Source organism: Coregonus lavaretus, assembly GCF_964263955.1.
Source record: "Coregonus lavaretus genome assembly, chromosome: 4".
Lineage (NCBI taxonomy): Eukaryota > Metazoa > Chordata > Actinopteri > Salmoniformes > Salmonidae > Coregonus > Coregonus lavaretus.
Window position 1 is genome coordinate 53,055,507 of NC_139991.1, and position 139,079 is coordinate 53,194,585.

General features: G+C 44.8%; 1 protein-coding gene across 1 annotated transcript; it reads left to right on the top strand.

Annotated features, from left to right (window-relative positions):
- Nucleotides 1-25,850: 25,850 nt before the first annotated feature.
- Nucleotides 25,851-74,637, top strand: LOC311127133 (ephrin-A5-like; the record flags this gene model as incomplete). The annotated part of the gene is made up of 5 exons (XM_084158897.1): nt 25,851-25,975; nt 68,695-68,987; nt 73,920-73,985; nt 74,120-74,200; nt 74,513-74,637. The coding sequence occupies 5 exons, from the start codon at nt 25,851-25,853 to the stop codon at nt 74,635-74,637; spliced, it is 690 nt and encodes a 229-aa protein (XP_084015023.1).
- Nucleotides 74,638-139,079: the final 64,442 nt, after the last annotated feature.

Genomic DNA, 139,079 nt, shown 5'->3' on the forward strand with positions numbered 1-139,079 from the left:
CTCACACAGTGGTGCCATTTTGTTATTCTCACACAGTAGTGCCATTTTGTTACTTATTTTTATTTTTTATTTTTATTTTTGTCATTTAGTGGGGGTCACAAGCTTGATGTAGTCATTGCGTGCAATGAATATGGGACCAAATACGTAACTTTTTCCCCTAAACAGTTCACCTGATATGGATGAATATACACTCAAATTAAAGCTGTCAGTCTGCACTTTAACCTCAGAGTCATTGTTTGATTACAAATCCAACGTTTTAAAGTATAGAGCCAAAATAAGAAAAAATGCTTCACTGTCCCAATAATTACGGAGAGCACTGTATATGTGAGTGAGCGGTGCTGGAGAGACTGTTAGGTTCCATTATAATTATGGTTTATGCTCATTACTGGCAGAAATGAGCACACTTGCACACACGCTTTCTTAGTCATGCACAGTGTAAAGCACAGTGCCCAGTTCATTGCCACCGTTTCATGTACAGTGGAGAAAAAAGTATTTAGTCAGCCACCAATTGTGCAAGTTCTCCCACTTAAAAAGATGAGAGAGGCCTGTAATTTTCATCATAGGTACACGTCAACTATGACAGACAAAATGAGGAAAAAAAATCCAGAAAATCACATTGTAGGATTTTTTATGAATTTATTAGCAAATTATGGTGGAAAATAAGTATTTGGTCAATAACAAAAGTTTCTCAATACTTTGTTATATACCCTTTGTTGGCAATGACACAGGTCAAACGTTTTCTGTAAGTCTTCACAAGGTTTTCACACACTGTTGCTGGTATTTTGGCCCATTCCTCCATGCAGATCTCCTCTAGAGCAGTGATGTTTTGGGGCTGTCGCTGGGCAACACAGACTTTCAACTCCCTCCAAAGATTTTCTATGGGGTTGAGATCTGGAGACTGGCTAGACCACTCCAGGACCTTGAAATGCTTCTTACGAAGCCACTCCTTCGTTGCCCGGGAAGTGTGTTTGGGATCATTGTCATGCTGAAAGACCCAGCCACGTTTCATCTTCAATGCCCTTGCTGATGGAAGGAGGTTTTCACTCAAAACCTCACAATACATGGCCCCATTCATTCTTTCCTTTACACGGATCAGTCGTCCTGGTCCCTTTGCAGAAAAACAGCCCCAAAGCATGATGTTTCCACCCCCATGCTTCACAGTAGGTATGGTGTTCTTTGGATGCAACTCAGCATTCTTTGTCCTCCAAACACGACGAGTTGAGTTTTTACCAAAAAGTTCTATTTTGGTTTCATCTGACCATATGACATTCTCCCAATCCTCTTCTGGATCATCCAAATGCACTCTAGCAAACTTCAGATGGGCCTGGACATGTACTGGCTTAAGCAGGGGGACACATCTGGCACTGCAGGATTTGAGTCCCCGGCGGCGTAGTGTGTTACTGATGGTAGGCTTTGTTACTTTGGTCCCAGCTCTCTTCAGGTCATTCACTAGGTACCCCCGTGTGGTTCTGGGATTTTTGCTCACCGTTCTTGTGATCATTTTGACCCCACGGGGTGAGATCTTGCGTGGAGCCCCAGATCGAGGGAGATTATCAGTGGTCTTGTATGTCTTCCATTTCCTAATAATTGCTCACACAGTTGATTTCTTCAAACCAAGCTGCTTACCTATTGCAGATTCAGTCTTCCCAGCCTGGTGCAGGTCTACAATTTTGTTTCTGGTGTCCTTTGACATCTCTTTGGTCTTGGCCATAGTGGAGTTTGGAGTGTGACTGTTTGAGGTTGTGGACAGGTGTCTTTTATACTGATAACAAGTTCAAACAGGTGCCAAACAGGTGCCATTAATACAGGTAACGAGTGGAGGACAGAGGAGCCTCTTAAAGAAGAAGTTACAGGTCTGTGAGAGCCAGAAATCTTGTTAGTTTGTAGGTGACCAAATACTTATTTTCCACCATAATTTGCAAATAAATTCATTAAAAATCCTACAATGTGATTTTCTGGATTTTTATTTCTCAATTTGTCTGTCATAGTTGACGTGTACCTATGATGAAAATTACATGCCTCTCTCATATTTTTAAGTGGGAGAACTTGCACAATTGGTGGCTGACTAAATACTTTTTTTTTAGACTTGGAAAGGAACTGCATGCGACGCCTACCTCTGTGTTTAAAAGAGTTCATATTAAAAGTCAGCCACTCCGACTGCAACACATACAGTGGGGGAAAAAAAGTATTTAGTCAGCCACCAATTGTGCAAGTTCGCCCACTTAAAAAGATGAGAGAGGCCTGTAATTTTCATCATAGGTACACGTCAACTATGACAGACAAATGGAGAATTTTTTTTCCAGAAAATCACATTGTAGGATTTTTAATGAATTTATTTGCAAATTATGGTGGAAAATAAGTATTTGGTCACCTACAAACAAGCAAGATTTCTGGCTCTCACAGACCTGTAACTTCTTCTTTAAGAGGCTCCTCTGTCCTCCACTCGTTACCTGTATTAATGACACCTGTTTGAACTTGTTATCAGTATAAAAGACACCTGTCCACAACCTCAAACAGTCACACTCCAAACTCCACTATGGCCAAGACCAAAGAGCTGTCAAAGGACACCAGAAACAAAATTGTAGACCTGCACCAGGCTGGGAAGACTGAATCTGCAATAGCAGCTTGGTTTGGCAATTATTAGGAAATGGAAGACATACAAGACCACTGATAATCTCCCTCGATCTGGGACTCCACGCAAGATCTCACCCCGTGGGGTCAAAATGATCACAAGAACGGTGAGCAAAAATCCCAGAACCACACAGGGGGACCTAGTGAATGACCTGCAGAGAGCTGGGACCAAAGTAACAAAGCCTACCATCAGTAACACACTACGCCGCCAGGGACTCAAATCCTGCAGTGCCAGACGTGTCCCCCTGCTTAAGCCAGTACATGTCCAGGCCTGTCTGAAGTTTGCTAGAGTGCATTTGGATGATCCAGAAGAGGATTGGGAGAATGTCATATGGTCAGATGAAACCAAAATAGAACTTTTTGGTAAAAACTAAACTCGTCGTGTTTGGAGGACAAAGAATGCTGAGTTGCATCCAAAGAACACCATACCTACTGTGAAGCATGGGGGTGGAAACATCATGCTTTGGGGCTGTTTTTCTGCAAAGGGACCAGGACGACTGATCCGTGTAAAGGAAAGAATGAATGGGGCCATGTATCGTGAGATTTTGAGTGAAAACCTCCTTCCATTAGCAAGGGCATTGAAGATGAAACGTGGCTGGGTCTTTCAGCATGACAATGATCCCAAACACACCGCCCGGGCAACGAAGGAGTAGCTTCGTAAGAAGCATTTCAAGGTCCTGGAGTGGCCTAGCCAGTCTCCAGATCTCATTCCCATAGAAAATCTTTGGAGGGAGTTGAAAGTCCGTGTTGCCCAGCGACAGACCCAAAACATCACTGCTCTAGAGGAGATCTGCATGGAGGAATGGGCCAAAATACCAGCAACAGTGTGTGAAAACCTTGTGAAGACTTACAGAAAACGTTTGACCTGTGTCATTGCCAACAAAGGGTATATAACAAAGTATTGAGAAACTTTTGTTATTGACCAAATACTTATTTTCCACCATCATTTGCAAATAAATTCATTAAAAATCCTACAATGTGATTTTCTGGAATTTTTTTCTCATTTTGTCTGTCATAGTTGACGTGTACCTGTGATGAAAATTACAGGCCTCTCTCATCTTTTTAAGTGGGAGAACTTGCACAATTGGTGGCTGACTAAATACTTTTTCCCCCCACTGTATGCATGAGGCACACGCGCATTCATGCCCATACACTAGTAAAGTACCAGTTGAGAGCTTGTTATGCTGCAGTAGAGATGTAAGATCTTAATTTGATCACTCTTTTGTGACTGAGAATTTTCCTGCACCGCAGGAAACGCAGATGAGCTTTGTGATTTACATAAATTCACCTAAAACCCACACTAACACATGGTTATATTAACAGTATTGACCTTTTCATGTAGCCTCCTTTTGGCCAGCTAATAGCCTAATGACTGATCAAGCAACATTATGGACTAAAAGTTCAAATCCTGTTGCTGCAGTATTATTTTGCTGTGACAATATAGGTCAAATTAAGATCCTATATCTATACAATGTAAATTACCTTAAGGTCCATATGGATAGCAGTGAGCAGACTGTTTCTGGGATTTATTATACATGAAGAAAATATGTTTCACTAAGGACTCATGCTAGATACACTACATAGCCAAAAGTATCTGGACTCCTGCTTGTCAAACATCTCATTCCAAAATCATTGGCATTAATATGGAGTTGGTGCCCCTTTGCTGCTATAACAGCCTCCACTCTTCTGGGAAGGCTTTCCACTAGATGTTGGAACATTGCTGCGGGGACTTGCTTCCATTCAGCCACAAGAGCATTAGTGAGGTCGGACACTGATGCTGGGCGATTAGGCCTGGCTCGCAGTTGGCGTTCCAATTCATCCCAAAGGTGTTAGATGGGGTTGAGGTCAGGGCTCTGTGCAGGCCAGTCAAGTTCTTCCACACCGATCTCGACAAAGTCACTTTGTGCAGGGGGCATTGTCATGCTGAAACAGGAAAGGGCATTCCCCAAACTGTTGCCACAAAGTTGGAATCACAGAATTGTCTAGAATGTCATTGTATGCTGTAGCGATAAGATTTCCCTTCACTGGAACTAAGGGGCCAAGCCCGAACCATGAAAACAGCCCCAGACCATTACTCCTCCTCCACCAAACTTTACAGTTGGCACTATGCATTCGGGCAGGTAGCGCTCCCCTAGCATCTGCCAAACCCAGATTCGTCCGTCGGACTGCCAGATGGTGAACCTTGATTCATCACTCCAGAAAACACATTTTCACTGCTCCAGAGTCCAATGGCGGTGAGCTTTACACCACTCCAGCCGACGCTTGGCATTGCGCATGTTGATCTAAGGCTCGTGTGTGGCTGCTGGGCCATGGAAACCCATTTCATTAAGCTCCCGATGAACAGTTCTTGTGCTGAAGTTGCTTCCTGTGGCAGTTTGGAACTCAGTAGTAAGTGTTGCAACCGAGGACAGACAATTTGTAGGCACAACATGCTTCAACACTCGGCGGTCCTGTTCTGTGAACTTGTGTGGCCTAACACTTCGCGGCTGAGCCGTTGTTGCTCCTAGACGTTTCCACTTCACAATAACAGCACTTACAGTTGACCAGTGCAACTCTAACAGGGCAGAAATGTGATGAACTGACTTGTTGGAAAGGTGGCATCCTATGACGGTGCCACGTTGAAAGTCACTGAGCTCTTCAGTAAGGCCATTCTACTGCCAATGTTTGTCTATGGAGATTGCATGGCTGTGTGCTCGATTTTATACACCTGTCAGCAACGGGTGTGGCAGAAATAGCCGAATCTACTAATTTGAAGGGGTGTCTAAATACTTCTGTATATATAGTGTATCTTTGAAGGCCTTGTCATGTCTGTGCATGGCCTAACAGTAAATAGAGCCCAACCACATCAGTTCACCATGCTGCTCTGTGCTTCCAATGGAATGTCTACCCAGGCTTCTTAGCATTACACGGCTTGCTAAAGTAAACCAGCCTAAAGCCTTGAATCCTGCTTAGGGCTGAGAGTGTAAGATCCAGGGCCTGGGAAGAGCAGTGCTGGCCTGCAAACACACGTACACATCCTCAGCTGCTACTGATGCTTACAGTAAGACTGGCTGCTTCTACTGGGCCTCATCAGACTGCTGGACGCCACAGTATGGAGGAGATGTTTGGATTAGCCTCTGAGAGAGACTGACGAGACTTACTGTAAGGCCTAAGAGGCTGTGTGTGTGATTGTGCGTGTTAGAGTTAGAAACATTTATTATAGTGTCACTCGACAATGATATAGTAATTGACAATACAAAATACAGATGTACAAATTTTAAACACATTGTGGACCACTCAAAAATAGACATAAAAACAATCATATTCAAACATGGTATAGTGTTTACTTTGGCGTCATCTATAATACATCACATCATCTATACATTGGTTTGAGTTATTATACATTACGTAATCTATACACATATGCATAAACAACAAACAGAGTACAGTAGATAAAAAGGAATTTTAGGCACTTGTAAAGAAACGTCTCCGTTGGAGGATAAGGTGGCAGGCTTTGGCACAGGCATTTATATTATTGTTACCTGATAACATTTCACACAATTTACTATTTTCATATAGACCATAAAAAAGTATAATTTTGGCTGGACTGAAGAAAAAGATCATCCCTAATGTCGTTGTATAACCCACAGTAGAGCAAAGCATGAGCTTTGTGTGCCTGCATGTGTGTGTGTGCCTGCATGCATGTGTGTGTGCACTGTGCATGTGTGTGTGCATGCGTGTAAACACCACGCTTTTATAAGTTGATGGACTCCCCTCCATTTCATGCTGAATTCTTTTCTGCATTGATGCGCTGATGTGTTCCTAAAATGGCTTCCCGCCCCTGTTCTCAAATCCATGTGCCCACAGACCCAAAGCTTTTGTTCCACTTTCCTTAAGAAATCAAACACTGCATTTTTGTGTGTTTTTCTGCACAGATTTCCCCCCTCAGCATCATAGTAATCAGCCATATCATCTTCGACTTTTTTCTAAGATTACATTAGCATTAGTTACATAAATATTAAACACTGAGTACAGCTGGATGTTTTGATCAACATTATATTGAAGTAGGTCAATGTAAATGCATTACCCTTGCCCCCAGTGCTGTCCCCTGCAGAGTTAAACTCATAAGCCCCCAGCCACAGTGGTCCTGCTCTAAACCATGACCTTTGATGTTCTATGGGATTTCTCTCAAAGCGGTCAACAGGATTTCTTGCTTAGATTTGTAGCTGGCATACAGGGATACAGTGTGTATTTTAGTAATATGAACAAGTCTCATCTATATGTTATGGTAGAGTAGAGCTGTATGAATAAGGCATATTAGTAACAATCTGAAAGTGTGATGTCACAGTGTTGTGAGAGAGATAGACATACAATTTACCTCAAGAAAGCACATCCACAAAGACTGCACCCCTAATCATCCGAAGCATAATGGAATAATGAAACAATAACTGATCAGGGCAGAGAGATAATTCCATGTCTCTAAGGACATACTGTATTACTTTTAATGTAATATCCATGATATTAATCTGAAATGAAATATTTACTTATTTTGTCCTGCAGGTCACACAGCTCTACATATGGTAACTTTTCTGATCCACCTCAATCGTCAAAACTCTTTCAATTTGGAGAGTTCAGTAGTCCCATGTCTTAACTGCTATTGTCATCAAATTAATTATAACTCATCTTCTTGTATTCTCTCTGGTCTTGGGGCATAAAATACATGGACCAAATCAAAAATCACCCTATCAGATGCGTACACATTAAATAGAACAAACAGTATTTGTCACAATGTTTAATGATTTTGTAGCTTGCATTTGCAAACATCATTAGTGTTTTATACTCCTGCTGTGCAGAGGCGTAGGCATTCACTAATATCACCACTGTGTATGCAAAACCATGTCCTCTATCAGCCCTAGAACAGTATGGGTTCTTCCTCCGCACCACCAACTGAGATACACATCTACTGCCAACCTCAACTCTCTCCATCTTATCTGTCTACACTGATGATCCAGTTTCTGCTAAGATCAGTCTGTCAGTAACAAACGTGGAAATGGATGATGGCTATGGATGGTCAGGTTGTGAGATCTCTCTCTCTCTCTCTCTCTCTCTCTCTCTCTCTCTCTCTCTCTCTCTCTCTCTCTCTCTCTCTCTCTCTCTCTCTCTCTCTCTCTCTCTCTCTCTCTCTCTCTCTCTCTCTCTCTCTCTCTCTCTCTCTCTCTCTCTCTCTCTCTCTCTCTCTCTCTCTCTCTCTCTCTCTCTCTCTCTCTCTCTCTCTCTCTCTCTCTCTCTCTCTCTCTCTCTCTCTCTCTCTCTCTCTCTCTCTCTCTCTCTCTCTCTCTCTCTCTCTCTCTCTCTCTCTCTCTCTCTCTCTCTCTCTCTCTCTCTCTCTCTCTCTCTCTCTCTCTCTCTCTCTCTCTCTCTCTCTCTCTCATCCTATTTGTTTGAGCAAAAGAGGACAGGAATATTCACACAAAATCACAAAAGCCCAGAGAAAGTTTATTTCACAGAGACTCCTTCCTTGTGCTCCTCCACATGCTTGTTTTCTGTAACCGAATCTCTAGATGTACATTCTTATAACTATTTTGGCTCTTAGGTTATTTGAGCTATTTGGGCTCTATTTGAAGTCCAGTTCTTTCCATACTGAACCAGGTTATGCTGTTACACCCAAGGGATTCATAAAAGCATATCTTGTTATGACATCATACCTGTAAAAATTTTAACCCATTCCAACCAATCATGAACCCTGTAGAGATGCATTCTTGACTAGGATCAAAACCCTCAAACAATCCTTCAAATGCTCTTTGACAGTGGTACGTTGTCTTTTCATATCACCCTCCCTCAGACTAAGGATAAGAATCCATTATCCATATATGAAAGCTACAGCTTTTGAGGCACTGCAATTATTGTGAGTGGGTGTCTGTATAAGGGCTGTGTGGGTCTTATGTTCATTAGGGTTGAAGGCCTATCCATCTGTGTGAGAAAGTGTTTGCATTAGGGTTAGGGGTTGTATCCCTCTTTGACAGTGAGCGTTATGGGTTAGGGTCAGGGTCAGTGGTGCGTCAGTTTCTCCAAGTGCTGGGTTTAGGCTTTGAGGTCACCTCTCCTTCTGAAGGCTCTGTGGGCCTAAACAGAGTGTTAGGGTTGGGTAAACTCACAGGGAGCGCCTGATTGCCAGAAAGAGCCTTTTGAAAGGACAAGAGCCGAGGCTTGGTTCTAATCACTGGGATATCAAATGTAGCCAATGTCCCCTCAGAGAGCTAACGAGAGGCAGGTCGTGACCCCTGACTTTGTGGTGCTAAAGGTCAGTGCGCTCATATGAAATTAAGCTATTAACAGGAGGATCATCGCTAATGAGGACCCCTCTCTGCATGGATAGAGAGAGCCCATGCTGTGGAATGTAGACTTTTCATAAACACAGGGGAAAAGATATTAGGACCAACCTTTATGAGGAAATTAAATTACTAGATGAGTGATCGTTGTCCATGTATTAGATTTGTGTGTGTTTCTGCCAAGGGGGTTTAGGGAGTTTTGTTTCTGCCAATGGTTTGGTTGTGTGTGATTCTTGTTTGTGCATGGACATGTGCATGTGTGTGGATACTTTAAAACTAAAAGGATCTATTGAACCCTGTCCTGCCATGGCCTGCCCTGCAGTAAGCCAATCTCCCAACCAGGAGGCGCTGCTCACACTGTGAGTCTATGGGGACTAGGACCAGAATGAAGACACGGATGATGTAATCTCTTTCAAGTTTGTGAGCCTTTCTCATGAGCTCAGAGCATACATATCCTGGCTCAGTAGCATAGGCTGAACACAGGGAAAGAATCATGTGCGTATACTGTATGTGTGTGGACCCCAACTGAAACAGAGTGGAACAGCCATGTCATCACCTCGCGCCCATACCATGCGTTCCCATGGGAAAAGTGTGGTTACTTGAAGTCCCTGATCACAATGAGACAGAGGTAGCAGACAGTCACCAGCGGAGGCATTCTCTGTGAGAACACAAACTAACCCCTTTGGCCATGAGATAAGTGTTTGTTTACCGTCTCCGTTTCTCAGGCAATTAACATTGATTTGCTTGAGTGTGTTAGCTTAGCTTATCTAAATTAGCACTTTGAGCGCACATCCGAACAGGTCGGAACAAGCCTTCTTTATTTTTTCTTGCGAGAAGATTCCCCCACCCCCACACACACACACTAATGCCTACGCATGCACGCACAAACACACATGTAAACACACACACACAGTGACTGCATAATAACTGTACATGTACTCACATTTCAGTCCGGCTGGTCCATGTATCTCAGCCGTGGTCCTCTTGACAGTTGTAGTATAATGGATAGTTTGGGCGGTAAAATAAACAGGTTGGGGGGTCAGCCTGGGTGATTTATAGCCTGTGGGATGAATCACCTCCTCTTTCAGGGAGGGGGTCACCATCCCCATCACCATCAAATCCTTCCGTTTCACTGAGCAGTGGAGTAATCTTTGGATTCAGCTGTGACCTCACTAACCTAGTGTCTGAAGCCACCAACAGAGCCTGAAATGGGCTACATCTGTCCTCCTCCTCCTCACTTTTTCCAGCACCATCAGACTGCTCTATGTCAATGCCACTCACACATTCACAGCTACATGGTGTGCAGTGTAACATCCAGTTAACAGTAATATACTATCCACCAGTCAGAGTGTGGGTACGAGGGTTTGAGGTCAATTCCATGGTGTCAACTCAGAATGACACATACAGTGGGGAAAAAAAGTATTTAGTCAGCCACCAATTGTGCAAGTTCTCCCACTTAAAAAGATGAGAGAGGCCTGTAATTTTCATCATAGGTACACGTCAACAATGACAGACAAATTTAGAAAAAAAATCCAGAAAATCACATTGTAGGATTTTTTATGAATTTATTTGCAAATTATGGTGGAAAATAAGTATTTGGTCACCTACAAACAAGGAAGATTTCTGGCTCTCACAGACCTGTAACTTCTTCTTTAAGAGGCTCCTCTGTCCTCCACTCGTTACCTGTATTAATGGCACCTGTTTGAACTTGTTATCAGTATAAAAGACACCTGTCCACAACCTCAAACAGTCACACTCTAAACTCCACTATGGCCAAGACCAAAGAGCTGACAAAGGACACCAGAAACACAATTGTAGACCTGCACCAGGCTGGGAAGACTGAATCTGCAACAGGTAAGCAGCTTGGTTTGAAGAAATCAACTGTGGGAGCAATTATTAGGAAATGGAAGACATACAAGACCACTGATAATCTCCCTCGATCTGGGGCTCCACGCAAGATCTCACCCCGTGGGGTCAAAATGATCACAAGAACGGTGAGCAAAAATCCCAGAACCACACGGGGGGACCTAGTGAATGACCTGCAGAGAGCTGGGACCAAAGTAACAAAGCCTACCATCAGTAACACACTACGCCGCCAGGGACTCAAATCCTGCAGTGCCAGACGTGTCCCCCTGCTTAAGCCAGTACATGTCCAGGCCCGTCTGAAGTTTGCTAGAGTGCATTTGGATGATCCAGAAGAGGATTGGGAGAATGTCATATGGTCAGATGAAACCAAAATATAACTTTTTGGTAAAAACTCAACTCGTCGTGTTTGGAGGACAAAGAATGCTGAGTTGCATCCAAAGAACACCATACCTAATGTGAAGCATGGGGGTGGAAACATCATGCTTTGGGGCTGTTTTTCTGCAAAGGGACCAGGACGACTGATCTGTGTAAAGGAAAGAATGAATGGGGCCATCGTGAGATTTTGAGTGAAAACCTCCTTCCATCAGCAAGGGCATTGAAGATGAAACGTGGCTGGGTCTTTCAGCATGACAATGATCCCAAACACACCGCCCGGGCAACGAAGGAGTGGCTTCGTAAGAAGCATTTCAAGGTCCTGGAGTGGCCTAGCCAGTCTCCAGATCTCAACCCCATAGAAAATCTTTGGAGGGAGTTGAAAGTCCGTGTTGCCCAGCGACAGCCCCAAAACATCACTGCTCTAGAGGAGATCTGCATGGAGGAATGGGCCAAAATACCAGCAACAGTGTGTGAAAACCTTGTGAAGACTTACAGAAAACGTTTGACCTGTGTCATTGCCAACAAAGGGTATATAACAAAGTATTGAGAAACTTTTGTTATTGACCAAATACTTATTTTCCACCATAATTTGCAAATAAATTCATAAAAAATCCTACAATGTGATTTTCAGGATTTTTTTCCCTCATTTTGTCTGTCATAGTTGACGTGTACCTATGATGAAAATTACAGGACTCTCTCATCTTCTTAAGTGGGAGAACTTGCACAATTGGTGGCTGACTAAATACTTTTTTCCCCCACTGTATATGCCAATGTGTTGACTGAATTGGAGTGGAATTGAGCCCACGTAGGTATACCATCTCCACACCCTGCAAACTCTAAGTTACTTCTGCTGGTCAGACACTGAACTGTGGCCTATGCATTGCACTATGAACCACACACTTCATCAGTATGGAACAGGTGACGTCTCCATCATATTGACAGAGACATTACTCACTAACATTCATATATACCGGGCATGAATGTGTGCCAGTCTTGCTGCTGGTCACCAGACCTAGTCATTCGATTATAGGTCACACAAATCTAAGTGGCAGCCTGTGAGCTTAGAGAACAGACACACAGCCCAGTCAGGAGTAAGGTCCGGAGAGAACAGAATCTGGCCTGTCACCGACTCACTGCATTACCTTCCTCAATGACAAGGTCTGTTTGTGCTGATTCAAATAGGCTGTCTGCTTTCCATAAAGATTACAGTGTGAACCCAGTTCCAGTCAACATAGCAGCAGATCTCACCAGCGTGGTATGCAAGGGGAAACAAAGGGTCACGTCTGGGCAACGCCACTATCTCAGCCACCATGGATGTCCAGGTGTGACATGAGAAGCCTTGGTCATCCCATAGATAAGGTTGTTATCATGGTAACATATAGGACAGCAGCAGACTGGGCTCAACTCAGGCCCAAATCATATTGACTGGAAATGTGTCGCCTGCAATGAACTGTGAGATGGTTGTTGGCCCGCCCCGTGTATCATTCTAGGGCCTGGTTGTGAGTGTTGGCAGCTGATACAGCAGCCAAGCTGCTTGAGGTAAAAGGGATCAATACTTTTCATTTTTAACACAGAGGTGATATCGAGCGGAGAGAGACTGACTCCTCACTCAGAGTTGAGTGGCAATAAGAGGCATATTATTTCAATAATTGTGATGTTTCATCTGCTTGTCTCTCTAATCTCCTGGCTTTAGAGACAGAGTTGGCTTTGGAAAACGCACCAGAAAAACTTCAGAGAATACTTATTTTCAGAACTGAGTTCAAAGTGATGCTCAATTCTGTCTGAGCTGAGAACATTATTTTTCATGCAATTTGGAGACAAGGAGACGTGTATACATCATATGCAAACTCACACTGTTTTCCTGACCAAAGCACACACACATAAACACCACCTTCTGCAATAAAAATACAGATAAAATAAAGACGTTTTATGGTCACACACCAGATATGTGCAGTGAAATGTGTTGTTTTACAGTGTCAGCCATAGTAGTACGGCACCCCTGGAGCAAATAGGGTTAAGTGCCTTGCTCAAGGGCATTTCGACAGATGTTTCACCTTGTCGGCTTTGGTATTCGAACCAGCGACCTTTCGGTTACTGGCCCAAAGACATGTACTGATGAAGCCATCATGGTACAGAGAGTGTATCATAACCATGCACAGATCTAATTTGACCATTTAGTTGAGGGAAGGAGATTGAAATTGCGACAGCATTCATCTTCCATCACAGCTGGCAGAGGGTAAAACAACAATAGCCTGCTCAATGTATTATAATTTTATTCAGACCAAATTGGAAAATTAAATCACAGCCATATTCATGAAGTGCCAATAGGCGAGGGAGGAAATGCAGTCATAATTGCTCTGCTGCTGCCCCTCTGATTGTTCTACTGTGTGACTGAGATGCTCTATTACAATACAGTCACATACACTCTTAGAAAAAAAAGGTGCTATCTACAACCTAAAAGGGTTCTTCAGCTGTCCCCATAGGAGAACCCTTCGAAGATGTCACGATCGTTGAGAGACGGGTCAGACCAAGGTGCAGCGTGAAAAGCGTACATGTTTATTTAACTCAATAAACATAAACAAAACAAGAAACAACGTAACGTGAAGTCCTCAGGCTATACACATACAAGCCTAACACGGAACAAGATCCCACAACACACCGTAGGCAATGGGCTACTTAAGTATGATACCCAATCAGAGACAACGAGCGATAGCTGTCTCTGATTGGGAATCACACCCGGCCAAACATAGAAATAGACTCACTAGAACCTAAACATAGAATCTATAACATAGATTTCCACACCCTGACTCAACAAACAAGAGTTCTATAGGTAGGTCAGGGCGTGACAGACTGGATACACACACCACTAGTTTGGTGCGGGGAGCAGGTACGGGGCTTACCGGGCTGGCGACACGCACCACTGGTTTGGTGCAGGGAGCAGGCACGGGCCGCACTGGACTGGACACACGCACCACTGGTTTGGTGCGAGGAGCTGGCACGGCTCGTGCTGGACTGTGGAGGCGCACTGGAGGTCTGGAGCTTAGAGCTGGCACAACCCGTCCTGGCTGGATGCCCACATTCGCACGACACGTGCGGGTTGCTGGCACAGGACGCACTGGGCTGTGAATGCGCACTGGCGCCACAGTGCGTATCTCCGCATACCTAGGTTCCTCTATGAACACACGCTCCTTCTGTTGCCTGACCAGCTCCTCTCTCCTTGCTTCCACTACTTCCTTCTCCCTTTGAGCCTCCTGTAGCGCTTCCCTCTGAACGGATAACTCCTGCTCCCTCTGAGCTAACAGCCCCCGTAACGTGGTGGCCTCCTCTCTCAGACTCTCGATCCGTTGGTCTTGGAGGACCTCTAAAATAGCGGCCTCCTCCTCTCTAGTCAGCCCTTTCACGGCCTCCTGCTGCCTCGTCGTCCACCCCGTGAGCCCCCCCCAAAAAATGTTATTGGGGCTGCTTCTCTGGCTTCCTCTTCGGCCGGCACCGTTGATGTCGCCGTTGATCCTCTCCTACCCGGGTTTCCTCCTTCATTGCCTTACCGTAACGGACGGCCTCCTCCTCTGTGATTTTCCCCCAACCGAGGAGGACATCTACCAACGTAGCCTCCCGCTGTGTCCAGGGTGTTTGCTCCTCCTGGCCACGCTGCTTGGTCCTCGTTTGGTGGGATCTTCTGTCACGATCGTTGAGAGGCGGGTCAGACCAAGGTGCAGCGTGAAAAGCGTACATGTTTATTTAACTCAATAAACATAAACAAAACAAGAAACAATGTAACGTGAAGTCCTCAGGATATACACATACAAGCCTAACACGGAACATCCCACAACACACCGTAGGCAATGGGCTACATAAGTATGATCCCCAATCAGAGACAACGAGCGACAGCTGTCTCTGATTGGGAATCACACCCGGCCAAACATAGAAATAGACTCACTAGAACCTAAACATAGAATCTATAACATAGATTTCCACACCCTGACTCAACAAACAAGAGTTCTATAGGTCAGGGCGTGACAGAAGAACCCTTTTGGGTTCCATGTAGAACCCTTTCCACAGAGGGAACCAAAAAGGGTTCTACCTGGACAGCCAAAGAACCCTCTTGGAACCTTTTTTTCTAAGAGTGTAGCTACAGACACAAGGATAAACCATCACAAAGAAATGTATACTGCCATGGCATTGAACTATTATCTACAGCAGGGTTCTTCAATTCCGGTCCTGGAGGGCCGAAACACCTCTGTTTTTCATGCTCTCCTTCTAATCAGGGGTAATTCAGACCTGGGACACCAGGTGAGTGCAATTAACTACCAGGTAGAAATAAAAAACAGAAGTGTTTCGGCCCTCCAGGACCGGAATTGAAGAACCCTGATCTACAGTATACTTATCTGTATTCTGAACCAATTTCAATGTGTATAGCATATCCACAGAGTATATAATATAATTTCATTTCATATAATTATCATATCTAAATTTACACCTACAAATGTACAAATGATAAACTGTAACACTGTGACCTCCAGGGTTAGAGCACTCTCCATTCCATTTGTCATTGTCAAATGGAACTCAAATTTAGACCAGAAAATACCACAGTATGATTTCAGAGCTGTTATCTTCTCAGTTCTCCCACCACAGAACAGACATGGTTGTTGAGGAGGGACCGGCCGGGCTGCGCCAGAGCGACTAGTCACTGTGACCCGGCTCTCACCCTATCCTCATTAGAGTCTCACTCTAACCCAGGGGAGCATGTTTCATATTCTCCTGTGAAAGGAAAACACAGCCCTGTAAAAGCCCCTTCTCCTGTGTGCGTTTGTGTGTGTGTGTGGGGGTGGTAGCCTTTGGGGAGCACAGCTGGAGGAGGAGAGGTGAACCACAGCTCCACTCAGACTTTTGCTGATCCACAGGTCATAAAATTTGTTTACAGTGACACAGTGAGGTCATGTGTGTGGTGTGTCACTCTCTCACACTGTGTGTGTGTGTGTGTGTGTGTGTGTGTGTGTGTGTGTGTGTGTGTGTGTGTGTGTGTGTTTATGTGAATATATGCAAATGACTGTATGCATCTGCTGGAATGGTTCAAAGGATGACTGTGTGAGCCATTGCTACAGTTTAAGCCTTCCGTTATTTCTAATCATATTGGCCAAAAACGCTTTATGTAATACTGCTATGCTATGCCGAATTATAGCAAGCTAGTCTGAACCATTTACCTAACCTCACACACAGAAACATCGTTTTTTTCTGAGATCTGGGGGTGTAGAAGAGGAACCTACTCTTTGTAACTTGCTAACGAAGCCCACTATGGGAATCCATTCATAGCATGGTACACTAACCAGGTCCTCCCTTTCCCTATGACTGTGGTCCTGTTCTTGCCTCCTCCTATTCGCCTCTCACTACATTATTACAGTCATGTGACCAATGTGGGACACAAACCAGGGATTAAATGGAATTTGTTCACTGTACGTACGAAAGCATGGGTTCTCCTCCCAAAAACTCTGCCCCCCGTGTATACCTTAAGGAGCTCCTCTCGGTTTGCCCTTAATCCCCCATTGATTGTTCACCGTTTGTGCGGCTTTAGGATTCCCTGGGAGATTAACTAAACAAATACACTACCTTTGGAGGACTTAAGCTTTGTTTAAAGATAGTTAAAGACTAATAAAGGATGTGGCTTTAAAGACATTTAAAAAATATGTATCCCAATTATTGCATGAGCAAAACCAATGAAAACACACATAGGGTTATATCTTGTGTCTTGAGTAACCCTCTCACCACGACTAGTCTAAATCTGCATGGGAATACTGGCATAGGAATACAGCATGGGAATAAGGACATCTCAGTAAATTAACTTGTATGAAAAATGCAAGAGGCTAGGGATATTACTAATAGATATTTAAAGGTTTAAATGACTGTTTCCAGAATGTTCTCCCATGCAATGAGAATAACTGCAGTATGACAATGAAATACAACCATACACTGACTGCAATTTGACTTGGATGTATTACAAATAAAAATGATCGGTTACACAATACAATCAATTACAGCATATAGAAATAAAAATAGAAAACACCCGGGTATTAGAGTCCACGCTTATAAAATTCAGCAATTGACTCTGTTTGACATAGCAAGCTTGCAAACTAAAGTAGGCCCGCGTTGGAGCCCAACAAAGACATTACAAATGATCCAGCAAAAGGAATGGAAACCCAATGTTACTCATGGTACCGAACTCCCTGAAACAATAATTCCAAGGCCGATGCCTATCTATAATCCATGGCGGAAAATGCCCTGCATGCAACAGAAGAGATGTCCAGGTCACGAAATAAGTCCTCAACTCATCTCAAAATTAAACCGTCCTCTTGAGCTCTCAATCTGACAAAACCTAGGGTAGCTCTTGTTGACATGACGATGGCTAAATCCTCCACCGCAGGCGAATTCAGGTAAATTCGATAGATTTGTAACAGGTAAGTAAAATTAAGCAACAGTCTGTTTGCTAATTCAGTTCGTAGTCTCTTCAGATGTAAAAGTTTAAACTTAACAACGACAGCGTCCGTGTCTCTCTTCTCACATCTCGAGCAGAAACCTAAAAGTCTCTTGTGCCACAGCAAACCCAGAGATAACACGACTGGCCATTGGCTAAACCAAACCAGGTTACTTTAGTTTACTTGAAACGTAAAGGTCTAAATAATTAAGTGGACAGCGCATTACAGAATTCAACCAACAGTGACTCTCAAATTATTGACATGTCGTTTCTTTGAAGTTTGCACATGAAAGTAAACACATTTGTTTCATGCAATGCAATTACAAAATAGGCTCAACAGCAAAGCTGTAGTAAAACAAAGTGTTTCTAATACATGGTTTTAACAGGGTATTACATTTGTATATATTGAATGGGAATACATGTCAGTTTTGTGACTTAGAACGATCAAATAAGCTCATGAATAAGATAAATAAAAGGGTTTTGACTTCCAAATGGCTAGTCTGACCTTTCCATATGGATTATTCAGTGTTTCACCTGGCAGGCTGCTTCATCTCAAGGCTTTAATGAAACAACCTAAGGCCATAACAGACTCCACTCACTCCTATGAGGTCTGACTTCTCAGTACTGCTGCACTGCTACGGGGGTATAGGATCATGCACTACCCCTGTAGCACTAGTCCCCTGTAGCTCAGTTGGTAGAGCATGGCGCTTGCAACGCCAGCATTGTGGGTTCGTTTCCCGCGGGGGGCCAGTATGAAAAAAATATATGCACTCACTAACTGTAAGTCGCTCTGGATAAGAGCGTCTGCTAAATGACTAAAATGTAAATGTACCCATACGCACTGCAGTTGTATCAAGCATATACCGCTACATGTACATGTGGTCCTTTGTAGCTCAGCTGGTAGAGCACGGCGCTTGTAATGCCAAGGTAGTGGGTTCGATCCCCGGGACCACCCATACACAAAAAATGTATGCATGCATGACTGTAAGTCGCTTTGGATAAAAGCGTCTGCTAAATGGCATATTATTATTATTATTATTATTATGTAGCTTGTGTAGTTATAAGAACATTGTAGCATACTTGTCCAACTCTTACACCAAACAATGTAGCACATGTGTAACAACAATACTGTATCAAGGGATGGATTTTGGAAACTGGCCTGCAGCGCTAGTAGGCCACAATTTTAAAAGATAACAAAATATCTCTTGCCGGCGGGCTAGTTGGGCACATTTTCTACTAGCCTAGTCTGAAAAGTACTAGCCACAGGCTAGAGGGATATCTTAATTTCCATCCATGGCTGTATCATATCCTTACATCAACATATCTTATGTTTTACAGTGTACCCTTGAATAGGCATTCTTATTAAGCCTAAATGTTTCAACACCAATTTTGGGCCCCCTATACATGTGTGACCGGAGCACAAGGCATGTGTTTTCCGAGCGTGTTTTAAAGGCCACCTTTGGCTTCTCTTCTTTATTGAAAAGTGTCTGTTTCATTCACACACAGCCGATTGCCCATCCCGAAGGAGGATCAGGTGTCTGTCAGAAGTGAAGACAGACATTCATTTTCCTCCATGTATTCCCTCCTGTTCTCCCCTAGACCCTGTATCACAATCCCACACCGCATGATCCCCACTCCTTTCATTAGACGGGAGACATGAACTGATGCCCCTTCAACGCTAGTGGCCTCAGATCAATTTTACACCGCTTTGAGTTCTCCCTATAGTCCTGTTATGAACAAGTACCTACTTCAACTTGAAACTCTTCAGATCAAAGGGCAATGAATAAAAGGAGCAAAACTCATTTCCAGACCTTTTCATTAAGGGGGTTTAGATGTGTGTTTGAGTGTATGATGCATAATTAACCAGTTATTAAAGATTGGCAACCACAAAAGCTGCTGATAAGGCTAATTCCATGTCTGGATCATTTTGTGCTTTGTTTCAGAGCTGGATCAATCTCTATTCGGTCGTCAGAAGCAACCAAAACCCCAGACAGACTGTATTAAACCATACTGGTATGGGTGTGGATCAGTAGAGCCTCCTAGTGTTTTAGGTGGCCTGTAGGCCATTTAAAACCACTCAACAGTGCACCATTTTTTATTCTTAGAACAAAGCTGATCTTATATTGTGTCCTTGAACAAAGCTATTTTCACTTAACAAACTGTGTGACTGATGAGAGAACACTGTTATCAGTGGACAGAGGGCAATATGAACAGATGAATGAGCTGATGATCCTACCAGACGAGCTAAATACCTTCTATGCTCGCTTCAAGGCTAGCAACACTGAACCATACATGAGAGCACCAGCTGTTCCGGACGACTGTGTGATCACGCGCTCTGTAGCCGATGTGAGCAAGACCTTTAAACAGGCTAACATTCACAAGGTCGCAGGGCCAGACGGATTACCAGGACATGTACTCAGAGCATGCATTGACCAGCTGGCAAGTGTCTTCACTGACATTTTCAACCTCTCCCTGACCCAGTCTGTAATACCTACATGTTTCAAGTAGAGCACCATAGTCCCTGTGCCCAAGAATGCCAAGGTAACCTGTCTAAATGACTATTGCCCCATAGCACTCACATCTGTAGCCATTAAATACTTTGAAAGTCATGGCTCACATCAACACCATCATCCCAGACACCCTGGACCCACTCCAATTCGCATACTGTCCCAATAGATCCACAGATGACGCAATCTCTATTGCACTCCACACTGCCATTTCCAACCTGGACAAAAGGAACACCTACGTGAGAATGCTGTTCATAGACTACAGCTCAGCGTTCAAAACCGCAGTGCCCTCCAAGCTCATCACTAAGCTAAGGACCCTGGGATTAAACACCTCCCTCTGCAACTGGATCCTGGACTTCCTGATGGGCCGCCCCCATGTGGTGAGGGTAGGCAACAACACATCCACTACGCTGACCCTCAACATGGGGGCCCCCTCAGGGGTGCTTGCTTAGTCCCCTCCTGTACTCCCTGTTCACCCATGACTGCGTGGCCGCACACAACTACAACACCATCATTAAGTTTGCAGACGACACAACGGTGGTAGGCCTGATCACAGACGACGATGAGACAGCCTACAGGGAGGAGGTCAGAGACCTGTCAGTGTGGTGCCAGGACAAGAACCTCTCCCTCAATGTCAGCAAGACAAAGGAGCTGATTGTAGACTACAGGAAACGGAGGGCCGTGCATGCCCCCATTCACATCAACGGGGCTGTAGTGGAGCAGGTCGACAGCTTCAAGTTCCTCGGTGTCCACATCACTAAGGAATTATCATGGTCCACACATACCAACACAGTCGTGAAGAGGGCATGACAACGCCTCTTGCCGCTCAGGAGGCTGAATAGATTTGGCATGGGCCCTCAGATCCTCAAAACGTTTTACAGCTGCACCATTGAGAGCATCTTGACTGGCTGCATCAGTGCTTGGTATGGCAACTGCTTGGCAAGGCACTACAGAGGGTAGAGTATACGGCCCAGTACATTACTTGGGCCGAGCTTCGTGCCATCCAGGACCTTTATACCAGGCGGTGTCAGAGGAAGGCCCTAAAAATTGTCAAAGACTCCAGCCACCCAAGTCATAGACTGTTCTCTCTGCTGCCGCACAGCAAGCAGTACCGATGTACCAAGTCTGGAACCAACAGGACCCTGAACAGCTTCTAACCCCAAGCCATAAGACTGCTAAATAGTTAGTTAAATAGTTAACCAATAGCTACCCGGACAATCTGCACTGACCCTTTTTGCACCAACTCTTTTGACTCATCACATACGCTACTGATACTGTTTATTATCTATCCTGTTGCCTAGTCACTTTATCCCTACCTATATGTACATATCTACCTCAATAACCTTGTACCCTTGCACATTGACAGTACTGGTACCCCATGTATATAGTCAAGTTATCATTACTCATTGTGTATTTATTCCTTGTGTTATTATTTTTATATTTTTCTATTATTTCTCTTTTTTTCTCTGTGCATTGTTGGGAAGGGCCCATAAGTAAGCATTTCACTGTTAGTCTATACCTGTTGTTTATGAAGCATGTGACAAATATAATTTTATTTGATGATGATTGGACATTGATTCTACTATGTGACTGCCTGAGGCTGATTGGCTCTGACCCACTCTTACTCTCCAACAGCAGACACCCACAGCTGTGACTCTTTCCCCCACCAGTGTCACAGCTGCGACTCTGATCCTCACCCTACGCCTCTGCAAGATATGTGGAAATGTAGAAATCTGGTGAGAACTTCCCCCACTGAAATAGCTGGCATTCCAATGTCAGCAGTCCTCATTTTCTTTACAATGACTTTAAACAGCAAAGCCTTAAATGGGTCACAGGCATTACTTACCTTGAACCAGGGAACTATCACTTATGAAAACATGCATGGAGTGAAGTTATTAGTTTGTCCATAAACATGCAAGACGTGTGTTTGTGTGTGTGTTTCTGTGTGTATGTTTGTATTCCAGAGGGCATGTATACAAAATAGTTCACCTAGGTGCCACACACAGACCTGTGAGTCCCAGCTCAACAGGAGTTGATCAGACCTCCCACAGCTTTCTGAATCTAAATCAACTTGCCTCCCTGCATCTCATATACACTCCTCTCTCTCTGAACTTTTGTTACTCTACCACTTGTGTATTTTCAGCCTCTCTCTCTCTCCCTCTCATTAGAGGCTACCAGTCGTCTTACCTCTGCTATAGTCTTGTATGAGCAGGGTGGCCAGCTGGAATGGGTCACAGTGGAGTTTTAGACAGAGGAGCGATGGGGAGAGATCAAGAAATAAGCTGCTCCACCGGGAGAGAGATAAACATTTACTTTTCCATGAGGAGTTAGCATTAGCATGACACGGTCAAAAAGGAAAGAGGGGGAGAGAAAGGGGGGAAGACAAAAAGGTAAGAAAGAAAGAAAGAAAGAAAGAAAGAAAGAAAGAAAGAAAGAAAGAAAGAAAGAAAGAAAGAAAGAAAGAAAGAAAGAAAGAAAGAAAGAAAGAAAGAAAGAAAGAAAGAAAAGAGAGAGACATTTCCATTCATCATTCAGTTTCTAGCATAGATCATATGACTATCCTTTGTAATGACTCTCCAGGTGTTAGCCAGGCAAGAACAACCCAGCAGTAAACCAAACTCAGGGTAACCCGGCTCTATGCTGTGTCTTACACCTTCAATACCCACCAATTGGTGAACAGGGAGACGGCCATCAGTGAATTCATAACCATTACATTGGAGATTATCAGAGGATATGAGATGTGTTGGGGGAATCTGGTTTCATACACAGCTACAATGTGATTACTGCCTGCTTATCCCTTGCTAATGGAATAGGACTCTAGGGGCATTATGAGTGTATTACAACACAAACACATAGTGACAGTTTGATGGCAATGGGTTATGAGGAATATTAATAACCCATAGAAAAAAAAGGTCAAAATAAGCCCTTTCCCCATCGCTGCCCTTTGTGTGCAATCTCTGTCAGTTGTGCACGGCAGATCCAATCTACTCCTTGTCCCTCTGTGTGTGTGATATGTACATGTAGTTCATATGTGGAGGCAGATAGAGATCACATTTATTTGTGTGTGTGACAGAGGCATCCACACAAGGTCATGAGAAAGAGAGCACAATAGAATGTGGCGCTGTGTATCACTGCACACTGCAGCCCTACTGACCCCAATTTATAATGACTCCATTGTCGCTGGTAACATGGATGTATATGGGGTGTATATGGGGTGTGAAAGAAGAAGGACAAGCGCTATAGCTGGGGAGATGATGAGGTGGTTAAGGCTCATGGATTAGTCTGCTTGGGTGAGAAACTGGGCATGTTGGTGTGACCACCCATAGACAGACTGGTCACCCAAACAAACACAGGGTGAGTTAAACACAACCCAAGGAGGACCATATTACACTAATTGTCCTGTATGATTGTGCTAATAGTTTGTACATAAAATACCCTTCTTAGATTTCATCAATAGAATGGTCTCGTGTATTTGTGTATGAAAAGCAGGCACAGGCTATCTATTCTGCAAAGATATATTGTTTAACATATTACTGGGCAACATATGTGAGTGGGATCTCAGCCTTGGAATGTGCATGTGACTATGAAAGAGCCAAGTTCAATTCCAGCTAGAACACTGGCCATGATCATTAATGACTGTTTTGAGGGTTAGGAATGTTGAGATATTCTGGATCTTGAACGATTAATGACTGCATACTGTTCTGGTTGACTATCCAGGCTTTGAGATGAGGTTCCTTCGTGGTACTGGTTATACTAGGGATGATGTTTTCACACCCTCCTGTGTCTACTACTGCCTTAATGGTCCTCATGCTGTCTGCTGGATGGTATGTTACCTCAATAACAAGAAAATACCTTAGCAATAGGCCCTACTACTAAAATAATCATCTTGATAAAAAAATATAGAACACATATCAAATGTATTTTGTTTACCTGATATTTGATCTAATTACTTTATTTATAACCTACCTTTCTGCTCTCCAAGAAGCGATTTTCATTATCTCCACCGCGGGGCGCCAAGTAACATTGGATGGCTAATGCGTAAAGCATGGCAGGGGCGCAAACCGATGAGACCGCGCACGAGTCTTCTGACAGGCTGCAAAATCTGCAAGACAGAACATTTTTGCAAATGCCCTTGCCCAATGGTTGAATTTTGAATGCGTAGTAGGCAAACATTGACAAATATTTGGGGAAGTAATGCAGAGTGCACTGCGTTTACATGTTTATCAGAACTGTTCATTATTAGACACACAGTGGCATACCTTATGGAATTGAATAGGAGCTAAACCTGTAGTAAATCAACTATTGGAGCTCAATGGATGATAATAGACAGTCGTGGGCATCAAAGATTCAGTAGTTAGTTGTAGCATCCGTTGCCACAATGCTGGATAATGCAAAACATTGTTGATTTCAAAATACTTTGTGTGCGTAAAGACAGTATGGACCTGGGTGAAAGGTGTAAACCTGTAAACCGACATGCCGAGCTGAGCTGATATCAGATCGTTCTTATCTCGTTTAGGATCCGTGGCCCTAATGCCTAGTAGGTCTACCATGTGAAATAAATGATCTGTCGCTTGAGGATGCAGATGTACCTCCTCATGAGGAGGGATGTTGTTTTTGTAAGCGAAACGCCCATCATTCACATTTCAAACCAATGAGATTGTGCGCAAGCCTGAAACTGTACCCGCGCTGGCACAGTGGGGGAGTATGCATGCATGGTGGAGCGGGCGCTGACTTAGTTTTCTTCAGGCCGAACTACACGACTTTCCACCGAGCCTGCTTACATTTGCCTCGTTTCATGCGACACATCGAAGTATCTCCGTCCATGCTGAGGTTGTTATAAACTCGTTTTCTGCCACGGCACATTTGAACGACTCCGGTCCGAGTAAGGAAAGAGCTGATCCTAGTTATTCAGCCGTGACAATCCAGCGACAACGCCGAAGACACTGACACAGATCCGAGGGAGGACAGCGTCAAGGAAGACACGGAACTGTCTGTAGCGCGCTGGTTCTTTTGAGTTACATATCATTCCAAAGTTCTTGAACAATTTAATACCAGATTTATGCATGGACTACTCTGTTATTACCTTGAAAATTAGCATTTTATAGCTGCGTAACCTATAGTTGCAGAAACTATTAGTGCGCAAATAATACTTGATCCGATGAGAGAATAAATCCTCATTTGTGTTTAAAAGGCTATTCATGGTAGACCTACTACAGGATACATTTTTTAATGCTCTAAATTCATGTTTATAATATTTGTGGCATCCCACATCTGCGGTTGAAGAGGATGCGCTTTTTGCTATGAATACATGATACGAGCATTGACTGAAATAGTATTTATTTCAAACGGACCCTCAACTAATATTAGTGAATTTTTTCCACCAATTGCAATTATTTTGTATTCCACAAAAAACTGATTGTGCTTTTTCAAAACTGAATGCAAATGTGCTTTTTCAAAACTGAATGCAAATACTGAACTTTTCCCAAATGTCAATTCAAGCTTCAGCACAATAACTGCCTCGCAAAGTAATCCAATCAGTTCGTTATAACCAGAGAGGAATCAACTGTGATATAAGGCAATTATAATTTAAAAGCCTTCAGATGGGAATATCATTTCACTCAGTCTGTTCATTCGAATAATTCTACCGCGCGAGACGGTGCATCGAGAGGGACTTTGGCGTGGCCAAGTTCGGGAGCCATGCCGCAGGTGGAAATGATCGTTTTCGTTTCCCTGGTGTTATGGATGTGTGCATATGGCCAAGAGCCGGCCTCCAAGGTGGTGTCCGACCGCTATGCGGTCTACTGGAACCGGACCAACCCCAGGTGAGTCTCGTGCGTAATCACAAGGTGTGTCAGGGACGCGCCACGGGTCACCAACTTCATGCGGCATGAACTTCATTGTTGACATAGGTTGGAAGTGGATGGCCCGTGGACCAAATATGACATTTGTAACAGCATACATTTGGAAAATTATCACTATGATTCATTGATCAATGGTCACTTGGCTATAGCCTATAAACATACATTTTATTGCTGCACAACGGCATTAATTTACAAAAATGGTATGTTGCGTCACATACATGTTATCTAAAAAAAAAAATATTTTCGATTTTTATATCCTATACTGTAAATACACCAAAATCATTATCCATAGATAATATTATACTGGTTCTGCTGAATTCGCCGAGAAGGGCTTTCCTTGTAGACATTCTTAGCTATAATTTTACTCATGGAAAATCGGGTGTTAGTGTGATAATTTACGATATTCTGTGTTGCTAAGGCGGATTGTTACCGCGTCCACTTTTATTGCGTCGGCAGTAGGAAAATTATTGATTTCTGTTAGAATTCTCTGCGACTGTGTACCACTATTGATTAAACCAATGGCTGTATATATGAAGGGTTAAACACATCTAAAATGTTGCCTTGAATGAGATTAAATATGATCTGCCAGTTTGACTTGGAAAAATATAAGGCGTTTTGCTTATGACGCACATAAACTGCAAGCGCTTGTGTGTGCTTATAACATGTCATTGAAGCCTTTGTATGTGGTTCTACAATAAAATCCAAAAAATATTTAGTAGTAGGTTAGGTTGCCATCTGCCGTTTCTATTGTATTCTAATTAGTCAAAGTTGCCAATTAGTGTGTTCACAAGGGTAAAGCAATGGCTCAGTAAAGCTGGAATGACCCACTGTAATGAATGGGCAGATGTGACTTCTATTTGACAGAGGTGCTAATTGTGCATTTCTAATCCCATCGAGCCTACAGCTCTGGTGACTCAACAGTTATTCACACTGGATGACTTGCACCTCAGCAAATAGTTTGTAGTATGAGTGTATCACTTTGTTTTGTGTCATGCTTAACTCATCACCACAGTTGTACCTGATCAGGTTTTTCCTGACAGATACAGTTTCGGCATTACTCCTCAAAATAGTTTATTTTTGCTTGGGGAGAAGAAACTGGTCATTTGGGGTGATTTGCTTTGCACAGAGTCAACATATGATGCTGTACTTGTTTGTCTTTTTGTGGTAACCCTGAGGTAAAGTGGGTGTAATTAACTAGTTCAGAGAAGAAAGGGAACAGGTGAAATATAAAATGCAAATGTGGTGGCATCAAAGGCCCTGGCTCTTTACTACTTTTCCTGGAACAGATAACATCTTTGATGTACTCCCATAGTGGCCTCAGCTCATTCCAACAGCTCCTGCCTAAAAAAATATGGAAAAGCTTCCCAGCTTCCCCCCCCCCCCCCCCCCCCCCCCCCCACACACACACACACACACTGGGGCAGACAATGAGGGGAACACAGCGGGGTATTTCAGCAGTGGCCCAGGCCCAGCGTGGTGCATGCTCCTGGGAGAGACACACACATGCTGAGGTCACACACTCTGCGGTAACCAAACAGGCCCTGGGATAACCATCACAGAGCAGCACAGAGGGGACTGTAGTCAGGGTTAAAGCTGGGGCAGAACCTACCTCTCCTCTGAGGATCTGTGACGGCCATGCAACGGCACCCTGCCTGGGTTTTGTCTGAGGAGAATAGGGCTCCTCGGGTAAATAAATAAGTAACTAAATGACTGTCTCCTTTTCTCATTCAGGGGCCTAATCCAAACCCGACCCCACTGTATAATGTAACCGTGCACCATGCAAAGACTCAGGGGCCCCTGGCCCTGCCGTATAATGTCTATTCTCTGTGTTAGACCTTGGGCCCCAGTTTGCTGCTGGGTAATGTAACCATACTCAGCCATCAGAGCTCGCAACCTGCTGAGGTATAGTCACAACTTCCAGATGAGGCTTTTTTTCTGACCACAGGAGAAAAACAGCACCCAATGCGGCAGTCCTGCAGTCCATACTCAGCCATTCATGAAATCCCCTACAGGGACTCTGAAATTGAAATATGAAGTGACTCGTGAAAAATGGAAATGGTGAATACATTTTCATGTATTTTTTATTGTCTCAAACACATGTTTGATTGTGCCAAGTTTGTTGCAAGCCTAATAAACATTCTTCCTATTTTCCTCCCAATACTTCAAGAAAAACCTCAACATTCTGATGCACTTAGTTGATTCGCTCAAACAGTGGGAATCAAGAGCAGTGGAGCAGGAGTTTAACTATGATGATGATTCAGTCATGCTTGGAGGTACAAATTCCTCAATCAGTGACAGTGAGGCGCTCATGTCGTTATAATCTCCTTAATTAAAATAAAATGAAGTGCTTAAATGAAACACAATCTGGTTGAGGAGACATAAAACCACTGAGCCACAATGAATATTATAAGTCGGAGTGTTTGACTTGTTATACATTTATTTATTTAAAGACAGCATAATTTTAAATGCCCATCTTTAAAATATGTGCTATATTAGTAGTAATTAGCTCAAGAAATTGCTCGGCCACATAATAAAATGTCTTGTAAGGATTGGAAGAGATGGGCTGTGGTATCTTTGGATGGATGTTGGTTAACATACAAGTGTGAATGCTGTGTAAATGTAGCTAATACAGGGTAGAGGGGCCACTCAGGCATTTTCTTCAGTAGTATTGTGTTCATACATGTGTAATTAACAACAAGATGATTGGTTTATTGGACATTAATCAGTTGGCATTAGACAATTCCCCACCTGGCCTGTATTTAGTTTGATAGTTGCTTTAATACAACTGTCTGGCTCCATATGGGACACATGCACCCATTGCCGTGGCGAAGGTGTTTATTTGTTGCTGATAGGTGGGATCAGTGGAGAATCAGGGCTGAGTTCCGTCCCTAATCTTCCTGCTGTTTGTGTCTCCGATGCCATGGAAACCGATACCCATCCTCATCAAAGAGCCTCATTGGGATGGGACTAACGACCTGACAGCTGGGGAGAGGGATTCCAGCATTCTACAAGAGCACTGTCACCCCAGGGGCTGCAGTTTAAGCTCCGATAATGCCCCTCAAAGCTTTCTACAACAGATGTGACATATTTCTATTGAAGACAATCAAAATACTTTGTCATCTATCTGCCTTGTGGTCAACTACTTTGGTAGCTATGGTTACTATCCGGCGGTGATCAAAAGTGTTTGTCCTTTTCTGAGGAAATTGTTTGATGTAGTTATACTATGATTAGATTTTGCAGTCCTTAAAAGGACACCTCAGAAATGTGAAAATGCCTCCGTGACATCTCTTTCCACCTCATAACACCCTTGCCCTGACAGACACAGATAGTTCTCCACTTAGCGAAATGACCTTGGCTGTTTGCTTTCTCTATTCCGGCTCGTTTTTAATCTCCACTTAAGAAACAATACACCATTTTTCAGTTTGTGGCAAGTTGATGTTGTGATAGTTTCCCAGTGGCATTGTGAGTTGCTCCATTTGCATTGTTCAGAGTGTTTACCCTCATTTTTCCCCCTCAGCCTTTTCCCGGCTCCCTGCTGCGTGGTTCCGCTTGGATTAAAAATGAACACAAAAAGCAGCCGAGTCCAAATATTGACTGGGTCTCAGGACCGCAGCCCTCTCCCAGCCCTGGCCCGGACCGTGTGAAAGGACACTATTGTTCCTATCATACTCAGCGGCCCATAGCCAGCATGCTCTTAGAGAGACAGACAGAAAGAGGGAGGAGAGGGGAGTGGCAGAGAGAGAGGTAGTTGTGACGGGCTATTGTGAGGGTGAATACGTTAGGAGGCGAATGGGAAGGGGCACACAACGGGAGCGAGACACACAGTCACAGGGTTAACAGAAGCTTCCGGAGAGGGGTCACAGGGTTACACGGGGAAACAGTGGCCATGCCATGGGTCCCCTGCATGAGGTCAAAACCCGTATTTCCACCCCCGCCCCGGCTTAGCCTGTGGATGGAGACAGGCATGTTGCAGTCATCTTCTCAGGGATGTCTTGGCGTCAGAGAGTGAGGTGATCTGTCCTGACCCTTTGTGAAGTGGAAAATAGTCCTCCTGTGGAGAAAGCGGCCAGTCCCACTGCTCTGCGACCCTGCACGCAGAGAGAGAAGTGCCTTGCCTCTGTTGCTCTTTTCAAACTAACAAGGCTGCCACTGCTTAACTGACAGCGACTAAAGAGAGGAGGGTGTTTTAAGTCAGTGTCTTGTTAGTGAACATTTATTGTGTTTACTGTATGTAGGTAGGGATTTCTTTGTTACCTTACAGCAACACTCAATATTCAGAGCGCCACACAATTAATCATTTGGATTTGGATATAAAGTGTTTGCCATGCTGTTTCTGTTAAGATTTGTGTGGATCACATTCTCAGCAGCTTCTGTAAACTTGTTTTCAGTCAATTCTCGATCTGTGGTATAGCTCAGCAAGTCGGCATCCTCCATTTCAAATGCGCGGGCCATCCAAATCCAGCCCTCTAGTCCCTAATCTCCAAGTCTCACTCCAGCGCTCCGAGGTTCACTTTTCTGCCGTTTCTTAAGGTTTAACTCTCTGCGGGGCTTTTTGTGTGCTGTTTAAATGTGAGTGGTGAAATGGCATCCCTGTGTCTTTGTAGGCTCCGGTGAGGGTATTAGCAGAGAGGCTCTAAGGGGCTTAAGAGGTCAGCCTCCCTTTGTGTGGAGACACAAAACACTTCCTATGGGACCCTTCACCCCGCTCTGTTCTTCCCCCAGAAAGCCAGGGCCTGCCTGACCGTTCACATTAATCAGGCCCAGCCCCTAATGACTGCAGTAAAGCCTCTGGAACTGCTGCTAAAAGGCCCTAAAGAGTCCCTAAGCCTCCTGACAGACAGACAGTATAGCGGTAGGCTGGGAAGGCTGCTGTATTGACGGCCTCTATGCACCACACTCTCTATCAGAGGTAGTACAGTGTGGTGAGTGGCTACAGTGGCTAGCAAAAGTATTTACCCCCCTTGGCATTTTTCCTATTTTGTTGCCTTACAACCTGGAATTAAAATGGATTTTTTGGGGGGTTTGTATCATTTGATTTACACAACATGCCTACTTCCTTTAACATGCCTACCACTTTGAAGATTGGGCGGCAGGTAGCTTAGAGGTTAAGAACATTGTGCCAGTAACCGAAAGGTCGCTGGTTCTAATCCCAGAGCTGACTAGGTGAAAAATCTGTTGATGTGCCCTTGAGCAAGGCACGTAACTCTAATTGCTCTGGATAAGAGCGTCTGCTAAATGACTGTAATGTAAAAGATGCAAAATATTTTTTATTTGAAACAAACAAGAAATAAGACAACAAAAACAGACCTTGAGTGTGCATAACTATTCACCCCCCCCAAAGTCAATACTTTGTAGAGCCACCTTTTGCAGCAATTACAGCTGCAAGTCTCTTGGGGTATGTCTCTATAAGCTTGGCACATCTAGCCACTGAGATTTTTGCCCATTCTTCAAGGCAAAACTGCTCCAGCTCCTTCAAGTTGGATGGGTTCCGCTGGTGTACAGCAATCTTTAAGTCATACCACAGATTCTCAATTGGCTTGAGGTCTGGGCTTTGACTAGGCCATTCCAAGACATTTAAATGTTTCCCCTTAAACCACTCGAGTGTTGCTTTAGCAGTATGCTTAGGGTCATTGTCCTGCTGGAAGGTGAACCTCCGTCCCAGTCTCAAATCTCTGGAAGACTGAAACAGGTTTCCCTCAATAATTTCCCTGTATTTAGCGCCATCCGTCAATCCTTTAATTCTGACCAGTTTCCCAGTCCCTGCTGATGAAAAACATCCCCACAGCATGATGCTGCCACCACCATGCTTCACTGTGGGAATGGTGTTCTCGGGGTGATGAGAGGTGTTGGGTTTGCACCAGACATAGTGTTTTCCTTGATGGCCAAAAAGCTCAATTTTAGTCTCATCTGACCAGATTACCTTCTTCCATATGTTTGGGGAGTCTCCCACATGCCTTTTGGCGAACACCAAACGTGTTTGCTTATTTTTTTCTTAAAGCAATGGCTTTTTTCTGGCCACTCTTCCATAAAGCCCAGCTCTGTGGACTGTACGACTTAAAGTGGTCCTATGGACAGATACTCCAATCTCCGCTGTGGAGCTTTGCAGCTCCTTCAAGGTTATCTTTGGTCTCTTTGTTGCCTCTGATTAATGCCCTCCTTGCCTGGTCCGTGAGTTTTGGTGGGCGGCCCTCTCTTGGCAGGTTTGTTGTGGTGCCATATTCTTTCCATTTTTGAAATAATGAATTTGATGGTGCTTCTCATGATCATTGCAACTCCACGAGGTGAGATCTTGCATGGAGCCCCAGGCCAAGGGAGATTGATAGTTCTTTTGTGTTTCTTCCATTTGCGAATAATCGCACCAACTGTTGTCACCTTCTCACCAAGCTTCTTGGCGATGGTCTTGTAGCCCATTCCAGCCTTGTGTAGGTCTACAATCTTGTCCCTGACATCCTTGGAGAGCTCTTTGGTCTTGGCCATGGTGGAGAGTTTGGAATCTGATTGATTGATTGCTTCTGTGGACAGGTGTCTTTTATACAGGTAACAAGCTGAGATTAGGAGCACTCCCTTTAAGAGTGTGCTCCTAATCTCAGCTTGTTACATGTATAAAATACTCCTGGGAGCCAGAAATCTTTCTTTTGAGAGGGGGTCAAATACTTATTTCCCTCATTAAAATGCAAATCAATTCATAACATTTTTGACATGCGTTTTTCTGGATGTTTTTGTTGTTATTCTGTCTCTCACTGTTAAAATAAACCTACCATTAAAATTATAGACTGATCATGTCTTTGTCAGTGGGCAAGCGTACAAAATCAGCAGGGGATCAAATACTTTTTTCCCTCACTGTATATACTGAGATCATGTGACAGATCACGTGACACTTAGATTGCACACAGGTGGACTTTATTTAACTAATTATGTGACTTCTGAGGGTAATTGGTTGCGCCAGATCTTATGTAGGGGCTTCATAGCAAAGGGGGGGAATACATATGCACGCACCACTTTTCCATGATTAATTTTTTAGAATTTTTTGAAACAAGTAATTTTTTTCATTTCACTTCACCAATTTGGACTATTTTGTGTATGTCCATTACATGAAATCCAAATAAAAATCCATTTAAATTACAGGTTGTAATGCAACAAAATACGAAAAATGCCAAGGGGGATGAATACTTTTGCAAAGCACTGTATCTGGGCTTCCTATTACACTTTAGCATAACAAGCTCATAATAAAAGAGAACTTTGTACAGTAGGCCAAGGCCAGGATAATGAAAATGGACTCCACAAGAGAATCCACAATGAAAGTGTACGGTCTGAACACTTTCTACTGCAGTGAGCTGTATTATCTACTGTATGCCTCCTATTATAGAACATTCCCTGAGATAAAGGAAATGAAGGCTGCATTTTGCACTGCAGGCTTCAAATGGATCAAATAAATGGATAGAACAAATTGGCTGAGTACAATTCAGGGGAAGATGGATAGAGAGAGAGAAAAAGGCAGAAAGAAAATTGGAATGATCTCCTCTGTGTTCTCTCTCCTCTTTCCCTCTGTTAACCATAGCAGTTCTCTCTGCAGCTGGAATGTCTAGAGCCTGGTTACTCAGAGATGACTGGCCCATCCTCTGTCTTTAGTTAGTAATAATTGTTGTTAGTGTCAGTCTGAGATAGCTCCAGAAGGGTGTGGTCAGCCATGACGGCTTGGCTGTTTTAGTGTTGCTAGCTGGAATTCCCCCAGTGCTACTGATGGGGAGAGACGATGGCAGGGCTGTCTCTCCGGTCTATGGCACACAAGTGGCACCAATCAGGCACATAAGCACAGGGAGCTGTATATAGACCCCAGTATATACTATTCAAAATTAATCCAAATTGGCAGGAAAGTATGCACAATATAAAACAAATGTGATGGTACAGCCAAGCATCTGTGAAATGCTTCTGGTACTTAATTTGGGTCAATGTGGCTTTTGAAATGACAGAAAAAGATAATATATCCCCTCTCCATGAGGCAAAGATTCCCTGTGTCATTGGTGGCTAACTTTCAAAGTCCTGTGTTTTTTTAGAGGGAAAAAATAGTTTTGCTTCTACAGAATTTCTACTGTGATTGCATTTTCATTGACAGTATTTATTAGACTCAAACAAATATGGTTAGATCAAATGCATTTACTGATACACTATGAAGACAAAAACATATTTTGTTTTGGATAATAAGTAGGCTCCTAATTATGCTGTAATTACATTTGGTTCAAGTGGTGTAAACTATTTAATGAAAACTATTTTAAATCTGATGATAGTGTTACATTCCCTAGCAAGAAAACCAGAAATGTCACTCAAACAGAAGAGGGAACAAACAATGAGTCACTGACCAACAACCAAAACGAAACAGGTGGGGTTTTAGGAGGGGTTCTGATATAGGTGTCCACTGAAAGTTGACTAGCAACAACAACTGGAACCTAAGACACCCACCATAAGCGCCAACTAAATTTGGCCAAGGAGAAGCAAACAAAAGAATAACCCACACCAAACTTAAAGACAGGAAGCAAACCAAAAAGGTGGAGCAAAACAAAATCAGGGAAATCAGACAGGAACGTTTTTCTAGAAATCAAAATAGGGCGCCAACTAAAGGTGTTAACCCTCCACATCTATCAAGACAACTGGAGCACTTGGCCAGCCACTCTTAAATAGCACCTGGGCCAGGTGAAAAACCTTCCCACTAACAAGTTGGCAACCAGCACAGGTGTAACACATACTGACTGACGAGGTGACACCAATCGGTGCGCCCTACGTGCTAACGAGCTATACGAGCTAAAGTCCAACCTCAAAACATAAATAGAAAAACCAAAGCCTGTAATAATAGCTTTACATTTAGCAGACGTTTTTATCCAGAGCGACTTACAGGAGCAATTAGTGTTAAGTGCCTTGCTCAAGGGCACATCAACATATGTTTTACCTAGTTGGCTCAGGATTCAAACCAGCAACCTTTCAGTTACTGGCCCAACACTCTTAACCCCTAGACTACCTGCCACGCCCTTGTAGCATTATTCTTCATAGCATTCCAGGACATGTCTAGGGTGAGCTCAGTGTATGCCGTAATCTTTGGCATAGTTGTGTCATTTCAGGCACCCGTGGACAAATTAGGTAAAGTGCATTGATAATGTGATTTTTTTAGTCAATACAAAAAACACAAGTGACATTTAGATGTGTGGAAAGAACAGTGTTATTTTCATGAACTTGTTGTGTCTTTGCGGGACCTTTAGTGTGGCTTACTGGCCCATGGAGACAGAGAGAGTTTCCTCCTGTTGGATTTGAGCACGCTTGGTGCTTTGGGACCCCTGAAATATTAAAAAGCTGTTTGCGATCTCACAGTAGAGCCTGGACCCGCAACCAGAAGAAATCCAGGTCAGGACCACCGTGACTTTAATGCAGGGGTCGACATTTTGTCTCACTCCGTCTTTCATACATGTTTTGTTACCCACCCCATGTTTCTTTGATGTTAAGCAACTTTGATGAAATCATATGATTTTATCATCACCCCAAGTTAAGCACTGTTGATTGAAATCTCAGACTGCTAGGATTTGTTCTGTCTTCATAGGCGTGGCTCTCTTCTCTTGCCTGACTTTCAGCTGTGTCTTGTGACGGGGAGGGAAGCAAAGACCGCCATTTCCCTCCAAATCCGACTCCATTTTGTTTCCAAGAAGTAAAAGTTGGTTGAGAATCCTGGGACCCTTAGTGAACAGGCTCTGCCCCTTGTTTAATTCAACATGAAGATACTTAGGACACAATGAACATCTTTAGATATGATAAACCTACATTTTTTTTTGCAATTTTAATGCATTGCTTTACAATGTTAGTTTACAGTGAAATTGAATCTTGGGGTAAAGGGGGTTAGAGGCTGTGAGGAGGGGGCAAAAAAACAATGCAAACTGGGGTTCTCGCTCAGCCATAAATCAATGTTCGAGGCAACATGGTCATGGCTTGGCTGTGTTTGTGTCATAGCCACGTTGTGTTTGTGCCCTAGCTAGCCTAGCTTGCCTAGCCATATCTATGCCATGGCTGTTTGTGCCCTAGCTAGCCTAGCTTGCCTAACTGTATCTATGCCATGGCTGCTGGTGCCCTAGCTGAGCTGACGGCCTGGCACCCGTATCACTCTTCACGGCAACGCAGTGGGAACACGCAGGCAGACACTGGCAGCGCCTGGGCTGATGATCTCCCTTTATGTCTTTGCTCCGCCAGGGCCCTCAGTTATTCTAGTGCATAATTGATGGAGGAGTTAGAATAGCAGAAGTAATGCGATGAGAGGGTGCAGCCAGGCGGAGCGAGAGATCGCGTGCGTGGGGCTGCAAACATTGGAGGGGACGACGAGAGGGCATCTGGAGAAACAGGTCCCCGCGCTTTGGCACGCAGAGTCGACACAGAATGGCACCCTCCAGCCAATCACAGGTCAGCGTCTTCCCCCCAATAAGATGTCTTCGCTGAAGCAGAATACTACGTTCCCCATGAATCAGACAACCGACCGCAGTTATTAGTCCGCAGTCTGCAGATTATGTGATAGACTTTTAATAGGTTTTATTAGCCCTTTCTCATATTAAATTCAACTGAGACAGAGAATGAGTAGCGTTGCGTTTTTATATAAAATGTATAATAATTGAAGTCATTTAGTATTTTAGTGGTCATTTGAATAGGCCTGGACTGTGGTATTTATGGGTATGTTGCGTCACAAGGCATTCTCTCCAACATCTTTGTTTTTTTATCATGTAGTTAGTAGATGTAGCAGTGACAGGGTGTATATCACACATAGACAAGCCACTACAAAGAGACACTAATGGCCAAACAACCCTCCGTTGTCTGTTAAACAAAGAGGCCAGGTTGCAGATTACCTGTCCTGTCGCTCTTCAAAGCAGCCAACTACCTTTCACGACAAAAACCTGCAATAAAAAGCTGCAGGACTTCACCTGAAACCATTTGAAATACCATGTTACCAAATACCACTAATCTCCCGAGTGGCGCAGTGGTCTAAGGCACTGCATCGCAGTGCTAGCTGTGCCACTAGATATCCTGGTTTGAATCCAGGCTCTGTCGTAGCTGGCCGCGACCGGGAGACCCATGGGGCGGCGCACAATTTGTCCAGGGTAGGGGAGGGAATGGCCGGCAGGGATGTAGCTCAGTTGGTAGAGCATGGCGTTTGCAACGCCAGGGTTGTGGGTTTGATTCCCACGGGGGGCCAGTATGAAAAAATAATAATAATAATACAAAAAATAATGTATGCACTCACTAACTGTAAGTCGCTCTGGATAAGAGTGTCTGCTAAATGACTAAAATGTAAAATGTATGTTCCTGGTTATGATGCTGCGGTTAGAGCCTGAAACCACTCTGTATCACTATACTAGGGGACAGAAAAGATGTATGAGAGAATTACAATTATGTTTGATTTCTACACATTTTTCTAAAAATAATGTAGGAATTTTTCAGCCGTCTGAAAAAAATATATATAAACGAACATGCGCTAAGTTTTAATTGATAAATTAACGTATCTTTTTAAATTGAAAAAAGTTATCCCTTAGTTGTTAGAAATTGATAGCAATTTAATTTCCATCAAAATGTCATTTGAATATGACCAATAGTGATCTAACAAAGCAATTATATTTAGTTGTATTTATTAAAACCTAACATCTATTTTATGGAATCAATCCGTCAGACCTTCAAGCAATGTACTGTATATTTATTACTGCATATTTTAAGAAATGTTACTTAGATTCTCAGGGGATTGTATATTATAGCAGCTTCTTAGAGTTGAAAATACTTTTTATATTTCAGTTATGAACTCTGAGCAATGCTATGGTTTGGCCAGTTACAGTATTCCATAAAAACTCAATGGGCAGGTCCGTCTGGAGACAGAAATATAACCGCTCTGCAATAAAGACTTCCGATGGAAACCTAAGTAGTGAGCACACTCCGGAAAAAATAAAGCATCTTTATGAGCAGGATTTTATGATCTTAATGACCAAGGCCCAGACCCAATGGCCTTTAAGTGCACTTCTGGACAGAGATTTTTAGGGCCAGACATGGACCAACCCAGGTAGTGCTTATATAATGGCACTACTAGTGATATTTACCAGAATTGATTGTTTTCATATGTTGGTCCTCACATTTGTTGGGGAACATCATATTTTTCAATAAGATGTGGACATACAAAACAGTTGTAATTTTCACATAAAATACACCAGGGTTTGCACTCGCTATACGACATTTGGCTGAAGCATAAACTACATTTAGGCATACACTAAAGTGAAGCAAATAAAACAAAGAAAATGTATTGGACTGTGCTATATTTCAACAATAACATTCCCCTAAATTTGAAGGACTATATATTTTTATAAACCAAAGGATTTTGAAAAAGATAAAGATAACTTTACGCAAACATTTTAAATATAGTTCACAATTATTATTTTTTAGATATATTTAAAATTAAATTACAGATTATTAATTAAGGAAGATACTGTAGATGCTACAGATTATATTTGATTGATAACATACATTTTTATAAGTGTCTTGTGGTGGGTATAAAGAAAATAAAATGTACAATTGACTTCAGGCAAAATGTTAAGTGGACAATACAAAACATTACCTTTGAATTTTTTGAAATACTTTATATCAACAATTTAATTTTGATTACCATGCTGAGTTAGTTATTTGATCAATTGATAAATTGTGTAAAGGAGGCCCTAATCAGATTTTGTGGAATGATTATACACCACAGTCATGTGATTGGTGCCTTTTAAATGTAAATGCCTTTTAAATGTAATTTATCTCTCAGTCTAAGAGAAAAATGTAGTTTTATAAATAGGAAGTTGGCATTTCAGTGCTTGAATGGACCTTGGTACCAACCATGGGTGTTTTGTGACAGCTTCCAAATCTGTCACTACTCCTCTGTTTTCGCTTATTTAAACATCTCAAATGATTAAGAAGGGGGAAAAAGAGAATTGATTGAAAAAGCCCTTGGTCTGTTAGGTGCTGAAGTCTTGGTCCAACATAGAAGTTCTGTTAGTGAGGTCTAGACACGCGATACACGAGGGGCCAAATAAGTGCACCGGCTAACACGTCACACACGTTTACCATCCACCAACCAAGCTTCTACAGTATGACGGAGGCAGGCTCATTCAACATTTTGCCCAGCAACCCAGCAACATGGTAGGAAATATTGTAGGCCGACCTAATATTGCTGGTTACAATTCTCCTTTGCTATTAGTTAAAGATTTACCATGTCCAACAGTTTTTTTTCTCAATTGTTCAGGGAAAACATTGAGATAATTGAGATAGAGCCTTTAGGTAAAATCAAGGCTTTATATATAATAGATCTAGATAATTTTGTTTAAAATTTTGGTGTTCAGTTTCAGCTGACCGTGTGGCTTGCAGTGCTTGCCTATGCTGGTCTAATGGTCTCCTCCATTTGGTTACCATTGTTCCTGTAATTTGAATCCCAGAGTATTTCGAATAACAAAGGCTAGTGTAATGGGTAGGAATTATGCAAATTGGAGCCCAAAGACAATGGAAGCGGGAGGTGTGATCAGCCAGAAACTCACCAATAAGGTTTAAACCAGAACCTGCGGCAGCCAATGAGGCGTAGAGCAGCTGCGTTTTCATTGGAAGATCAGCCCTGATAACCAAAACTCTGGCAGATACACCGGGGTGTAAATCGTCTTCCGTCTGTACCCATGCCTGATTGGAGGCAGGACATTAATGCGCTGTTGGATTTATGCTGCATGGTAGTAAGAGTTTATTTTGGGGCATATAACCACTGAAAAGCACGGAGCAATCATTTTAAATCTGGTGTAAATGTGAGAAGGTTATAGGAAACAGGTTCCCGAACCGCCCCTGCTCTCTCTCTTCTTTTCTCACTTTCTTTCTCTCACCCCTTTTCTTTCTAATTATTTATCTGTATCCCTGTCTCTCCATATCTCTGTCCCCCCTTTCCTTTTACTGTCTCTCCGTCTATTCCCCCTCAACCCTCCCTTCCCTGGTGTCCAGATGTCTGTCACATACTGTATGCTGACTCCCACTCCTGGGCTGATATCAGATATGAAGAGGGGGATAAGACGTCTCATACTTCACAGCCTTCCTCCCCCACCCCTCAACCCTCCACCTCCGACCCAGCTGTAACGGCTAGAGTTCACATCTGATGTCATTTCCTCCCCCTCTGTGTGACCCCAGAGGACTGATAGTATGCATCGTATGGCCATCTCACATAGACATTATTCCCAACTTGTATACCATTACTCTTTCCTCTGCATCTGTTGATGGATGTGAATGTGTGATTGGACATGACTGGATATAGCGTAGGCTTGTTTTTATCAGAATCCAGGCTATGTGTACAGCTTGATGTGCAATGCCACAGTTAGCGGCAGTGTGCCCATGGCTGAGTACACATGCTCTTCTCACACACACACACACACACACACACACACACACACACACACACACACACACAGAAACACGTCATGCCATACATTACTTTATCCCCCTGTAAATCAGTGTTTTGATCATCATTTTTTATGAATAAACGTTGATAGCTGTGGATGAAGTGCGTTAACAGCAGTCTTATCTGTATTTATTGTCCCACATGTTATACAGTTCTTAGATCTGCAGTAGCCACATAATCCCCCCCCCCCCCATCACTCACGCCTGAGAAAGAGAAATGCGCTTTAGCGTACCCTGACTCCCGGTCCCTCCCCACCAATGTTTTCCTGCTGTCTTTTGTTACAGTTCAGAATGGAGTTGATGCGTGTGAAAGTGAACGTGATATCTCCAGCCCTAGGGTTCATTATTTGTTGCTGTTTCCATGGGGAGAGTGAAAAATCACTTATTTGTTAGGAGGAAGAAAGCGTTTCTCTCTGACCTCATGGTTGTGGTGAAATGTCAGGGGCCTGAGGTTGGCTGCTGGGGTGTGGCCATACCCACTGGGCTGTAGAACTGTGGAACCCTCCCTGAGCCTGTCTGAAAAGGGATTTTAGATTTTAGCTTAGACATTTTTAGCACTTTTAAATGTGTTGTATTTATTTAACATTTATGTTTTTTATTGTAACAGCAAAGTAATTTAGTGTTTTTAATCACAACTGTTTTTAAGAACCTGTAAAAATGCTGAAAGACCAATAAACTAAACTTGAAAAGGTCAGGACTACAGAGGATAGCCAGGGCCTCTGCTGGAGAGACTTGGCTATGGAAACTTAGAGAACTAACTATGTGCAAGTGTTGCTTTTCGCACTGTATCATGTATCATCCCTCTGCACCTTATGTGTCAGAGACTGAGTCTCTAGTGAGGTGTTGACCAGCACTGAATACGTCCCTTCCCTCGACAAACTGATCTCAGATCATCCCAGATCATTCTGAGATAATTGCTCGTACCACCAACATACACCAGAGGACTGTACTGCAGCAGCAGCATGGTGAGCAGAACAGGCATAGGCAAGGCCGCCCGTGCTGAACAGAGGGGGCCTTCCTTCCACAGCGCTCCAATTAGAGAGTTCACAAACAGATGACCCGGAGGAGCCTGCTGTCTTTCAGGCGCTAATTGAAACAGGCTGTGTTTGCCAGAGAGCTCATCCCAACTAGCGAACGCTAATGTACTCTCTCTGGCCACATTCCTTCCTTCCACCAAGCCCAGGGGTGTCACTCACATCCCACAGCACCGTAATAGTGTTTTTAGAGTACATATGCTAACTGTGTGATATCCAATAGGTTATGTTAATCAGGTGTAATTATGACACCAGTCCACTGATGCAGCACTCCCCTGGGGCTGGTCGGAGCACTGAGCAGTATAGTCTCCCCCACCACAGCCTTAGCCTTGTCTCATTAGCAAGGAATGTGGAAATAGCAGCACTTTACTAAACCAAACCTTCATGGGAAAATCTGGTTCTGTGGGGAGAAAACTGTTAATGGATTAAGTGGCTGCTCCTTTTCCCAGTGAGGGGCTGTTTTGTAGGCCCGTACTGTTCATTCACATATGGCCCTCCGTACTGGGGATGCTAATAGGCATGGGTAGCATAGCCTCTCAGCTTTAGACCCAGTTCCCTGGCCCTAACTTCCAGCTTTCCTCCCCGTTCTATTCATCTCCACGGCCCGGCATTCTTTTTTTTTTTTTTAAGTGTGTTCACTTTGGCGGCCGATGAAAGGAACCGGGGAACATGGGACTTAAATCACTTAATGAGGGGAGACAGGCAGCGCTTTTGTCCAAGTTGTACTTGAGCTGTGTCCAGCCAAAGGCCTCTAACGGGGTCTGACACCTTTCTCAGTGGCACGGCCTGTATGTTTCAGCACATCGCCAAGGGGCTACAATCCCACTCCACTCCAGTGTATGTAAGTGTACACCGTAGAACACCACAGCATTTATTTGGATTTCTAAGTCACATCACTCTATTTATTTAGCTGGTCATTCTGTCATTTTAGGATAAGCAGCAGCAGTACATTTCTCTGAGGGAAGGAACCAGGGGAGAACGCCCCCTCTCATTGAAGCCACTGAAGTTCAAGGCCGACCGTGGTACAGCAGGCATTGTAGAAGTTAACAGGATCCCCCATTATAGACAGGTTGGTTGTTTAGCAACAAAACTGACGTGTGCGCAACTATGGGGCAAAACAGACAGGGTTGGATTAGATTGTTGATAACATGTCAACTATATTCAGTCTCCAATGATTATTGAAAATAAATAAAGTTGCACAATGAGCACTTGTCTCTCAAATACATAATTCCAGTTGTTGGTTAGCTAGCTAACTAGATTTTTTTTGCCATATTAAAACAAGACATAGTGTCAAGAATAAGATCAAACTAGCTGAAACGAGACACTTACCGATTTCCCACAGGGCAGTTCCTTGTCATTGTTGCTAACTATCTGGCCATCCAGAACCATAACAACACATGGTCTTCTGCCAATTTGACACGCGCGCATCGTTTCAGTGAATTGAATAATTGCAATCTTCATGTAAATTAAAAAAGGTTTTGAAGTCAATCATTGTAGCAATAATTGCTTCTAATACACCAGATGTATGTCCTTGAACCGATTATTTTAAAATCGCACACAGAAGAAGTTATAAGAATAATTGAGTTGCTAATGGCAGCCTGCAGTACCCCGGTCAGCCTTTAACTTGAGTTACTCAATGAGAGGGGGCAGCACTGAGCTAGCCTGCAATGTCACTTCCTGGAGTAGCTCAAACTGTGCATTTCATGTCTCCATGAGACGCCATCTTAACCAACTTCATTTGTCTTCAATGCGCTATTGAGTCTTCACATGGGAATATATGGTGTCACATGATCGATGGCTTTGTCCATTCATTGGAAGGAACCCACAGGAAGTAGAGCTAGTGTAAGGGCAGGGCAGGGTCGGTCCCTGTGGGCTTGTGGCCTTGCTGTGGAGTAAACAGGCACGAGTTGCCAGCTCAGTACCATTGTGGAACAGGACAAATAAACAGCCAGTGTCCCTATGACTGATTGGGATCGGAGGCCAGAGAGGGATGTAGCAGAGCCACAACCGCTCCAGCCAGTCCCCACTTTTTCACACACTGAGGAAATCCAGCCAGTCCTCTCTCTCTCTCTCTCTCTCTCTCTCTCTCTCTCTCTCTCTCTCTCTCTCTCTCTCTCTCTCTCTCTTCCTCACGCTGGCTGCCTTCCTTTCCTTCCTCATTTTTTCACTACTGTCCTGTCCTCCTCTCTTCCTCTCACCCTCATTCCCTAGATCTCTCTCTCTCACACTTGGTCAGTCCTGCTTTCTCTCTCTTACTCCGCCTCATTCCTTTTATTTTTCCAGTTCAATATTTCACTCCTCTCCATCACTTTCACCACAAACCCCATCACTCCTTCTCAAATCTCCTGACCCTGCTCAGTTAGTTTGTATGTTTCAGAACTAGGACCGATGCTCACAGATGACATTTGTGGAGGGCCTCAGTCACACACACACAGATAGATTAAGTGTAAATATTTGCAGCTAGGGGGACGGAGGGGGGGGGGTGTAATTGGCAGGGTTCACTTTAATTATGGGATGTCATTCAGGTTTTCAGCTGCTGGACATCTCTCGGCCCAACGTGTAAATTAGTTTCCTAATGAGCTGGGCCTCTCTTCATTACAAGCAGCTTTTTAAAAAGCCAGTTCTAGCACTGGGGGGTGAAAGAGACCGAATGAGATGACACAAACCATTAACATATCAGCTGTAAACAGTTGTCACTGTAAAGCTGCTGTGTGTTTGTGTGTGTGTGTGTGTGTGCTGTGTGAACCATTGACTTTGGTCCCTAAAAAGCCTTCACAAACAGGACACTCTCAATATAAGCGTAGTCATGGTGCCACATGATGCTGTTTTTACCAGCCCTGATTTCCTTTGCTTCCCTTTGAAATGACACAAACAGCCACCCATTGACAACCAAAACAGGTCAAAAAACCTATTAGGATGCAGAACACCTCCTTAGGTAAATATGGATTTGTCTTTGTGCAAATGTAGAATGAATGAACATTGTGTAGTTTGCTTTGCAACCCTGCTTTGCATGGGGTTGAATGGCCTGAGACATGGCCCAGTAAATCCTGAGAAACCCACACCATGAAAGGGTTCGTCTTTACACCAAGGAAATTCTCGTGACACCTAATCACAAAAAGAGAGGGGGGAAAAAATCCCCCAGGAGCCCACAACAATCTCCCCGGGTTATCTTGAGGGAGCGTGACCTTCGTGACATTGATAGGATTTCACACACACACACACACACACACACACACACACACACACACACACACACACACACACACACACACACACACACACTCTTTCATTAGCCCTCTTTGTGGGGTGTATCTCTTGTGCCAGGCTTTGAAGCGGTGGGGGAGATAGATGCCGGGTCACCCCCTCTCAGCCCTCTCTCTTTGTTGTCCTCAGTCCTCTTTAATGGTCCGTTAAGAGAGAGAAACGGATGGGAAACTGACCCTAGATCTGTAGCTAACATAAAGCCATCTCCTTGAGCCAAACTTCTCTTTATTATCACCCAGTATTTTATACACCCAATAAAAACCGTAGAAAATGTGTTTCTCGTTTTACCTTGAATTATTTGCAGACTGGTCAAATTCAGCGAAACAGCCATTTGAAATGAGGCATGCCTGTCTGCAATTGGCTGGTCTGGGACCAGTGAAACCAGTCTGCACTCCTCCACTTTCTCCCTCTCTCTTTCTCTCCTCCAGTCAGTCTCTCCAATCCTCCAGACAGACCTTTCTCATGTCAGGCCAAACATGTGCTTTCCCTTAATGCTAGCGCACTGATAACCCAGGGTGCCTAGCGCTGGAGGCTCACAGACAGCTATTTTCCATGAGCAGTAAATAAAATCAACAGTTTTCTATTTATGCGGGATGTAAGGCCAGATGGATGAGGGGTTTTAAATCAGTGGCGCTCCGAGGTTGAGCAGGGTGTCCTCTGCACCCCTAATGGACCGACGTTACCTCAGGAGGGAGAGGAGGAGAGGAGAGAGGGATAGGAACACCTGGAGAGAGGAGGAGAGCAGGCATGCCAACCCCATATTTCCATCCACGTGTATGTGTCTCTTTCTCGCTTGTTCTCAAGATCTTTTCATCTCAATTTTATCTGCAGACTCAAACACATTCATTATTAGCTTCCTGAATCATCCACAATGGAAAAAGTCTGAGCTCTCCAAATCCAGACCCCATCCTTTATCAACATTTCTCTCCGTCCAAGCTGTTCACTACGTGAGTGTCTGATCTGAAATATTCTACATCTGATGTGTTCATGTTGATGTGGGCTGTTGTTTAGGTCACCTGTGGAAGAGAAGAAAATCCTTTAGATTAGGCCTAATCCCAGCCATCTGGGTGTGTGTGATGGAACAGTATGAGCGTATCACAGCCATCAGCCTCTGGTTAACAGATACAGAAATACAGCTGGCAGGGTGTCACTCATTAAACATGCTCTTGTATACACAGATGAGCATGAGTATCTGTGTGTGTGTGTTTCAAATCAAATCAAATTGTATTCGTCACATGCGCCGAATACAACAGGTGTAGACCTTACTGTGAAATGCTTACTTGTATTGGTGTGTGTGTTGGTGTGTGTGTTTGTGTGTGTGTTGGTGTGTGTATGTGTGCACTGTAAAAAATATTGTCCAAGTTCCACTTTAGAAAATGGAGGCAACTATTTGCATCAGCTTTTTTAGTATTTCCAACATTATGTATTTTTACGTATAATATACTTACGCATAAGGCCCAAGGGTGTGTGGTATGGCTAAGGGCTGTTCTTACATGCTGACTAGACCGGGCTAAGAAACGATCAATGAAAGTAACTAATCAGAAAGTTTGAGTAGATCTAATAACAGTTCTGGATTTGATAAAATTAAGTTGGATCTTAGCCATTTCTTTATGCTGGACTTAATATATTAGTGTTTGTGAAACGCAAAAAGTGAATTATGAACTGGGTGGTTTAAGCCTTGGATGCTGATTGGCTGACAGTCGTGATATATCAGACCGTATACCACAGGTATGACAAAATATTAAATTTTACTGCTCTAATTATGTTGGTAACAAGTTTATAATAGCAGCAAGGCACCTTGGGGGTTTGTGGTATATGGCCAATATACCACGGCTAAGGGCTGTACCGAGGCACTAATGGTGAGAATGGGTGGTCTCATCATTGAACGTCAATTTTCAGACTGTTTTGATATCCGTTCATCATGATCCATTACAACGCATAGCATAACAAACTGTTTGATACTAATATAGGAATGTGTTTTTCGTTCTTCAAACATGCATACAACATTGTGTAAAAGTATTGTAAAGTTTAAAATTATATATTACCCACAATCCCCTGAAAACAGAGCCACATGGCACGTTGTTGGAAGAACTTAAAATTCTTAAGTTAAAAGGAAATATTATGAAAATTGAGTAAACACAATTTTCCTTGTAGTTGTCTTTACACACAAATAGTTGTTTAGATTATGCATTTATCTTATCTTGAATTTTGTTTGTTTTTCAGGTTGGTTGAACAAGTAAAGTAGATACTAGTAGAGCATCATTTGGAAATGTGTCACAGTGTGTGAGTGCCATATTTGTAGGTCAGAAGTGATGTCATCAGGCTCTAACCTGATGACCTCTCCCCTTTGGCAGTGGGCCAGGTCCTGAATGTCACTCATATCATTGGACACTGTCAACAAAGCCCCCTCTGGCCTTCTCTTTGTGCGAATGTCAACCGCCGAACAAAACCAGAAACGCCTTTTCATAACACGCCTGTCAACCCCCAAACAAAACCCAGCATCACCCTTTCACACTGTGACAGTCAACCCATCGAACAAGGCCAGCCACCTCTCTCTCCCCACTCTCCCCTCTCTGTGTAGTGTAGTATTTAGGGGGAAGAGCACCACTCACATTAGATCAAAGGGGGTATCAGATACATGCCAGCAGTCCCGACCCTGATACCAGCGTCTCCTGTGTGTAGTGTACGAGGTGGCTATGAAAAGCCCATTGTGTCCCTGCCAGCGTGGCACGGCGATAATTAGTGTGTACACCACTATGTCAATCCTGGTGTGATCTCCCTGTTTGTCTCTTTGCGCCTGGCCTTTTGTCAGTGGTGTGAGAACTGGAGGAGTCGGGGGCTCTGTGTTGTCTCGCTATTAGAGACAGAGATCACCGTTCCTGTCTTGTCTTCGTCTCACGGCCGGATCAGCGTCTCACAGCCTGTCGGATTTATAGTCTGGTGGCTCCAGGATCGGATGGCACTGCCCCTGTGTGTTCCAGGGCGTCCTTAGGGGTTAGGTTCACTAATGTTATTGCTTTATGCCCTTAATAACTGGCCTGGCGCCAGGTTTATTGTTGAGCCTCAGAATGAAGGATGTTGGCGCTGGCAGAGGCAAAGCTGATGTAAGACCAGTTTCTAAAGGCAGGATGTGATTGTGGAGTTTGTCCAACCTCATCTCCTAGAGACAACAGCATATCCTATCTGTAAAAGGATCAGAATGGCTTGGGTAGGTGCTTAAATATATGTGTGTTTTATAAACGGTTTATAAACAGTTCAAAAGGAATCTCATGAGACAGTTGTCCATAGTAAATGCAGTATAAGCCCAGACCAGGTTAACAGATTAACTCTGACCGATACCATGCTTTGTTACTTCAGAATTGTGTTGACCTCAAAGGTAAAACAGTTGACAGAATGGATTTGGGCTGGATAAGACCACATTGTCTCCTCATGTAAAGAGCTGATTTGAAATACCTTTCCTGTTTCAAGTCACTGTTTTATTTTGTATTGCATTGTATTGTAGTCTTGGACAACACTACAGGGAGATATAAGAGTTTTCTTATCATTGCTTTGATGCCTGGTGTGGCTGTGTAGACAGTGTGTGTATTCCCTTTATCAGCAAACAGAGATGTGAGGGCCTGACTTTATCATAGGGAGTAACTTTGCCTTCTTCTCTTAAACACACACACACACACACACACACAGTTTACCCACCTTTTTTATTAGGACGAGAGTTTACCCACCTTTTTTATTTGGGCGAGAGTTTACCCACTTTTTGTGGAAGTATGCATTGAAAGTATAGGGAGCGTTACTTTACTCACCGCCAACGGCGATCAGAATTTACCCACCAATTATTTGTATCACTATGCACGCACACACACACACGCGCCCGTGCACGCAACCGGGGCGGCTCATGTGCCTCTTGTGTTACCTTAGATCATAGGCAACGCTCCCAAACAGGTCAATACATCACAGTGACACTCTATGAGAACATACGATACCTAGCAGTGTGTGGGAAGCCAGCCAGACAGCTGATATCAATAACAGCTGGACTTCAATGCAATGTGGCCAGAGGAGTTGCGTGAGTGGTTCATGCATTGACCTGTGGGTTCTTAGTTAGTGCTGGTGGGTTGTGTAGTGAGGCAGTTAGAACGCTGAACTTTAGACTTCTTTCTTTGGTTTTCTAGTGCTCTAACCAAGAGTCAAGAGTTTTCTCAATCAGTTATTGTGGTCATGAAAAACTCAGGACCCTATTCTTGGCCAGGACTCTGTGTCCCCAAACAGAGTAGTAAGTAGTTCTGCTGAGTAATTTTCAGTGGTCATGTCTTAAAGCTGCAATATGTAACTTTTTGGGCGATCCGACCAAATTCACATAGAAATATGTGTTATAGATCTGTCATTCTTATTGAACGCAAGTCTAAGAAGCGGTAGATCTGTTCTATGTGCGCTATTTCTAATTCTAATTCGCTATTTCAATGCTTCCCATTCTTACGTTTTGTTTTTGCGTCTTTTACTTTCGTTTTTTTTTTGGTGGTTTGGATGGTACAATGATTCTCTATACTATACTTGCTTGTTTTGTCACACTATTAGAATATTAGCAACCAGGATGGCAGAGCATTTCTGCATAGTGCATCTTTAATGTTTAACATTTTTATGTATTTGAAGATGTCTTATTTTAACCTACCTTAGCAAGCATTGTTGAGCACAGTACTCATTCTTCTGTAACTGGAGGTAGAGCTGTAAGCATTACAGGATGCTGCATTAGCCTCTGTAATTAAGAGTGGTGCACACCTTGTTGATGATGGGAATGGCTTGTCTCAATATTGAACATCAATTTGTCCTACGATTTTGATATCCGTTCATGATGATCAATTACACCTCATAGCACAACAAACTGCTTAATACTATTTTAGAAATATACCTTTCTTTCTTCAAACATGCATACAACATTGTGTAAAAGTATCATAAAGTTAAACAATTATGAATTACCCACAATCCTCTTAAAACACAGCCATGGCACTATTAAGTATTCATAATATGCAGAAATGTAATAATTCTATATCAGTACAACACAGATAAATCAAGTGTTTTTTACTCAAATATCAATGTGTCTGACTACTATTTTATTATTTTAAGTAAAGATGTAAAACATAAAAAAAATCAAGTAAGAACAACTTAGAAATGTTAGATTGACTTTGAAATATTAAATAATCATAACTTGTAAAAACTCAATAACTTTACATTAGCAGAACACAAATAAAGAAAGTTATATTTACTCAATAACCTACTATTTGTTAACAGTACTCAAAAACATAAATGATAAGAAATCTTAGTTCTACTGACCATTGGAGATGTTTGAGTAGCAACTACTACATTTTTTAAATTAGTTAGGCAGTTACTTTTTATAGTGAATAGCCCACGTGAGTCATTGACCACTCTACTCTACTAATCACATTTGGTCACCAGAAGTCCTTGGCATACCTCAATTTGTGTGTGACAATATGTCATTGCTAGGACGTTCCTGGGTTCTACCTCAATTTGATCACCCTGAGATTTAGTGTGGCCTGACCTGCTGGGGTTATTATGGGCTGTGTGGAATTCTTCAGAGTGCTGTGTGTTAAGGGTCAGGGTCAGGGCTACTGCTCCAGTATGTACATCTTCTCCATTTAGCTAATGGACCTCCTGCATATACTACACTCAAACAGTCAGAGAAGAGTTATAGCTCCCATTGTCTGTGTCTTTTTAGTGGTGCTGTTTGGGTCCTTGAGAATTGCAGTGTGTTCAGGCCTTTGTTCCATCCCAGCACTACATCACCTGATTCAGCTAATTGTGATTAACATGGGCTTTAATCTTGAAAACAATTAATGAAATCAGGTGTGTTACTATAAATCTGGGCTGGAGTAAAAGCCTGAGCAATGTGTGGCTGTCCAGAACTGAAATTGGGCATCCTGACTTAGTGGCATTTCTTTTTAGCATGCATATGACTCTTCTATCATTTTGCCCTACTAATATAGTCCAACTGTACATGATCAGTCTCACTGGTTTAAGCCTCCAAGGCTAAGTACTGTTACAGTAGGGTATGCATAAGGCTAACATATGTGGTGCATTCCGCTCCCATTCACACATGTGGAGGATCCTGTTGTAAATACAGCAGCAGCTCCATAGCCGCTAGCTAACCCTTAACGTTATGGATTAGCAACGCCACGCTGGCTCACACAGAATACGACGTGTTGAGAGGAGCTAACAGGCCAGGCGCTGGTGTGTGTGGCAGGTGTGGTGTGAAGTCGCCTCACACACACTCACATTCAGACACATGGTTCCATATTCAGATATACTCAGGCACACACACACACACACAATGGTTTCGATCTGCCAGATGGGTAGTTATGGATGGCGAGGGTCCGTGTGCCAGCAAGTGCCACGGTCATTACAGGAACGGACAGAGACGAGAAAGAGAGAGAGAGAAAGAGAGAGAGACGGTGAAGGAGAATAGCCCTCTTGGGAGCCATTTATCACAACAGGACCTGTTTACTCCACTGGAACAGAATCCTAAAGAAGAAATACGGCCCAATCCGGACAATAACACACAGTCCTGCCACTCTATAAGCTCTGAGATAGAATCTTTAGGAGGATTGCTGTGTGTGTGTGTGTGTATGTGTATGGGAATGTGTTTCCATGTGTGCAGGGAGTGTGTGTCGGTCTAGTCAGTCCGTACCTTCTATCTCTGGGCATTTGTTTAGGAAGTGAATCCCCGGCAGACAGGGCAGAGACAGACGATGTGGCCGTGTGTCAATACTTACACTTCGCTGTTTGGATAACGGATTATGAGGGATGAGAGGCAGAGAGATCGACTGAAATGGGATCAGGGCGGAGAGAGTGAGAGAGGGGAGGTAGTGCTCACACGTAAACCAGTATAGAGGTTCTCCTTCTCTCTCTCTCTCTCTCTCTCTCTCTCTCTCTCTCTCTCTCTCTCTCTCTCTCTCTCTCTTTCTCTCTCTCTCTCTCTCTCTCTCTCTCTCTCTCTCTCTCTCTCTCTCTCTCTCTCTCTCTCTCTCTTTCTGTCTCTCTCCAGCTTTCCTCTCTTTCCCCCTCCGCTATCTCTCTTAATAGTTGCTCTTTCCAAGCTGAGGGTTATGAGAGCATTTGGTCTTCTTGAAACAGCTGCTCTATATCACGGGCGTGGTCTGTGGGTCCCAGCATTGGGGCATGCGTTGAGGGATGGGATGGGGTATGAAGAGGGGGAGGTAGGGCTGTGTGTAGGGGGGGCGGGGGCTGGCTCTGGCCCTTAACCAGGCCTCTAATCCGCCTGGGCATTCCGCTCAGGGGAAGGTGTCCATTTGGAGAGGGGGGCTGTCACCATACAGAGGTCTTCCATCCACCCCCTATCCCTCTATCCCAGTGAGCCCTGTCCCTCTCTCCCTTTATCCGATCCCTCTCTCCCTGTGAGCCCTGTCCCTCTCTCCCTTTCTCCGATTCCTCTCTCCCAACCCTCCACAGACCACATTCCCACATTCCTCAGATAAAGCGGTTGGGAGCTGCTCTTCCTCCAGGCTCGGGGCTGAGGGATCGGGGCTCTGGGCTGGGGAAGCTTGTATGTCAGTGTAGGTGCGTCCCTAAAGCCCCCACTAAAGCTAAGATAGGCGTATCTCCCTCCCTCATGTGTGCCAGACAAAACCCATTTGTTTCTGATCTGTTCCCTGGATTTGGTCCTGACAGCTCAGGGTGTGCAACTGAGAACTACCAAGAGACAGAGAATGAGAAGAGAGAGAAAAGAGAGAGAGAACACTTTTTGCGGGATATGATGACATGGGTGACGGAATGCCTGTATCATATGGAAGCCATCAATTCCATCGCTCTCACTCGTTTATCCATCTCTCTATCTCTCCATTCCTTCATTCCTTTATTCATCTGTCCTCCGACCACACAATGTGTGCCCTTAACAGAGTCCATCCGCAGTGTCATGGCGACCGAGCATAAACAGTGTGTTTCAGAAACCACTCGGGGGCATTTAAGATCTTATTGAGTGTAATATTATCCTGTATACTGTAAACTGTCAACACCATCCACTTACCACAGCCCAGCACTTCTCCATAATGTAGCCGTAGCCCCCGACGGTGGGCGGTCACGCTCACGTCAGAGTTTGTTTGGGAAATATTCACACTTGGATCTGTTACTGTGAGGCTTTCTTCTTTCTCTTTCCTGTCTTCCATCCCTCGGGGGGTTGGTGATAAAGTCAGAGCCGTGGATAAACACAGGGTAGAGCAGGCTGTCTTAAACCTGGGCAGGGTATCCACAGCCTCCAGGCTGTTAGGACAACACACTCACATCTATTTCTCATTCCTACACTGACCAGCAGCCCTACCCTGGCTCTGTCCAGGTAAACTGTCAGTTAGTTACAGTATCTCTGATCTCTGCTAGGGTAGCTAGTGGGTGTGAATGTGCAAGCGACTTGAATATGGATGTGGTAGAGTGTTAATTAAATCATTGTTTTATTGTCACATACACCAGATAGGTGCAGTGAAATGTGTTGTTTTACAGGGTCAGCCATAGTAGTACGGGCCCCTGGAGAAAATTAGGGTTAAGTGCCTTGCTCAAGGGCACATTGACAGATTTTTCACCTTGTCGGCTCAGGTATTTGAATCAGAGATCTTTCGGTTACTGGCCCAACGCTCTAACCGCTAGGCTACCTGAGATGTGGTGCCAGCCTAAAGGTGTCTCTGTTTTTATCTCTGGTGTCAGATCATGCAGGAGAAAGAGAGAAAGAGGAAGATGATAGTGGTGAAAACAGAACAGACAGCTGCATGTTTACTCCAAACAAGGCTCTCATTTACTGGGGAATCCCCTTAAAGAGGAATCTGGGATGAAACAACACTCAACATCTAAATTACATACACAACTAGGACACAAATATTCATCAGCATAGCTCAGGGATAGATACAGTGAGGGAAAAAAGTATTTGATCCCCTGCTGATTTTGTAAGTTTGCCCACTGACAAAGACATGATCAGTCTATAATTTTAATGGTAGGTTTATTTGAACAGTGAGAGACAGAATAACAACAAAAAAATCCAGAAAAACGCATGTCAAAAGTATTATAAATTGATTTGCATTTTAATGAGGGGAAATAAGTATTTGACCCCTCTGCAAAACATGACTTAGTACTTGGTGGAAAAATCCTTGTTGGCAATCACAGAGGTCAGACGTTTCTTGTAGTTGGCCACCAGGTTTGCACACATCTAAGGAGGGATTTTGTTCCACTCCTCTTTGCAGATCTTCTCCAAGTCATTAAGGTTTCGAGGCTGACGTTTGGCAACTCGAACCTTCAGCTCCCTCCACAGATTTTCTATGGGATTAAGGTCTGGAGACTGGCTAGCCCACTGCAGGACCTTAATGTGCTACTTCTTGAGCCACTCCTTTGTTGCCTTGGTCGTGTGTTTTGGGTCATTGTCATGCTGGAATACCCATCCACAACCCATTTTCAATGCCCTGGCTGAGGCAAGGAGGTTCTCACCCAAGATTTGACGGTACATGGCCCCGTCCATCGTCCCTTTGATGCAGTGAAGTTGTCCTGTCCCCTTAGCAGAGAAACACCCCCAAAGCATAATGTTTCCACCTCCATGTTTGACGGTGGGGATGGTGTTCTTGGGGTCATAGGCAGCATTCTTCCTCCTCCAAACACGGCGAGTTGAGTTGATGCCAAAGAGCTCGATTTTGGTCTCATCTGACCACAACACTTTCACCCAGTTCTTCTCTGAATCATTCAGATGTTCATTGGCAAACTTCAGATGGCCCTGTATATGTGCTTTCTTGAGCAGGGGGATCAAAATCAGAAATCAGCAGGGGATCAAATACTTTTTTCCCTCACTGTATACTGTACATGATTACATCGGATCTCTCTCTTTTTCCATCTCTTTGACTTTGCAATCACAATCTGCAATATTTCAAACTTTGAACCTTGCCAAGTTTTTAGGATGATTAGCTGTTTTTGGTAAGATCTCTGCATTTTGTAACGTCAGTCAACTTTTCTCCCCCAACCTCTTCGCTGTCCTATCTGTCTCTCTCTTTCTCCACTCCCTCGCTCTCACCATCTTTTCCAGAGTGATATTGGGCAGAGTGTACACAGCTGTTTTGTAACCCTTCACCAGGGTCTCTCTTTGCACCTGGAATCCCTAAACCCCTCTCCATTCCGCCTCTATTTGTACCCAGCTCTGCTGAGAAAACAAGCCTATCTGAAACCCCCCCCCCACACACACACACACACACAGACAGGATTCAATAAGGACTGCCTCGATCAATGAGACACAGAATGGCTTCAGAGAGTGACAGAGAGACAAAGAGAAAAAAGAAGGAAGGAGTAAAAAAGAACTGAGAGGAATGTAAATGTAAGAAAAACAGGCTGAGTGAGACAGGGGAAAGGATGTAGGTAGAAGACAGAGGGAAGACAGAGGGAAGACAGAGGGAAGACAGAGGGAAGACAGAGGGAAGACAGAGGGAAGACAGAGGGAAGACAGAGAAGAGACAGAGAAGAGACAGAGAAGAGACAGAGAAGAGACAGAGAAGAGACAGAGAAGAGACAGAGAAGACACAGAGAAGACACAGAGAAGAGACAGAGAAGAGACACAGAGACAGGTGTTCATGTGTTTTAAAAGGTGAGAACGGGGTGAGGAGGGATAAGGTCAAATCCCCACTACTGTAGTTTTGCACTCTCTCCACGTCCTGCCTGCCTCAGTGGAAAGCCCTGTTCCACATCTGTTGAGAGTTGAAAAGGGCACTGTTATTCTTCCAACTAAGCCCCAAACCAAACACGACGTCTCAGTTTCAGCGACTGCATCCGTCTCTGTCCCCCCGTCAAGCCGTCTGTCTTCACTCTGACAGCTCCAGCCCTGGACAGGAAGACGCACGTACCTAGGAAGATGCACCAGAGGTCTGTATGATGTATACACACTGGGCCCGAATCAGGATTCATTTGGTGTAGGATTCACAGAACTGTGTGTATCTAAGGAGTCAGCCTGTCTTAGCCTTAGCCTGCAGGGTGGGTGTGTGTGCGTCCCATCAGTGTGTGTTTATGTGTGTGTACTGTGTGTATGTGTGTGTACTGTGTACTGGGAGTGGCCGAGGCAGCCATAGGGTCCCCTCCTGTGTGTCCTCAAGGCCAGAGTTGTCCGCTGACGCCCCCCGCATGCTAACAGGCCTGTGAGAGGCTCTTCAGACAACTCCAACACACTGGGCCAGAACCGCCCGGTGACAAGTGTGGAGGGACAAGAGCCAGCAGGCACAGAGGAATGCAGCGCACACTGTGTGCCAGACCCTACTTTGTGTGTGTGTGTGTGTGTGTGTATGTTTGTCTCTTTCTGTGTGTGGTTTTTGAATGGAATTGTACTGACTGGCTTGTTTGGTTTGCAATACTGCTTGTTTGCCTTTAGCAGACTTGTTTCCCTAACCAACCAACTCTCTGTTTCTATGTACAATGTCCCTCTCCATTTCCTCTGCATTACAAATTCTCTATTCCTCATTGTAGTGCGTGCGTGCCTGCATTCGTGAGTGCGTGCCTGCCTGCCTGCCTGCGTACATGCGTGCGTGAGTGTGTGTGTGTTATCCCTTCTGACCTGGGTCGGATCACTTAGGGGATTATGGGTATTAGAGTCTTTACCTACGGTGAGAAAAGGCAACATCATCAGTCTATCTGTGACAGGCCTGATGCAGTCCCAGGGTACGTTCTGCTGGCGTTGTAAAGGTATAACAAGCCCAAACCTGTCTCTCACCCCTCTACTAACCCCTTTACACACAAATGGACATGCACACACAGATCATACACATCCATTCAAATAATTCACACAACACAACACAGCCATCATCCAACCCCTTACACATACAAAATATTACTCTTCAACACTCACTCACAGATCATGTCCAACCCCATTATACACCACACATTATACCACCTCCTCCTACCTGCCCCCATTGAGTTTTCTCCCAGTAACACACCTTGGTCAGTAATCCCTCCTGTGTGTAGACCAGCTGAGTGTATTCTACCTGATGGATCATCACCCACTGCTGTCTGAGAGAGAGGAGCATTGTGAAGGCGGGGATAGGGATAGGGATAGGCTGGATTAGGGTTACTAACAGGGATAGGCTGGATTAGGGTTATTAACAGGGATAAACTGGGTTAGGGTTATTAACAGGGATAGGCTGGATTAGAGTTACTAACAGGGATAGGCTGGGTTAGGGTTACTAACAGGGATAGGCTGGGTGAGGGTTATTAACAGGGATAGGCTGGGTGAGGGTTATTAACAGGGATAGGCTGGATTAGGGTTATTAACAGGGATAGGCTGGGTTAGGGTTATTAACAGGGATAGGCTGGGTTAGGGTTATTAACAGGGATAGGCTGGATTAGGGTTATTAACAGGGATAGGCTGGATTAGGGTTATTAACAGGGATAGGCTGGGTTAGGGTTATTAACAGGGATAGGCTGGGTGAGGGTTATTAACAGGGATAGGCTGGATTAGGGTTATTAACAGGGATAGGCTGGATTAGGGTTATTAACAGGGATAGGCTGGGTTAGGGTTATTAACAGGGATAGGCTGGGTTAGGGTTATTAACAGGGATAGGCTGGATTAGGGTTATTAACAGGGATAGGCTGGATTAGGGTTATTAACAGGGATAGGCTGGGTTAGGGTTATTAACAGGGATAGGCTGGGTTAGGGTTATTAACAGGGATAGGCTGGGTGAGGGTTATTAACAGGGATAGGCTGGATTAGGGTTATTAACAGGGATAGGCTGGGTTAGGGTTACTAACAGGGATAGGCTGGGTTAGACCCTAATGATGACATCTTGACCTGTGGCTGTAGAGTCTCCTTCTGGGGTGTCAAATGTATAACACTGTTATAGTTTTGAGCTAGGGCCAGAGTTTTTCATGGTCAGGTCACATGATCAAGAAAACCTTTATAGGCCTTTAAATTAGATATTGTAGTCTATTTTCTCTGTTAAAATCATAATTATATATGATGACTACTCATCTCATATGTATATACTGCATTCTATTCTATAATATTCTTCTGTATCTTAGTCCATGCCGCTCTGTCATTGCTGTCATTGCTTGTCCATATATGTATATATTCTTGAATCCCATTCCTTACTTTTTTGTGTGTATTGGGTATATGTTGTGTAATTGTTAGATATTACTGCACTGTCGGAGCTAGAAGCATAAGCATTTCGCTACACCTGCTATAACATCTGCTAAACACGTGTATGTGACAAATAACATTTGACTTGATTTGATTTTATACACCCATTGACTCTAAACCTATGCAATATGTCCACCTGGCCCCTTTGCATCAGTATAACATGGATGCAGTACATATGCTAGCAGGCCTGGTGAAAAGCCTCCATGTATTTGTAATTGGGTGTTGTTATAAGGATAAACACTATCTACAATGTTTTGAGCACGTCAAGTGTTCACTGTGTGTTCCTGTGTGTGCGATGAGTGCCGTGTGTGTTTAACCGTGTGTGTTCAACACGTTTGTGTTGACTGACGTGGGTTCACAGTGATTTTAAACCTTGCCCCCACCACCTCTCACACACACACACATGTGGACACACTATTTCCTTGGTGGTCATGGATGCGGTGGTCTTTGAGACCCCTGTTCTGAAGCGTTCAGCCACAGTACTTAACACATGTCACTGCCCACCTTGTGCTCCTGAAAGGAAGGACAGATGTGTACGCTAATTGAGTGACAGCTTTACACAGAAACATGCAAACCTAAAATAAGCCTCTCTGCCCTCTCTGCCCTCTCTGACTCACAGAATAATCCCAGGGACACTCAACACAAGGCCCTTTCCGCCTGGGTGAAATGTGTTTTTCAAACCACAAATCAATGATAGAGTTTCAAGGTTTGATTTATTTTCAGTCAAATTTACCTCAACCAAAACTGGATGATTCAACGTTTTTGTCCAGTGGGTTCCAGGATTTTACGTGCTAGTCTAAAGCATTACTATAGTCCACTCGCTCGCTTTGCCCCTCTCTTTCTATCTTTTAGTGTCTCTCTCTCTCTCTCTCTCTCTCTCTCTCTCTCTCTCTCTCTCTCTCTCTCTCTCTCTCTCTCTCTCTCTCTCTCTCTCTCTCTCTCTCTCTCTCTCTCTCTCTCTCCTCTCTCTCTCTCTCTCTCTCTCTCTCTCTCTTCTCTCTCTCTCTCTCTCTCTCTCTCTCTCTCTCTCTCTCTCTCTCTCTCTCTCTCTCTCTCTCTTTCTTTCTTTCTTTCTTTCTTTCTTTCTTTCTTTCTCTTTAATTTAAGGGGCTTTATTGGCATGGGAAACATGTTTACATTGCCAAAGCAAGTGAAAAACAGTGCTTTGCAAAAGTATTCATCCCCCTTGGAGTTTTTCCTATTTTGTTGCATACAACCTGCAATTTAAATGGATATTTATTTGGATTTCATGTAATGGACATACACAAAATAGTCCAAATTGGTGAAGTGAAATGAAAACAATAACGGAAAAGTGGTGCTTGCATATGTATTCACCCCCTTTGCTATGAAGCCACTCAATAAGATCTGGTGCAACCAATTACCTTCAGAAGTCACATAATTAGTTAAATAAAGTCCACCTGTGTGCAATCTAAGTGTCACATGATCTCAGTATATATACACCTGTTCTGAAAGGCCCCAGAGTCTGCAACACCACTAAGCAAGGGGCACCACCAAGCAAGCGGCACATGAAGACCAAGGAGCTCTCCAAACAGGTCAGGGACATAGTTATGGAGAAGTACAGATCAGGGTTGGGTTATAAATAAATATCCGAAACTTTGAACATCCCACAGAGCACCATTAAATCCATTATAAAAAAATTGAAAGAATATGGCACCACAACAAACCTGCCAAGAGAGGGCCGCCCACCAAAACTCACGGACCAGGCAAGGAGGGCATTCATCAGAGACAACAAAGAGACCAAAGATAACCCTGAAGGAGCTGCAAAGCTCCACAGCGGAGATTGGAGTATCTGTCCATAGGACCACTTTAAGCCGTACACTCCACAGAGTGGCCAGAAAAAAAAGCATTGCTTAAAGAAAAAATAAGCAAACACGTTTGGTGTTCGCCAAAAGCATGTGGGAGACTTCCAAAACATATGGAAGAAGGTACTCTGGTCAGATGAGACTAGAATTGAGCTTTTTGGCCATCAAGGAAAACACTATGTCTGGTGCAAACCCAACACCTCTCATCACCCCGAGAACACCATTCCCACAGTGAAGCATGGTGGTGGAAGCATCATGTTGTGGGGCTGTTTTTCATTGGCAGGGACTGGGAAACTGGTCAGAATTGAAGGAATGATGGATGGCGCTAAATACAGGGAAATTCTTGAGGGAAACCTGTTTCAGTCTTCCAGAGATTTGAGACTGGGACGGAGGTTCACCTTCCAGCAGGACAATGACCCTAAGCATACTGCTAAAGCAACACACAAGTGGTTTAAGGGGAAACATTTAAATGTCTTGGAATGGCCTAGTCAAAGCCCAGACCACAATCCAATTGAGAACCTGTGGTATGACTTAAAGATTGCTGTACACCAGCGGAACCCATCCAACTTGAAGGAGCTGGAGCAGTTTTGCCTTGAAGAATGGGCAAAAATCCCAGTGGCTAGATGTGCCAAGCTTATAGAGACATACCCCAAGAGACTTCCAGCTGTAATTTCTGCAAAAGGTGGCTCTACAAAGTATTGCCTTTGGGGGGGGGTGAATAGTTATGCACGCTCAAGTTCTGTTTTTTTGTCTTATTTCTTGTTTGTTTCACAATAAAAAATATTTTGCATCTTCAAAGTGGTAGGCATGTTGTGTAAATCAAATGATACAAACCCCCCAAAAAAATCTATTTTTATTCCAGGTTGTAAGGCAACAAAATAGGAAAAATGCCTAGGGGGGTGAATACTTTCACAAGCCACTGTAGATAATAAACTAAAGTCAAATAAACAATACAAATTAACAGTAAACATTACACTCACAACAGTTCCAAAATAATAAAGACATTTCAAGTGTCATATTATGTCTACTGCACTGTCGGAGTAATGATGTGCAAATAGTTAAAGTACAAAAGGGAAAATAAATAAACATAAATATAGGTTGTATTTACAATGGTGTTTGTTCTTCACTAGTTGTCTTTTTCTTGTGGCAACAGGTCACAAATCTTGCTGCTGTGATTGCACACTGTGGTATTTCACCCAGTAGATATGGGAGTTTATCAAAATTGGATTTGTTTTCACATATTTGTGGGTTAGTGAAATCTGAGGGAAATATGTGTCTCTAATATGGTCATACATTTGGCAGGAAGTTAGGAAGTGCAGCTCAGTTTCCAGCTCATTTTGTGGGCAGTGTGCACATAGCCTGTCTTCTCTTCCTTCCACTCTCTCTCTCCTCTCTCTATCTCTCTGACTCTCTCGTTATCTCTCACTTGTCTTTTTCCCTCTCTCTCTTGTTCAACTCTCTCTCTCTCTCTCTCTCTCTCTCTCTCTCTCTCTCTCTCTCGCTCTCTCTCTCTCCTCCCTCTCTCTGTCTCTCTGACTCTCTCTTTATCGCTCACTCGTCTTTCTCTCTCTCTCTCTCTTGTTCAACTCTCTCCCTCTCTCTCTCTCTCTCTCTCCCTCTCTCGCTCTCACACTTTACCGCCCTCTCTCTCTCTGAGGCAAGGACACTGAGTGACTGTGTGGAAGTGAGAGGAGAGGTGGCGTTAGCAGTTTGCTCATCAGGGTAGTATCTCCACTCCAATAACAATTACATCAAGTGGTGTGGTAAATGAGGTGGCCCGTGGTTCAATGACTGGGGCTAATCACTACAGTCTGCTCACTAAAACACAGTGATAATGATAGGCAGTAGGCAGAGGAGGAGTCAGCTGCTGCTGGCAATGCTTGATTTAACACACAGTCCTCCTTCTGCACTGTTATCCGCAGATAGACAAGTGTGCACACACACAGACACAGAAATACACGCACGCACGCACACTCACACATACACATAGCCTACACACATCTTCACACAGCTTTTTTTGTGGATGGGAATAGATGGAACCATGCCCAGATGAAATGAAGGCTCTTTAACCTGTACTCAACTCTGCCGTCCATGACAATACTGAGATGAGATCCAAACTGCTGGGCCAGGTTTAAAAACACACTTACACTGATCCAACATTGAGTGGATGGATGGTCAGAGGGAGACAGAGCATCTGTTTTACAGTATGTCTCTATTCCTCTGGCATCGTACCTCAGAGAGAGAAGTGTCTGACTCTGTTCTTTGGGATGGAAACTGGCCTGTCATGAGGTGATCTATCAAAAGAAGCTATCCTGCTCTGTTATTACCTCCTCTATCATCAGAAAGACACTGTAAATCCCTGGACAAATTTATATGAGTAGCCAGTGACATGTGGTTTGTATTGGCCCTTAGACAGCTTGCCCAGGATCAGATTTGTTGCTATTCTTTTAATGGTCAGTGTTAGGATTGGGTTTGGGAGAGCTGATCTGGAATAATAATAATATGCCATTTAGCAGACGCTTTTATCCAAAGCGACTTACAGTCATGCGTGCATAATTATTTTTGTGTATGGGTGGTCCCAGGGATCGAACCCACTACCTTGGCGTTACAAGCGCCGTGCTCTACCAGCTGAGCTACAGAGGACCACGGATAGACAAGTGGAATCAGTTTTGAAGGTCACAGAGTATGAGGAGGAGTCAGTGTTGGCTTCAGCCAGGCCTGAGCAGGTGCTGTAGGGCTGTGTGACCAGCTGGTATTGGTAATGTCTGGGCTGGGCCATCCATGATATCGGGGTGGGCTGCTTTGGTCCACTGGGTCTTGGCCTCTGGTTCTGGACCAGGCTTTTGTTACTGCTGTCCTTTGGTCTTGAGCTCAGAACAATATGAGCTGCATCGCTAAACTCTCTGTGTGAGCGTTTGGCTATGAAACTCTTTAATGGGCCCACTGTGTAAATATTAGCCGTGGGTTGGCATTTTAAATCAATTTTAAATGTGAAGATAAAACTTGCCCTTTGAAAAGTCACAATGGCTGAGTTTGAGATAATGTCCTCTTGGAGTGGTGTGTGTGGATTTGGAATGTGTCCTATTAAGGTAGCAAGCATGTCTTTGATCACACTTGAAATGCTGCAGAAGGTGTGAATGTGAAATACTGCCTCTTAAGGTGGTATGTGTTCATTTGAGTTTGGTCCTCTTAAGGTGGTTTGTGTGGATGTGGATGTATCCGTGAGGCTCTGGTTGTGGACTGATGGAGGAGGCTTTGACAGACACTTAGTGCCGAGGAGAGGGGGTGGGGTGAGGGGGTGAGGAGAGGCGGGATAGGGGGCCTAGAGGGGTGAGATTGAGGGGGCCAGGTGTTGTGGCTTGGCGCTGGCATGCCTGGCACTCAGAGGGCGCTCTATGTTTAGCCCTTACATGATTTTACATGTGCTGTTTTTCCTGGGCCTGCTGCTGTTTGTTGATGGGACAGAATGGTTCCCCCTCTCGCACTCTCACTGGCATCTACCGGCCCCTCTGGTTCCACTGTACCCATGCTACATCTGACACAAGCACTTCCTTCTTTCTCTCCTTCTTTAATTCCTTCCATCCAACCTTCTTTCCCACTTTTCTCCTTCTTCCCCCTCTTCTCATCCCTTCATTTCCCAACCTTGAATACAACAAATATCCAACAGAGTCACTTAGCCTGCTTTTTTTCCATCTCCCCACAGAACACTATCACTCACCTTAGTCAATTTCACCCAACTATGATTTGTGTGAGACCTCCCTACTGGATGATAATAATAATAATATGCCATTTAGCAGACGCTTTTATCCAAAGCGACTTACAGTCATGTGTGCATACATTTTTTACTTATGGGTGGTCCTGGGGATCGAACCCACTACCCTGGCGTTACAAGCGTCATGCTCTACCAATTGAGCTACAGAGGACCACAATGACTGGTGGTTTGTGTGAGCGCTGTGGAGCCTTGTCATGGGTGGGTGATTGAGACCAGACATTGTGGTTTTCTCTCTCACCACTGCCCCCTCCACCCTATACTGGGTTCAGGGTTGGTTTGGCCCAGGGCAGTGCGGGTTGGAGTTCCCTGGGGTGCAGTAAAGTGATAGGGAGGTGCAGGGGTTCAAATCGCCCCCGGAGAGAGGGGTCAGATGTCAAAGCCTGTGAGCGGGGTCAGGGTCACCATAGTCAAACATGGGATGAGGTAGGCCCTTCCTGTACAGATCACTGCTGTTTATACATTTACCGCATGCGTGGGTGCGTGCAAGTTTGTGTTTAATGAGAGGGCTAGGCAGCTCTGTTTGCTCTAAGCTGAAGCCTCATCTATCCACCATATTAAACTTCACCTTCCTTCCCTCAGCAGCCCCGCCACCTACTCAGCAGCTCCTAAGATGGACGACCCCGGGGTCATACCAGTCACCTCACTCAGACACTGGCCAAATACTGAGGCCCTGGCTGAATAATGGTCTGTCAGTGACCTCCAACCCCTGGCCTGGCTCTTATGTCAGATCAATATTCTCCAGTCCTATGGGAGTGGATTGTCTGATAATGATAGGTAGCATCCAGCCATCTAGACAGGCATCTATTAGTGCTCCCAGCTCATGCTCCATCAATGTCTTTATCTTAATAATAATAATAATAGATTAGATCTAGGTGTCTGTGTTTCTATGATCTAGGCTAGGGCTATATGCTACACTTGCTAGTTTTGTCCAAGGTGTGCCATTTTTTGTGGGGTTATTTTAACAAGGCTTGTGGCCTCTTGAGTTATGTGGCTTCTGAGATAGACAGAGAGCACCCTGAGATCTCTCTGTGTGTGTAACCTGGGGTTTGAGCACCCCACGCATGTAAGAAGAGGTAGAACATAGCATTGTCGTAAGTCAGTGTGATGGCAACCTGTGTTAGGGTCGGCCTTGAGACCAGAGGGTAATGGTATTGGCTGTCAGCCCCTGGGGTTAGGCACTGAGTGAGTGACCGAGCCCTGCTGTGTGTGTGCGTGCGTGTGTGTTGAATGACACTCACCCCATGCTGCCTCTTTCACCCTTTGACCACCAGAATAGGATCATCATTCATTAACCTGTCCTGTACTGTGAGTTAACTTCTTATGTCATTCATGGAAAACAGCTGAGAATCACTGTTAACTTCTCTTTCTCTCTTTGTCTCTCTCATTAGCACTCTGGTTCTCACTCTGGTTCTCACTCTGGTTCTCACTCTGGTTCTCACTCTGGTTCTCACTCTGGTTCTCACACTGGTTCTCACTCTGGTTCTCACTCTGGTTCTCACTCTCCTACTCTATATTCTCTATCTCTTGCTTTCACTGACTGTAAAACACATTGTAATGTTCTTGCCATGTAGGACCTACCTCACACAAACAGCCATGTGTTTTCAATCTAAAATTCAATAACTCTTGTCCCTGTCTGAGCAGCTCTGACAAAACCTTTTGTTCCCAGGGCAATGTACCACAACAAAAGAGTAAAGTGTCTATTTTCTAGTTTCTCTTTTCTCATCTCTTTTTGCTGTCAACGCCCAGTCTGACTCTGAACCCTGGCAGAGAGCTCGGTGCGTGTGTGTCTGCACAGATGTGTGTGATCAGTGGAGGTAATGATGTCTGAACCATGGCTGGTGCTGGTGGTGTTGGTGGCACAGTGCTATGAATGATGGGCCAGGTGGATGGAGGTCCTCCTGCCCTGAGGGAGAGGGGGAAACACCAGGTAGAGGGAAAAATGTGGTCTCTAACTCAATTGGTAGAGCATGGCGCTTGTAACGCCAGGGTAGTGGGTTCGATCCCCGGGACCACCCATACGTAAAAATGTATGCACACATGACTGTAATTCGCTTTGGATAAAAGCGTCTGCTAAATGGCATATTATATTATTCTATTATTTATAAATAGACTCCATATGGTGACATCAGTGCCCAGGGCCAAATGACCAGAGATGTATTAGCCTCTGCCCCGTCGGGCCACAGTGGTGTTACCTATCTAAAGAGCTCCCCCTAGAGGTCAGGGACATGAACTACGGAATGTGTGTGTGTGTGTGTGTGTGTGTGTGTGTGTGTGTGTGTGTGTGTGTGTGTGTTTGTGCGCGTGTGTGTAGAACACACAGCAAATGTCGGGGGAACAGATATGAAGGGAATATTCTAAAACCAAAGCACAGAGACTGTGGTTTGTCAGACACATTGCTTTTAGCAATGTAAAAAACTATGTAATTCTGTGAGAGAGCAGTTGAACCTTGTAATGTTTGCCCGCATGACCATTTAGTTTGTATTTAGTCATTTGTTATAGTTCCATTGTGTGGCTTGGTACAGGTCAGCGGTTTCATGTGGTCTGTGGAGGGAAAGTGTCTACTTTTGTCTCCTATTGTTATAAAACCATTGGAATCTGACCTCGCTCTGACCCCACTGTAATCATGTGTTATAGAAAACACCAGGAAAGCTTTCTCTCTCTCCCTCCCCCATTTCTCTCTTCTTCCCCATCCTGCTCTCAACCAGGTGCAAACCATTCATTACCTGTGTTTGGTCACCAGAGAGAAAGAGAAGGGGGGAAAGAGAGGAGGAGAGGAGTGAAAAGAAGGATTATCGTTATGAGAGTGCTTTGTTAAGAGTGCTAGTCCCTGAATCCTACATGAGCCTGTCTAAGTGGCTGTGAGTAATTCAGCCAATCAGGCGTCATTAATCCCAAAGACGGATAGAGATAGGATTTGTGTGTCTTCATTTTTAAACTCTATTGGCTCATCGCGTCACATGAATGAATTTAACAAATGAAGGTGTTGATTTCTTAATGACGTCATTCGTTTTTGAGTTGTCAGCCTCACAGCTAGTTCTTTATTTCCTTGTCTGCCACAATGATGTTCGTTGTGAGAGACTTTGAGCGAACTCACAAAATAACTCTGACAAAACCCTGATGCTGATTTCCCCATTGAGCTCTGTCTGTACATTATGGTTCAGGATTATGTCTCAGTGTGGATTGATATTAGGTACTATCAGTCACAAGGCTCTCTTAGGTGTCTCTAGGAGGGTCAGAGTAATCCTCTCTGTGGTCCCTGTTAGCTCCTCTGACATAAATCCTCTGCTCATCACTTTCAGAAAGGTGACCACCCTCGCCTCTCAATCTTATTCTCTTCTCTAATCCGTGCTAATCTTTAAGGCAGGTCCCAGGTCAGATTTGAGTGACAGGTGAGAGCAGCTAAAGGTACACACAGGTTGAAAGGTAGCATTACAAGCTTAGAGAGATGGACAGACCAAGCTGGCTATCCCACAAAGCCGCTTGCTGAGGAAGTGATACAGTACTTACTGGTGGCTCTCTGGGTTTTGGTTGCCCTCTGTCAGTTATGGTATCAGTGAAAGGCTCAGAAACTGAGGCTGATGGAGGCCATGCTGTGCTGCCTGGAGTCACAGCACTCAGCTGGAGCATGAAAAAAGTTGGCCTTTAAGAGAGAAAACAAGGTTTCAGTTTCATGTTTGACCAGGCTATAATTAGAGAGAAAAATATGAGAATTTAGCTGACGAATCACACAAAAAGACACACTCTCACACAGAATATAGGACACACATGGGATGCACACACACACATGCAAGCACACACACAGCCACACGTAGCCACACACCCACACACACTCCTCTGTGGTCCCACCAAACCCAGTAGGACAGTCACTAATCCTGCAGCACATTTGCAATCCGTATAAGGACAACCTGATACCCCCAGCAGGATCCAGCCAATACACACCACCCTTTATACTCCTCACGCCTCTTAAAGCCTGGAAATGTACGTGTCAGTGGGAACAGCTGCACTGCCGTCCAACACAGCCTCCTCTCTCACCTGACCCTGAATCAGTTCTGAGTGCACCTCTCCCCCTGGAGAGGTTGTTAGGTGGGTGTAATATCTGCTGCTGGGTCAGTGAATCTCAGTCCTGAGAAACCTCCCACAGAGCGTGAGTGAGTTGATCCGTATCGGATCATCACTGCACAGTATGCACAGACACGGTCCCCAGCCTGTTCCCCTGGCCCCAGTGTGTCAATGAACAGAGGTGGAGTATTGAAGACATCCGCATTATGTCAGTGATACCAAGCTCGGCCATTAGCGACTCTGAGATGCGCTGGCCAACCTAACCCAATCTGTCTCCATTAAACGCATCAGAAATGCAACTGTATATGGCCTATGGGAATATGTGTTTCCCATCACTCTCCAGGAATGAATACCTGGCATATCTGGCTGACGTGCTCCTTCCTCTGGAGGGCCGCTCAGTTTACCCTGAAGCTCCATGTGAATCTGGTTGGGGCTGTTTCTGGGGCCTTGAGAAACACACTCTTTCCCAGCGCTGAGAGAGATTCCACCGGGTCTCTTCCATCACCATGTCATATTGGTCTAATGAAAATCTCCCTCTTTTGAGGGGATCCTCTTAAATCTGCCAAAGGCCCGTGCTAACCAGAGGATTTGGACTTTAGCGCTGGGGGACTTTAATTTCAGCACTCTCATAAGTCATCACAGCCCAGCTCAAACATTGATATGTGGCTTATGACTGACTAGCAGTCTGTCGTAAGATACTTTTTGGCTGGTGGTAGAGGGGAGGTTTGAGCGCCCGCTCTAGAGCAGTGAGAGGATTGAAAATGACATGGTGGGATCCTGTAAACAAAACCAGATAGTAGGACGTAGATGTGTCTTCAGACACATCTGGTTGCATTTTCTCTCGTCTAGGGCTCTAAATCACATACTTTTAGTATGCATCTTATGTTACTCCCCTTCTTGAAGTCATCACTGATCTGACATGACTAGATACAGTAGATGAGAGTTACACAATGAAGCCCTTGCTTATGCCTGCCCAATAGTGTTAGATCAGTGAATGACATCCAGAAAGGTAGAATCATGGAAATGCATGTTAGTATCAATACTATTAGACCTTGTAGTCTTGAAGAATCTTACTCATAACCTCTCTGCTTTCCTTCCAGGTTCTACCGGGGTGACTATCACATTGACGTGTGTATAAACGACTACCTGGACGTCTTCTGTCCCCACTACCTGGACTATGTCCCTGAGGAACGGATGGAACGCTATGTCCTCTACATGGTCAACTACGACGGCTACAGCTCCTGTGACCACACTGCCAAGGGCTTCAAACGCTGGGAGTGTAACAGGCCCCACTCCCCCAACGGACCCCTGAAGTTCTCCGAGAAGTTCCAGCTCTTCACCCCCTTCTCTCTGGGCTTCGAGTTCCGCTCTGGCAGAGAGTACTACTACATCTGTGAGTAAATGTAATTATTGACATCTTTATGGTAATTTAGCACATGCTTATATTCAACTAAACCTTCAAGTTAACAAAAGCATTCAGTATAAAGTATGGTCCATGCGGAATTCAAACCCACAACTCTGCTGTTGCAAGCTCCATGCCCCAACAAACTGAGTTAACACTGTTGTTACTACAGTATTATGATATGTGATACAGGAATGCTTTGCTTAAAGGCAGAGAGAGAGACAGAGAGCTACCACAGTTTTCCTGCATGGTATGGACATTTATGATATCAGTGGAGAGTTAATAGAGTATGTTGTGAGCTCAGGCTACTTGGGTAGAATGCAACATACTTAGATGATTCAAGGGTATGATGTGAGACATTTTTTTTTAGTCCATCCATGGAACTGACAAAGGGGAAACAATAGCAGAGTAGAACTTGGTTTTGTAAGTCCTGGCAAAGAGGTTCAAAACCAAACATTTGCCTGAGGGGAAAACATCTCCGTTCTCGTGGTCTCCCTCTAAAGAGTCTTTGTTACAAACTCGCCAGGCACAGCTTTCTGCTGCTCGTGAGAAGGCCTCTGGAACACAAGCATCTGAAGCTATGTTTTTACAAGTGGAGTCGGAGCACCACAGGGCGGAGAGCTGAGACTAAATAAGAGAGAGCAAGGGGCGTCCTGCTAGGCTACAGTATGTCTCCTTCCCCCTACAGAGATGCCTACGCTTCAGTAGCCTCAGCCTCAGCCGCACGCCTCAGACCCAAGCTGCCTGACAAATCGCCAGTCCTTAAAGACACACGATCTACTGATTTGCTTAATCTCCTAGGATGTTATTCTACTGGATTGAATGGACAAAGGGTGGTGTGGGGCTTCTGTGTATATCTGTGAGTAGGTAATGGACTTTACCTTAGGATGTCTATCAGACTGTTTAATGTGCAAATAGGAGAGCCAAGATTTCAAAATAGCCATCAAGTATATATACAGTAGGGCTTTTAGAGTGAAACAAAGGGAGAGAGAAAGACAAAGAGAGACTGGCCACATGTCCTAAAGGCATTTCCCTCCTTGACTCAGAACTATGAATCAACAGTTAGAGATTCACTCAGAAAATAGGCAGTTTTTCACCCAGAACATTGAGAGGTGGATGAAATAACAAACAGAGGTGTACGTAATCACACCCCGGGGAACATACTGAGGTGTACACTAATCTGCTCCAACATCCTCTCAACTCTTGTCCCCCTATGTAGTTCCAGAAAAGCTGTATATCTCACAGTAAACCATGTGATATTAGTTTCAGTATCACATTGCATGTGTCTGATCTGTTAAGTATAACAAAATAGTTACATTATTAGATGATACTAGCACATATTGTAACACTACTGGACAATGGAGCTGTGAACTTGCAACAAGTAAGTCAAATGTTTGGGAGTTGACATGTGCTGGTGTCAACGACTCAGCGCCAAACACAGACAGACAACCCTTTGTCCCCCCTAGGAGAAGAGAGGAACGGGTGCGGTGGGACACGGGTGGGTTAAATCAAATGAATGACACCTGCGGTTGGTTGGCTCTGGGTCTCTCCGTTCGTCTGGCAGACAGACGCCTGCAGGAAGCCATCAGGGGGATCAGAAGGGGCGGCCTGGGGGGTCAGAGTTCAGCCTGTCCTGATGTCTGGATGTGAACCCGGGCTTCTCCCAGGCTTAGGGCTGCATGTTTTTCTAATAGAGCCAATAGGGAAGTCTGATCCTAATCTCGGGGGATAGAAATCCAATTTTCTGGGGAGACAGTTGAGAGTCTGGCTCTCCCTGTATGACTGGGGCTGACTGTCTGCTGTAAAGCCCTGGCTTGAAAAGCCTAGGTTGTGCTCCGTACACAGTCTGAAGATCTACATAGATAATGAGATGAACCCTGTTCAGACTTAAGTTACACGGCATCTGAGCCCCTAGCTTTTGTCTGGTGTTGTGTATGTCTGTGTGTGTCTGGTGGTGTGTATGTGTGTTTGGGAGCATCTGTGTGTGTATAGTGTGCGTGCATGTGTGACACGTTCATGGGATGGCTTGTGTTCATGAGAGGACGTTTTCTGGGTTTGTACTTTATGTGTATACTCTATGAGTGTCTGCATGAGGTTTACTGTCCTCCAGTCCGTCTACTCTGCTCTGCTAGTTTCCTCTACTTGGCCGCATGGCATGACTAACCACAGATCCAGTGTTGCAGCGCGTGAGGCAGGGTCGTAGAAAAGCAGTTTATTGGCTGTGTGGTGTGTGTTGTGGAGCCCAGACTCTGTCTGTCTGGGAATGGAAAGGGAGCTAGTGCAGTCTGGCCTGCGTGCCTGCCACTGTAGGGGTGTGAGGTAAGTTACACGATACTCGCTGACACAGACAGAAGAGTCATGATTGACAACCCTGGCTGTTTTTTCCCCCACCACACTGCCAATATAACTCTCATCATCAAGTTTTAAAGACAATTTTTATCTTGTTTCATAGTCACGCTAAGTGCTTTGAAATGGGAAGCCCAGCCTTCTGCCGTGGAAATACTGACAAGGCTAGTTTTTATCTGGAATTTACTGCCAGTATCATTCACTGGGAAGAAGTAGCAACGAGCATGCCCCGCCCACCTGAGGATCTGTCTTTTTCAGCCTATTTCCTGTGTTTGGGGGGTGCAAAATCCACTTGTCACTTAAATCTCGCTGGATTTATTGCTTTCATTTTACTCTTGCAACTCTTTCATACTCTTGCGTGTGCTTGTCGTTTTTTTCCATTAACGTTACGACTGCGGAAATGTTTGTAATCACCTGCCAAACACACCGGTAATGGCTGAAATGGGCTCAATGGAATACATAGTCTTTCTGTTGCATCTATGAGAACAATAAAGCTTTGTCAGGGAGTTAATGCACCATCTCGACACTGACATCACAAGAAAGATAACTTTATTTTGATGGGTGTACATGTTTTGTGGAATAAAAAAATTAATAATAATAATTGAATACAGTTGAAATGTATACAAATGAGATGCGCTGAAATGAAAGCAACTTCCGAAAATTAACACTCAGATTATAGTGATATTATGTCTGATCTCGCAAACACTGTAAAGTATGTATAGATAGGTGTAACATAGAGCCAAGCATGTTGATTTTTAATCCAAGGGTATCCTGCTATTGACACACATGAAACAGAACGTGACAACAACAATAATTAATGAGGCAGTCTAGACAGTGCAGGTTAGTGCAGACAGGGTAGACAGAGCAAGTGTTTGGTGGTTGCAGCCCTGTTCAACCTCTTTATGTTAATATATGTGTTAATATATGCAAATATCTTATTCATGCAAATGAGGCACATATCATTTTCTTTATTTTAACCCAAAATTTAAAACAAAATACCTGATACAATAAGACATTGTACATATGAGTGCATTATAAGAATAGTTTTCTATTTTATATTTTTTATAAATTGAATACCTGAATTCCCACCAAAATCCCTGAACTCATTATTTGTTTGTGCGAGTAAAATGTGTTATGTGCTTTGTCAGTATCTGATGGATTTTTTAAATTCTAAAAGTTTGGAGTATCTTGTTTTGAAAACCTTTTAACAATTTCGATGACCGTTGCTTGAAGAAGAGTATCTCAGGATAGAGGATAGGCTATATAACTCTCTTGTTCAACTCTCTCTCTCTCTCTCTCTCTCTCTCTCTCTCTCTCTCTCTCTCTCTCTCTCTCTCTCTCTCTCTCTCTCTCTCTCTCTCTCTCTCTCTCTCTCTCTCTCTCTCTCTCTCTCTCTCTCTCTCTCTCTCTCTCTCTCTCTCTCTCTCTCTCTCTCTCTCTCTCTCTCTCTCTCTCTCTCTCTCTCTCTCTCTCTCTCTCTCTCTCTCTCTCTCTCTCTCTCTCTCTCTCTCTCTCTCTCTCTCTCTCTCTCTCTCTCTCTCTCTCACTCACTCACTCACTCACTCACTCACTCACTCACTCACTCACTCACTCACTCACTCACTCACTCACTCACTCACTCACTCACTCACTCACTCACTCACTCACTCACTCACTCACTCACTCACTCACACACACACACACACACACACAGCATGATAGTGCCCTGAGGGGTGGGTGGGGGTTTATGACTAGATTAAGAGCAGCTTGAGACCCCAGGCAGGCCAGGAAATGATGGGGTCAGAACATAGAGGCCCACAGAGCACTGTCTGGGTGGGGTGGGAGAGGAAGAGGCATTCTAAAGATGAATACAAGCACGGGTCAGAGTCTGTCAAACTAGCAACAAGAACAAGATCGCAGTCACAACCTACTTTCAGTATAGAAGAGTGATAGGGACTTCAGAACTATTGCTTCTCAAGACATCAGACAATATGAAATCGCTGCAGTCTAGTTTGGTGATTACGTCCTAGGTGACATTGTCTAGTTGTTGACAGGTCAGAAGTTGGAGCGGCCTGAATTGAAGTGACTTGCCACCATTGGGATTTAGTGAAGCAGCTGTCATATTCCAGTTACCCAGAGTAGATGTCTGTCTAGCAGGGTTGTGCTACTTTACTGCTAATAGAACCCAGTGGCAGGTGTTGATGGCCTCTGCAGCCAATCAAATCTTTCATAGCAGATGGTGATGTTACTCTGAGCAATCAATTTCTGTGTTGCAGATGTTGGAGCCAATACAAGTTTGAGTAGCAGGTGCAAACAGTTCTTTGAGCCAATGGAAGTTTGAGTATCAGATGTGGATGTTACTCGGGAGCCAATCAAAATTGAGGGGGGCATGTGTTTTTGTTATTTGAATCTAATGGAAGTTTAAGTCGCATATGTTGCCCTCACTCAGTAGCCAATAAAAATATGTGTTTCAGGGTTTGTTTGGGGTGTGATAGCTCTCTGTTTGACGTATGTCTGTACAGAATAGCTCTCGGTTATTTGCTGTTAGCATTAAAGTACGTAAGCATTGTTCCTAACATATCTGAAATGTTTTCACAGCATCCACCGTTGCTGACAATGGAAGGAGAAGTTGCCTACGACTGAAGGTGTTCGTCAGACCAGCAAGTAAGTGGATTTCTGAAATAAATGTTATATTTCTCTCAAACTGTGAACAAACTTTTAATGCATTGTGTGAGAGTCCAATATCAATTTTGGGCTCGCTGTGAATGTTCACGTCCCACTCTCTCCTTTTGTTGCAGACAATTGTGTGAAAACTGTCAGTGTTCACGATCGGGTCTTTGACGTCAATGAGAGGGTGGACAATTCCCTAGAACCAAGAGGTTTGTAAGACACTATAAACTGTGTGGGGGTATGTGCCTGCCTGCATGCTTGAGAGTGTCTGTGTACCCGGGTATGACAAATTATATTTCCTGATACAGAATTCCGAAGGGGCTCATATTTTCCCATTGTTCCAACTGAATGGATAAGTCAGTCACATAGGAAGTTGATGGAATGACAAAGCCACTACATTTCGTACATTAATGTTTCAGTCGTTGCAGCTAAATTATGATGTCTCTTGATGTCTCAGTAATTCTTATCTCCTTCTCCTCTCTCCCTCCTCTCTCCCTCCATCATGTCCTCCCTCCATCTAGATGATACCAGTCACGAATCAGCCGAGCCATCCCGAGGTGACGTCAACTCAGTGGGCCGGGTTCAGACCACCGGCCTGCTGGTCACCTCCGCCCTGGTTCTCTGGGCAGCCATCTTGCCTTTATAGCGCCCAGCCTGAGGGTTTTAGACAGAGCGGAGTGGACTCACCCTGACTGGACCATACAACCCCCAAGGTGCACTTTTTAAAAGACAGTCTGAGTGCAGGGGAGAGGTGGACTTCTAAGGGGAAGTCCTTTTTTATAAACTTTGCTTTGGGGAGTTAAGATGCCAAAAGCCTTTTGACTCTCATTTTGTCATTTTACTTTCCTGTGGATGTTGATATTTGAAGGTCATAGTATCCCAGTGAATTTGCTGTCCCCACCCCCTCTCTCTCTCGCACGCACGCACACACACAGACACACACACACACACACAATCGCTCTCTCCTCTGTGGCCCCACCATACCTTTTGCAAGATGAAACAACGGAACAAGAACTACTAAAAATAACATTTTTTCCAAGCCCCCAAATGACTTTGATTGAGAATATGATGAAGTCTTACAGCGAATGACTATGATAATTTGAAGATGGCTTGTGACTGATCAGATCAGCCAATGGCAATGAAGCAAAGGAATACTGGCCAATCAAATGAGGCCAAGGCATACTGGCCAATCAAATGAGGACAAGGCATGCTGGCCAATCAATGGTGAAACAAGGATCCAGAGCTATGGTTGTTGCTTGGAGAAGTCCTGTTGCCAAGGGGAGGGAGCTCTGTTATTTTCTTGCCTTTGAAGAGTTCATTAGAAGTTCAGGAGATGGGGGTTGGATTTGATGACTCAGAGACTGGGGGTGAACGATCTTAGATGAACCGAAAAAAAAGAAGAAGCACTCATGTTTAGTAATTTGTGTCCTTTTAGGGGAATTAGTGATCGATTCATGAATTTTTGAAATGAATCATGTAATTCAAGTATAGTAGCCAACACGGGTGTATATTTGAGAGGAGCGTGGGAGTTGATATGGTATTTTGTCAGGCAAATGTATTTTCCTATTTATTGTTGAGTCCATGTGCTCTTTCCCTTTTCTGATGCCTGTCCTGGTTCAGTCACTAACTACAGCGGAGAGAAGCCCAAAACATCCCACCACTTAAAAGCATCAGTCTCTCTTCTTATTTCGGAAAGGTGTGGTTATATTTCATTACCCATACACATGTAATATCTGGGCTTGGACTCAAAATGGAATTGAATTGGATTGTTTTTATCAAACAGAGTTCAGGGAAGAGAACATAGTTGGATGTTGTATCAGGGTGTAAAATGTGTGTTATAACTGTGTTTCTTCTGTGTAACAGTAAACACAAACTGTATGTGCCCTAACAAGTCAGCCCATATTACCATCCACTACTTCATTTCAACATTGTCATAACCTTTACAAAACTACAATTATGTACATAAACACAAAGTTCAGGGATGACTCTATAACTAATACGATTCGTTTCAATTATGTTCTTAGTAATATTCTTGAGTTTTCCCCCAAGCAAACAGCAAAACGTTCATTGATATTGATAGTTTAGCGACCATTCAGTGATAATCACCCTAAACGTCCCAACAGGTCCAACATTTCTCCTAGTTGCAGCAAGGTTGTGGCAACTTTATTTTCATCTATGGCAGCTGCAGCTCTGGTGTGATTTAGACATGTCTTTGATGTCGTGCGGAGCGGCGTCCAAGCAGACCACATGCTGGGGGGCCATACGCTGGTTATTTCTGGAATGAGAAAAATCGACCACCAGGAGGGAGAGCGAGAGATAAGCGAGAGTGAGGAAGAGAGGTGTCCTATTCAGCCTCTGGATAGGTTCACTAGCAGGGAGATAGAGGTGTCCTGTTCAGCCCAGAGGTAATTTTACCACCAGAGGACTGGAGTGAGTAATGAGGAGAGAGAGAGAGGGCCAGCTGAGATCAATAGTAATGGGCTTCTCAAACACAGGAACACTGTAAATATTTCCCTCCACTCTCTTATACACAGTCTATTTAGTGTACTGACACCAACTCACCTCCTTTGTAAAGGGGATGGGCTATCAGTGAGAAATACATTAGCCTCTGCATCGGTTGGCTGTCGGTGTGGGATTCAGTTTGACCAAATCTTTAAAATAAGAAAAGCTGAACTTCATTGTGACTGACATCATTCACTTCAGCCAGTCAACGTTGGGAAACAAGGATCAGCTTGTCTCATGGATACTGTGTATCCAGCTGGAGTCTAATATAAAGTACAGTGTTAGAGCAGTGGTTCTCACACCTCTTTGAAGGACAACCACAGTTAACAGAGACACATTGTTAATGTTGTTAGTGAGAGAAAAAAGTCAATGTTGGATATCAAAAACGGTTGATAATTATTTTTAAATGTCTTTTAGTATGAGAAACATGATCAATGTTACAGTCTATATCTTTTGTGTAAGCTTTTCACAAATCAATGTTGCAGTGTGTGTGTGTGTGGAGGTTGAAGTGCCCAAGTTAAGGGCTCTACTATTGGAAGTGCACTATATCCATCCATGCCCATCCCAAGAACCATACCGCACTCCCATCACCCTCCTCTTTTGACCAGAGCTTAGTAGTATTTGCATCTGAAATGTGGTTTAGGCGCCTAATGTTTTGAGTCCTTGTACATGCTTAGTTTGTCTGTGGTCCCTCTTAATCTTCACTCCAATGGTTTCAGAGGAAGCTTCGGTAGTCAGCAGCACCATGTTGTTGTATCTGAATTCAGGAGATTTTGTAAAGCTTGTTAAGTGTTGGTTTTCTGTCCATATCACAATAGCATAAATCAGCTAACTTGTGTAATTTTCTATTCAAAAGTTGATGTACAGTATGAGATGCAGTTGTGTTACAGGGTGAAGTGAGTCTGATAGGAGGAGCTCTTCACCTGGCACCTGTTACTGTAGCCATGTAGCCTGAACCTGACACCACTGTGCCCTCCTATGTCTCCTGTCCCTGTCCTCTGTCCCTGTCTTCTGTCCCTGTCCCTGTCCCCAGTGCCTGTCTCTTGTCCCAGCCCTATCGTCCTCACCTCCCCAGACTGTTGTAACCCCTCCCTCTCTCCCTGGTCCAACTCTCTTCACCAGAATGTTCTGCAAATGTACTGTATTTCATACGAAGGCCATTATTTGTAAATACACAAATGTGTTGGAGCAGCTATGACTAACTACAAAAAAAGATTTAATAAAAGTTATTTGTCATTGTTGTAATTATTGTCTCTCATTTGTATTATCTTTTGATTTTTATGTAAATTGAATCCCAACTGCTTTGTCTAATGGATGGAAAATCAAATAGATGCCAAGCTTTTGTTCATTGCTCTTTGACAAAAATTGAAGAGATGACAACAACTGTCAATTAGCAGTACACGTTAGGCATCCAAAGTTGTTTAATTACACGCCCTACTACTGAACAGATGTCATTCTATTATCTGAAATGAATTCACAAATAGAAAAACAACGCAACTTCAAACAATCATGCTTGAACCTGCAATGTGTTGAGTGATTTCCTAGGATCTCTGCCAAAAGCTGCAAGGCTTCGCTCTCATTACCCTTGCTTTCTCTCTGTGTGTCTCTCACCCCCCCCTCTCTCTTTCTCTCTCTCTCATGAGAGCAGACCGGGATTTTGACACTGAAGCCCTTTGCCAAACAGCAGTGTAGTTCATATTCTGATATCTCTGCCAATTACAATATAAGTGAGAACTTCAGAGGCTTTATCAGACGTTTAGGCTACATCCTCATAGAGACCCTGGGAACCAAACAATAACTAAAGAGAAAGAACAGAGAGTTCTCAATAAGAGAGAATCATTATAACGATCATGTGTTTTACCTTCAACAACAAGACACGGTTGAGCCACAATATACAAGATTGGTGGAGAAAAGAGCTGCCTCATTCAAGGCAGAAGACCTGTGAATCGGTTTGGTTTCTTTGACCTTTCTTCCTCTCCTTATCCAGTGACACCTAAGCCCATGGCCACACTTCATCATAGTCCTGAGGGGGGCACCCACACTGCTATTCTCAGCCAGCACTGTGGTCTGGTATGCTAACTGCAAGACAGACAGAATGTAATCTACTTTTAGTATACAATGAATAAGGGTTATCCTCGCTCCTGAATGTCTGTACAGTGCGTACAGTAACCCAGACTCCAAATAGCTCTGTATTGCGTTGTGGCGGGTCTTATACCCAGTGGCGGCTCCTGAAAAAATTCTCAGGAGGGGCAATTTTTCTGATGATTTAGGTGACCTACACACATTTAAAAAAAGATATGTCCAGCAACAACATGAAGACAGGGGCAGCATATAAGTCAATACCAGAAGCATTTATTGACTGATCTCAAAAGTGTTGGCTTACCAGGGTTGGTGGAGCCCTCAGTTTCATCTTTGCCTCGCAAAGCTAACTCAAACACTCCGCAAAACTTCACACACTGGATTAGCCGGCTGAGGATGTGGCGGTTCTTGCTAATGTCGTAGTAATTTATATATTTGTTATAGTGAATATGGAATATGATATGTTGAGTAAAATGTTGTGCTAAGATCTATTTAGGTCAGGAGCTGGTTATAAGTTATGTTCCTATCCAATAACAATGGACAAAAGGGTCCTATCTTGTCAGCCTTGTCACCAGGTGGCCAAGGACAACACCCACGCCATAGGCCTCTCAGTTCTTCCAACTCACGAGTTCTTGCTCTGAGGACACACACACACACACAAACACACACACACACACATCATCACTGTTAAACACACACACACACACACATCATCACTGTTAAACACACACACACACACACACACACACACAAAAATCCCCTCTCTTAGGCTGAACATTTGAAGACAGAGAACCCGACTCAGAGCCAATGCAACAGTGACAGTAGCCTGGAGGGGACCTCGCCCAACTCATCAGGACCAATCAGAAGATCAGAACTACTAGATTGAACCTACTTCATTTATTGCATAAAATGTCTGCACACAATGTTTCGGGGCTCTCTTCAGATAATAATAATAATAATAATAATAATATGCCATTTAGCAGACGCTTTTATCCAAAGCGACTTACAGTCATGCGTGCATACATTTTTGTGTATGGGTGGTCCCGGGGATCGAACCCACTACCTTGGCGTTACAAGCACCATGCTCTACCAGCTGAGCTACAGAAAGTGGATACTCATGGATGCGCATTGCAATTGTAAAATGTCAACACAATTGGAGACACCACGTCATTTTTGGAGACATGTTATTGACAGTAAACTATTGTAGATGCGACTGCTAACTAAATAAAACATTTTAGCTGGCTAGCTAATCATCTTAGCTAAATGTGGGGCAAACAATTCAGTTATTTACCGTTAATTTGAGGGATTGGGGTGAAAGAAATCGAGTTACATAGTGATACTTTACGATATACTGTATTGACAATATCGCAATATTTTAGCGCTAGTTGGCTGTACCTGCACCAAAACACCATTATTGTTCCTTCATAGCTTGTTCTCAATCTTTTCACATTGGGAGCCAATTTGTTTTCAGCACTTTTATTTCCATGACTGATCAAAACTCGTTCTCATGGCTTTCTGATCCCTCTGCAACAGACATATGGTGCGCAATAAAATCACAGTATCGAATCGCAATACGTATAGAATCATGAGACTCGCAATGCTGATGCATATATCTTATCGTGAGGTTCCTGGCAATTCCCAGCCCAAGTTCATTTGCCACAACAAATCTCTTCGCTAGCAAACGCAATGTGTCTCCAGCAATGTTTACTTTTTTGACGTTCTATGGCATCTCCACTTTCCAAGCATATATGACCACATGTAATATTTTGGTAAGTGATGCAAATAGTGAACTATGTAGGGCCAGGATGTAAAATATATGTAGCTGCAGCAATTTCTCTTATCTGATATGGTAAGTAATGGGGCTTAATTTATAGCTCCCTAAGAGTTTGACGAACGGGTCCGTGAACGCGATTGCAGATATCTTTACCTCTGAATAAACTGCCTTATATTATACAATTATCCACCTTGTCCAAAAGTCTCTACTTTTTCTCCGTTCTCCAGTAAACTTGTTTTATCAACAATAGTAAGGTTCAATGACACAGAAAGCAGTTCAATGTCGGGGTACAGAGTCGCTCTCTTACCAGGATCGCGGTCCGCTCTGACCAGGGTGAAGGTGGCCGGCTCCACCTCTCTGCCAGCAGCGTTTTCATTATTTAGTCCGTTCGTAGCGGGTATGTACACGATCAACAAGATCAGTCCAAAACCGAAGATCAGTCCAAAGCAGAATGTTTGCAGAATGTTTGTAAACTAAGTCTACAAATTAAAAACATAAAATAACGCCACTGTCACAAGCCGGGCTAGAACTCCGGTCTCAGATGTGTAGAGCTGGGGGTACTACCCCTTAGCCACAGAGGAGATGTTGTAGGACCCAAATGAAACACCCAAGGCAATACTCCAGGCAAGTAGATTTAATGTTCCAAAACAGGAGGCAAAACAAAACAACTCCACGAGGGGAGAAAAACAAACTAAAGATAACTTCGAACAACTTACTAGGACTGACACGGTGGGACAAAGCAGGAGATACATAGTCAGGACGCAATAACCAAGTGAGAAACAAGGGGAAAACACACAGCTAAAATACTAAAGGGAAAACAAGGCACAGGTGACCTGGATCAAACTAATGAGGACACATGAGGAAGAACAAAGGCAGAGGGGAACACAGCTGACCTCTAGAGGCCAGGAGACGAACAGGAGAAGCAGGAAGCTGACAGGACCCCCTCCTCTAGGAACGACTCCTGACGTTCCTTCCAGAACACCCTGGCCTCAGGGTGCGAAAATCTCGGACCAACCCTGGATCCAGGATGTCCCTGGCTGGAACCCAGGAGCGCTCCTCTGGCCCGTAGCCCTCCCAGTCCACCAGATACTGCAGAGAGTTCTGGACCCTCCGGGAGTCCAGTATCCGGCGGACTGTGTAGGCTGGCTGGCCGTCAATAATCCTGGGAGGTGGCGGGGGTCTGCGTGGGGGGGAAAAGGGAGAAGACAAGACAGGTTTAATAAGTGAAACATGGAAAGTGGGGTTAATACGAAGGGAGCGAGGGAGAACCAAACGATAAGACACAGGGTTAACCTTTCTAGCAATGCGGAAAGGGCCGATGTATCTCTGGGAAAGCTTCTTGGATTCGACCCGGAGGGGCAGGTTCTTAGTGGCCAACCAAACTCTCTGACCAGCTCGGAAACTAGGGGCCGTCCGGCGGTGGCGATTAGCCTGACTTTGGTATCTCTGGGAGGTCCGAAGGAGGGCACGCCTGGCCTTCTTCCAGGTCCGCCTACAGCGTTGGACAAAGCGCTGGGCCGAGGGAACACCAACCTGCGCCTCCTCCTCTGGAAATAATGGAGGGTTGTAACCGAACTGGCATTCGAATGGGGACAATCCGGTGGCTGAGGACTGGAGGGTGTTGTGGGCATATTCAGCCCAAATGATATAGGTGGCCCAAGACGTGGGATTACTGGCCGCCATACACCGCAGGGTGGTCTCCAGATCCTGATTAATCCGTTCTGTTTGGCCATTAGACTCTGGATGGAACCCTGACGATAGGCTGGCTGTGGCCCCAACAAGCCTGCAGAAGGCCCCCCAAAACCGGGACGAGAATTGGGGACCTCGGTCAGAGACCACGTCCAGGGGAATACCAAATATCCGGAAGACATGGTTCATGAGGAGCTCAGCAGTCTCCTTAGCCGAGGGCAGCTTGGGCAGGGGGATAAACCGGGCAGCCTTAGAGAACCGGTCTACCACCACTAGGATGACGGTGTTGCCCTGGGATAGAGGAAGTCCCGTAACAAAGTCCAGAGAAAGGTGTGACCATGGCCTTCGAGGAACAGGTAAGGGATGGAGCAGTCCCTGGGGTCGCTGGCGTGTCGACTTTCCCTGGTTGCACACAGGGCAGGCCTCAACATAGACCTGCACGTCCTTCTTGATGGACGGCCACCAAAACCGCCGTCGGAGGAACTCCAGTGTGCGAGCACTGCCTGGATGGCATGTCAAGGGCGACTCATGACCCCACTGCAAGACGCGGGCCCGAACAGAGAGAGGAACGTACAGGCGACCGGCAGGACCACCGCCTGGATCGGGCTCCTGGACAAGAGCTTCTCGTACCCCTCTTTCTAGTTCCCACTGAAGAGGTGCGACGATCCTAGACCTCGGAATAATCGATGCCAAGGGCTTCTCTTGTACCTCGGGAGAGTAGACTCGAGACAGAGCATCCGGCTTGACGTTCTTGGTGCCAGGTCGGTAAGTCAGGAGGAACTGGAATCGATTAAAGAAAAGAGACCATCGTGCTTGCCGAGGGTTCATCCGCTTAGCCTGTTGGAGATATTCCAGGTTCTTGTGGTCTGTGAGAACCTGGAAAGGGTGCTGAGCCCCCTCAAGCCAATGGCGCCACTCCTCCAAGGCCAGTTTTACCGCAAGCAACTCTAGATCCCCCACGTGGTAGTTGCGCTCGGCCTCAGACAGGCGGCGAGACATGAAGGCACAAGGGTGTAATCTCCCATCCGCACCCCTCTGTGACAGGACGGCTCCTACCCCCACTTCTGAGGCGTCCACCTCCACCACGAAAGGTCTTTCTGGGTCAGGGGTCACCAGAATCGGAGCAGAAGTGAAGCGGCGCTTGAGATCCTCGAAGGCCCCTGCTGCTTCCGGACCCCAGTGAATCTTGGTCCCTCCTCCCTTGGTAAGCGTCGTCAAGGGGGCTACCACCGAGCTGAAATTCTTGATGAACTTCCGATAGAAGTTAGAAAAGCCAATGAACCGTTGAACCTCCTTGACCGTGGCAGGTGTGGGCCAATCGTGGACCGCCTTGACCTTCTTGGGATCCATCTCTAGGTGCCCGGGAGTGACAATAAACCCGAGAAACTGAGTCTGAGAAACATGAAATTCACACTTCTCAGGCTTAACGTAGAGGTGATTGTCAAGGAGCCTCTGGAGAACCCGGCTAACATGCCCCTCATGCTCCTTCAGTGACCTCGAGAAGATGAGGATATCGTCCAGGTACACGAAGACGAACAGATTAAGCATATCCCGGAGAACATCATTAATCAGGGCTTGGAATACTGCGGGGGCATTGGTGAGCCCGAACGGCATCACCCGATATTCATAGTGCCCCGTGGGCGTGTTGAACGCCGTCTTCCATTCGTCTCCTGGCCGGATCCGCACGAGATGGTAAGCATTGCGGAGATCCAGCTTAGTAAAAATGGAAGCCCCTTGAAGCAGCTCAAAAGCAGTGGCCATGAGAGGAAGGGGGTATCGATTCCGAACCGTGATCTTGTTGAGTCCCCGGTAATCAATACAAGGCCTAAGACCCCCGTCTTTCTTTTCAACAAAAAAGAAGCCCGCCCCAGCCGGGGAAGTAGAGGCATAGATGAGGCCGGCTGCCAAGGACTCCTTAATGTAGGTGTCCATAGCTGCGTGCTCGGGGGAGGACAAGGAAAAGATCCGACCTCTAGGAGGGCAGCACCCAGGGAGTAGATCAATGGCACAGTCATACGTGCGATGAGGCGGTAAGGCAGTAGCCCGGGCCTTGCTGAACACTGCCTTGAACCGATGGTAAACACTGGGGACTCGGGAGACGTCAACAGACTCTTGAAATTGGGTACTAGGGGCTGAGGGACTCTGAAGCATGCAGGTGAGTTGGCAAGTGGGACCCCAGCTTAGAATAGTGCCAGTAGGCCAGTCGATCTGGGGATTATGTCTGCATAGCCAAGGGTGACCCAGGATAATAGGATACTCGGGAGAGTCAATGAGATAGAAGGTCTCCTCCTGCTGGTGTTGAGAGATGGTAAGTCGCAGGGACTGAGTCGCCTCAGTAACCTTTCCTGGTTCCAGAGGTCTGCCATCTAAGGCTGTAACTGCCTGGGGTTGAGGAAGTAGTTGGGTAGGGATCTTAAGTTCCTTCGCCAAGGTTACATCCATAAAATCACCTGCGGCACCGGAATCGATCATAGCCTGGACCCGATGCTGGTGGCCCTCCCAGGACAGAGTGGCTGGAATAGCTAGGACCGCGTTAGTAGGAGGAGCTCTAATTTTCCCCATCACAACCCTCCTGTAGCTGGGCGGGGACAGGCGTTTCCCGAACGCTCGGGGCAAGTGGAGCGGAAGTGGCCGGCAACCCCGCAGTAGAGGCACCGACGCTCCCTCATGCGACGTTCCCTTTCGTTGGGAGAAAGCCTGGAACGGCCTAACTGCATGCTCTCCGGGGAATCCTGGGGCAGTTCAGGAGCCGGGGCAGCTCTGAATGACGGAGTCCAAACAGGAGAAACAGAGCTGCTCAGAGGAACTTGGGACTGAGACACCTGACGGCGAGCCGTTCTCCGCTCTCTTAGACGATTGTCCAGGCGGATGGCCAAGGCTATGAGGGACTCGAGATCTCCAGCTGGTTCTCGGGTGGCTAACTCATCTTGAAGGGGCTCAGATAACCCTCCCTGAAAGCAGACCCTCAGCGCTTCATCATTCCATCCGCTCCTTGCTGCTATGGTCCGGAAATCAATGGCAAAATCTGCCGTGCTTCGGGAGCCCTGACGGAGAGACAGTAGGCGCTTGGAAGCCTCCCGCCCACTGACAGGATGATCGAACACCCGCTTGAACTCTTCTACAAATGCAGCGTGGGAGTCACAACAGGCCTCCTGGGACTGCCACACCGCAGAAGCCCAGGCGAGCGCCTTTTCTGAAAGAAGGGTAATGATGTAGGCAATCTTGGAACGGTCTGTGGGAAAACTTGAGGGTTGGAGCTCGAAGGTGAGGGAGCATTGGGTGAGGAAACCCTGGCAAGAGCTTGGATCCCCAGAAAAGGGCTTGGGAGGTGGTAGTCGGGGCTCCGCCAACCGAGAAGGCCTGTCGTCACTGGGGGGTGACCTGGGGGAAGGGAGAGGACCAGGGAGGCGTTCAAAGAGCTGGCGAAGGGCACTCATCATTTCGGCCAAGAGTTGAGAATGACTAGCCATCAGCTCCTCTTGTCGGCTGAGAACGGCTTCATGGCGCTGGAAAGAAGCCTCATGTCGAGTGATCACCGCCAACAGGTCCTGAGAACTGAGTGTTTCTGGGTCCATGATTGACTTGGTTATTCTGTCACAAGCCGGGCTAGAACTCCGGTCTCAGATGTGTAGAGCTGGGGGTACTACCCCTTAGCCACAGAGGAGATGTTGTAGGACCCAAATGAAACACCCAAGGCAATACTCCAGGCAAGTAGATTTAATGTTCCAAAACAGGAGGCAAAACAAAACAACTCCACGAGGGGAGAAAAACAAACTAAAGATAACTTCGAACAACTTACTAGGACTGACACGGTGGGACAAAGCAGGAGATACATAGTCAGGACGCAATAACCAAGTGAGAAACAAGGGGAAAACACACAGCTAAAATACTAAAGGGAAAACAAGGCACAGGTGACCTGGATCAAACTAATGAGGACACATGAGGAAGAACAAAGGCAGAGGGGAACACAGCTGACCTCTAGAGGCCAGGAGACGAACAGGAGAAGCAGGAAGCTGACAGCCACACTGCAGGTCGCAACATAGACGCTGATAGCCGCCATTGTCTTAGTTACGTTCAACGTTACGTCACGTATGACGAAAGCGCGTAAGTGCATGCACACAGACACCCATAGAGAATGTATTGAAAGCTTTGAAATGTGAAAAAAATAGATTTTACATGACAGGCTATGAGAGACTTCTGGGCGATTTTCAACCTGACTGAAATCGCCCAAAAAACGGGCGGGGCCATTTGAAGCACGACTTTAGCCTGATTTGACATTTAGTGGCTGGCAGATCAGACGTGAACACTGATAACTGCTGTTGCCGTGATATAATTTTTTATAAATTTATAAAAAAAAATTAAATATATTTTTTATTTTATTTTTTATAATTGATTAGAAAAAAAATCCCTTCCTTTTCCCGTTTGGCAGTGCGTCGCCCATATCGCCCTATTGAACAAGCCGTCCCTGCTTATACCTTGAAAGAGGATCAGGTGAAGTGTAATCACCTTCCATATCCATCCTCTCTCAGGTTGAGATGAGTAAACTGCCCTGTTCATTCAACGGGATTAGGTAGAGAGATTTACGTCTGTTCTGTGGATCAACTTCTGACAATGAAGTGCCAGTGATCAATGCAAGGGATATGTTTCCACCCATGGGAGTGTGTTGCACATGCTTCCTTTTACATGATCTGTGTAAGATTGGATTACTATTAATGTGTTATTAAATATAAACCACCTCAGATACAGATACATAGAGAGGGGAGGAGGGAGAGGGAGAAAAAAGATGGGAGGTGGTATAGATGGATCATCTTCCTTTGAAATGTAAGCCTAGAAGCTGTTTTCTGTCTGTTTCTCCATCTGTGGTGAGTCTCACTCAACAGATGCCTTAGCGGGAGGTATGATCGCATCACATTCATTAACTCAGTCGCAAAGAAAACCTGCCATCTTGAGAAATGTCAACAACAGGAAACGTACTGTAGTCTGTCTGCCTGATGTTTAGTCTGGCCGATAACCGTGGGGCACCATGATATTACAGCTTTGTTGGATCTACACACTCAGCAATGGAAGGTCAGCTGCTTAAGACTAGATATATGCATCCTGCATAGCTGAAGGAGAGACTTATGGAAAGTTTTCAATAACCATGCATACAGTGGAGAGAACAAGTATTTGATACACTGCCGATTTTGCAGGTTGTCACGGTTTCGGCCGAGGCTGCTCCTCCTCCTTGTTCGGGCAGGCTTCGGCGGTCGTCGTCTCCGGAGTACTAGCTATCACCGTTTGATGTTTTCGATGTTTGTTTGGTTTTGTCTGATTGTGTACACCTGTTTCCTGTTTGGTTGATTATGTCTCCTATAAGTTTCTCGTTTGGTTAGTCTTGTGTTGTGTGTTATTGTTCCGCCTGTCTACTGTTGCTGTTAGTTTTGCTCCTCTGTGTTGAAGAGGTTTTGCGCACGGTTGTGCACGTTTGCTTTGTATTTTGTAGTTTACGCCTTGTGTGCGTAATCGCTCGCCTCCGGGCTCTTTTGAGGCTCGTTTTGTAATTTTGTTACTAAAGTCTGTTGGACTAAGCTTCTGTGTCCTGCGCCTGATTCCTGCACCACATCCACATTCAGCACGCCTGACAGAATAACACACCAGATGGAATCAGCAGGAGCAGCAGCAGCGCCCGAGACACTGGAGGAGCGCGTCCACGGACAGGACGAGAGGATCCAGCGTATCGGGACCGCCCTTCAGGAGGTGATCAATACTCTGCACCGATGGGAGAACAGAGGTGCACCCACACCTCCACCTACCTCACTATCACCATCGGCTAGTCCGTCCCTCCAAGCTCCAGAACCCAGTGGGATTCGGCTCTCGCTCCCGAGGGCGTATGATGGCACCTCTGCCGGGTGTCAGGGGTTCCTCCTGCAGGTGGAACTCTACCTGGCCACCGTACACCCGGCGCCCTCGGGACACGAGAGCGTTTCCGCCCTCATCTCCTGTCTCACCGGCAAGGCGTTGGAATGGGCCAACGCCGAATGGAGGAGGATAGACGCCGCCACGATCACCTACGCGGAGTTCTCCCGCCGCTTCAAGGCTGTGTTCGACCATCCACCTGAGGGGAAAGCGGCGGGGGAGCGTCTATTCTACCTCCGGCAGGGGAAGAGGAGCGCCCAGGAGTTCGCCTTGGAATTCCGGACTCTAGCGGCGGATGCAGGGTGGAATGAGCGGGCCCTCATCGACCACTACCGTTGTAGTCTACGGGAGGACGTCCGTCGAGAGCTGGCCTGCAGGGATACCAGCCTCACGTTCGACCAGTTAGTGGACATGTCCATCCGGCTGGACACCCTGCTGGCTACCCGCGGACGTTCCGAGTGGGGGTCGTCCATTCCACCCTCCAGCACCTCCGAGCCGAGCCCTATGGAGCTCGGAGGTGCTGGCGCTAGAGAGAGGAGGAGGAGGAGCCCGAGAGGGGCTGTCCCCTGCACCAACTGTGGCCGTGGAGGGCACACTGCGGCCAGGTGCTGGGGAGGGTCTCCTAGGGGAGAGGACGACAGGCCACGCACTGGGGAGTCATTCCAGGTGAGTAGGCGTCCCACTTACCCAGAGCTTTCTGTTGTGCACGTCTGTTTACCTGTACATTTTCCACAGGTTGCACCTCATTCCCAGCATAAGGCGCTAGTAGATTCAGGCGCAGCTGGGAATTTTGTTGATCGACATTTTTGTTTAAAACTAGGAATTCCCCTTCTTCCAGTCGACGCCCCATTTCCTGTCCATGCTTTAGACAGCCGTCCCTTGGGATCGGGGTTGATTAGGGAGGTCACAGCGCCACTTAGGATGAGGACGCAGGGGGGTCATGAGGAAACTATTCAGCTATATCTGATTGACTCTCCTGCGTATCCGGTGGTGTTGGGGCTTCCCTGGTTGATTACCCATAATCCTTCTATTTCGTGGCAACAGAGGGCTCTTAAGGAGTGGTCTGCCCAGTGTGTGGGGCGATGTCTAGGTGTTTCCGTGGGGGCGACCTCGGTGGAGAGTCCAAACCAGGTGCCCGCACTGCACATTCCCCCCGAGTATGAGGATTTGGCAATCGTGTTTAGTAAATCGAGGGCGACGCAGTTGCCTCCTCATAGGCAGGGAGATTGTGCGATAGACCTCCAGGCAGGAGCAGCGCTTCCACGGAGCCATGTGTATCCTCTGTCTCAAGAGGAGAAGAGAGCTATGGAGACTTACATAGCCGAATCTTTGAGACAAGGATACATACGGCCATCCACTTCCCCTGCGTCCTCGAGCTTCTTTTTTGTGAAGAAGAAGGATGGAGGTTTGCGCCCGTGCATTGATTACCGTAGTCTCAATCAGATCACGGTGAAATACAGTTATCCACTCCCTCTGATTGCGACTATGACGGAGTCATTGCACGGGGCGCGTTTCTTCACAAAACTAGATCTCAGGAGCGCATACAACTTGGTGCGCATTAGAGGGGGCGATGAATGGAAGACAGCATTTAGTACCACCTCAGGTCATTACGAGTATCTCGTCATGCCATACGGGTTGATGAACGCTCCTTCAGTCTTCCAATCCTTCGTAGATGAGATCTTCAGGGACATGCAGGGGCAGGGGGTGGTCGTGTACATTGATGACATTCTTGTGTACTCTTCTACCCGAGCCGAGCATGTAGCCCTGGTGCGCCGAGTGTTGAGGAGGCTGTTAGAGCACGACCTGTATGTCAAGGCAGAGAAATGTCTGTTTTTCCAGGAGTTGATCTCCTTTTTGGGTTATCAGTTGTCTGCGTCAGGGGTGAAGATGGAGGTTGACCGAGTGTCAGCCGTGCGTAATTGGCAAACTCCAACCACTGTTAAAGAGGTGCAGCGGTTTTTGGGGTTTGCAAATTACTACCGGAGGTTTATCCAGGGTTTTGGACAGGTGGCAGCTCCCATAACGTCTCTGTTGAAGGGTGGTCCGGTGCATTTGCAGTGGTCAGCCGAGGCGGACAGGGCTTTTGGGAGACTGAAGGACCTGTTTACTTCGGCTCCGGTGCTGGCGCATCCGGATCCCGCTTTACCATTTCAGGTAGAGGTTGACGCGTCAGAGGCCGGTATTGGGGCCGTACTTTCGCAACGTTCCGGCACGCCACCTAAACTCCGCCCCTGTGCTTTTTACTCCAAAAAGCTCAGCCCGGCGGAGCGAAATTATGACGTAGGGGACAGAGAGCTGTTAGCCGTGGTACAGGCCCTAAAGGTGTGGAGGCATTGGCTTGAGGGGGCTCAACACCCTTTTCTCATTTTGACTGACCACCGTAACCTGGAGTACATCCGGGCAGCTAGGAGATTGAACCCTCGCCAGGCGCGGTGGAACATGTTTTTAGCCCGGTTCGTATTTAAGATCACGTACATCCCTGGGTCCCAGAACGGTAAGGCAGACGCACTGTCTCGGCGGTATGACACGGAGGAGAGGTCCGTTGAGCCCACTCCCATACTGCCGGAGTCTTGTCTGGTGGCACCGGTAGTGTGGGAGGTCGATGCTGAAATCGAGCGGGCGTTGCGTACCGACCCTAGTCCTCCACAGTGCCCGGTGGGTCGGACGTACGTTCCGCTCGAGGTTCGGGATCGACTGATATATTGGGCTCACACGTCACCCTCCTCTGGACATCCTGGTATTGGCCGGACTGTGCACTGCCTTAGCGCTAAGTACTGGTGGCCAACGTTAGCCAGGGATGTGAGGGTTTATGTCTCCTCCTGTTCGGTGTGCGCCCAGTGTAAGGCGCCTAGACACCTGCCCAGGGGTAAGTTACAACCCCTGCCCGTTCCACAACGACCATGGTCTCACCTCTCGGTGGATTTCGTCACAGACCTTCCCCCCTCACAGGGGAATACTGCTATACTGGTCGTTGTGGATCGGTTCTCTAAGGCCTGTCGTCTGCTCCCAATGCCGGGTCTTCCTACTGCCCTACAGACCGCCGAAGCACTATTCACCCACGTGTTCCGGCACTACAGGGTACCCGAGGATATAGTGTCTGATCGAGGTCCCCAGTTTACCTCCAGAGTCTGGAGGGCGTTTATGGAGCGTTTGGGGGTCTCGGTGAGCCTGACCTCGGGTTACCACCCGGAGAGTAATGGGCAGGTGGAACGTGTGGACCAGGATGTGGGTAAGTTTCTTAGATCGTATTGCCAGGGCCGGCCGGAGGAGTGGGCGAGGTATGTCCCCTGGGCAGAGATGGCCCAGAACTCTCTCCGCCACTCCTCAACCAATCTAACCCCTTTCCAATGTGTGTTAGGTTATCAGCCGGTTCTGGCACCGTGGCAGCAGAGCCAGATCGAGACTCCTGCGGTGGATGAGTGGGTGCGGCGCTCGGAGGAGACGTGGAAAGCTGCACACGTCCACTTGCAGCAGGCCATCCGTCGTTAGAAAGCGAGCGCCGATCTCCACCGCAGTGAGGGGCCGGTGTACGCACCTGGTGATCGAGTCTGGCTCTCTACCAGAAACCTACCCCTCCGCCTGCCCTGCCGGAAACTGGGTCGGCGGTTTGTGGGGCCTTTTAAAGTCCTGAGAAGATTGAACGAGGTGTGTTACAGGTTACAACTGCCTATTGATTCTAAGAATATTAACCCCTCGTTCCATGTGTCTCTTCTCAGGCTGGTGGTAGCTGGTCCACTCCAGGACGATGAGATAAGAGAGACTCCTCCGCCCCCACTGGACATCGAGGGGGCTCCGGCGTACACAGTTCGGTCCATCTTGGATTCGAGACGTCGGATGGGGGGTCTCCAATATCTCGTGGAGTGGGAGGGGTACGGTCCGGAGGAACGGTGCTGGGTGCCGAGGAGAGACATCCTAGACCCGTCTCTCCTGACGGAGTTCCACCGTGGACACCCTACGCGCCCTGCTCCGCGTCCTCCTGGTCGTCCCCGAGGCCGGGGTCGGCGCACGGCTGGAGCCGCGCGTCAAGGGGGGGGGGTACTGTCACGGTTTCGGCCGAGGCTGCTCCTCCTCCTTGTTCGGGCAGGCTTCGGCGGTCGTCGTCTCCGGAGTACTAGCTATCACCGTTTGATGTTTTCGATGTTTGTTTGGTTTTGTCTGATTGTGTACACCTGTTTCCTGTTTGGTTGATTATGTCTCCTATAAGTTTCTCGTTTGGTTAGTCTTGTGTTGTGTGTTATTGTTCCGCCTGTCTACTGTTGCTGTTAGTTTTGCTCCTCTGTGTTGAAGAGGTTTTGCGCACGGTTGTGCACGTTTGCTTTGTATTTTGTAGTTTACGCCTTGTGTGCGTAATCGCTCGCCTCCGGGCTCTTTTGAGGCTCGTTTTGTAATTTTGTTACTAAAGTCTGTTGGACTAAGCTTCTGTGTCCTGCGCCTGATTCCTGCACCACATCCACATTCAGCACGCCTGACAGAATAACACACCAGATGGAATCAGCAGGAGCAGCAGCAGCGCCCGAGACACTGGAGGAGCGCGTCCACGGACAGGACGAGAGGATCCAGCGTATCGGGACCGCCCTTCAGGAGGTGATCAATACTCTGCACCGATGGGAGAACAGAGGTGCACCCACACCTCCACCTACCTCACTATCACCATCGGCTAGTCCGTCCCTCCAAGCTCCAGAACCCAGTGGGATTCGGCTCTCGCTCCCGAGGGCGTATGATGGCACCGCTGCCGGGTGTCAGGGGTTCCTCCTGCAGGTGGAACTCTACCTGGCCACTGTACACCCGGCGCCCTCGGGACACGAGAGCGTTTCCGCCCTCATCTCCTGTCTCACCGGCAAGGCGTTGGAATGGGCCAACGCCGAATGGAGGAGGATAGACGCCGCCACGATCACCTACGCGGAGTTCTCCCGCCGCTTCAAGGCTGTGTTCGACCATCCACCTGAGGGGAAAGCGGCGGGGGAGCGTCTATTCTACCTCCGGCAGGGGAAGAGGAGCGCCCAGGAGTTCGCCTTGGAATTCCGGACTCTAGCGGCGGATGCAGGGTGGAATGAGCGGGCCCTCATCGACCACTACCATTGTAGTCTACGGGAGGACGTCCGTCGAGAGCTGGCCTGCAGGGATACCAGCCTCACGTTCGACCAGTTAGTGGACATGTCCATCCGGCTGGACACCCTGCTGGCTACCCGCGGACGTTCCGAGTGGGGGTCGTCCATTCCACCCTCCAGCACCTCCGAGCCGAGCCCTATGGAGCTCGGAGGTGCTGGCGCTAGAGAGAGGAGGAGGAGGAGCCCGAGAGGGGCTGTCCCCTGCACCAACTGTGGCCGTGGAGGGCACACTGCGGCCAGGTGCTGGGGAGGGTCTCCTAGGGGAGAGGACGACAGGCCACGCACTGGGGAGTCATTCCAGGTGAGTAGGCGTCCCACTTACCCAGAGCTTTCTGTTGTGCACATCTGTTTACCTGTACATTTTCCACAGGTTGCACCTCATTCCCAGCATAAGGCGCTAGTAGATTCAGGCGCAGCTGGGAATTTTGTTGATCGACATTTTTGTTTAAAACTAGGAATTCCCCTTTTTCCAGTCGACGCCCCATTTCCTGTCCATGCTTTAGACAGCCGTCCCTTGGGATCGGGGTTGATTAGGGAGGTCACAGCGCCACTTAGGATGAGGACGCAGGGGGGTCATGAGGAAACTATTCAGCTATATCTGATTGACTCTCCTGCGTATCCGGTGGTGTTGGGGCTTCCCTGGTTGATTACCCATAATCCTTCTATTTCGTGGCAACAGAGGGCTCTTAAGGAGTGGTCTGCCCAGTGTGTGGGGCGATGTCTAGGTGTTTCCGTGGGGGCGACCTCGGTGGAGAGTCCAAACCAGGTGCCCGCACTGCACATTCCCCCCGAGTATGAGGATTTGGCAATCGTGTTTAGTAAATCGAGGGCGACGCAGTTGCCTCCTCATAGGCAGGGAGATTGTGCGATAGACCTCCAGGCAGGAGCAGCGCTTCCACGGAGCCATGTGTATCCTCTGTCTCAAGAGGAGAAGAGAGCTATGGAGACTTACATAGCCGAATCTCTGAGACAAGGATACATACGGCCATCCACTTCCCCTGCGTCCTCAAGCTTCTTTTTTGTGAAGAAGAAGGATGGAGGTTTGCGCCCGTGCATTGATTACCGTAGTCTCAATCAGATCACGGTGAAATACAGTTATCCACTCCCTCTGATTGCGACGATGACGGAGTCATTGCACGGGGCGCGTTTCTTCACAAAACTAGATCTCAGGAGCGCATACAACTTGGTGCGCATTAGAGGGGGCGATGAATGGAAGACAGCATTTAGTACCACCTCAGGTCATTACGAGTATCTCGTCATGGCATACGGGTTGATGAACGCTCCTTCAGTCTTCCAATCCTTCGTAGATGAGATCTTCAGGGACATGCAGGGGCAGGGGGTGGTCGTGTACATTGATGACATGTAGCATGTAGCCCTGGTGCGCCGAGTGTTGAGGAGGCTGTTAGAGCACGACCTGTATGTCAAGGCAGAGAAATGTCTGTTTTTCCAGGAGTCAATCTCCTTTTTGGGTTATCAGTTGTCTGCGTCAGGGGTGAAGATGGAGGTTGACCGAGTGTCAGCCGTGCGTAATTGGCAAACTCCAACCACTGTTAAAGAGGTGCAGCGGTTTTTGGGGTTTGCAAATTACTACCGGAGGTTTATCCGGGGTTTTGGACAGGTGGCAGCTCCCATAACGTCTCTGTTGAAGGGTGGTCCGGTGCGTTTGCAGTGGTCAGCCGAGGCGGACAGGGCTTTTGGGAGACTGAAGGACCTGTTTACTTCGGCTCCGGTGCAGGTGCATCCGGATCCCACTTTACCATTTCAGGTAGAGGTTGACGCGTCAGAGGCCGGTATTGGGGCCGTACTTTCGCAACGGTCCGGCACGCCACCTAAACTCCGCCCCTGTGCTTTTTACTCCAAAAAGCTCAGCCCGGCGGAGCGAAATTATGACGTAGGGGACAGGGAGCTGTTAGCCGTGGTACAGGCCCTAAAGGTGTGGAGGCATTGGCTTGAGGGGGCTCAACACCCTTTTCTCATTTTGACTGACCACCGTAACCTGGAGTACATCCGGGCAGCTAGGAGATTGAACCCTCGCCAGGCGCGGTGGAACATGTTTTTAGCCCGGTTCGTATTTAAGATCACGTACATCCCTGGGTCCCAGAACGGTAAGGCAGACGCACTGTCTCGGCGGTATGACACGGAGGAGAGGTCCGTTGAGCCCACTCCCATACTGCCGGAGTCTTGTCTGGTGGCACCGGTAGTGTGGGAGGTCGATGCTGAAATCGAGCGGGCGTTGCGTACCGACCCTAGTCCTCCACAGTGCCCGGTGGGTCGGACGTACGTTCCGCTCGAGGTTCGGGATCGACTGATATATTGGGCTCACACGTCACCCTCCTCTGGACATCCTGGTATTGGCCGGACTGTGCACTGCCTTAGCGCTAAGTACTGGTGGCCAACGTTAGCCAGGGATGTGAGGGTTTATGTCTCCTCCTGTTCGGTGTGCGCCCAGTGTAAGGCGCCTAGACACCTGCCCAGGGGTAAGTTACAACCCCTGCCCGTTCCACAACGACCATGGTCTCACCTCTCGGTGGATTTCGTCACAGACCTTCCCCCCTCACAGGGGAATACTACTATACTGGTCGTTGTGGATCGGTTCTCTAAGGCCTGTCGTCTGCTCCCAATGCCGGGTCTTCCTACTGCCCTACAGACCGCCGAAGCACTATTCACCCACGTGTTCCGGCACTACGGGGTACCCGAGGATATAGTGTCTGATCGAGGTCCCCAGTTTACCTCCAGAGTCTGGAGGGCGTTTATGGAGCGTTTGGGGGTCTCAGTGAGCCTGACCTCGGGTTACCACCCGGAGAGTAATGGGCAGGTGGAACGTGTGGACCAGGATGTGGGTAGGTTTCTTAGATCGTATTGCCAGGGCCGGCCGGAGGAGTGGGCGAGGTATGTCCCCTGGGCAGAGATGGCCCAGAACTCTCTCCGCCACTCCTCAACCAATCTAACCCCTTTCCAATGTGTGTTAGGTTACCAGCCGGTTCTGGCACTGTGGCAGCAGAGCCAGATCGAGGCTCCTGCGGTGGATGAGTGGGTGCGGCGCTCGGAGGAGACGTGGAACGCTGCACACGTCCACTTGCAGCGGGTCATCCGTCGTCAGAAAGCGAGCGCCGATCTCCACCGCAGTGAGGGGCCGGTGTACGCACCTGGTGATCGAGTCTGGCTCTCTACCAGAAACCTACCCCTCCGCCTGCCCTGCCGGAAACTGGGTCGGCGGTTTGTGGGGCCTTTTAAAGTCCTGAGAAGATTGAACGAGGTGTGTTACAGGTTACAACTGCCTATTGATTCTAAGAATATTAACCCCTCGTTCCATGTGTCTCTTCTCAGGCCGGTGGTAGCTGGTCCACTCCAGGACGATGAGATAAGAGAGACTCCTCCGCCCCCACTGGACATCGAGGGGGCTCCGGCGTACACAGTTCGGTCCATCTTGGATTCGAGACGTCGGATGGGGGGTCTCCAATATCTCGTGGAGTGGGAGGGGTACGGTCCGGAGGAACGGTGCTGGGTGCCGAGGAGAGACATCCTAGACCCGTCTCTCATGACGGAGTTCCACCGTGGACACCCTACGCGCCCTGCTCCGCGTCCTCCTGGTCGTCCCCGAGGCCGGGGTCGGCGCACGGCTGGAGCCGCGCGTCAAGGGGGGGGTACTGTCACGGTTTCGGCCGAGGCTGCTCCTCCTCCTTGTTCGGGCAGGCTTCGGCGGTCGTCGTCTCCGGAGTACTAGCTATCACCGTTTGATGTTTTCGATGTTTGTTTGGTTTTGTCTGATTGTGTACACCTGTTTCCTGTTTGGTTGATTATGTCTCCTATAAGTTTCTCGTTTGGTTAGTCTTGTGTTGTGTGTTATTGTTCCGCCTGTCTACTGTTGCTGTTAGTTTTGCTCCTCTGTGTTGAAGAGTTTTTGCGCACGGTTGTGCGCGTTTGCTTTGTATTTTGTAGTTTACGCCTTGTGTGCGTAATCGCTCGCCTCCGGGCTCTTTTGAGGCTCGTTTTGTAATTTTGTTACTAAAGTCTGTTGGACTAAGCTTCTGTGTCCTGCGCCTGATTCCTGCACCACATCCACATTCAGCACGCCTGACACAGGTTTTCGTACTTACAAAGCATGTAGAGGTCTGTCATTTTTATCATAGGTAAACTTCAACTGTGAGAGACGGAATCTAAAACAAAAATTCAGAAAATCACATTGTAGGATTTTAAAGTAATTAATTTGCATTTTATTGCATGACATAAGTATTTGATACATCAGAAAAGCAGAACTTAATATGTGGTACAGAAACCTTTGTTTGCAATTACAGAGATCATACGTTTCCTGTAGGTCTTGACCAGGTTTGCACACACTGCAGCAGGGATTTTGGCCCACTCCTCCATACAGATCTTCTCCAGATCCTTCAGGTTTCGGGGCTGTCGCAGGGCAATACGGACTTTCAGCTCCCTCCAAAGATTTTCTATTGGTTCAGGTCTGGAGACTGGCTAGGCCACTCCAGGACCTTGAGATGCTTCTTACGGAGCCACCCCTTTGTTGCCCTGGCTGTGTGTTTCGGGTCGTTGTCATGCTGGAAGACCCAGGCATGACCCATCTTCAATGCTCTTACTGAGGGAAGGAGGTTGTTGGCCAAGATCTCGCGATACATGGCCCCATCCATCCTCCCCTCAGGACGGTGCAGTCGTCCTGTCCCCTTTGCAGAAAAGCATCCCCAAAGAATGATGTTTCCACCTCCATGCTTCACGGTTGGGATGGTGTTCTTGGGGTTGTACTCATCCTTCTTCTTCCTCCAAACACGGCGAGTGGAGTTTAGACCAAAAAGCTCTATTTTTGTCTCATCAGACCACACCTTCTCCCATTCCTCCTCTGGATCATCCAGATGGTCATTGGCAAACTTCAGACGGGCCTGGACATGCGCTGGCTTGAGCAGGGGGACCTTGCGTGCGCTGCAGGATTTTAATCCATGACGGCGTAGTGTGTTACTAGTGGTCCCAGCTCTCTTCAGGTCATTGACCAGGCCCTGCCGTGTAGTTCTGGGCTGATCCCTCACCTTCCTCATGATCATTGATGCCCCATGAGGTGAGATCTTGCATGGAGCCCCAGACCGAGGGTGATTGACCGTCATCTTGAACTTCTTCCATTTTCTAATAATTGCGCCAACAGTTGTTGCCTTCTCACCAAGCTGCTTGCCTATTGTCCTGTAGCCCATCCCAGCCTTGTGCAGGTCTACAATTTTATCCCTGATGTCCTTACACAGCTCTATGGTCTTGGCCATTGTGGAGAAGTTGGAGTCTGTTTGATTGAGTGTGTGGACAGGTGTCTTTTATACAGGTAACGAGTTCAAACAGGTGCAGTTAATACAGGTAATGAGTGGAGAACAGGAGGGCTTCTTAAAAAAAACTAACAGGTCTGTGAGAGCCGGAATTTTTACTGGTTGGTAGGTGATCAAATACTTATGTCATGCAATAAAATGCAAATTAATTACTTAAAAATCATACAATGTGATTTTCTGGATTTTTGTTTTAGATTCCGTCTCTCACAGTTGAAGTGTACCTATGATAAAAATTGCAGACCTCTACATGCTTTGTAAGTAGGAAAACCTGCAAAATCGGCAGTGTATCAAATACTTGTTCTCAATAGTTAGTAGCTGGATGATCTGATTGAAGTATGTCTTCTGAGGGATCCAGTTACAGATACACTGTATCCTGAGAGCAAAATGGGATTTGATGATCAAATTCAAACTTAGTTCATGTGAAACATAATTAACTGAGTGTTATGATTTACATTTGACGTCTTCTAATTCCTGATCCTGTTTTTCTCCCTCATATCACTGTCACGCCTCACATGGCTACTTAATTTTATCTCACCGGGGAAGCTTATAATATCGACTTTAATTCTAGACACTTCATTTTCAAACTTTAATTCTGTCCTCTTCAATTTGGCTAATGGTTTAAGCAGATGGGATTCTCACTCTGACCGACATAGAAAAAGAAATGGTCCAGGAATAAGATGTAAAACTAGTACCCAAAAGACGGTATCATCTCTTTAGGAGAGGCGACCTTTGCCCCCTATGGCTGAGTGACAGGAAACTCCTATGATGAGAAAGCCTGTTTTAAAATCATCCTCACAAATCCTAGCGCCATACTGTACTGAACTTGGCTAGGGACAGCTTACTGGACATCAGATAATAGACCTCACAATGGCTCAGTGGCCAATTTTAGGCCCTGTTACTGAAGTTTTATATAGGCCATCTGCAACTCTACTCAAAACTCTATAAAAAAAGATGGAGTGGAGTTTTGCGTATTCATCCCTCTCTATTCTCTCTATGGCAGAGATAGCCCTGAGCTGAATGGGATTTCTGAGGAGAGAGACGGAGCCAGAGAAAACAGAGAATACGGCTCTCAGATTGACTGGAGTCCTAAATCTATAATCCAGACAGACACATGTAGGTCTGGACAAGAAAAAGAATAGAACAAGCAAAGAATGGCCTCTATTTCTGATTGATGAGAATTGCTGACAGTTTTTCACTTTGAACTAGAATGGTTGATTCAAATCAAATCAAATCAAATTGTATTTGTCACATACACGTGTTTAGCAGATGTTATTGTGGGTGTAGCGAAATGCTTGTGCTTCTAGCTCCGACAGTGCAGTAATATCTAACAAGTAATATCTAACAATTTCACAACATATACCCAATACACACAAATCTAGTAAGAAATGGAATTTAAGAATATATACATACATGGACAAGCAATGATTCTCCAACGTACCTGTGATAAGGCATTACTTAAGGTGTGCAAAAGTTTTAATTCTAGGAAGTTCTCACTTTAACAGGGGAGATAGTTGAACTTCTGTAGTAACATCACATGTATTACATTGTGAAAGTCATCCTACAGTGCTCTGGGCAGTACTGATGGGTCATGAGGAGTTTCTGCTCCCAGTCTGGTTCCACTTTTGCTTTGAATTGTGGGATAGTAATATAACAAGACCACAAACAACATGCTTTACACAAGCGTGGGCACTTGGGATAGTATAGTCCTCCAGGCTACAGAAGCAGGTGTTCTCTGCAGCCTCGGGCCCAAGGGGGCCACCTGGCCACCTATACACTCACACACACGTCCCAGGTGCCGGCTCACAGACAGGACAGAACAGCTCAACAACACACTAATTCACTGAGGAAACAGCCACAGTCTCTGCTCTGCAGAATTAGAACAAAGGTAAATGGGACAGTCAGTGGTATGTGTCAGACAGAGTTTGAGTATGGGAGCCAGTCTGTAGTGTTTGTGTCTGTGTGAGAAAAGAGTACGAGAGTCAAAAAGATGGTCAATCAACAGTGATTCCATTTTTACATGACAGTAGAAGGTGTAATTTGAGCACAGATTATACTGTCTTGTTAAGGGGTAGATATTCTCTTTATATTACTCACCGATAATATATAGCTGTACACACACACTCTCACACAGACACACACAGACACAGACACACACACACTCACACTCCCAAACACACTGTGCATTCCTTCCTTTGTGTGCAGAAATTCAAGTGACCTTCCAGTGTTTGACATTCCTTCCTTTTATAGGCCTTTTCTTTGTTAATTAGGGTGAATGTTTTTATTGCTTGGTTAATTAGCATGGCTTTACAGTTTGGTGACACGTGACTAAATGCCTGTTCAGAAGTGACATCCAGAGTTTCCATGTGAGCTGTGGTCCAGACTGGGGATCAGTAGGGTGTCGTGGCTAGCAGACAGATGCTGTAGGGTTTGATAGATGACTGACCATGGTCCATTACTCATACACTGCCACTCACAGGCACAACTCCCAGTGCTTGCTGGGAGCAGGTAGGGAGTGATGGACACAGCCAATGAGATGTGAGAAGAAGGGAGCGTTGTTACTGAGGGAACTACTGGGCCATACAGGGTCCTGTGTGGCTCAGTTGGTACATCATGATGCCTGCAATGCCAGGGTTGTGGGTTTGATTCCCACAGGAGACCAGTATGAAAAAGTATGCACTCGCTACTGTAAATTGCTCTGGATAAGAGTGTCTGTTAAATGACTAAAATGTTCTAAAAGAGACAATAACAGTCCTTCCCTCAGACCAGTAATGTTACCCTTTATCTATGAACACAGTTGCTGAAAAGGAGACAATGAGAAGATAGGGAAACCCAGTTATTGAATAATACTGAGTAGACACAATGATGGTTTTGGTCTTTCCTCTGCAATATAGGCCTTGTCCAGATTTGAGATCCCTCAGCTGGGTTAAAGCAATGTACACACAGCATACGCTTCCTGTCTGACAATGCTTTTTCCATACGCTGTCAAAACCGCCTCGATAATCTAAACTCACAGAGGCGAGTGAAAGTGAATATTTGTCTTGGCTTCAAATGTGTCAGGCAGAAATTAGGCATGTTTGTCACGATCGTTATAATGAGTGGACCAAGGCGCAGCGTGATAGGCGTACATCTCTTTAATAGTGTACTAGCAACACGATACAAAATACAAAACAACAAAACGAAACGTGAAGTCCTCGGTCAATAACACAAACCAACACGGAACAAGATCCCACAAAACACAAGTGCACAACAGGCTGCCTAAGTATGGTTCCCAATTAGAGACAACAAGCAACAGCTGATTCTCGTTGCCTCTGATTGAGAACCACCCCGGCCAACATAAAAAACACATAACCTAGAACAGAACATAGAAAACGAAACATAGACACTACACAAAGAAACTAACACCCTGGCTCAACATACAAGAGTCCCCAGAGCCAGGGCGTGACAATGTTTAAGAATAACAAGGCATGTCTAAGTTCTGCAGTAATGTTGGAAATGTCCCATTTGTAAAAGAAGAGAGGAGGTGTGTGTAAGGAGCAGTTGGAGGCATTCTGTACGCTGTTGGCTTTCTGACACCCAGGCAGTGTGTAGGGGTCAAAGGTCATACACATCCTTCCACTAATATTCCCACACAAAGGCTCCCCTCTCTCCCACTCACCACAACTATGGCATTAGGGAAACCCTTTTGTTTTACACAAGAAAGATGACTAAGACAGAGGCATTGGTACATTTCGTTTTCCACCATATTTTTTTTCACTCTCTTTTTAGAGTATAAGTAGGGAAACAGCCAACTGTTTTATGCCCATTCACAATTCACAGCACAGTGATAAAATATGTTTCAGGGGTGAATAAAACCCAGTAACAGAAGTCAACCGGATCTATTTGTATCTGTTCAGAAAACAGACCTTTAGTAAATAATCAAATATATAACTCAATGAGCCAAGTCTCATATTATACTTCGAGCCAGTTAGGCTTCCTCTCCCAACATGTTTTCTAAATGAGCCTTTTAATATCTTTCTCTGGGCTTATACCAGTGCTGCTACTGCCAATAGAGTGCAGCCTTCAGATGGGCTAAGGTTCATGAGCTAAACTCAGGAGAAAGCAAATAAAGCCAATGTTTGATATCTAGTTATAGTGAATGAATACTCCATTCATCATTGTGTTCAATATCCTCAGCCCACTGTTCTCTCATATATGGTCTGCAGTATGTGGTCTATGCCTTTGAGAGGGAACATGTCAGTGGAAAGTTACAGAGGTTAAACTGCAGGGGAACTGGGGGGGAACTCAAACCACCATCCTTAGTTTTTATGATCAAGGAAAGGCTAGACCTAGTTTACTGTCTATTACTTCCATTTACCTGACAAGAACAGTTGGCCGGTATGTTTGCACTAATGGTTGTCCAACTCCTACACAGGCCTTTATCGTAGGTTTACATGTCAACAAGGAACATATCCACCCACCACAATCAGGAGATTCTGTATCATAACATTCTCAGCTTCCTTTAATCCAGACTCACAGAACAGAATAGAGCTGGTATGTAAAGCTGGAACCCTTAATAGAATCAAAGATGCGGCTGGACCTCTGTCAAGAAAGAAACGTAATGAGATGTGCGCCTTTCTGAGTCAGCCCCAGTGAGAGTTCCCCCCTGTTCGCCCTGTTTCCCCTGCCAAACGTCTGAGGCCGGCCGCAGGTCAGCGCTGCTCTGTGATTTATGTGCGTCTTTATCAGATATAATGAGCCTTTTTCAAAATTAGCTTATCAGAAGCCAGCCAGCGCTTTGTCAGTCCTGACCCACGCAAACACAGCTGCTTTTTAACGACAGCGAACCCGGGGTTTCTGTTTAATGGGCGGATAACGCGGCTACGGTTGCAGGCAGCCGCAGCTTGTTATGCCATCTCATGAGAACGTCTCTCACCTCGGCACAGGAAAGCACCCGCTCCATTCTCTCCCTGCTTCCACAGCTCTTTGAGTTTTTAGAGGGATGGTAAATCACCTTTCTATATAGCCAGCCGCTGACTGCAGGTGTCAACATTGTTCATGGAAATGTAGACATGTCACTGAGTCTACTGAGCACCTTGCATCTGTCTAAACTCCAGCTATCATCAGCTTAGTCACCACAAAAGTAACCCACCTGGGGAAGCGAAGCCTTAAGAATCCCATTATGCTAAATGTTCATTCTACGCTGCCATTTAGACCCTCTGAACATGCTGAAGTGCTCTGCTGCAGAAAGTTAGCCTGCATTTCTGAATGCATGATTGACAGGATGTGGCTGAACCCTTCAATCTACAGATTCATGAATGTGGCAATTCATCATCAGGGAGGCAAGATATAATTTGACTGTTTACACTGACAGTTTAAAAGGCAGGGTTAAACTGTAATCCAAAGGCACTCTCTATTCAGCCTGCTGTTATTATAAGGTAGTGGGTTCGATCCCCGGGACCACCCATACACAAAAATGTATGCACGCATGACTGTAAGTCGCTTTGGATAAAAGCGTCTGCTAAATGGCATATTATTATTATTATTTATTAGTGTATCATAGAGCAGACTCACTGGGCACAAACTGGTTAAATCAACGTTGTTTCAACATAATTTGTCAATGTGTTGTGACGTTGAATCTACGTGGAAAATACATTGGATTTGACAAACTGTTGTTTTGAGGGTGAAAATTCAAAAACAGGATTATGTATGGTAACCAAATTTTAACATAGACAAACCTTGTATAAAATATGTTGAATTTGTACCTCTAAAACAACGTCAGAGATTCTCAACGTTATATCCACTATCATGAAAAAACAATAGGCTGGGCAGTATCTACAGCTACCCTTTGGTCTCCCATCCAGGGTTTTAACCAAGCCCAGCCATATTTAGCAATGATATTTGTCACTGACTATTACCAATGTGCTATAATGAGAATGATTGTTGAGAGATCTCCGCTTAAAAACTAAATAGATTAACTGTTGCTATCGAAGTCATTCCAAAGGGTAGGTTTAACAGTGCAAATGAAATGTGACCAAACTTTATCACTTGATGAGTCTGATTCAATATGCAATCAACTTATTTACAAGAAAAGAGTCCATTCCGAGTGAAGTTCAATTGTTTAATACCAAAGACACACCGGCTGAATACGCGCCCCTCGAGTGGTGCAGTTGTATATGCACCTCTCGAGAGGCGCAGCACTCTCGAGAGGCGCAGCACTCTCATATCCAAGCAAAGCTACCCCACGCCCATACAATGCTATACTTCAGTAGTTTTCTACTGACTGAACATAGACCCTTTCACCCTGATATAAGACCTTTTCAGACATTTCAATAGTTTCAACGTCCCTTGGCCCACTTCCTCTTATCGTCTTGTGGTTGAGCCAGATAGCACATCATTGATTTCAGGCCACAGGGGTACACAGACACTTCCCCAAACATGCTCACTAATATGCAGCAACACTTTTCTCTTCTCACGTGCTGACCACAACGCTCGCGTTACATCCACAGGCGCTGCAAAATAAATGTACACATGCATGTTTTTCAATCATTGCATCCACACTGCTCACGAGCGTCTGCGTAGCCAGGCGCTAAAATAGAACTTGGTTCTATTTGTGACACTTGACACGCTGCAAGTCCCGCCTCTCCCATCTCCTCATTGGTTTTTAGGAGCATATACCAACGTGGGTGATTGAAAGATGAACTGAGGTCCACACTCCAGTCCAGTTGGTGGTGGTAATGCACCTTAAAGTTGGTTGCCAACCGCCATATAAAGTCCAAAGAAGAAGAAGAAGAAGAAGCCTGAAGGAGGAGAGATTACTAGAAACAAACTCTGTTTACCCTTTTATCTGTGGATTAATTGTCCGAGTAGAGGACCTTGTGCATTTCAGGTAAAATAACAACCCAATGTTTATATCCCAGGACAAATTAGCTAGCAACAGCAAGCTAGCTAGCTAAATTGTCATAAATGTTTAATGCTTTTCGACCTGTCCCCAAATTAATATAGTTGGTTCTTAGTTCGTTTTGATATTTCAACCTGCGTGTCCTGATCACATCTGGTGTGGATGGACAAAATCAACATGCGCGCAATGGGCACGTGGACGCACGGTCGCGCCCGGACTTAAACTTAATCACACTAAAGCAATTATTTAAAATCCATCAACTCATATATCATCAATTATGTTATTTAGGCCTATGTAGCATTTGCCAAGTCATCAACAGCTATTGTTTCAATTCAACCCAGAATTCAACAACAAATAGACAGTACAATAGGCCTAGGGTTTCAAGCTCTGGTTATTACTTTTGTATTACAGTAAATAATACAGTAAATCAAGTTAAGGCTATCTTACAAACTAATGTAACATTCAACCTTAAAATGAGTAAAACACCATGGCCACATTTTGAGGTTACTGTAACTATACATTTCTTCTCATAAAACATTATACATTAATCTTATAAAACGTGTATATCCAAGATAGGTCGTCGCAGCTCCGTGGAGATCTTCACAATTGCTGTAATAATCTGCGCAGAATCGCGAAAGGCATTGATCACTTGCACCATGTACTTTTAATGTAATCTCAACTGCAATCCAGGTCATTTGGTTCTGCTATTAGATTAAGCAAAGGGATAACACATTAATCTGTGGTATAAATAAACAAAATATCAGACATTTTATTCCCATTTGAACTTTTCTGTGCTTTTAAATGGGTGAAAGCGCAGTGGTAGACATTTGGGTGACAACTAAACCAAAAATCAGACATTGTTTTTTCATTGGAATTTGGTTGTGCTTTTAGATGGTTGAAAGCATAGTGATAATACATTGGAAATTCAACTAACTTTTGGCTGTCTTTTTTAATGGGTGAATATAGGTTGTAGTCTCATTGATCAATATCTCAACTAAATATTACTCAATTATCCACGTTGAAATGATGTGGTGTGCCCAGTGGGGAGTTCAAGTGCTTGAATCATTAGGTCCACAGGCTCAAGAGGAACAGGTAGGAACAAAACACTCACAATGAGGTGTGTAAGTAGAGGAATGACTCATAGATTACTCATTTTTCATTTTTTTTTACAAGATTCATGGATCTGTGGATTATATGAACTAAAGCATGAATAATTTCTAAATTAATAGGCATATGCCAGTAAAACTTCAACAGATCAATAATGATGTTCCAGGTGAACTATTCATCGAGCCTAAACCCTTCAGAGCACAATGAAGCTTTGCTTTCTGAGAAAGCCTTGTGCTTGCAATTGGGGTTCACAAATAATATATGAACACTCCAGTCTTCAAGGAACAATGTGCTTAGTAGGCCTACATTTTATGATGAGGCCTTGGCAGTGAAACATTCAGAAAAGCTTCAGTGTCGTGGAGAATGCGTGGGTGGTAGGTAGCCTAGCGTTGGGCCAATAACTGAAAGGTTGCTGGTTTGAATCCCTGATCCAATTTGGTGAAAATTCTGTCAATGACCCCTTGAGCAAGACACTTGACCCTAATTGCTCCTGTAAATTGCTCTGGATTTGATTGTCTGCTAAATGACTTAAATGCCCTCTAATAAATGGCCATCCATCTTCAAATGGTCTCTCTGAAAAGCATTTTCCTAAATAGCCTAACTCTGAATTAATCTTCCGTGTTGATTTGCCAGATTTTCATGACGTCTCGCATTTCCATAAATTGATGAGAAATTAGTGGCAATGGGAGAAATGTGATGCCACACAAAATGCTGAGAGGACTAGATTGTGGGGCTTTTCAGAACAATCTCTGGACCATATGCGTGCCTTTTCCCTGCTCCACAAATAAAGCAGTTAATTTTCTCAAGAAGCAAGTATCAAATTCCAATTCAGAGCTTCATTCTTCATTAGACGAATCCTAAGTGTTAAGTCATAAATGGATCCACTGGAAAATACTTGATTACAGAATTATGCAAATGTTTTTTAAGATGTCAACTTCCTTTATCAATCCCCATCCCCCCCACAGTCTCAGTAAGTCAGTTAAAGGGCAATATTATTTCCCATTATCTAATTAATATCTCCATGCCTCGGGCTCCCAGCATGGTGCCTACAGAGCCAGACTTGCTGGCACACTTAGGGACACTTAGGGACACTGAAGACAGACTGGGACCTCAGACTCTCTTTCAGAGTCACACGGATATAGTTAGTATATAACATAACATTGAAAAATAATGCACCAAAGTACACTACCGTTCAAAAGTTTGGGGTCACTTAGAAATGTCCTTGTTTTTGAAAGAAAAGCAATATTTTTGTCCATTAAAATAACATCAAATTGATCAGAAATACAGTGTAGACATTGTTAATGTTGTAAATGGCTATTGTAGCTGGAAATGGCTGATTTTTAATGGAATATCTACATAGGCGTACAGAGGCCCATTATCAGCAACCATCAGTCCTGTGTTCCAATGGCACGTTGTGCTTGCTAATCCAAGTTTATCATTTTAAAAGGCTAATTGATCATTAGAAACCCCTTTTGCAATTATGTTAGCATAGCTGAAAACCATTGTGCTGATTAAAGAAGCAATAAAACTGGCCTTCTTGAGACTAGTTGAGTATCTGGAGCATCAGCAATTATGGGTTCGATTACAGGCTCAAAATGGCCAGAAACAAAGAAGTTTCTTCTGAAACTCGTCAGTCTATTCTTGTTCTGAGAAATGAAGGCTATTCCATGCGAGAAATTGCCAAGAAACTGAAGATCTCGTACAACGCTGTGTACTACTCCCTTCACAGTGCCAACTGGCTCTAACCAGAATAGAAAGAGGAGTGGGAGGCCCCGGTGCACAACTGAGCAAGAGGACAAATACATTTGAGTGTCTAGTTTGAGAAACAGACGCCTCACCGGTCCTCAACTGGCAGCTTCATTAAATAGTACCCGCAAAACACCAGTCTCAACGTCAACAGTGAAGAGGCGACTCCGGGAGGCTGACCTTCTAGGAAGAGTTGCAAAGAAAAAGCCATATCTCAGACCGGCCAATAAAAAGAAAATATTAAGATGGGCAAAAGAACACAGACACTGGACAGAGGAAGATTGGAAAAAAGTGTTATGGACAGACGAATCGAAGTTTGAGGTGTTCGGATCACAAAAAAAAACATTTGTGAGACGCAGACCAAATGAAAAGATGCTGGAGGAGTCCTTGATGCCATCTGTCAAGCATGGTGGAGGCAATGTGATGGTCTGGGTGTGCTTTGGTGGTGGTAAAGTGGGAGATTTGTACAGGGTAAAAGGGATCTTGAAGAAGGAAGGCTATCACTCCATTTTGCAACGCTATGCCATACCCTGTGGACGACACAATTATTATTTAAATTAAAAATCATTATTTCTAAGCTTGTCAATGACTACATTTCCTATTCATTTTGCTATATTTCCTATTCAAACTCATTTCATGTATGTTTTAATGGAAAACAAGGACATTTCTAAGTGACCCCAAACTGGAAATCAACATTTGTCAAGATGCATATTTTTGTGCCTCAATTTCATCAAAACAAAAAGGCTTGATGGTCATCACTAAAAGGTAAGATCTGAGTGTCTCTGTTTATCTGAGACCTTGGATTATTAAGTACAGATGAGTTCAGTATTGTGTTGTGCCACAGTGGACAACAAGAAAATGCAGAGAGAAAAAACTAAAGACCCCCTCCCTCCCTCTCACTGATACATTTCCCTCTAATGTGTTTAGGAGCGACATATGGAGAAACATTAGAGTTGATAGATATCTAATGGTTCCTCTGCCTCTCATGTGACGAGTCCGTGGACATACTGTGTCCTTCAATGACTCATACGCTCCTTTATCTCGTGTTTCCATTGGTTTCAAGCCTATGGAAGCCGCAGCACACTAACCACTCTTTACAGAAAGCCAGAGCTATCAATTATTGGACATTCAGAGGCAACCAATATTTGGTCATCAGACACTGGATTGGTCACATGTGATCTCCTGTTGCATTCTGTTGGTTAATAATGATTTAATGGACAGAGGTTGTCTTAGATCAACAGTAACCTCATCCTTACCAGAGCAAGCTACTAATTACATCATTCAGCCTCTAAGTCTGTTTCAATATGAACAGGAAAGTAAAGAGCTGTGTGCATGTGCCCTCCATACTGACAATACTACAAGCCAAACATGTTTCTTGTAGTTTCTTGTTTCTGTTGCTTGTATGTTATGTTACTGTATGTTGGGTGATGAACAACTCATAAAAAATACTCATAGTCCATAGTTATTAATCAATCTGTTTTGAGATCACATTTTCTGCACAACAATGAACATCATATGATTATGAAGACATCATGCTATATACAATTGTGAATGTATTACATTCAAAAGCCTGTGGTTGTGTGATAAAAGTTAATGCAATCATTCAGCTTATCATCTTAAAAGTAAGCTATTATCCTTTGTGGGAGATTACTTTTCATAAGGACTCCGATTATCACCTTTAGGTAAGTCATCTGTTCCAACTTTCTATCCTGTTGCTGTGGTGAAAATGGTCTGATTCCAGTCAGACTCTTAGGCACAACCTAATCACTGAAATGTCAGGCTAGTCATCCCCTTCCCCCACCCTGTTCCATTACACACATACTTGAGGCCATCTGTAGGAGGGCTGGTATTAGACAAATCAAATTGACGGTGCTGGGTGACCCAGACTGAGATTCATATCAAAGGAGAACTTTAATGATGTTATGAGGAGAAGAAGCCAGGATGATGTTCTCATCATAAAGTCCTTCTCCATTTCCTGCTGAAACCTCTTGGGCGGACCTTTTTACATAGAGGGATGTTACATTGTCGTCCCAGACTCTCCCATAGTATCCTCCTAAACTGTCCCACAGTTCTCTGCCAGCGGATGTTAAATCACCATGGGTGGGGGAACATGCAGCAGGGCTCCCTAGAGTTCACAGTGAAGTGGCTAACCTCAACGTTGTGGTTGGGAGCTCCATCCGATCATTTGCTCCACCATATTCTCTGGTCTATAATGTTTTTGACATACCACCCATACTGAGGTAATTTCCCCTATCTCCAATCAATCTGACAGCCTGTGACATACACATGGTGTCAATCCTCAATAAAATGAAGGCCAGTTAGTGGTCTCCTGTTTTCTAGAACACACATGCACTCTTAGAAAAAAATGTGTTATCTAGAACCTAAAAGGGGTTTTCGGCTGTCCCCATAGGAGAATCCTTTGAAGAACCCTTTTTGGTTCCAGATAGAACACTTTTGGTTCCAGGTAGAACCCTTTTGTGTTCCATGTAGAACCCTTTCCACAGGGGGTTCTACATGGAACCCAAAAGAGTTATACCTGGAAAAAGAAAAAGGATTCTAGCTGGAAACCAAATGGGGACAGCTGAAGAACCCCATTGGAACCCATTGGAACCCTTTTCTCCTTCATTTTGCTCTCAACTACAGTACATTCAGTGAATTAAATTACCTGAAGGTCCTTAAAAGTAAACTGTAACATAATAATGTCCATTCTCATAGGTACATACCAATGTAATCGACAAATTGAGTAGGCTTAAGAGCAATTGCTAATTTTACATGAGACAATATAATGAATATGAGTAGAAGACCAAAACTCAAATTTCGCTTTAACTCCACCTGTATTCCAGCCTTATCCCATCATATTGCTGTGTTTCCCCAGCTCAAACAATTCACCCTGTGCGCTGGGCCAGCCACTGCAGCGCCCCACTGCAGGGCTCGAGCTGCATATTAAGTTATAAGCGCCCAACAAATGGAATTTTGCTGTTTCCATTTTCTGCCCCTATGGTTCTCTGGAAGTCATCCCAGACAGTTATGTCTTTCAGCAGGATTACAGTGGAATAAAACACCCCCAGCCTGACAAAAAACAACAAGGCCAGCTGGATCAAACATAGTGTATTAGATAGGTGCAAGGGTATTTCTATCAGTTTTCATACAACCGGCATACAAAAACAAGACACTGTGATGTAGGGGCTAACACACTTTGAAATATTACTGTAAGTGAAATTAATTGTTGGGCTGTGAGTGCCAGGACATCCCAGGTGTTACTGTGAAAATACCATCTGGTTCATTAATTGGAAGTTATTCCAGACGATTACTGATCCCCTCAGGACCGGGGCGAGCACATCTCCACATGCATGCTGGTTATCATAAGTAAGACACATCAACAAAACATTAAGAACACCTAATCTTTCCATGACATAGACTGACCAGGTGAATCCAGGTGAAAGCTATGATCCCTTGCTATGATCCAGATGAACGCTATGATCCCTTGATGCCACTTGTTAAATCCACTTCAATCAGTGTAGATGAAGGGGAGGAGACAGGTTAAAGAAGGATTTTTAAGCCTTGAGACAATTGAGACATGGATTGTGTATGTGTGCCATTCAGAGGGTGAATGGGCAAGACAAAAGATTTAAGTGCCTTTGAACAGGGTATGGTAGTAGGTGCCAGGCGCACCGGTTTGTGTCAAGAACTGCAACGCTTCTGTTTTTTTTTACGCTCAATAGTTCCCAGTGTTTATCAAGAATGGTCCACCAAGGACATCCAGCCAATTTGACCGAACTGTGGAAAGCATTGGAGTCAACATGGGCCAGCATCCCTGTGGAATGCTTTCGACACCTTGTAGAGTCCATGCCCTGAAAAATTGAAGCTGTTCTGAGGGCAAAAGGTGGGGGTGCAACTCAATTGGTAGAGCATGGCGCTTGTAACGCCAGGGTAGTGGGTTCGATCCCCGGGACCACCCATAAGTAAAAATGTATGAACACATGACTGTAAGTCGCTTTGGATAAAAGCGTCTGCTAAATGGCATATTATTATTATTATTATTATTAATAATAGGAAGGTGCTCCTAATGTTTGGTATACTCAGTGTACGTCTCTGCTGTTGTGATGGGCTGTTGTGAACAGTTCATAGTGTTTGCTCATACAGCTGATCTTACTGGTCAAGGATGGATGGATGAAGTCTCGTGAAAAGGAAGGAGAATACATTAAAACGTTGATTATTACACAAAAATGAATAGTTTACTCTGGAGACGATGTTTAGAAAACCAAGGGCTGATCAAAACAGAATATTGTCTTTGATCAACAACAAGGAGAACGATGGTTTTATTCAGCATGTTTAGATCCACAGAAATAGAATCATGATTCTATTTTTATGGTTAGATCACTGGTTACAATTTGAGCCAAGCCTATAAAAAGAATGTAGCAACATGTTGGGTCCACACCTTCTCACCCATCCCCCTTCAGTATCAGACCTGTTGGGGTGAGATGGGAGCCCTGCCCCAGACCCTGCCCCCTGTAACTTTGAGAGGGAGCCATTGCCCCCAACCCCTTACGGCCTCACCCCCATCACTTACCCTTGTCCCCCAGGGGAGGTCAACAGGGCTCTGGAGTGGGACTCAGCATGTATCACCAAAAATGTTGTTTAATAAAAAAATATATCTTTGGACCCTGTGTCTTACACAAGCAGTTGTTTCTCATGCTTCTTATGTCATATTATCCCAAACTCCATACTCCTCTCCTGGCCCCGACCCTACCCCGTAGAATTACAGGAGGAAATGGCCTAATGTGCAGTCTGGTCATTGATAAAGCCCCATTTCCCCTGTAGTGTACCTTTAAGGCTTTAAGTGTACCTTAGAGCAGGATATGGGGATGGTGGGCCTCATTTGTGATGAGTGATGGATACTGTTGGTCTGTCTGTCTTATGGATTATCAATGTGATCTCACTGAAAACAACTAATCAATCCCCCAGATCTCTACATCATCTGGCCTGTCTAGGGCCCTAACTGATGGTGACACCTGTAATTAGATTCAGTTTGTGAAACAACAGGCAATAAACTATCCAGAAAGAATGAGACAATTATATACAACGGTAATGCACTCCGCAGCAGATTTAGACCAATTTATATTTTGGGGGGGAAGAAGACGAGTTGTTTCCTTTTACCTACCCAACATCCCTCACTCTTTCTGGTCTATCCATCACACACACAGACACATGCACGCACACGCACACCAAAGTGTCTAAAAATTATGGGTTTCTTCACACACCCCGCGGCTCAGTCGACCCCTGTGCCAGATTAAATCTGACACTTGTGACCGCGCCTGTCAGGGGAAAAACGAAGGAGGAGGAAAAAAACCTCCATGGTAAGCAGGGAGTGACAGACTAATTAGGGCCTTCCTGTGAAGAGCTTTATTTTCATATTTACTTCGGAGCGACAAAGGCCAAACACAAAGCTAACCCTAACAGCTCACATTACTTAGGCTGCTCTCACACACACACACACACACACACACACACACACACACACACACACACACACACACACAAACACACACACACACACACACACACACACACACACACACAGACACAGACACACACACACACACACACACACACACACACACACACACACACACACACACACACACACACACACACACACAGACACACACAGAGACACACACACAGACACACACACACACACACACACACACACAGAGACACATACACAGACACACACACACACACACACACACACACACACACACAGATCAACAGATTTGCTGAGAAAATACCACTTATGGCCTTTGGACCGAAATAACAATTGCAGGGCACAAGATTTTTATTACGACTTAAAACACTTGCACCATTGGCCCTTGTCAGACATTGTAGGTAGGTGGCAGAGGTATTTGGGATCATTCTGATTGATAAAGAAAGGCGCACTCTCCTGGCTGAGTGATACATCAGGTCCTCCAGTATAGGTCCTGCTGTAAAACCATAATCTCAGTCTGCTGCTGATGTCAGACCAAAGATGGCTACATGACTCCATGGCTACATAACTCCAACGTCAGAGCAAATATTATATTTATTAACCCACCATCTGTCTAGGGAAGACTGGGCATGAGCACATTAGAGTTACGATGTGAAATATAGGCTGTATAATTCAACATGTTGCTTTTCCATGATTCATGTGCCGTCCATTTCCTGTCCTGTGTTGTTGAGTGATCTCTCCCCAAGGATAATTACAGTCTTCATCGTTTAGCTTTTCTCCTACTATTTCCTGCCCCATGAAATTAGTCCTCTCTAAGACCATTTATCACTGCTTTACCACAATGCTGTTCCTCTAAATATAGGTTGCTCAGGTTTGCTAAAGTGGAGAGCTCTGCCTGCCAACAACAATACCAACAATCACAGATACGGTCATAGTCGCCTGATTATAGCATTTCAAATGACCTTCTGCATGTACGAAAACAAACTCCATCAGCACGTGGGCGCCTAAACTCAATGTTTAGTTTGATTGATGCTGCTGAGATGAATAGGGGTCTTGTAATGGCCTACAGAACCTAACGTGTGCCTATTTATATTGCAGAACAAGCCATGTTGTGGATCAATAGCTGTCATGTGGATTGAACATGTACACTGAAACAGTCAAATACAAGCAAAAGTGCACCATTGAAAAGACCTGTGAATCATTGTAATGAACTCTTAAGTGGGCTAAATCAGGGTCACATAGAGTGTTTCTTAGTAGTCTTAAGCAAATCTACTTTGAAACAAAAGTATACACCTCACACACATGGTTATGGGCTATCAGATATAGAATTGAAATGTATTCAATTTTGAGTTTGCATCCCAATATTACACTTTATATACATCACAGAAGACTGAAATATAACAAAAGTGTTTGACGTAGAAACACCGGATTTTCGGCGTAATTTAAAATAGAAAAATGAAATTATGAAAAATATTAATAACATTCCACCCATGGGGCCACTAGGTCATTTGACTGCAGGAAAGGGCTACGAAGTACATTACTCACAGATTTATGGTAGACCTACAGTATGTGTAAGCCTGGAGGTATGTTTGTACATACATCTCCTGAGTCTTCTCTTTGGTGGTCGGTCAGAGATGTGATTTGTCTGACACTTAAATTACACAATGCCTCATTAAACGAGGGTTCTTTCACAGCCTTCCTTTCAGGAAATATTCATCATGCATAGTCATTAAGATGTACACTGCTCAAAAAAATTAAGGGAACACTAAAATAACACATCCTAGATCTGAATGAATGAAATAATCTTATTAAATACTTTTTTCTTTACATAGTTGAATGTGCTGAAAACAAAATCACACAAAAATTATCAATGGAAATTAAATGTATCAACCCATGGAGGTCTGGATTTGGAGTCACCCTCAAAATTAAAGTGGAAAACCACACTACAGGCTAATTCAACTTTGATGTAATGTCCTTAAAACAAGTCAAAATGAGGCTCAGTAGTGTGTGTGGCCTCCACGTGCCTGTATGACCTCCCTACAACGCCTGGGCATGCTCCTGATGAGGTGGCAGATGGTCTCCTGAGGGATCTCCTCCCAGACCTGGACTAAAGCATCCGCCAACTCCTGGACAGTCTGTGGTGCAACGTGGCGTTGGTGGATGGAGCGAGACATGATGTCCCAGATGTGCTCAATTGGATTCAGGTCTGGGGAACGGGCGGGCCAGTCCATAGCATCAATGCCTTCCTCTTGCAGGAACTGCTGACACACTCCAGCCACATGAGGTCTAGCATTGTCTTGCATTAGGAGGAACCCAGGGCCAACCGCACCAGCACATGGTCTCACAAGGGGTCTGAGGATCTCATCTCGGTACCTAATGGCAGTCAGGCTACCTCTGGCGAGCACATGGAGGGCTGTGCGGCCCCCCAAAGAAATGCCACCCCACACCATGACTGACCCACCGCCAAACCGGTCATGCTGGAGGATGTTGCAGGCAGCAGAACGTTCTCCACTCTGTCACGTCTGTCACATGTGCTCAGTGTGAACCTGCTTTCATCTGTGAAGAGCACATCTGTGAAGTGGCGAATTTGCCAATCTTGGTGTTCTCTGGCAAATGCCAAACGTCCTGCACGGTGTTGGGCTGTAAGCACAACCCCCACCTGTGGACGTCGGGCCCTCATACCACGCTCATGGAGTCTGTTTCTGACCGTTTGAGCAGACACATGCACATTTGTGGCCTGCTGGAGGTCATTTTGCAGGGCTCTGGCAGTGCTCCTCCTGCTCCTCCTTGCACAAAGGCGGAGGTAGCGGTCCTGCTGCTGGGTTGTTGCCCTCCTACGGCCTCCTCCACGTCTCCTAATGTACTGGCCTGTCTCCTGGTAGCGCCTCCATGCTCTGGACACTACACTGACAGACACAGCAAACCTTCTTGCCACAGCTCGCATTGATGTGCCATCCTGGATGAGCTGAACTACCTGAGCCACTTGTGTGGGTTGTAGACTCCGTCTCATGCTACCACTAGAGTGAAAGCACCGCCAGCATTCAAAAGTGACCAAAACATCAGCCAGGAAGCATAGGAACTGAGAAGTGGTCTGTGGTCACCACCTGCAAAACCAGTCCTTTATTGGGGGTGTCTTGCTAATTGCCTATAATTTCCACCTGTTGTCTATTCCATTTGCACAACAGCATGTGAAATTTATTGTCAATCAGTGTTGCTTCCTAAGTGGACAGTTTGATTTCACAGAAGTGTGATTGACTTGGAGTTACATTGTGTTGTTTAAGTGTTCCCTTTATTTTTTTGAGCAGTGTAGTTGCATAAGTATGCATGTCTATATGAAACTCACAAGGGAAGTGCATACTGGAATCATAAAATATGTCTTGTGCATGTTTGACTTTGGTGGTCAACTCTGAGGAAATTAGGGTAAAATGGTCACACTTTAATAACTTGTTGTTTATTTGACAGTATGCCATTCTGTGTAAACCACGAAAAGACCAGTAAACACACACGTCACCTGTAATCTTAACAATGGTCACACTTTAACACTCGATCCTTATCGGCAAATTACAATTTTCACAAGGTTTGTGTTCCATTTCCATTTAATCATTTGTATATTGTCATCTGTTGTCAAAGGCATAGAAAGTGTTTATATTCCAAATACCAAAAATAGGAAATCATGAAAATGACTTTGACCTTTGAACTAAGGTTAGGTTTCGATTAAGTGAAGTGCGAACGGTCACGTCAAAATGGCCATCGAGGCTGTCCTGGCAGGGTGAGCGGGTCATGAGTGGTGGGAAAATATCTGACAGGAAGTGGTAAGCGATGAGGGTCACAGTAAAGGGTCGTGACAAGGGAACCCTCACAGGTCTGGCGTATAGGACCCTGGAGGGCCTAAAGAAAATAACTCACTTCATCTGAATCGCTAATAGAGTTTACTTTGTATAATGAATATGCATTTCCCTATAGATCCATGATTTATCATACTTTAGGTTATAAGCTCATATGATATCACTGTCATGTTTATAGCACAAGAATCGCTCTCCATTGAGATCAAACACACACCGTTTTATCTGTCTTGATTTAAGCAGGGTTTTGACCATGCACGGTATGGTTAGCTCTTCCTCATAAATGTTATTTCTACTCTTATCATATTTCCCCAGCAGTATCTATGTCCTCTCTTCCTGCTAATAACTAACTCAAATCATGTTTCCTGTGATCCCGTGGAGCAAGCCTGGCCCTTATTTATCCATAAAACAAGAGCATAATTTGGCTGGGAAGATCACAAAGTGCCTGGAATGGGATCATGTCTCACTGGTCATTCCCAGAATTCGGAAAAGACACTTTCCAGATAGTCCGAGAAGGAAATTCCAAAAGGAAAAATAAAGTTTCACGGGAATGCCACTCCACTGTGTCAGCTGATAAAGAATCATGTTTTGAGTTAGGCCCAGACATAATATGTTAAAAAGCTTATAAACAGTCTAGCAGGGGCTGGTTAAAATGAAACGAGGAAATGTTTATATACCCATATTCACATATTGTCTGGTATGCTCCTGGGTACAGACTCCTTAGGCGAACATTAACACACAATATCGGAGGAAAATGTCAACTTTTCTCAGAAACGTATGAAATCAACTCCAGAATGAAACTATTGTTGTATCTTATGGCTGTCAAGGTTGTTTAATAGCGACTGGTGAGCAGAAATACAAGGTCATTTGACCTTCACATCCAGTTTTAGGGGCTGTGGCAGTAACAACAGGAGGAAGGGTTACCCACAGTTTATAACTTTTCCGTGACAAGACGCTGAAACATGAGTAGAGGCCCATATCTTAAACAAGCACAGAGAGCACACAAGAACCAGCAAATACATCTCAAACAAATCACACATTCGCCACAAACATTTATGTAGCCTTAGCATCGCTTTTAGGGCCTGTGTTTGATGTTTGAACATGTTATTTGGGAAGAAATGTTCTCAAAATACAGGTAAATGACAAAATAAAGGAAACACCAACATAAAGTGTCTTAACAGGGCATTGGGCCACCACTAGCCAGAACAGCTTCAATGCACCTAGGCAGAGATTCTACAAGTGTCTGGAACTCTATTGGAGGGATGTGATAGCATTCTTCCACATGAAATTCCATAATTTGGTATTTTGTTGATGGTGGTGAAAAATGCTGTCTCAGGCAACGCTCCAGAATCTCCCATAAGTGTTCAATTGGGTTGAGATCTGGTAATTGAGACGGACATGGCATATGGTTTCCATCATTTTCATGCTCATCAAACCGTTCAGTGACCACTCGTGCCCTGTTGATGGGGGTATTGTCATCCTATGGGAGCATAGCCATGGTAGCCAAAATAAATGTCCAAATATACATGACCCTAACTAAGCATGATGGGATGTTAATTGCTTAATTAACTCAGGAACCACACCTGTGTGGAAGCACCTGCTTTCAATATACTTTGTATCCCTCATTTACTCAAGTGTTTCTTTAGTGGGGTAATATTTATCATATAAGTATATTAAATACAATATGTACCTCACCTGCAACCTATGATAAGACTATGCAATTAGCCTATTGAAATGTTCCATAAAGATAATTAGAATATGCAAGCAAGCATTACGCAATGAGTTGACGTTGACTAGCAAGAATTGGTCTGAGAGTGGAATACTAAAGGCAGATATTTAATCATTTGTTGTGGAGTGGGTAACATGTGCACTGTATCGCTTTAATAGCTGAGTTCTCTGCCATATATGACAATGACTTCAAATGAAATCCCAAGTTCAAGAACATTGGGAAACGGTAGCTCTCCAAAAAGTTTTATTAAAAAGGACAAAAAGAAGTCACCTCATTTCACCTTTTTATTTTCAGCCGGGTAGGCTAACGCGTTTTGGCAGTTATGCCTTCATCAGAGCAACTCTTGAAGCAGATATTTAATAACTTTGAAGAAGACATTTCATTACTCTTGGAGCAGATATTTAATAACTTTGCTAAATGAATGAAATCACATACAAGGCATAAAGCTTAAGTTACAAGGCAACACTGACATCAACAAAGCATAATTCTACACATATTAACTTACAAGACTTTCAACTTACAAGACAAAGCATGAACTAATCAGACCTACTCATGCCATGGACCTGGGTAGCTCACAAAATAAGCATTTCCATCACAGGAGGTTGGTGGCACCTTAATTGGGGAGGACGGGCTTGTGTTAATGGCTGGAGTGGAATTAGCAGAATGGTATCAAATACATCAAACACATGGTTTCCAGGTGTTTGATGCCATTCCATTCACTCAGTTCCAGCCATTATTATGAGCCGTCCTCCTCTCAGCAGCCTCCTGTGATTTCCATACAAACTTATTCAATGGGCAGGATACAGGAGAAGAGACAGAACAAAGGCATTTCATTCCATTTATAACATTTGAAGGTGTAACTCTTTCAAACCAAAACCAACCACCATTGACCAATCAAACGATACCAAGTTTACAGTAACCTGATCACCCAGGCCCAATCTCCACAGGATGTCACAGCATCTAAAGGCTTGTGTGGGGGATGAGACCAATGTAAAAAGACAGAATTCCTAGAGACAATAAAAACCCTTTGCATATTGCATAGAGTAATTTAGAGTTCACCCTGTACAGATAGATACAAGTTACCACAGAGATCATACATCCACATACTGTAGACGTCATCAGAGTCCTCTTCAGGGAAGAAGTTTCAAATAGATACCAATCATGGCTGCTGTAGTATCATTCTATCACATATTCCAGTAATCAGTTATCTGGATACTGTGAGTGAGAGAGAGAGTTACATTTTGGTCCCTCATTGGAGGGAAGGGCTTACTGGTCCTTAAATCATTGTCCTTTCTGTTTTCCATGTGTTCCTGGGCCATTTGCCATGCAGACCCAGAGGTGATAGAGAGTACATACAGTAGATTAGGGCTGAGCCTACATTTCCATTTTTCTGTCAGTAACCTTTACATAACATGTACTGCAACGCTCTGTGTATCCTACAGGGAGACTTTGGAGGAGGACAATGATGATGGTAAAGATGGTGAAGACCATAAAGATGGTAATAATTACAGTAATGGGCATGATAATGATGGTAATTATGGCAAAATATATAATTTACATTAAAGATTATGATGAGGAAGATAAGGAGTAATTGGAGGACAAAACATTTCTCTTCATTTAGAGATACATTATATTTCCTCTATGGGAGAGTATTTCCTGTGTCTTCTCCTCTAGCACACCCCCTCCTACTGTGCTTTAATGTATGAGTTATGGTTGACCTTGCAAACTGCAGCATCTGACTGATCCCGTCACAAATGAGTTTTAACATTTTCATTATCTATTCTCAGATGAATGGATCCAATGAGTTTAAATTAAACCTGGAACATATGATTCTAAAATTATGCCTAATAAACATCTAGCTCTGTGCAATGTCTTCGTATGTCACCCAGACCCCATGCAGCCAATGTACCAGATGCATGAATCACCCAGCACATGTGGGTAAAAAAATCCATGCCATATTTCTTGCTCATCCATTACTCTTTTCCAATATCCAACTCATATGAATGGACATCAGTCATTGTCTGAATGATTCACAGATTTAGCTAACTCTGTGGTCTCCTGGATTCAGAACGTAAACACATGAAAAGGATTAACCCTCATCTATTTGATTTACCTCCAAATTAATTACTATTGAAGATCTATGTTAGTCTACTTGGATGTTTGAGTGACAGATTATATTAGTCATAGGTCAGGGTTCATCTTGCAGGAGTCAGGGGGGCTCATTCAGCAGAAGTCAGGTATGATCCAAAAACATGTTGATATAGATGTTAATATGCTGCCAGAAACAAGTGGCTAACTTATTTTTTGTCATTATGTCAATATGTAATGAAATAATAAAAAGACTACAGTACCAGTCAAAAGTTTGGACACACCTACTCATTCAAGAGTTTTTCTTTATTTTTACTATTTTCTACATTGTAGAATAATAGTGAAGACATCAAAATAACACATATGGAATCATGTAGTAACCAAAAAAGTATTAAACTAATCAAAATATATTTTATATTTTAGATTCTTCAAAGTAGCAACCCTTTCCCTTGATGACAGCTTTGCACACTCTTGGCATTCTCTCAACCAGCTTCACCTGGAATGCTTTTCCAACAGTCTTGAAGGAGTTCCCACATAGGCTGAGCAATTGTTGGCTGCTTTTCTTTCACTCTGCCGTCCGTCTCATCCCAAACCATCTCAATTGGATTGAGGTCGGGGGATTGTGGAGGACAGGTCATCTGATGCAGCACTCCATCACTCTCCTTCTTGGTCAAATAGCCCTTCCACAGCCTGGAGGTGTGTTGGGTCATTGTCCTGTTGAAAAACAAATGATAGTCCCACTAAGCGCAAACCAGATGGGATGGCGTATCGCTGCAGAATGCTATGGTAGCCATGCTGGTTAAGTGTGCCTTGAATTCTAAATAAATCACAGTGTCAGCAGCAAAGCACCCCCACACCATCACAACTCCTCCTCCATGCTTCAAGGTGGGAACCACACATGCGGAGATCATCCATTCACCTACTCTGCATCTCACAAAGACTCGGCGGTTGGAACCAGATATCTCATATTTGGACTCATCAGACCAAAGGACAGATTTCCACCGGTCTAATGTCCATTGCTCATGTTTCTTGGCCCAAGCAAGTCTCTTCTTCTTATTGGTGTCCTTTAGTAGTGGTTTCTTTGTAGCAATTCGACCATGAAGGCCTGATTCACGCAGTCTCCTCTGAACAGTTGATGTTGAGATGTGTCTGATACTTGAACTCTGTGAAGCATTTATTTGGGCTGCAATTTCTGAGGCTGGTAACTCTAATGAACTTATCCTCTGCAGCAGAGGTAACTCTGGGTCTTCCTTCACTGTGGCGGTCCTCATGAGGGCCAGGTTCATCATAGCGCTTGATGGTTTTTGCAACTGCACTTGAAGAAACTTTCAAAGTTCTTGAAATGTTCCGTATTGACTGACCTTCATGTCTTAAAGTAATGATGGACTGTAATTTCTCTTTGCTTATTTGAGCTGTTCTTGCCATAATATGGACTTGGTCTTTTACCAAATAGGGCTATCTTCTGTATACCACCCCTAACTTGTCACAACACAACTGATTGGCTCAAACACATTAAATTCCACAAATTAACTTTTAAGAAGGCACACCTGTTAATTGAAATGCATTCCAGGTGACTACCTCATGAAGCTGGTTGAGAGTTTGCAAAGCTATCATCAAGACAAAGGGTGGCTACTTTGAAGAATCTCAAATATAAAATATAAAGCACTCTTTTGCTTACTACATGATTCCATATGTGTTATTTCATAGTTTTGATGTCTTCACTATTATTCTACAATGTAGAAAATAGTTAAAATAAAGAAAAACTCTTGAATGAGTAGGTGTGTCCAAAATTTTGACTGGTACTGTATGTCACAATCGAGCTACTTTCCAACAACAGGGAATATCACTGCTTGATACAATGTAGTCACTACATAGTAGCCTAATAGTGGCCAATGGCAGGTCTGTATGCATTCATAGTCTCAGTCTTATCAAACAGTCAATGACAGGGAAAGTTAGTCTCTCCAAGTCTAGGCAGATAAATACAGAAAATACTCACTCTGATAAAGTGAAAATGTGGTAAGATAGTTCACTCATTACCTGTAGTTGTACTAGCCCAGTTTCTCAGCTCCACGATGTACATCACCTTGCCAGGCTAACCAGACTCCTTGCTCCGGCCAAACGCTACGCCCACGGATGTTAGTTTCTTCTCCGAGTCTGGATCTGAGTACCTCCCCGACGATTTCTAGAACGCAAACATATTTTAACAGTTCTGATTGGTCCCAGAAACCGATGTGTTGGGCCAGAGCCAGAACACAGGTCGGTAAAGCGGCGTTTACATTTTTTGTAATTGGCTTTGATACTCTGATTGGTTATAGATGATGCAATCGCTGATGACTTTGTTTTGTACAACACCCTTCATTTTGATGTCACTACAAATGACTGAAGTATGTAGCAAACATAGAGCAGCGGATTAATTCAATTTGAGTCGTCAGGCAAGTACATCACATTGTGTTGAGTTGCGACGAGTGTGGGCAGACTGTACTCCCGACTACAATCACTGTCAGTCGATACAAAAATGTAAATTCTTATACTCGTACCGTGTACCTATCCCACTGTGTACACACTGGTTGAATCAACAATGTTTCCATGCCATTCCAATTAAATTACATTGAACCAACGTGGAATAGATGTTGAATTGACGTCTGTGCCCAGTGGGATGTTTGTCCTGCGTAAAGGCGTGCCTTTCTTTGGTTGCTGATATCAGTAGTTTTTGATGAAAGTATAATTTTCATCAAGAGAGGCGTTGTTTGTTAATGGAGGAGCAGCCCCGTCATTGCACGGCAGATTTCTTCTTTTTGGCAGGGGATGCATAGAATTATTTTTTTTTTAATCCAACTTGCAACTTTGTAACAATCAGGACAAGCACAGGTGCACAGTAAGCGTTAAATAATGGATATTCATAAAAGTATCGAGTGAAGTCCTTAACTTCCTACTCCATTGGAAGACAGTGGATTACTGGGCGGAGTTTGACAGACGTCACTGCATAAAATGAAGTTTTTATCCCAAACTATGGATTTCAGCAACAAAGAAAGGCACGCCTTTACACAGGACAAACATAGGTACACGGTAAGAGTTTAAGAATTGACATTTTTGCAAGTATCGACTGACAGTGACTCAACTGACAGTGACTCAGTCCGCTCACACCCGTCTCAACTCAACTCTATTGATGTGATGTACATCATAGAGTTGAGAAACTCGGCAGCTAGACCTACAATCACCACGCAGTTGTAGCGGGTGAATTGGTAAGGAGTCAGGTGCAGGAGAGCAAATCACGGAATAAATGGTTTATTCGATAAACAGGGGTACGCAGCAATGCGTAATACACACCAGTGCAGTAAAAAGGTGCACTGGGGAAAACAAGGCACACGGGTGAATATTCCGGCAATACACAATATAATCTAGCTCCACCGAGCAATAATATCCTCTACAATAAACAATCACACACAAAGACAAGGGGGCAGAGGGAACACTTATACAGTACTGATGAGGGGATATGAACCATGTGTGTGTAATAAACAAGACAAAACAAATGGAATGATGAGATGAGGAACGGCAGTGGCTAGACGACCGGTGACGACGAACGCCGAAGCCTGCCTGAACAAGGAGAGGAGGCAGCTTCGGAGGAAGTCGTGAAGTACCCCCCCCCCCCCCCCCCCCCCCCCTTGACGCGCAGCTCCAGCAGCGCGCCGACACCGGCCTCGGAGACGGCCAGGAGGACGTGGAGCAGGGCGAGCCGGATGGCGACGGTGGAAATCCCGCAACAGGGAGGGATAGAGGATATCCCTCACAGGGACCCAGCACCGCTCCTCCGGAACGTACCCCACCCACTCCACGAGGTACTGAAGGCCCCCCACCCGACACCTCAAATCCAGGTTGGAACGGACAGAGTACGCCGGGGCCCCCTCGATGTCCAGAGGGGGCGGATTGACCTCCTGCACCTCAGACTCCTGGAGCGGACCAGCCACCACTGGCCTGAGGAGAGACACATGGAACGAGGGGTTAATACGGTCATCTGGAGGGAGTAGTAACCTATAGGTAACCTTGTTTATTCTCCACAGGACTATGAACGGCCCCACAAACCGCGGCTCATCTTCTGGCAGGGCCGGCGGAGGGGAAGATTCCGGGTCGAGATACAGCCCGATCACCCGGAACAAAGACTGGGGCCTCACTGCAGTGGTGGTTAACGTTGGCCTTCTGGCGACGCACGGCGCCCTGGAGGTGGATGTGAGCAGCTTTCCATGTCTCCTCCGTGCGCCAAAACCAGTCATCCACCGCAGGAGCTTCGGTCTGGCTCTGATGCCACGGTGCCAGATCCGGCTGATAACCTAACACACAAGGTGATAGGTTAGTGGAGGAGTGGCGGAGAGAGTTCTGGGCATATTCGGCCAATGGCAAGAGCACAAACCACTCCCCTGGCCGGTCCTGGCAGTAGGACCGCAGGAACCTACCCACATCCTGATTTACCCGTTCCACCTGCCCATTAGACTCGGGCTTAAACCCAGAGGTCAGGCTGACCGAGACCCGCAGACGTTCCATGAACGCCTTCCAGACCCTGGATGTAAACTGGGGACCCTGGTCAGACACTATGTCCTCTGGCACCCCGTAGTGCCGGAAGATGTGAGTAAACAGGTCCTCCGCAGTCTGCAGGGCCGTGGGGAGACCGGGCAGAGGAAGGAGGTGGCAGGCTTTAGAAAAGCGGTCCACAACGACCAGGATGGTGGTGTTACCCTGAGAGAGGGGAAGATCAGTGAGAAAGTCAATACAGAAGTGGGACCATGGCCGTTGTGGACCTGGTAATGGATGTAACTTACCCGCTGGGAGGTGCCTAGGTGCCTTACTCTGGGTGCACACCGAGCAGGAGGAGACATACACCCTCACGTCCTTAGCCCAGGTAGGCCACCAGTACTTCCCGGTCAGGCAGCGCACTGTACAGCCGATACCTGGGTGACCAGAGGAGGGGGACGTGTGTGCCCAATAGATCAGACAGTCACGGACAAGAGACTGCACATACCGCAACCCAGCTGGGCACTGAGGTGGAGATGGCTCTGTTCGTAATGCCCGATCTATGTCCGCGTCCACCGCCCACACTACCGGCGCCACAATCCAGAAGGCCGAGAGTATGTGGGTGTTGTCTATGGGCCTCTCCTCTGTGTCGTACAGCCGTGACATTGCGTCTGCCTTCACGTTCTTTGTACCCGGTATGTAGGAGAGTGTAAAATCAAACCGGGTGAAGAACAGGGCCCACATGGCCTGGCGAGGGTTCAGCCTCCTCGCTGCCCGTATGTACTCAAGGTTAAAGTGGCAGTCCAGACGAGGAAAGAGTGTTTCGCCCCCTCAAGCCAGTGCCTCCACATGGTCAGGGCTCTGACAACAGCCAACAGCTCCCGATCACCAACGTCATAGTTCTGCTCCGCCGGGCTGAGCATCTTGGAGAAGAATGCACAGGGGCGGAGCTTGGGTGGCGTGCCCGAGCGTTGAGATAGGACAGCGCCTATCCCTACCTCGGACGCATCCACCTCCACTACGAACGGTAATGATGGATCGGGGTGGGCCTGTACCGGGGCTGAGGTGAACAGAGCCCTCAGGTTACTGAAAGCCCTGTCAGCCTCAGCAGACCAGCGGAGCCATGACGGCCCACCCTTCAACAGAGAGGTGAAGGGACCTGCGACCTTGCCAAAGCCCCGGATAAACCTCCGATAGTAATTGGCAAAGCCAATAAAGCGCTGCTCCGCCTTTACCGTGGTTGGAGTCGGCCAATTACGCACGGCTGAAACGCAGTCTCCCTCCATCTCCACACCTGAGTTGGTGATGCGGTATCCGAGGAAGGAGATGGACTGCTGGAAAAACAGACACTTTTCTGCCTTGGCATAAAGGTCATATTCCAACAGTCGGCCCAGCACTTTGCGAACCAGGGACACATGCTCGGCGCGCGTAGCAGAATACACCAGAATGTCATCGATGTAGACCACCACACCGCGACCAAGCATGTCACAAAACACCTTGTTCACAAAGGACTGGAAGACTGATGGAGCGTTCATCAAACCGTACGGCATCACCAGGTATTCGTAATGCCCCATGGTTGTGCTGAATGCTGTCTTCCACTCGTCCCCCCTCGGACACGCACCAGCTTGTACGCACTCCGGAGATCTCATTTTGTGAAGAAGCACGCCCCATGCATTGACTCGATTACAGATGGAATGAGGGGTAGAAGATAACTATAATGAATTGTCCCCTTGTTCAGTGCTCAGTAATCAATGCAAGGGCGCAGACCTCCATCTTTCTTATTCACAAAACAGAAACTCGAGGAGGCGGGCGAAGTGGAGGGACGTATGAACCCCTGGCGCAGGGACTCGGAGATGTATGTCTCCAGCGCCTCCGTTTCAGTCTACGACAGGGGATATACATGACTCCTGGGAGGCACAGCGTCTACCCAGAGGTTTATCGCACAATCCCTCGCCTGATGGGGTGGTAATTTGGTCGCCTGCGTGTGTGGGGAAAGCATTAGCCACCAGTCCCACAGCAGGGCTAGAGTCGACACAAAAGATACAAAGGAAAGGTATCATCACTATCACTTCATATCAAGAATACTAGCTAGATGTTTATCTGCCACACTTTCTTGCACTGCCAACAATGATGGTGATACTTTTCATTGGTCTGCACAAGGTACAGTAGTAGGTAGGCCCACAAGTGGTAAGCTATGAGTCTGTCGCGTTAGCCAGGCAAACTCTTTGTGCCCTAATAGCCTAATACAGACCAACCATTTCTTAAAATTGTTTATTGGATTAATTTTATGAGGAAGCCAGTTAAATAATTGTGTAGGCCTATTGTAGCGATGTGCTCATGTGATGTTCACCAGTGAAAGACAGAGAAAAGACACATGTTTACAGTTTGGTCCGGAAGAGGCAATTGGTTTTACTTGTGCGGTTAAATATTACGCCTAGGCTAGCCTACTTGCCATTAAAGATGCAGTCTGGGATCTTAAGCACAATGTAGCACACAATTGGATGATGTAGTACACAAAAAACGGGGACCAGTTTTTGCTCGTGAGCATTACTTTCAAAACTACTGGTTGAAATTATCCAAACGTTCTGGAGCATCACTTTAATATAAGCCTGCTCATTAGGGCTACATTAATGTATTTTGGTTTATGAAAACTTCAACTAGTAAGTCCAAATATAATGAAATAATATCGCTATTTCTATGTGAAGACATGTTTGAAAATGTACTGTTTATCTTTGGGTCGTTCCACAAAAAGAGTGCCTTTTGTGTCCCTTTGATATTTTAAGTAGAAACTGTGCACCAATATTGCATTTTGTTACATTAAATGAAGTGCCCTTTAATATAGACCACTTGACGAAGTATTTTCTGAAGATTATTACTTATTACTTATTTAATGTGATTAGTGATTATTTTCTGGTGTTTTGTGAGGGAAAACTGAGCGGGTGAAGCATAACACGTCAACCCTTTTTTCCATTTTTTGTGAAGCTTGCATTCAATTGCCCCTCCCTATTGCACAACAAGCTTCCATTCCCGCTGTCACAAGGGGATTTATGGCTGATTTAAGATGAAATCATCAAACCTATAATGGTCAACCCTGTAACGGTCAACCCTGTTACTTTATTTGGCACTTAATAGGAAATTATGAAAAATATTAATCACTTTCCACCCATGAGGCCACTAGGTCATTTGACTGCAGGAAAGGGCTAGGAAGCAGTGTATACGCTGTGGCTTCTGTGTTTTCAGTTCTGTGTGGTTCTTATTATTTATGGTACTATATCATTTCAAATCTAATATGTTTTAAGGATTCCGTTTTCTGTAGACTGTGATGTTTTATATTCCGCATACACTTGTGTGTTATGGAATCTGGCTCAATGGAATGGAGTCCTCTGATCATCTTACTAGCCACTATAAGACTAAAGTAACTGAACACCCTATGTATATTTTGGCATACATCTATCTCTCTCTACCTACGCCTCCTGTACTCACCCACACATATTAAAACATACCCGGACTTGAGGTTTATTTTCTATGGATGGTTTTCTGACACCACACATGGACTCCACACATGCAACTCCATGTCCCACCCTCATTGGACGAATGGAGTACACATTCTTATAAGAAGAGAAAGAGAGAGAGAGAGAGAGAGAGAGAGAGAGAGAGAGAGAGAGAGAGAGAGAGAGAGAGAGAGAGAGAGAGAGAGAGAGAGAGAGAGAGAGAGAGAGAGAGAGAGAGAGAGAGAGAGAGAGAGAGAGAGAGAGATACACTTGGAATATATATGAAATAATTCAGAACGGCTAGCATCATAACCCACTATGAGGGCCAGAGGCATGAGCACATAATAAAGGCAACTTACAGCAGATTTTATATTGTATATTCCAAGGTAATTCTCCAATAAAACAGGTATACTGTCCTTTATTGAAGTACAGAGTGATGCATTCATCTAGGTGTTCCCAATATGCCTTGTCTTCACCTAACTTTAGTGCCGTGATGGATCAGCCAATAAGCCGCGAGCAGCAGTCCCTGGTACTGTGGGTAATTGTGATATTTGTCACCTTTAGAAAAGAGCTGGCTTTTGACTGTATGTTCCCTGTGTGATCTAATTGGACAGAGTTATCAGGAGCGAGGCAGCAGCACAGTAGCACCACCCAACTACCTCATCCCTATATTGTTATTTATTTTGCTCTTTTGCACCCCAGTATCTCTATTTGCACATAATCTCTTGCACATCTAGCATTCCAGTGTTAATACTAATTGTAATTATTTTGCACTATAGCCTATTTATTGCCTTACCTCCATAACTTGCTACATTTGCACACACTGTATATATATTTTCTGTTGTATTTTATAACCTTATGTTTTTTTTACCCCATATGTAACTCTGTGTTGTTGTTTTTATCGCACTGCTTTGCTTTATCTTGGCCAGGTCGCAGTTGTAAATGAGAACTTGATCTCAACTGGCTTACCTGGTTAAATAAAGGTGAAATAAAAAATAAAAAAAACAGTAGAGACTGTTGATTCATATCCTGTTCAGGAGGAGAAGGATGGTCGATGAGTTGTTAGAGAGACTAGCATGATCTAAATAGAGACTAGCATAGACTAGATGTAACATAGTACATGTAAGAGAGAGAGAGAGAGAGAGAGAGAGAGAGAGAGAGAGAGAGAGAGAGAGAGAGAGAGAGAGAGAGAGACTGGTATTTACTGTCATCCACACCGCGGGAGAGGAGGAGACTACCTTGTTTGAGAATGTGATGAAAGAGTTGAACTACTGTGTTTGTGTCGCTGGATTAATTTATTACCCCCTGGAGTTGAGCAAATACCAGTGTTTAGCATCATTCCTCACTGCAAATGACGGGCTGTGTTTCACTATCATGCTAACAGACCATCACTGTGTGATTCATCTGAGGAGCATAAAATATGCAACGACTTCACATTTGTTTTGAATACATTCATCATGGGTCTCAATGCACTGCCAAGAACACCATAGCATACCAAAAGAACAATGCTAGATATTACAATGGAGAAGGGAGAAGGCACTTTACTGAAACAGATTCTAAAGGCCCTTAACCAGACTTTATAAATAGGTGTTGGAACATTAGTGTTATTCTATAAGGCAACATCAGTTTAATTTCTGACATGAGGAATTATATGGAATTAAAGAGAAAAATGAAACAATGTTGTCATTTGTGTGAATGGACTAACACTAGTAGTAACGTTACTGTTATCCTATAAGGGAAAACCTCATAAAGGGCTTAGAAAGTACAGTAAGTACTACATTTTGACCTTTACATGAGTAGGATGACATGCAAACAAATAAACAATATATATATGGGACTGGACGACTCAGTATGACCTAACACAGAAAAACAGTTTTAGGGTTAATTATCTTCCTCATCTTTCTGTACACATCAAATCAAATCCTTAGTTTGAGCTATTTCAGCTAGTTCATTCAGCACTGACCTCTCTGGTGTCCTAGCACTGCTTTGGGGCACAGGCAGCTCATCACTGCAAACACATCAAAATGTATTTACTCATCCCAGCCTGTCTTCATCTAGAGGGAACCAGGCTTTCATATCCATTACAGAGTAATTTGCTGGTAATAGCTCAGCCAACATTATGACTGTAATTATGTCTGTCAGTCAAACCAGGCTTTTAACATAATTGAGCCATAAGGAATTAGCATAAAGGCTAATTTATTTGATTATGTGTGAATTTTGAGAATTATAGAAGTGAATGACAATGGCGGGAAAAACGACTTGACAGACGATCATTTACAGACTTAAACAGACACGCACTGATGCACTGTTAGCGCGTGCACACACACGCATGCACACACACACACACACACACACACACACACACACACACACACACACACACACACACACACATAAACACACACACACACAGTGTTATGAGGGCCAGAGGCTTCAGTTCCCACTAAACAAAATCAGAATGCCAATACTGTAGACTGGGACTAGACAGTGACCATTGGCTGGTTTGGCCAGTCTACACCTTGTAAACTGGATACAGCCTGAGGCCATTAGTACAGTACAGTACACTCATAGAAAGAAAAGTATTATCTAGAACCTAAAAGGGTTCTTCGGCTGACCCAATAGGGGAACCCTTTGAAGAACACTTTTTGGTTCCAGGTAGAACCATTTAGGGGTCCATGTAGAACCCTTTCCACAGAGAGTTCTACATGGATCCCAAAAGGGTTCTACATGGAACAAAAAATGGTTATCGTATTGAGAAAGTCAAAGATCCCTTTTGGAACCCTTTTTTCTAAGCGTGTAGGTGATATATTGTGGTAAAATGTCATGATCTAGTCCCATGTGTCCACTCCACTCACGTCGTTTTCTGATCAGGAGGAGAGAGACTTTGGTCCAGTGTAATACAGTGATACTCTGGAGGCAGCCGAGCGCAGAAATCCAATTTGCTCTGTGGAAGTATTAGCCTCCTGTGTTAATTCTTTCTGAAATGACTTCCATTGGGTCTATCTGCGGAGCGGAGGGACTGTGAGGGAGGAGAGGGTCGCTACTGAGCCATGTGTTGGCGTGGGAACTGGGGTGGACATAAGCCCAGAGTGAAATAAATCCATCTAACGGTGATGCAGTTCAGAAACAGAAACACCCCTAAGAGCAACCTCAGGTTGTCTTCTCCTCCCTCTGCAATGATGAGGAATGTGATGAATTACTGATGTTCTCTCTCTTCTATAGCATCATAGTCAGAGCATTGGAATGCCTTGAGCTGCCCAAAAAACATGCTTGAGGTATGATCGTGATGACGCACACAGTGATGTAAGCTTTCATTTGTGTCTACACACATACATTTGCAAAGAGATACGCTCCTGGACTGACTTCAGAAGAATTGTTGACAGATAAATAATAGGAAAGTTAATCAACCACATTTACATCTTTCATGTTAGACAGTATGGCCTTTAGTATTTGGCACAGGTGAAGTCAAACTTCACTTCTTCTAGCCCTTTGTGGGATTCAGGCATCAAACACATCAATCACATTTCTCCTCTGCCCTGGACTAATCTGTATAAATGTATTTTTCCACATATAGTTCTCATCAATATTCAGATTCATCCATCTTCTCCTAAACTCATCGCCAGTTTTGATCCTATCAAGCAAATATGCTGCGTGGTTTACCCTCTGTCTTCAACAGACTGTAACATAGTCAGTCTCTCAGAGCTAAAACCACAGGCCTGAAGTATTGTCTCTGTAAACACCATTGTGGAAAACCCATCCATTCCTCCTCCTCACTGTGGAAGTGTCCGGTTCTGCCATTTCCTGTCCAGTGTGCCTTCAGGCAGTCTAATGTTACTGATGAGCTGTTTGGGGATAGCTTAGTGAGATCTGACCTGCCCCCTGAGCCCACTCAGACACTCTTGACACCCATTCCAAATGGGAACTACAAATGTGGCTCATGCACACAGTACAATAGCACTACACAAACATTCTTCTTCAGACACCCACATACAGGTAAAAAAATCCCTGTTAGGGGTATCATCTCATGCAAGACAAAGGGAGTAATCTATGTCATCACCTGTTCATGTGGGAAAGCCTACGTATGACAAACGAAAAGACAAATAAAACAGTGCATAGCTGAACACTGACTATCAGGTCAATCAGGTGTAAGAACACTGACTATCCAGTAGCAACTCACTTTGTTGAAGCTAACCATCCTATCTCCTCCCTTAAATACACATGCATTGAGCATGTTGCTCTACCAAGGAGAGGAAGTAACATGGAGATCCTACTACTACAGAGGGAGGCCTACTGGATATCCTGTCTAAAAACATTGACCCCTAGTGGTCTGAATATTGATTGATCTTAGGCCATACTTATGCACAATCCTTCTTTCTTCTCTCTTCTTTATGAACAAGTCTTATAAATGAATATATTATTTCTACAGCTTATCAGCGTACACACAATATGTTCCCCCTGTTGATGATGCTTATTATGCATTATGGTTTACCCAAAAGATTACATGTAACAAAAATTAAATTAAATTGGAAACAATTAAATATATATGTGAAATTAAATTAAACAATGTATGTTGATGCTAATATTATGTACAACATATAATTATGTTTCCATATGATAACAAAAGCCTAATATATTCTATATGCTGTAAACTATTGTGTTTTAACAGTTTCACTCAATTCATTCTAATCAACCTAATAATTAGGACACACCCCTCACTATTGTCATTGGATGCACTAATTGCACTGTTTGTCTACATAACCTGGTTCAAGCATTCATGACATTACCCTGAAGAAGGCACAGTAATGCCGAAACGTTGGTGTTTTACCCAATACATTTATTTATATAGTGTGTGACTCTCTTTACTTATTTTTATAGCTTACTGATGAGCCGTTGACATGAGAAATTAGACTCTGCTTCTCCTTACCATCTCTGAGCTCATGATATAACCAAGTGTGTCAGGGTCACATTGAAATACCCTGACTCATCTAGTATACACAATAAGCATGGATAATTGGTGCTTAAATAAATCATAGTTAATGGAATGGCATAAAAATGCTTAGATTTGATTTTGACGGCAATGTTCTGTAAACGAACTGAAGCTGTGTAAATGCAATGTGAATACTATAGTGGTTTAGCTGAGCAGTAATTTAATTATAGTGTAGGTGTTATTTATGTCCACTAAGTGGCGCTGTTGCCCTATAGTCAGTTGTAGCCAATGACAGTTCTCTGATTCAACACCAGAGGTAAGCAGCAAAGTGGACTTGGCAATAGCAATATCTGCAGTACTTGATTTTTCCACCAGACAGCAGCTCACACACATCTCAGAGCTAGTCAGGAAGGCAGGTGTACATTCATCTGAATGGTGGTGTGTTTTCTGAGTCTGAACTCACAGCTCGTGACCAGTTTTTAAAAAAAAAGTTTATTGTGCACTGATTTTGCAAATAGAAGAGTGTTTTCAACATTCTCCTGAATATTATTGAGTTTATTTGAGCCGTATACAGAAAACAACCTTTATATACTCAGAAAACAGATGTCATTCCTCAATGTATTCCTATTAGTGTAAATAATACAGGAATCTACATTTTTTCATTGACATTGTATTCATTTATCTAAAGATTCAAATAAATGTAGCAAAGCTCAGGGACAGTTAACTGTTTACTGTATCCATATACACTACCAGTCAAAGGTTTGGACACACCTACTCATTCAAGGGTTTTTCTTTATTTTTACTATTTTTTTACATTGTAGAATAATAGTGAAGACATCAAAACTATGAAATAACACATATGGAATCACTTAGTAACCAAAAAGGTGTTAAACAAATCAAAGTATATTTTATATTTGAGATTCTTCAAATAGCCACCCTTTACCTTGATGATAGCTTTGCAAACTCTCAACCAGCTTCATGAGGTAGTCACCTGGAATGCATTTCAATTAACAGGTGTGCCTTGTTAAAAGTTAATTTATGGAACTTAATGCGTTTGAGCCAATCAGTTGTGTTGTGACAAGGTAGGGGTGGTATACAGAAGATAGCCCTATTTGGTAAAAGACCAAGTCCATATTATGGCAAGAACAGCTCAAATAAGCAAAGAGAAACGACAGTCCATCATTACTTTAAGACATGAAGGTCAGTAAATACAGAACATTTCAAGAACTTTGAACGTTTCTTCAAGTGCAGTCGCAAAAACCCTCAAGCGCTATGATGAAACTGGCTCTCATGAGGACCGCCACAGGGTTGGAAGACCCAGAGTTACCTCTGCTGCAGAGGATCAGTTCATTAGAGTTACCAGCCTCAGAAATTGCAGCCCAAATAAATGCTTCACAGAGTTCAAGTCACAGACACATCTCAACATCAACTGTTCAGAGGGGACTGTGTGAATCAGGCCTTCATGGTCTAATTGCTGCCAAGAAACCACTACTAAAGGACACCAATAAAAAGAAGAGACCTGCTTGGGCCAAGAAACACAAGCAATGGACATTAGACTGGTGGAAATCTGTCCTTTGGTCTGATGAGTCCAAATTTGAGATTTTTGAGATTCTTGGGTGAACGGATGATCTCTGCATGTGTAGTTCCCACCGTAAAGCATGGAGGATGAGGTGTTATGGTGTGGGGGTGCTTTGCTCGTGACACTGTCTGTGATTTATTTAGAATTCAAGGCACACTTAACCAGCATGGCTACCAAAGCATTCTGCAGCGATATGCCATCCCATCTGGTTTGGGCTTAGTGGGACTATCATTTGTTTCAAAAACAGGACAATGACCAAACACACCTCTAGGCTGTGTAAGGGCTATTTTACCAAGAAGGAGAGTGATGGAGTGCTGCATCAGATGACCTGGCCTCCACAATCCCCCGACCTCAATCCAATTGAGATGGTTTGGGATGAGTCGGACAGCAGAGTGAAGGAAAAGCAGCCAACAATTGCTCAGCATATTTGGGAACTCCTTCAAGACTGTTGGAAAAGCATTCCAGGTGAAGCTGGTTGAGAGAATGCCAAGAGTGTGCAAAGCTGTCATGAAGGCAAAGGGTGGCTATTTGAAGAATCTGATATATAAAATACATTTTGATTTGTTTAACACTTTTTTGGTTACTGCATGATTCCATATGTGTTATTTCATAGTTTTGATGTCTTCACTATTATTCTACAATGTAGAAAATAGTAAAAATTAAGAAAAACTCTTGAATGAGTAGGGGTGGCCAAACTTTTGACTGGTACTGTAGATCTGCATGCGGTACAACACTTTAAAATAACAAAAGAGGAAAAACTACAACTGACTTCCATTACTTTTTAAGAATACTACAAGACCTCACATTAAGGAGGGCCTTTAAAACAATTAATGACCAACCAAAAGTACATGATAGCTCAACTAATTGAAGAGAAGCTTTAATAAGAGCAGAAACACTCCATGCATTTCCAATCAGAGCCAGTGGTCTTTGTTATGGTTGGGGAGTGCAATGAGTTCAGGGTCTGAGCTGCTGTTGGTTAGTAAGGCCTGCCTCTCCTAGACTAGTGATAGTGATCCCTGAACAGATGAGATGCCTGATCCCAAATGGCTGTCCTCTGGGAATCCTTTGTGCTGTGACTGATGGGCTCACCTTAATGCCTACCATCTTTAAAGGCTCTTTCTCTTCCAACCCAACCCATAGTAGCAGCTCCGCCGTTCCCTCTGCTCTCCCTCTCTCCTTTCAATGGAGAGCCCACGTTGTCCTGGCAAAGCCCACGTTTTGTACACAAATCCCCCACCCGCCCTCTACTCTACCCCCCTCTTCCTCCTTCCCTGCACTCCTCCACCCTGCACACTCTCTGGTCTAGACTTTGTGTTTGTGAAAAGGACCGTCTCAAATCTCCTCTGCAGCCGCGGCAGCTGCTCCTGGATTTCACCATTCTTTCAGAGCCGAAACAAAAGGGGGGTATCAATGCACCTTTGTGCAATGCCCCTCTTCCGCACCCCACCCTTTGACGAGGGTGTAAGAGTGGTGGCTGAGTTTTGTTTTGGGGGGGGGGGGGCTACAACCACATTAGTCATCTAATGTGGGCCAAGACCAGCCCCTCCCCTCCAGGAGCCCCTCATAGGCTCCTCAGGGCCCTGGCTCGGCCAGCTAACAGGCAGCACTCAGAGCACAGCTGGCGAGCACAGCCTCCTCAGCACACCCCTATAGACCCCTCCCCACACTGCACTGAAGACACCCACACACAGCAATGATATAGAGCTGAGGAGAGTTACAAGAGGGGAGAGTGGGGTTCAGGAGCGAGTGTACGTGTGTGTGTGTGTGTGTGTGTGTGTGTGTGTGTGTGTGTGTGTGTGTGTGTGTGTTCGTGCGTGTGTGCGTGCGTGCGGGGGTCCTTCAGATTTGCCTCAGGATTGTCTGGTTGAGGAGCCGTGTTCTGGCAACAGTTGGCAACATGTGTCAACACTGGGCTCCATGGTTACAGCACTAGACATGACAAAGCTAGAAACCCCACCACGCCTGATTGTAGATGCATAAACACACACACTGGCATCACACTCTCACAAACACACCCTTACACTGATATTGGAATACACTGTAACATACACAAATACTCACTTAACCAATGCTTTCACCTGACACCTTCTGCCATTCTGCTCTGTCTGGGAGATAGTGGTGTTTGGTGTTTGGATATACAGTACAACAGAGTAAACTAGGAAGAATTTCAAGCACAAGGAAGCAAGATAAGGATGGAACTGAAAAGCAAATCGTAACAATTTTAAAAAATGATAGTGATGCAGTCATGGAGATGACCTGTATTATTTACATAATCAGAGGAATTACCATATCTTTATGTTGTGAAACATCCGACCGCAAGGCACTACAGAGGGTAGTGCGTACGGCCCAGTACATCACTGGGGCCAAGCTTCCTGCCATCCAGGACCTCTATACCAGGCGGTGTCAGAGGAAGGCCCTCAAAATTGTCAAAGACTCCAGCCACCCTAGTCATAGACTGTTCTCTCTGCTACCGCACGGCAAGCGGTACCGGAGTGCCAAGTCTAGGTCCAAAAGACTTCTCAACAGCTTCTACCCCCAAGCCATAAGACTCCTGAACAGCTAATCATGGCCCCCCCCGCCCCATCCTTTTTACGCTGCTGCTACTCTGTTAATTATTTATGCGTAGTCACTTTAACTCTACCCACATGTACATTTTACCTCAACTACCTCAACTAGCCGGTGCCCCCGCACATTGACTCTGCAACGGTACCCCCCTGTATATATAGCCTCCCTACTGTTACTTTATTTTACTTCTGCTCTTTTTTTTCTCAACACTTTTTTTGTTGTTGTTTTATTTTTACTTTTTTTGTTAAAAATAAATGCACTGTTGGTTAAGGGCTGTAAGTAAGCATTTCACTGTAATGTCTGCACCTGTTGTATTCGGCGCATGTGACCAATGGAATTTGATTTGATTTGATTGGATATGACAATTAACGATAAGATTAATTATGAATTCAAAGAGGATATGAGATAAAGCCAACCACTGGTGATTTGCATATGAGTAGCTGAGGAGGCGGGGAAAAGTTTGTGTGTGTGTGTGTGTGTATGTATGTGTGTGTACATGCGCATGTGCTAGAGTGTGTGCGTGTGTGTCTGTGTACGTGTGTGTGCTCACACGTTTATTGGTTAGGGTCCTGACTTCTGGTCCTCTGACCCCAGCAGCAGGTTCGTAATGAGTGATATTAGCATAGCCAGCAGACAAGAGGACAACATGTCACTACAGAAAAAGCCGGCTGAGCCTTACATCCCTCCAGACACAACTAGTTTCATCACAACCACCACCATAGCAGTAAAAACACATTGAGTTCTAAAGTAACACTTCAGAAACAGGATTATTCCTTTGATACTT